This window comes from Curcuma longa, chromosome 12 (genome assembly GCF_044706935.1).
Source record: "Curcuma longa cultivar G26 ecotype Majalengka, Jawa Barat chromosome 12, ITB_CL_G26_1.1, whole genome shotgun sequence".
Classification (NCBI taxonomy): Eukaryota; Viridiplantae; Streptophyta; class Magnoliopsida; order Zingiberales; family Zingiberaceae; genus Curcuma; species Curcuma longa.
This window is the reverse complement of record NC_133872.1, coordinates 8,514,430-8,658,608: the sequence shown is the minus strand read 5'-3', so window position 1 is coordinate 8,658,608 and position 144,179 is coordinate 8,514,430. Positions and strand designations below refer to the sequence as shown.

General features: G+C 34.5%; 7 protein-coding genes and 1 long non-coding RNA gene across 17 annotated transcripts in view; 5 read left to right on the top strand and 3 right to left on the bottom strand.

The window, feature by feature from the left end:
• LOC141843278 (protein STICHEL-like 2) overlaps positions 1–12,048 on the top strand; it is a 14,900-nt gene extending 2,852 nt beyond the window's left edge. For 2 of the 3 annotated variants that reach the window (XM_074731338.1, XM_074731339.1), the window contains exons 4-7: positions 1,598–1,789; positions 1,929–2,141; positions 2,712–3,453; positions 11,568–12,048. In XM_074731338.1, coding sequence (XP_074587439.1) covers positions 1,598–1,789; positions 1,929–2,141; positions 2,712–3,453; positions 11,568–11,640 — 1,220 coding nt within the window. In that variant the 3' untranslated portion in view covers positions 11,641–12,048. The remainder of the gene's footprint in view (positions 1–1,597; positions 1,790–1,928; positions 2,142–2,711; positions 3,454–11,567) is intronic. The other variant, XM_074731340.1, reaches the window with a different exon arrangement.
• A 4,989-nt stretch (positions 12,049–17,037) lies between these two features.
• On the bottom strand, positions 17,038–20,121 carry LOC141843663 (very-long-chain 3-oxoacyl-CoA reductase 1-like). The gene is made up of 3 exons (XM_074731720.1): positions 19,481–20,121; positions 19,037–19,106; positions 17,038–17,410 (listed from the first exon to the last, which is right to left on the bottom strand). The coding sequence occupies exons 1-3, from the start codon at positions 20,119–20,121 to the stop codon at positions 17,153–17,155; spliced, it is 969 nt and encodes a 322-aa protein (XP_074587821.1). The 3' UTR covers positions 17,038–17,152.
• An 8,703-nt stretch (positions 20,122–28,824) lies between these two features.
• LOC141843664 (uncharacterized) lies at positions 28,825–29,977 on the bottom strand. Of its 2 annotated transcripts, XR_012603041.1 has the most exons (2): positions 29,220–29,977; positions 28,825–28,843 (listed from the first exon to the last, which is right to left on the bottom strand). XR_012603041.1 is itself a non-coding variant. In XM_074731721.1 (1 exon), exon 1 carries the CDS (start codon positions 29,948–29,950, stop codon positions 29,288–29,290), a length of 663 nt encoding a protein of 220 aa, XP_074587822.1. In that variant the 5' UTR covers positions 29,951–29,977; the 3' UTR covers positions 29,005–29,287. The 2 variants fall into 2 exon arrangements, 1 of the variants encoding a protein (XP_074587822.1); XM_074731721.1 differs by lacking the exon at positions 28,825–28,843 and having other exon boundaries at positions 29,005–29,977.
• Positions 29,978–36,933: 6,956 nt separating this feature from the next.
• Positions 36,934–49,899, top strand: LOC141843292 (beta-galactosidase 6-like). Its single transcript, XM_074731355.1, has 19 exons — positions 36,934–37,085; positions 37,169–37,264; positions 37,371–37,483; positions 37,572–37,638; positions 37,711–37,803; positions 37,878–38,021; positions 38,188–38,276; positions 38,352–38,457; positions 38,576–38,663; positions 38,821–38,939; positions 42,920–43,084; positions 45,216–45,433; positions 45,516–45,625; positions 45,731–45,840; positions 46,222–46,329; positions 46,470–46,577; positions 48,794–49,002; positions 49,100–49,427; positions 49,511–49,899. The coding sequence occupies exons 2-19, from the start codon at positions 37,169–37,171 to the stop codon at positions 49,616–49,618; spliced, it is 2,379 nt and encodes a 792-aa protein (XP_074587456.1). The 5' UTR covers positions 36,934–37,085; the 3' UTR covers positions 49,619–49,899.
• Positions 49,900–51,448: 1,549 nt separating this feature from the next.
• Positions 51,449–54,712, top strand: LOC141842908 (F-box/kelch-repeat protein SKIP4-like). Of its 2 annotated transcripts, none has more exons than XM_074730896.1 (3): positions 51,449–51,661; positions 53,098–53,589; positions 53,674–54,712. In XM_074730896.1, the coding sequence occupies exons 2-3, from the start codon at positions 53,105–53,107 to the stop codon at positions 54,266–54,268; spliced, it is 1,080 nt and encodes a 359-aa protein (XP_074586997.1). In that variant the 5' UTR covers positions 51,449–51,661; positions 53,098–53,104; the 3' UTR covers positions 54,269–54,712. The 2 variants fall into 2 exon arrangements, with proteins under 2 accessions (XP_074586997.1, XP_074586998.1); XM_074730897.1 differs by having other exon boundaries at positions 53,095–53,589.
• An 8,032-nt stretch (positions 54,713–62,744) lies between these two features.
• Positions 62,745–76,097, top strand: LOC141842907 (protein ENHANCED DISEASE RESISTANCE 2). 2 transcript variants are annotated; one of them, XM_074730894.1, is made up of 22 exons: positions 62,745–62,949; positions 66,515–66,589; positions 66,710–66,763; positions 66,863–66,928; positions 66,998–67,059; positions 69,921–69,961; positions 70,429–70,518; positions 70,585–70,631; positions 70,702–70,802; positions 71,115–71,210; positions 71,286–71,350; positions 71,426–71,497; positions 71,596–71,742; positions 71,848–72,194; positions 72,402–72,465; positions 72,558–72,733; positions 72,931–73,032; positions 73,123–73,173; positions 73,275–73,418; positions 73,520–73,615; positions 75,572–75,673; positions 76,002–76,097. In XM_074730894.1, exons 1-22 carry the CDS (start codon positions 62,824–62,826, stop codon positions 76,095–76,097), a joined length of 2,220 nt encoding a protein of 739 aa, XP_074586995.1. In that variant the 5' UTR covers positions 62,745–62,823. The 2 variants fall into 2 exon arrangements, with proteins under 2 accessions (XP_074586995.1, XP_074586994.1); XM_074730893.1 differs by having other exon boundaries at positions 72,393–72,465.
• Positions 76,098–77,184: 1,087 nt separating this feature from the next.
• Positions 77,185–136,312, bottom strand: LOC141843162 (uncharacterized). Of its 5 annotated transcripts, XM_074731197.1 has the most exons (32): positions 136,048–136,312; positions 135,553–135,640; positions 131,341–131,449; positions 131,153–131,251; positions 129,062–129,104; positions 126,882–126,953; positions 126,695–126,790; positions 125,461–125,706; positions 125,198–125,381; positions 119,789–119,900; positions 119,632–119,718; positions 119,394–119,532; positions 119,034–119,121; positions 118,599–118,661; positions 118,335–118,444; positions 108,250–108,354; positions 105,473–105,546; positions 102,130–102,205; positions 92,777–93,013; positions 90,194–90,265; positions 89,377–89,448; positions 89,238–89,302; positions 89,044–89,146; positions 88,839–88,970; positions 88,552–88,695; positions 85,557–85,664; positions 85,433–85,483; positions 85,290–85,367; positions 85,103–85,216; positions 78,141–78,337; positions 77,925–77,994; positions 77,185–77,711 (listed from the first exon to the last, which is right to left on the bottom strand). In XM_074731197.1, exons 1-32 carry the CDS (start codon positions 136,132–136,134, stop codon positions 77,523–77,525), a joined length of 3,510 nt encoding a protein of 1,169 aa, XP_074587298.1. In that variant the 5' UTR covers positions 136,135–136,312; the 3' UTR covers positions 77,185–77,522. The 5 variants fall into 5 exon arrangements, 4 of the variants coding, with proteins under 4 accessions (XP_074587298.1, XP_074587299.1, XP_074587300.1 ...); XR_012603020.1 differs by lacking the exons at positions 77,185–77,711; positions 77,925–77,994; positions 78,141–78,337; positions 85,103–85,216; positions 85,290–85,367 and having other exon boundaries at positions 88,557–88,695; XM_074731198.1 differs by lacking the exons at positions 77,185–77,711; positions 77,925–77,994; positions 78,141–78,337; ... (8 more) ...; positions 89,377–89,448; positions 90,194–90,265 and having other exon boundaries at positions 92,843–93,013; positions 102,126–102,205.
• LOC141843163 (uncharacterized) lies at positions 116,493–117,320 on the top strand. The gene is made up of 3 exons (XR_012603021.1): positions 116,493–116,555; positions 116,640–116,728; positions 117,250–117,320. It is a non-coding gene; the product is annotated as an uncharacterized LOC141843163 (long non-coding RNA).
• Positions 136,313–144,179: the final 7,867 nt, after the last annotated feature.

Below are 144,179 nucleotides of genomic sequence, written 5' to 3'. Positions count from 1 at the left end.
CTTGTCCAAACATGATTTGAAATCTTGTATTGTGTTGGGCAAAATGGCCTAAATGTATTGTTCCGATAACTTATCGAAAAACTTGATAGTACTCGACAATTCATCTCCTTCCTACTTTAACTTCCAATTTGCCACCTATACCATGCATCAGAACGTCAACATGATAATGAACTAGGAATGCAAAACTTTGACATAGTTTGAGATTTTGAACCTTGGTCCCTAGTAAGCTCCTTATAATGGGGAAAGGCTCCAAATGAGAGTCCCCAATATTCTAAATTGCCAAATAAGGCTCCTCTCATTGTTTTTGGACCAAGATCGTTTCCATTTAAAAAATAATATGATTATTTTTGAATCAAGTGTTTGGTGAATCAACCGAGGGACTAAAAGAGCTCTAAAATAATTTAAAGATAAGAGATACATTTTCATTTAAATTTATTAAGTAATTAATCAAGTTGTTAAGTGAAATAGTAACATAAATGAGAAAAAAATAAGGGGCATGTATTCAATTAATTTCATAAGTATTTTTTAATTTAAAAAACATAAAATAAATTAATTTCAATCAGTTAAGCTGATTGATGAAATAACTTAATAAAATAATTCATTTTTTCAAACATAAATATAAAATTGATTAATTTTGACCTTTTCAATTTGTTAAAATATGTACCTGTAAAATTGATTAGATGTTTATCTTCTTTTATATTTTTAATTATTTGCAAAATCCATCTATTTTTAAAAATTTAAACGAACTATGTTTATTTTTTAAAGATGAAAAGTAGTTTAATTTGGTTTATTTCGATGAGTCAAGTGATTCATTTAGTTTTACAAATAATTTATTGTTTTTAATTTTTAGACATAGAAAATAAATATCCATTTAATTTAATTATAAAAATACTTATAAGGATATAAATAGTATTTTAGAAAATAAATTTATTTTTAAAAATAAATGGGCCTTATTTAATCTTTTAAATATGACATTCTTTAACTTTTTTATTATAAAAATAATTAATTTTAATCAGGGTTCTTTGGCAAAATAGCTTAGCTTATAAAAATTAGCTAAATTAATTAATTCTTTATAAAAAAATAAATATAGTTAATTTTAATATTTTTAGAATTTTTATTTTTTTAAACATGAATTATCTCAAAAAATGAGAGGGGAATCTCATTTTATGAAATTAATGAACTGAAATAATTTGAAAATTCAAAAGAAGGCAGTTTGTTCAATATTGTAGTAAACATTTTTTCATAGTAATATAATGAAAATAATTAAATTTGTTATCAAGTTGTTTGGTGAAATAATTTGATAGACAAATATTATCAAAACATACCACTTTGAATGCTTGGTGAAGTGAATTATTTCATCGAACTCTCTCGCATTCATAATTTTAAAACATACCACATTGATAGTTTATCATCAATTCATTGCTTGTTTTGATATTTCTATGTCAGATTGTTATTTATTGCCTACCTGCTGCAATTTCCAGTGCGTGAGAAACAGATGTTATTTCCCTCTTTCTTGGTTCTCTATTGCATTCCTTGGCCTATGTTTTTCGTTGATTTTCTTCTTTTTCCTAGTTTCCCTAAATTTCCCTTCTTGTAGCATCTGTCATTGGGATGCAGAAACTTAGAGGCGCCTTAAAAGTTCTTTCTGAGACTGAAAAGCAATTGAGGTCATCAAAGAATCAGGCAACATGGCTCACTGTTGCCCTTTTAGAGTTAAGCACATTAGAATCTTCGCCTCTAACAGAATTCAACAGTTCTCATCAATGCTCGGAAATGCCTTATTTGAGAGGTAAAAATTCATTTTGCTTCAACATGTGAGCTGAGAATAATCCTATTCTCAGAAAACACAAGAGTCCTTAAATGATCCGCAATCCTAAATTATCCTAACAAAACTTTTCTGTGTGTCGAACTACTCTTCCCCCTAACAGATGATGCTAGATTAAGCACGACCAAGGCATGGGATCGTAAGAACTCAGTTTGCTACTCTTTTAACCAGGACAAGCCAGTATGTTCAGATAGAAACTGCAGCCGGAAAAAATTGGAAAGCATCTGGAGACAAGTCACACAAAGATGCCAATCAAATTCGTTTAAAATATTTCTGCAACAAGAAGGCTATTTGTCAGCAGTTTATGTTCATCAAGGTATATTAGAAAGTTCTTCTGTACAGTTTCTCGATATAGTTCACACTCTATTCTTTTTGTCTTTTTTATTATTTTGAAAAATAGAACTGCTATGGAAGTGGATCATGTACTATTATGTCAAATGTTTCAGTCATTCCTCTTCCAACCCTTCCTGGAATGGCTACAATACCACATTCTGGCAAAGTAATATCTTGAACGGTCAATGTACTTTAAGTTGGAAAGTTCTATATCAATATAATAAGCATGCCATTGCTTACATACCTAACAATCAATTTTTTGATTTTTTACTCTACCAGCTTCCAATTAGATGAATAACCTTTATAATTCAAATTAGTGCAACAGTGTCAAATGAAGCATTATTGCAGCTTTTTATTGGATAAAAATTCTTCCATCACCCACATACATGATATCTCAATTCTCAAATAATACAAAATTGTGTAGGGTTAAGTTGATGATTAGTCTTCCTTTCATTAAATTTGGTAACTCTTGCTTGATTATCCATTATAGCTCTTACAAACGAGATTTAATACTTTAAACTGTGGCAACTCAGTATTCTGTTTAAAATTTCAGGTGTTGCAGTGGCTGAGATAGAATTCTACAATCCTGAACATGTAACCAGGGCAGCAAAGTCACAAGAATTAATAGCATGTGCACTTCAGCATGTATTGGGTTGCAATATAGAGATTAGAATCAAGTTTGTCCCAAAATCAATAAGAAAGGTGGCTAAACCAAATAAATCTTCATTTAGTTTGTTAAGCTGTTCTGGTAGAAAGAAAGAATTATCACTTTCGACAATAAGTGATGAAGGTGAGACAGACACATCTGAAAAGATAGAAAGCTCTTTCAAGATTTATTCATCTCATCCTGCTCAGAAATTTTCACCTTTTGTTTCACAAGGTGCTGGCAAACAATCAGCAAATAGTCATGACACAAAAGCAATGATCAGCCAGACAACAGATGTCAATGATCACTATGCTGAATCAGAAGCAACAATAGATGGACAGGGCGGAGTGCATAGAGATGGAAAAGTTGAAGCAGATCCTTCACGGAACCTAGGTGAAGTGACCGAATATATCAGAATCCCAGAACCAGAAATTCAACCTAATTGTTTCCCTAGGAGACTATTGTTTCAAAGAAAGTTCTTGTCTAATACTCCTACAATCTGCTTGAGGATACCACAGCATAACAAATCAGAGCTTTCTATCCCTGAGAATGAAGCATCTGAAACATACATTTGCATGTACGATGACCCTTATACTCTAAATTCCAGCTCAACTTCCCATTTTACCTGCAGCTCCAGAGAAGAAAACATGTAAGTCCTAGCATTTTTGGTGGCATATACCTTCTCATTTAATTTCTGATCCTTAGTACATAATTGCATACTATGTTGCCTGCAATTGAATAGTTGATAGAATCTAAAATTTATTTGCATGCTTTTGATTACTAAAAATTAATGATCTTTAAGCTTAAATGGATTAGCGCTCAAGTATTAAAGTTGCATTGCGACAAAGGCATCCACATTTTCAGCCTTCTTAACACCTATAATACTTTAAAATATCAAATGCAAGATATAAAATTGTTAAATAGAATCAAATGTAATCATATGTTTAATGTCATTTTCGTAGATTGCAAATATTTATTATATAGGCATGAAAACTAACTTCAAATTAAGGAAAAATTCAAATATATTATTATCAATATACTATTGGGTGTATTTTCCTTTCTTTTTTTTTTTTAGGGTTAATACATAAATATATCCAAACATTTACTTGTTTTCTTAATTTTATTGAACTTTGAAAAAGTTTCATATATTCTATCGTTTTTAAAGAATATCAGAATCTATCTTTTGTTGAATTTTGTATAACACAGGTTAAAGTGTCCCATAATATTGAATGCCACATCAAGTAACACGTGGATGCCAACGAGGAGCATACATTTTCCTTAATTTTTTCTCCTCCTTTGTCTCTCCTTGTTGGAAATCACCAATGACCACAATGTGGTGCCCGAGAAGCGCACCTACCTCTAGCTTGGCTCCTTTGCCACTGCTGAGGAGGCCTACAACAAGGTCACTCACTGCCTTTACGACCTTAATGCCTATATTAACCTCCTCCATATATGCACCTCCTCTCATCTCCTTAAGCCGAGTGCCTCACCGTTGCACCTCCTATTGTGGAGGGCTACAACAAGGCCACTTGCCGCCTTATGACTTTAATGCCTATAACCTCCTGCATATACACACATCATTTGCCTCCTCTTATCTTCTTAAGCCGAGTTCCTCACTGTTGTACCTCTACAAGTGGCATTGGTGGTGGAGGTCACAAGAAGGGCCCACCTTAGAGGTGGACAACCACTTGAAGGGTTAGTTATGGAGGTACAATGATGAGACACTTAGCTTGAGGAAGTGGGAGGAGGTGGACCTTTTGTACTCCATCCATGAGATCTCCTCCCTTACCACCTTTGCCATTGTTACATCGTTCGCCTCCACGAGTTGCTTGCCTTTCGCTCCAAGGTATACCTCATCCTTGACCTCACCAAGGGTGGTGAGCTCTTCTCCCACATTGACAACCATAATCACCTCCCTAGGGACCTCGACTAGTTTTATGAGTTGATCTTTGTCATTGCCTACTCTCACTCTCGTGACATCTTTCATAGGGACATCAAATTGGAGAATCTCCACCAAACTCAAGGTCTTTGATTTCAAATTCACCGTCCTCTCATGCTCCTTCAATGCCAATCACCTAATGTGGGATGTTGACATGCACCTTAGTGGAGAAGCAAATGAATGGCTATGATAGGGGGAGGCTCACATCTGGTCTTCAATATGATGCTCTGTGTGCTCATTGTCGGTTGCCTCTCTTATTTGAACATAATCTCATATCTCTTGATCATAGATCTACTATGACCACCATTATTGCCTTTGGTGGATGTCGATTTATGTTTGCTACTTTATTGTCTCCTCCACCTTTATCTGACCATGTATATCTCAATTGACGACATCTTTTGTGATCCATGGTTTGCTAACGGCCTTAAAGTGAATTAGAGGGTGGGTCTTATGCTGTCGCTTGTCAATGAACAAAAGCCCCAAAACCACCTCAAGGTTGTGTGTGATGCCTAAAGACCATCGGTGATTATCGTGAAACAATAGCTTTTGACAAGGAGAGAGGGAGGGGAAAGGACGAGGAACAATGATAATTTCATGTTAGCAAACACATGTATTATTTGTTGATGTAACAAAATGTCACATGATTGTCATGACATAATTTTAATGTGTTAGACAATATTGAAATGGTGGATAGATTTTAATATACTTTGAAAACGATAATGATAAATGAAAAAATTTGGATAATTTTGAGAAAACGAGTAAGGGTTTACATATAAATATATTTATGCATTTACTTTTTGTAAATATGTTATTTTAAAACTTGACATCTTGCAAATAGGTCGTTAGTGTTTTTATCTTTCTTGAAATAGTAAATTAATGATTATAATTGATGCCCTTTTACTTTGAACATTATTGGAATTCTTTTGAATTTAATCATTTATGATATATTTTATTAACTTTTTTCAACTATATTCACTTAATACTTGAAAATGACATTTGAATATAATGAAAGATGGTTAAAAAGAAATAAAATGTAATATAAAAGAGAAAAGAAAGATCAAATTAAATAATTATCATGATACACTTATAAGAATTAAGAAAACTTAAAAAAGTATGAAATAGTTAAGAAATAAGCCAATAAAACAGCGAGCGAAGCCAGTAGTGAAGCTTTTAGATACTTATATTAACGATTTGATAGAAAAAAGAAGGGAAAGGAGCATCTATAGAATAGTTAAAGTGAGACAGAGGAAAACAAATAATTTTACTCGAATAAGATGCATTAAAGATGTATCTAATAGGGTACTAGTGAAGGATGAGAAAAGCAAGGAGTGATGGAAGACGTATTTCATTAACTTTCTACTGAAAGGTTTAGGTGACTAAGTTAGCTTGGAAATTTAAATCTTTATTAGAGAATTCAAATTTTTGAAGTAAAACATGCAGTAAATGGGATACAAAATAGAAAAACGGTTGAATTGAATGATATTCTAATATAAATGTATGAAAGTGCCGAAGGAAGCAAGGTATTAAATGACTTATGAAGTTATTAAATCTAATATTGTAAAAAGAAAATGTCAAATTAATGTAGGTAAGTACTCTAGCCCCCTTAATAAACACAAAGGAGACGTATAAAATTGTGGGAATTATAAGAGCATTAAGCTAATGAGCCATACTATGAAATTTTGAGAAAGAGTGAGAAAAAAAACTTGAGACCAAGGTGATCGAAGATGAATTTAGGTTCATGCTTGAAAGGTTGATGATAGAAGATATACATTTTATATGACTAAAAAAATATTGAGAAAAAAGCAAGACTTACACATGGTATTCATTGATCTAGAAAAATCTTATAACCGAGTCCTAAGGGAAATTATGTAAAGAATTATAGTAAAGAAAGGTGTTAACGTAGTGTATATTGAAACAATTAAAGATATGTAATGACAAAAGTGAAGATTACAGAAATTAAAGATATATAATGACAAGAGTAAAGACTACTGGTTGATTAATTGCAGTATTTCCTGTAATAGAGTTACATTAAGGATGAGCTCTAAGTTCATATTTTTTTACACTAGACATGGATAGACTCACTGGATACATTCAAGACATATTACATGTGCATGTTGTTTGTAAATGATATTACTTTGGTTAATGAGACACATTAAGGAGTAAATGTATAAATGTTAAGCTTGAATCTTGATAGGAAATAGTGGAAGGAAAAGATTTTAAACTTTGTAAAGTAAAAATAGAATATATGAGTTTAGTAGTATTATACTTAGCAAGACAATTGTTAAATTAGGAGATTACGAGATACCTACATTGAGAGCATTAAATATCTAGGATCGTTTTTATAAAAGGATAAAGGGGTTGATAAATATGTTTCACATATGATACAAGAAGGATAGTTGAAATGAAGGAGCACATTAGTGTACCTTAAGGTATCTAAAGTAAAAGTTTTACAAAACGGCGATTAGACTTGTTATGTTATATGTTGCTGAATGTTGGGTATAAAGTGAGCACATGTGCAAAATATGAGACTCGTAGAGATAAAGATGTTAACGTGGAAGTGCAGACATACATGGATAGATAGGATAAGAAATAAGAATATTAGAGAAAGTTGAGATTGCTCTTATTAAAAGAAAACTGCGAGAGACACATTTAACATACATGCACACGTACTTAGACATCTAATAAGTGTCTCTGTTGTGAGACTATGACAAATACACAATAATAGAGGAAGAGGGAGACCTAAGAAGACTTGATAAAATAAAATAAAATTTATTTAAGTATTAGATAATAATATAGTAGGTGATCGAGCCTAATGACGTAGGAGCATTCATATAGACGATCCCACTTAGTAAGATAAAAACTTTAGTAATAGTAGTTGTTGTTGTTGTATCATGATCATGAGAATGTCGGACATTTTGGTATATAATTCTAGTGGAATATTATTTGAGATTAAATACATGAATATCCAATATTTTACTTTTAGATCTACTTTTGTTAGAGATAGTAATATGTCATTTCATAAATCAAAAAAAAAAGTTTTTGCTCCCCCTTAAATAAATGATATTAAGATGATATAATGATCCTTGAACTTGATGATTAAATATAAAGAGGTTGGCGTTGAGTCAGGCATAAAATTTACAATAGAAAATATTTTATTAAATGATATAATTTATTTTACTTGATTTTCTATTTTGAAACTATAAATAAACAAGTAATTAATACCAGTTATTACAAATTTTCTATAATTTAAAAAATAATATTCTATGATACTATAGTACATGTAATATTTAACTAAAATAATTAAAATATGTTTAATAAATAAAATTGTGTTGAATATTAGATGCTTGTAGTTTTCACAGGAATATTGTTATTAAATATCTTCGGCTATTATAATGGACTTGTGATTATGCTATTTAAAAAACTATTATTAGAAACATCAATTGCAGATAATTAAACAACATGTCTGCATATGCCATTTGCAACTTTTGTCTCAATTTTGCAATCCTTATTAATGGCAACCAAATTTTGCCTTAAACTGCGCTGCATATACCATGGATCTCTATATGGCAGCCAAAGTGATAAGCTTCAATTAATTTGTATATCTTGATTGTGTACCTTTTTGCTTTCAGCATTTTCTGCAAGACCTGTACTTCTAGTCTAAGTTTAGCTCTATTCTACATATATCAGATTACTTGTGTTATTGACTTCAACCCATGAAGGAAGCTTTGTAGTTTATAGTTCAAATCTGAATGATGTTGGAGTTTCGTGTTGGGATGAGAAGGTCAGATTGTTGGTTTTATTGAAGAAGGCTTTATAGTTTAAATCTGAATGATTTCGGAGTTTGGTGTCGGGATCAGAACCTTTGGTACCATTAGGCTGAAAACAACTCGTGTCGCTTGCCAAATCTTGTATATAAATAAATATATAAATTAGTTTTTTTCTAACAGTTTGAGCTTTTGGGATAAATATAGTAGGTCGAAGTTTATGTAAACAACAACAAAAAAAATCTATTCAAGTCATGGGTTTCTGCCAATCAAGTCATGACACATGAGAGAAGCGTTAACAATAAATTGACCTCTTCCCTACTAGCTTGAGCTTTCGAGATATGTGGTTAACCAATCAACTTTAACCATGGACTTTTCTACTACATATTGCTCCATTTGCTCCATCTAAAACTTTAAGGTCTCTATAGTGGTTCTACTCCTATTAACCTACTCTACCATTGTACACATCAAATTCAACTAATTTATATGACAATGTTGGCTAATCTTGTATGCATTGACTTTGGTCGATGATGCTACTCAACTACCGAGGCACATCCCTAAGATCTCTCCATTAAAACTAATAATCAACATATATGCTCTTTTTTTGTTTAATTTCTTGAGATAATATTGTGTCACCTGAGTGATTTGAATATGTTAATAATCTCATGTGCCTTTTGAATGTCTGCAATGATATATATACCTTTCTATCATATTTATTTGCCTTGCACATACCACCTTAGAACACTATTAGTTGCTCTATAATGGTACCGTTCGCTCTATAGTGGTACCACTCCAAATCCAACTGGCTTAGTGGAATTGAATTTTTCCTCAATTTAGGACAAAGGACTAACCACGATATGTTATGCATCTCTAGGTAAATTGAATTAGTTCTCTGTAGATTCATGGGTTTTATTTCACCTGTAGCACTTCCTTATTAATGCATTCATACTTGTACAAGATAATCTAAATATCAGGTCCATTTATTTCATCTCTCACTTCAAAAGCAACCAGATCCTCACTCTCGACTTTCTACACACTTCTTAAGTCTTTGTCTTTGTGCTTAACGATTCCTTTTGATGTGACGATATCTTGTGGACGTGCTGTTAGGATTCAATGCTAGTATGCTAGAGGGGGAAGGGTGAATAACCTACCAAATTAAATATTTGATTTTCTCTTGTACACGCAAGGTCAAATAAACCCGTTAATTCATATGCATCATGCCCATGTGCTTATTCATGTTAGAGTAATATACAGTGGAAATAAAGTATGAACAAACACAAACACAATACTAACAAATACAACACTAACAAAGAGAGTTTATGTGGTTTGGATACCCTAAGTTCTACCAAAGAATTATTACATCTCACATCTCACATCTCACAGATGTTTTCAACTTTACTTTTCCTAAGAGTTCATCTCCTATGAAGTCTTTAGTCCCTCAAATATACTAAGCCCTTGGCTCGTTCAACATGTTATCCTTTGTCAGGTTACCTACATAGACCAACTTTTGACTTTTGTGGTTGTCATTAAAGTTGTCGAACTAATCCATGCCCCATGTCCTATAATCCTTTGAATGTCCCATGCTATCCTTTGTTAATCTCCAACAAAGCTCTGAGTCATCGAGTCCACTTGGCTATGCCAAGTCATAAACTATGACAAGCTCTGCAACCTGTCAAACTAGCTCCATGCTCCTTGTCCTATGCCGATCTCCAACGAACCTGAGCCATTGAGCCATATGAACTTTGCCACACCAAGTTCAACAAACACAACTTACCTTGTTGAGTCACGCTAACTTAGCTGCACCAAGTCAACCAACATAACTCAACCTCGTCAAGTCAAAAGATCCATGAGCTTCGTGTGCATCTTACTAGGTTCCTGTTGAACTTCATGCACACATTAGTAACACCCTAGATAAACCTAACTTAAACCCTTTGCTAAACATGCCCAACACTTTAATCAAAATTGGATCACTTACAGTATGATGGATTATCAAAGGTATCATTTGAGATCTTCTCTTCTACATTGTCCAAGTCACCTACAAGGTATGCTCATATGCTCCATGTGTAACTTGTACAATAATGTCTTGTTATATGCCTTTAAGCTCATATAATGCTCTTTGTTATAGTCTCAATGGTCCTGATATGAATGGCATTGTTAAGAATATACAGACCTTGATGGGTCTAACTGCTTTTGCCTTTATTATCTCCCAATCACTTTCATATTTGATGACTTCCCTTTCTCTTTGAGACGAAGAGTACTTATAGATTCTAATACATGAATAAATATGATATCCTCCTCCATCAACAAAAGGAAATTAGACCCTTTATTAAACCTTTGAATTGAGAATCTTTTGATGCTTGAAGTCATCCTTAGACAATGTGTTTTTTGAGCTAATTGCTCCACCCACTATGAACTCCTAATGCACCACTTCAAAAATCTCACTATATATGTATATATCTTTGGTACGATTGGATGGAATTGGATAACATTCTAGCATTTATGATTTCAATTCACACACTTGTATCTTTAAATATAGGTTCTCTAGAATGTGGAACAACCTGTACCACAAGGCTACATGATGAAGACAAAAAGTGATGAGTAAATTATGTGCTTTAACATAAGCCTATTCCACAATGAGAAACCAAGACTATAATAATACGAGAGAAAGGAAAAAATAATAGCTAGACAAACCATTCTCCAAACCTTGCAAAAAGTTCTTACCTTGTAAAAAATGATAGCTGGACAAACCAATCTCCCCAAGAAGCTTCTCTGCAAGTAGTATGATCTTCCACAACCTTCAAATGCATCTAAGATGTCTCCTATCTAAATTCTCAAATGCAAGCAATCAATGAGCAAGAACATAGTGAAAACCACCACCCCTTAACAAAAAAAAGTAAAATAGAATTTTATATAAGCTCAAAATTTTAGCAAATTGAAACTGCATAGAGGCTATTCAAGTAGCTGTAAAATTTTGTTGTATGCATCTACTTGTTGTCCATTCAGTTTGTTACTCTTAATGTTTTTTGTTGGCTTTGATGTGCATAATTGTTGTCTTCCCAGAGTTTGCAAGGACTCTAAGGTCAAGCCAAAGCTCTTCTGCTGGAGAATGCCCAAGCCTCAAGTTGTTGACTAAAAAGCTACTAATGCTGGTGATTGAATTGCCTCTAACAGAGCATGAAGATGATAAGTTGCCGCGAAAAAGTCCGGTTCACTAATAGTTGCAGAAAATGTTCCAAGGATTCCTCCAATATATCCTCTGTATTTGCTAAGGTAGAGTTGGGTACATGTATAACCATTCTTAATCACCTTGACCTGAAGGGTAAGATGGCTGTGGCAGCAGGCTTCAGTATGCTTATCGAACATTAATTAGCAGCAAGCAGCTTGCCGATATGCCTGGTTACCCTTTGCGACAATGTTCCGGGGACTTAAGTATCTTGTAGTATGAACTGTGGGATGGAAAAGAATCTGAATGGTGCTCATAGTGCAGGGAAGAAATGTCTTTCTATGTGACTCGAATGCTTGTTCATTGGATGTCTAGCAACTTTTGGAAGCACAAGAGAACAAGTAGACATCATAATCTTTGCATGAATTAATAATTGATGAGGCAATCTAAGAGAGGCCCTTTTATAATTATATAACGAGGACACTCTTTTATTATTTTATTAATGAAGCAAAAGATCCTTTTATAATTTTAATGAGGATAATAAATATAAAATAAATAAATAAATAAATAAAATTATTTTAATTAAATTAAATTATTTTAATTGATTATATTTTATTTTCATCATGATTGATTGGTTCTCTGTAAGAAAAGATTTAATTATTTTTTATACTTTTGTTTTCAAAATTGATTGTAAATATTGATGAGATTAAATTTGTTTTCAATAACTTTATGAGTTTGTTTAATTAATTCTTTGATAAGAAGATTAGTTAGTTGGTGAGATGTAGATAATATTTTCATTCATGTTTTTTAATGGAATGATGATTAATCTTTACATGTTTATGATGAATAGGATTGTGAGTTATATTGATGGTTAATAGGTTGTGAGTTATATTGATGGTGATTTATTATCATAATGAAAAGAGTATAGTGTCTTTATATTGAATCTTTAGGTTTTTCATCATCCTTTTGATTTAAATGAGTTTACAAATTTTATGTCATAATTTTGTATTTCATTTCAACACTATTTTTTGTCACCAAAAATTATTTTTTACTATGCAACATCACTAAATTCTCTTATACTATCATTCAATATTGAAAAATGACTTTTTATTATCAATCGATCCTATCTAATTTGCATCAGTATATGTGCAAACTTTTTTATTTTCAATTTTTGTAAAGAATAAATCTTTTCCAAGAGTTTGTTTCAAGTATCTCAAGATTATGTATACTGTATTTAGATTACTTTAACATACAACAACAACCAAGCCTTATCCCACTAAGTGGGGTCGGCTATATGGATCCTTTTACGTCATTGAGCTATATCTCCTATTATATCATCATTTATATTTAAATAAATTTTATCTTGTTTTATTGTTGCTAACCAAGTCTTTTTTGATCTATCTCGTCCTCGTTTGATATGTGTATTTGTCATAGTTTCACACCGCCTAACTGGAGCATTTATCGGTCGTCTAAGTACATGTTCGTACCACCTTAAACGTGTTTTACGGAGTTTTTCCTCAATAGATGCAACTCCAACTTTCACTCTAATGCTCTCATTTATTATTCTGTCCATCTTCGTATGTCCACACATCCATCTTAACATCCTCATCTCCGCAACTCTCATCTTTTGCTCATGTGCTCGAGTCATAACCCAACATTCAGCGCCATATAACATGGCAGGTCTAACTGTCGTTTTATAGAACTTTCCTTTAAGTTTTAGAGGCACTTTACGATCACATAAAACACCTGATGCTCTCCTCCACTTCAACCATCCTATTTGTATTCTATGTAAGACATCTCTCTCAATCCCTCCATCGGCTTGCAAAAATGATCCTAAATATTTAAAACTCTCAGTTCCAGACAACTCATCATCTCCTATTTTAATACTTGTCTCATTACGTTCAATATTGCTAAACTTAAATTCCATATATTCTGTCTTTACTCTACTAAGCCTAAAACCTTTCTCTTCTAATGTTTCTCGTCAAGATTCTAATTTAGTATTTACTCCCTCACGTGTCTCATCTACCAATACAGTATCTTACTTTAACATAGTGAGTGTATATATTGATTTACTAGACTAACTGCAAAAGATAATATCTGAACATGTATGTGAGAGATAGATGAGTTTTTCAATAAGACATTGATTATTATCTTTGTCAACTGGTTTTCCTTTAAATATTTTTCCTTTATTTCCTAGTTCAATTGACGTATTACTTGGCCTACATCCTAACATATTAATTTCCTTCAACAAATCTAAAATGTTTTTTCTTTTAGAGACTAAAATGCCCTTTTTATTTCAAACAATCTCTATTCTCAGAAAATATCTTAGTGTTCCAAGATATTCGATTTCAAATTCTCATGCCATCATTTTCTTAATTTCTTTTAATTCTTTACTATCATTTTCGATGATGATGATATCATCAACATACACTATAAGAAGTTTTTGATCTTTTCTTTATCAAAATGTTTTACAAATAGTGTATGATTTGTTTGCCCTTAAATATATCCAAAGTTTTTGATCACCTTGGAGAATTGATCAAACCAGACATGAGGTGACTATTTTAACCCATAGAGACATTTGTTGAACATGCATGCAGTGTTATCTCTTTTTTTTTCAAATCCTAAATGTTTATTCATATAAATCTCCTCTTCCAATTCTCCATTGTGAAAGATATTTTTTATATAAGTTGATGTAATGACCAATCTAGATTAGCTACCAATGATAGAAGAATTCTAATAGTATTAAGTTTGGCAATAGGAGCAAAAGTCTTAGTGTAATCAATCCCATAAGTTTGAGTAACATCTTTGACCACCAAACGAGTCTTGTGCCTTTCAATTGAACCATATGCCTTTTACTTGATTGTGAAACTCCATTCGCAATTAATGATACATTTCCCTTATGAGAATTTCATCAAATTTCAGGTATTATTTTGTTTAAGAGGATATATTTCTTCAAGAATAGCAGTCTTTCACTTAGACATAGCTTGTGCCTATGACAGACCCGAGAATCAATTCACCAGATAATTTTAAAATAAAAGCACTAAATGTGGAGGATAAATTAGAATATGAGATAAAATTTGAAATGAGATATTTGATATGGGATCATAAACCTTTTCTGAATACAATTGGTATATCAAGATTGAGAAATGTACCTGACTCATTATAAGATTCTACCATCGGTTCATCTTCTTGTTACGGTTAGGATTCACAATTTTATTTTTTATCTTATCCATCCTTGTATGTCGGCATATCCATCTTAACATCCTCATTTCTACAACTTTCATCTTCTACAACTTTCATCTTTTGCTCATGTGTTCGAGTCATAATTTAACATTCAGCTTCATATAATATAGCAGGTCTAACCGTCGTTTCATAAAACTTTTCTTTAAGTCTTAGAGGTATTTTATGATCATAAAGAATACCTGATGCTTTCTCCATTTTAACCATCCCATTTGTATTCTATGTAAGATATCTCTCTCAATTCCTCCATCCTTTTGTAGCAATGATCCTAAATACTTAAAACTCTTAATTATAGATAATTCATTATCTTCTATTTTAGCAATTATCTCATTACGTCTAATATTACTAAATTTAAATTTCATATATTTTGTCTTTACTCTACTAAGGCTCCTTTCATTTCTAGCGTTTTTCGTCAAGATTCGAGTTTAACATTTACTCTTTCATGTGTCTCATCCACTAACATAATATCATCTGCAAATAATATCATCTGCATTATAGTTTTCTCTTCTTCATTTCTTGTTTCAAACCTATAACCCTCATACACCCTATCATAATTTGTAATACATCATCTAGGTCATCCCAAAATATAGATTTAGTACATTCATCTAATTCTACTTGAGATGCATATATGATAATGACATTAACAATTTCTTTCGCCATCACTATCTTGAGGGCTATAATCCTATCCCCCCTTCTAATTACTCGTACTATTTCATCCTTTAACGAATTATCGACAACAATACTTCATTTTTTATTTTACTCCTTTTTGTATATCATAATTTAAAACTCAAATTCTCTATCATCTTTTATCTTCTCTCCTATCCATTTTATCTCTTATACACATAAAATACTAATTCTTCTTTTAATCATCGTATCTACCACTTCTATTATTTTCTTAGTGAGTTAATCAGATCATATCTACCACTTCTATTATTTTATTAGTGAGTCTTCCGTTCGCTCTTTATAGCGCATACCTTTCTCCTAATTTGTATGCTCTTAGATTGCTTTGAGAATAGTAGGGGCTCTAAGGGCTTAATTATCACCTTGTCCTCTTGAACATGATTTTAATTATCATCTTTATCCTTGCAATTTGTCATGCAACTCCTCTACCTTTTGCACCTTCTTCAATAATCTTCTTCTTCAGCAGCAGAAAAGATGAAATCCACCACTCCAATATTGTGTACGATCAATTTCATAATTATAAAAAGATAAATAAAAAAATTATAATTGATCATTACCAGGATTACCTTCTTCAGTAACCAATAGATAGAATGGACAGTTCTAATTTTGATGGAGTTAAATCAACTATGAATTTTTTTTTTCCGATAGAAGTTTTTCAACCATATCCTTTATTATTGATACACGAGAGTGACTCCACTTCCATCGAAAATTTTGAAGAATAGCATTCAGGCTATTGGGTTTTATAATTGGGACATGGATCCATACTTACAATACAAAATAAATGATTAGGGGCTTTGAATCATAAAACCAATTACTGATCAATCAGTAATTCACCTCTCAATACAGGCTTTTGTGATGGAATGCATATTATATGAAGGGGGATTAGGGGTGTAGATTCTAATTCAGTTCCTTAACATTAATGGACTATTAACATATTATAAGCTTTAAGTTAATGATCTCAAGATGAATTAATTGTCTTATAAATGATGATAACTAGATCAGGTAATAAATTGATTTAGTTGGATGTATCGCTTTACTTTCAGCAAATACCAAAAATACTAAATGAAAAAGATCAAGAACCCTAATCCAATGTCATTGTAAGCTATAACGGTAAGTTGCAAACACCTAAAACCCTAAATGAAATCTTTGGTTGCCAGTGTACCTCCTTAAATTGTTACACTGACTTCACATGCTCTTCAGGACAAAATCCTAAACCCTAAAACATAACTTTGATAGAACACCCTTTTGATGTTTTAAAAAGAAAGAACACCCTTTGATTTTTACCTATTAAGTATTCAAGATCAAATACAATCTTGCAATGCAACTCATTGGTGGTACCTATCAGACATGAGGTGCTATGCTATTTTAAGCATAATGTGTGGTCTTATTAATTTGCAGCCAAAGAAGCTCTCAATTTCAGTTTAAAAGTAGAGGGGGGTTGTATCAGCAGCAGAATACATCTAGATTTATTAGCTGCTAAGATCAATCGACATTATGACTAGTCATCACAATTACAATTGGAGAAGTAAAACAGATGACTACCATTTTGGTTCAAGGCGCACTACTGTTCTTTCCTTTTGGAATCCTTGAGCTGCCCCTTCTTGCGAATACTCATGCAGAAGCTTAGTCGACATTGGTCAACCATGGATTCGGGAAATAGTGAAATCAGACACCATATGAGTGAATGGGGCCAGTAGGGTGAGCATCTTGGCTCGTAGCCTATCCATCGAAGAGCTGCACGAGCATAACCGTCTGCTGATGGGACGAAGAAGGAAGATCTCCTGATGGATGTCATCTTAGTAGCCACATACAAGGGCACCTGCATTCCAATCCAGAAACTAAGTCATGTACATGCATGTCAAATGCAAGAAAACAATAACCCAACAAGCTTTCAACTAGGATAATAAACAAGAATTAACATACTGTGTTCCCTCTAGAATAGCGAGTTGTAGTACCCAAATTGTTTTTGGAGGAGCGTAAATAAAGACGTAGAGGCATACATTTAGATACGAGTGTACACAGTACGCATTCGAAGAAGAGACACGTATATACACGATAATTAATTTCTATGCTTAAACTTAGAAGTGCAACAATTCATTCAATACAGAGAACATTCTTAGAGATACAGTCAGATTGTTTCAGTGTGGCAATAATCAGATAGATACTTCTATCCATTTAAGAACTGCACTACTTATTCTTTTCTTTTTACGACATCGTAGATCAGATTAGTGATGAGAAAGATAAGATTTAAACTAATGTATTACTACATCTTCCAAACATAAACATAGATATAAAACAAACATATCCATTTTTTTATTTAACTGGATATTTGGCAGAAGCAATAGGTACCAATCTCATTGTAAATACTCCGAAGTGTTAGAATATACTGATCCACATGAGAGAAGACTTCCGCATTGAACCATATAATTCAACCTTTCATGGTAATAGCATCTAGCAGATGGAAAGAGTATATGAATCTCACTTCCCAGAGTTCTAATAGCCAAGTAACCGAGGTAGAGGAAAATAAAAGTGGCAGGAAATACTCTAGAACCTAGAGCACTTGTGCCACTGATTTTTCAGGTGTCCTATTTCAAATGGAAAATGGCAAACAGATGAGAAATTCAATCTAATAAAAAAGAAAGAATTGCCAATAGATTGGCAATAGAATGATTGTCCAGACTCTATTTCCAATTTTGTTTCCTATATCAATTCACCACCACTTCTGTGTGACCAAAGATGATCACATACAAGACTTCAAACCGATATAGGAAAATGACAGAAACGGGCGAGAAAGTAAATCTAATAAACAAGAGAGAATTGCTAATAGATTGACAATTATTCTAATGATTGCCTGAACTTTCTTTCCAATTTTGTTTTCTCTGTCAATTCACCACCATTTCTGTATGACTAAAAATGATCACATACAAGTTTCAAGCAGAAACAGGAAACTGAAAGAAATAGGTGAAAAGTTAAATCTAATAAACATGAGAGAATTGCTAATAGATATATCATTAGAATGACTAATAGATATATCATTAGAATGACTAATAGATATATCATTAGAATGATTGTCTGGACTTCCTCCCCAATTTTGTTTTCATTGCCAATTCACAACCTTTTCTGTATGACAAATAATACAAGACTTCAAGCAGCAAACTATTTTTGATGGAAATTCTATATGGAAACAAACTGAAAAGGCTTTTCGTGATAGATTTTAAATGTGCAAACATCAAGTTGAATCTATTGAGCTGTGCTTGTAACTAAATTCTACTATTATTATTTGATGGTATCTGAGTATATTTATCATGTTTATGGAGGAAAAACATTAAAGTGAAGGACGCATCATTGAGCACATTCAAAGCCATATCATGTCATCTGCAGAAAAGGGAGGCTAGAGAAAAGTAACAGATATCTTGCAGAATATATCGAACTGTTTGAATAGTACCTGGCACTGCACATCTATTCCCATCCCTTTGTATTCAACGTATAAGCATCTTGATAATTGATCAATGTACCTGAAAACAGTATTAAACACCCTTTTTCAAACAAAAGATCGCATAGGCTGCAAGCAACCCAAGTTTAGCAAATAAAAAAGAAATAAGAGAAGTACATCTTCATGTTAGTCCATAAAAGCACTTTAACTCATGCAGCAAACGAACTTGCTAAACTTTTCGATCAAAGATCAAGAAAAAGATGCATAACACGACAAGCTTAAGCTTTACAGAAAGGTTTCCCATCAAAATTCCTTGTCCCAGACAGACACTGTTATCAGTTATAGGCTTGCTTGAATCATCCCATATAAACTAGTGTTCAAATCAGTTCAATATTATCAGGGCGGCAGTAAAGAGGCGCAATGAATCATGGAAAAAAATAGGAACTCAGATCTTACGCTTTCGTTGCAGAATAAACAGCGAAGAGCGGATCAGAAGGGATGACGTTAGCGGCACCAGAGCCGATGTTGACTATTGCGCCCCTCTTCCTTTCCAGCATGCCCGGAAGAACGGCCTGCGCGATCTTGGTCATTCCCTCCACGTTCACCTTGATCAGGTTACTCAGAAGCTCCTCATCCAGCTCGTGCAAGAACTGCGCATAGGGGTACGCGACGCCAGCGTTGTTGACGAGGATACCGACATCTAGCCCCTTGATGGCCGTCCGTAGGCGGGCGACGCCTTCGGAGATGTCTCCGGAGAGGTCGAATACCAAAATCTGGACGCGAACCGCGGGGTACGCGGCTCCGACGGCATCGGAGACGTCGCGTAGCTTGTCAGGGCTACGGCCGACGAGGACGAGGTTGAGGCCCTCGCGGGCGAGCTGGAGGGCGAAGCTCCTCCCGATCCCATCGGTGGAGCCCGTGACGACGGCCCACGATCCGTAGCGGCGGAGGTTCTTGCCCGGGCGGAGGAAGGTGACGAAGACCCAGCGAAGGGCGAGGAGCGAGATCTTGAGGAGGGCGAGGAGGCCAATGGCGGCGAGGAGGAGAAGCCAGGCCGGCGAAGATTGGAGGTGCTCGTGGAAGGAGCATGTAGCCATGTCTTGTGGGGGAAGAAGCAGAGAGAGAGAGAGAGAGAGAGAGAGAGAGAGTGAGGAGTGCCCAAAGAGGCAAGGGGATATTTATACTCGATTGAACTAAAAAGGAAAGAGCGGAGCGGGCACCGGGCAGGGCTCCCACGAAACGTGCGTGGCAAGCCAAAGCCAAAGAGCGTGAGTCGATGCAATGAAACAGAATTACGTGGGAGATTTTATTCGTAAAAATATCTTTATTTTTAATATTTTAGAAATATGTTGTTACACTTTTATAGTAACAATCTCATAACTATTATAATTATAAATCCTTAATTATTATAATATAATATTATTAATATTATCAAAATTAAAATATTTATATTATAATAATTATAAATCATAATTATATATTTTTTTAAAAAATACTCAATTGAATAAAAAAGAAATTACTAGATCACAACTATTACCGTTCTAACAACCATAATCTCATAATTATTAAAATTACATAATATAATAGTTACAATATCATAACTGTTACAACTATATAATAACTATGATTCTATAATTATTATAATATAATATTATTAATATTGATTAAAATTAAAATATTTATATTATAATAATTATAAATTATAATTACTATGATAACAATGAATAAGAATATATGAATATTTTGCAATGTTGGTGATGGAGCAATAAAACCATCTATCAAATCAAAAGTTAATGTTACCCCACGGACGGACGGACCGGATCTCACTAAACTTATAGAATTAACACACAAGTTAATGCTTGTTTTCTTTGTATAGTTAGCTATTCACTAGTTAAATTTCACAATCACTTCAGTTGAAATTTACTTTAGCCCCACACGATCGGTCTCATGTCAATCTGTGAAAAGGTAAATCAGAAAATTACAATCGACTGAAGGAGAACATTACCTTAAATTTCATAATCACACACTTTATTATATTTGGTGGAACATCTTGTATCATTAATGTCATCATTTATAGTCTTGACTAGTTTAGATCGATTAGCCATGTTGACTAAAACTATCTATCAAATGTTGAGAATTATTGAATCAAATTATGTTAAATCACCATGTTATTTTGTTTCCCTTTTATTACATTCTTACTCACAATAGATTAATTAATTTCAAAATTAATTTTAATTTTGAAAAACCAAAATGTATTTCCTTTACATTTCTCATAACTTTTATAACTACTAAACCTTTTTAAAACTGCTATCAAAAGAAATGATGCCAAAAGCTCAGGTAAATGATATTGTTGTTTGGTTAAGGAGCAACTTAGTAAAGTTGGTCCATTCAACGATGCTAAAGAGATCTAGACAAGTTGATTGAACTACACGAAGAAATCACTGACTTGAGAATGTTAGTGCAAGGAATATCAGATAATCGAACTTGAGTTTTGATGTTAACAAAAAAATTTCAAGTTAAGCCTTGGTGAGTTAATGTATTTGTTAAGTACGTAGGCCTTAATAGGAAAGCCCTAGTAGCTCGAGTGGATCATATACCAAGCAATGGAAGCCTTAGTAGATCAAGTAAATCAGATACTAAACAACGGAAGATTTAGCAGATCAAGATGATTAGACACTAAGCAGAAAGTCTAGATGGATTAGCGAGATCGGATATCTGACAAGAAGGACTTGATGGGTCAAAGGATCGGACATCGAGTCAAAGGAAATCCTGATGGGTTGAGTGATCGAACACTAAACAGAGGAAGCTCAAACAGATGAATTGGACCAGATATTTGACAAAGGATAAATAAATGTAAGCTTATGTAGTGACGAGACGCTTCTAAAAAGAAGGGCAAGTAAGGATGTGTCCTCTTTAAGGGGACGAACTTAGACATTAATCCGACTAGTATCCTACTGCACTGTCTATGTGTCGATGAATACTCCTCTTCGATAACCTTTGTTTTCATAAAAAGGATAGTAATGTGTTACCACACCTTTACACTTGTAAGAGGTTTTCTCTTCCTCCGAAAAGATTTTCTGAAGAAAAAATTTAGTTGATTGCTCACTCATAAGCGATCCTTGATTGTGAACCTTAGAATAGCAGTCGGTGGTTGTGAACCAAGTAAAAAAATAAATGAATTTTTGTTGTGTTACTTGTTTATTTCTACTGCATTTTCTCTCGAAAAAGGAAAAAAATTTACGAGCGATATTCACCCCCTCCCCTTCTATTGCTTTCAATGGTCCTACAATTAGTATCAGAGCAGAGATACTCTGAATTGATGCAACCACCACTCGAGCAATTTCACTTTTTTTTGTACAACTGTCGAAGTTATTTTATATTTCAGTAGCATTACTTACCCAACACCAAGTCTTGGAACATTCTTTAATTTTATTTTTCTAGCAAGCATTATATGACCCATCAAGAAGGGTACAACGTTGTTCGTTCTCCCCTATCCAATGGTGACAACTTCGAGTACGGGAAGGGACGAATAGAGTACTAGTTGAAAACCCAAATAGAAATGTGGATCATTATCAAAACTAGATTCACACTATCGGTCAATGAAATCAGAGAAAAATTTAAATGCGAAAAGTGAACCTCTAACATCAAGAGACAAATTGAAGCCGACGCTAAAGTTACACAAATCCTATAGTGCAACCTAATCAAAGAAAAACTCAACCACATCAGACCATTCATAATTGTCAAGGACCTTTGGGACAAACTGATCGAGCTCCACGAGGGAACCAACGACACTAAGGTAATGAAGCGTGATTTGTATTTAAATAAATTATTTAATCACAAAATACAGGATGGTGACTCCACGAGTCAACTACACGCCCGAATCAAGGACATCATAAACAAACTACATTCAATCGAACAACCAATGGAGAATCAAAATATAATAAGATACGCCCTTAAGGTCTTTCCTTAAACACTTTGTGGACATCTATGGTAGATGCATACAAAGTCTCTAGGGGACCTTTCCACAATTAGGTTAGACAAGCTTTTTTGTAAATTCGAATTGCATAAACATGCTAACTTGAGTCAAGTTGAGTAGGGTATTTCTTTGATTGTAGGGCAAATCAAGAGCAAGGAGTCCAAGTCGAAGTCTTGACCGAAAAAATCGAAATCCGAAGACGAGTCAGATTCAGACAAAGATGATGAGGAGCTAACGGAGATGATCAACTTGGTCCGAAAATTGATCAAGAAGAAGAGCTTTACCAAGAGGGAACTCAAGAAGGTGATCCAAGTAAAAGGCAAACAAACATGTCCGAACAAAACCACTAAACTCAAGACGGAGGTGACTTGCTATGGATGCAACCAAAAGAGTCACTACAAATCCGAATGCCTGAACTCAAAGGGAACCAAAAAGAAAAGGAAGAAGAAGACGTTGAAGGCCACGTGAGACGAATCATCCTCAAAAGAATCAGACATGGAGGAATTGAAGCAAACAAGCTTCATAGCTCCAATGGCGAAGGAAGACGTAGTCGAGTCCAAGTCAAGCAACGGATCCAAATTCAAGTTAGACCAACAAGACGACGAGGTAACATTTCCACTAGTTGAAAAATTATATACAATTATAACATGCTTAATTATGAAATTAGCTAAGTCCAAGGAACGGGTTAGGTCATTCTTTAAGGAGAAGATCGACTTTAGTCCCTCGACTAATCAAGTTCAAAAAGGAACCTCAATTCAAGTTCAAAAATTTGAGGAAGAAAATTCTCTCTTTAAAGGTCGGGTTGAAGAACTCAAGGGTGCATTGGAAAGGTTCATTTCGATAGGGTTGAGTATGCGATTAAAACTGAACCAGACCGAATTAACCGAAGCCAACAAATCAAATTTTTTTGAACTAATCGAACAAATCAAATTTTTTCAAACTAATCAAACCAACCGAATCGATAAAATATCAATTAATTCGGTCGAAAATCAAATTAACCAAAATAATCAAAATTTTCAAATATTATGGTAGATTTATCGATTTTTTTATTTTGATTTATTCGATTTATTCAGTTTAATCAAATATGAAATTTTAAAGCCAAATTGAATTAATCGATATAATCCATTTTTTTAGAAAAAAATCTGAAATTATGAAATAATCAAACTGAATTTGTATAACATGTTTAATTATGAAATTAGCTAAGTCCAAGGAACGGATTAGGTCATTCTTTAAGGAGAAGATCGACTTTAGTCCCTCAACTAATCAAGTTCAAAACGGAACCTCAACTCAAGTTAAAAAACTTGAGAAAGAAAATTCTCTCTTTAAAAGTTGGGCTGAAGAACTCAAGGGTACGTTGGAAAGGTTCACTTCGATAATATTGAGTATCAAGTAAAATCGAACCGAACCGAATTAATCGAAACCAAACAAATCAAATTTTTTCAAGCTAATCAAACCGATCAAATTTTTTTAAACTAATCGAACCAACCGAACCGATAAAATATTGATTAATTTGGTCGAAAATCGAATTAATCAAAATAATCAAAATTTTTAAGTATTACGAGAGATTTATCAATTTTTTTATCTTGATTTATTTGATTTATTCAGTTTAACCAAATAAGGAATTTTAAAGTCGAACTGATTAATCGATATAACTGATTTTTTTAAAAAGAAACTTGAAATTCTGAAATAACCGAATTGAATGATTCGGTCAATTTGTTCGATTTAACCGAATTTTTGCTCACCGAGTTATGTACAACAAATTAGAACTTGGATTCAAAGCTAAGACTAGACATAAAATCTACATGTCATTAGTTAATCGATATGTTAGAAAACAAGTCCAAACATAGAGCCTAAAAGCATGTTTAATAAATAAAGTAGGACTTAACCAATATTGGATCCTCAAGAATAAAGTTCATTACTTAAATAAAAATTATCAAAGTTTTGATCCAAGGGAGACAATAAGAAATTTGTCTCATTAATTGAGTAATTTTTGCATGCTTGTTTGTTTTTAATTTTGTTTAATTTCATCCTCAAGTTAAAATGGCTAGATAGGACTAGAACGACAAGATAGGAAAAGGAGTCTCTTGATCTTACAACATAGTATCAGGACGCGGTGAACTAATAGTACATTAGGGATATTTAGAAAAAGTGCATATCTAGACTGGATAAGACGTATCCTACCTGATGCACCTAACTAAGTGGAATTAGTTGAAGTTAACTCACCACATCCTAAACTAATTAAATCAAGGTTTAATATTAAGTTGGTTAAGTGTATGATTTCTTATATTGGCTTTGTCTAAAGAAATAGTCGTTGATCCGATTAAGAAAGCCTCTGAGCCTCGCCACAACTTGGAAGTCTGTTTAAGAAATGTACAATTAACTAATCTAAAACTAAACCCGAATATAACCCAAGATCAAATACCTTTTCTAATTCAAACCTAATCTTAATCAAGTAAAATTTTAAAAAAATATCTCACATAATGTAACGACCCGGCCCCTTAGCGGCCCAATCGGCGGTCAGCGGCCCCCTTGGCGACCCCTATGTCGTCAACGACCCTCGGCCGTGTCGTTAACCACCCGGGATTATCTCACATAACCCAAGATCAAATACCTTTTGGCTACCAGGATTCAAAATTCTAGTACTTATCCTGGAAGTAAAGTTTGAATCCTGGGGGAGGCAAAAAATCCACTGGCCAGGGGTGGAAGTCCTAGTGAGTAACGACACGGCCGAGGGTCGTCGATTGACGACATAGGGGTCGCCAAGGGGGCCGCTAGTCGGGCCGCCCAAGGGACCGCCGATTGGGCCGCCAATTGGGCCGCTAGTTGGGCCGCCCAAGGGGCCGAGGGGCCGTGTCGTTACAATAAAAAGGCGCCTTTTTATTGTAACGACCCGGCCCCTCGGCCCGGGGCGGCCCAACTAAGCGGCCCAATTGGCGGCGGGGCGGGCGGCCAACTAGCGGCCCCCTGGCGACCCACGTCATCGATCGACGACCCTCGGCCGTGTCGTTACTCACTAGGACTTTCCACCCCTGGCCAGTGGATTTTTGCCTCCCCCAGGATTCGAAACTCTAGACCTCCAGGATAAGTACTAGAGTTTCATGAGCCAAGCGACTCACTTGGCTACCAGGATTCATAAACTCTAGTACTTATCCTGGAGGTCTAGAGTTCGAATCCTGGGGAGGCAAAAATCCACTGGCCAGGGGTGGAAAGTCCTAGTGAGTAACGACACGGCCGAGGGTCGTCGATTGATGACATAGGGGTCGCCAAGGGGGCCGCTAGTTGGGCCGCCCAAGGACCGCCGATTGGGCCGCTAGTTGGGCCGCCCAAGGGGCCGAGGGGCCGGGTCGTTACAAGCTCTCACTTGGCTACCAGGATTCATAAACTCTAGTACTTATCCTGGAGGTCTAGAGTTCGAATCCTGGGGAGGCAAAAATCCACTGGCCAGGGGTGGAAAGTCCTAGTGAGTAACGACACGGCCGAGGGTCGTCGATTGACGACATAGGGGTCGCCAAGGGGGCCGCTAGTTGGGCCGCCCAAGGGACCGCCGATTGGGCCGCTAGTTGGGGCCGCCCAAGGGGCCGAGGGGCCGGGTCGTTACAATAAAAATGCGCCTTTTATTTAACGACCCGGCCCCTTGGGCGGCCAACTGGCGGTCCCTTGGGCGGCCCACATTTTGGCCCCCTGGCGACCCCTATGTCGTCGATCGACGACCCGTCGGCCGTGTCGTTACTCACTAGGACTTTCCACCCCTGGCCAGTGGATTTTGCCTCCCCCCAGGATTCGAACTCTAGACCTCCAGGATAAGTACTAGAGTTTATGAATCCTGGTACCAAGTGAGAAGTGCTCACTTGGCTACCAGGATTCATAAACTCTAGTACTTATCCTGGAGGTCTAGAGTTCGAATCTTGGGGGAGGCAAAAATCCACTGGCCAGGGGTGGAAAGTCCTAGGAGTAACGACACGGCCGAGGGTCGTCGATTGACGACATAGGGGTCGCCAAGGGGGCCGCTAGTTGGGCCGCCCAAGGGACCGCCGATTGGGCCGCTAGTTGGGCCGCCCAAGGGGCCGGGTCGTTACACATAACCCATAAAGCTACTATGATTGATAACTTAGAATGTGTGAGATGTTAAAATAATAAAATCAACAAACTATTCATGATTTCTATGTGTCTACTCATGTTAAAATTTATAGGAACTATGAGATTACTAGATAAATAATATAGAATTATTCTATGATATTGTTTTACATATTTATTCTATTTGTTTTTTTAACTAGTCTAGGATACACCGTAGATTTCATATATCTATAGATTTACGCAGCATTTGTATCTTACAAACATCTAGGTTTAACTTGTTTGTATATTAAGTCACATAGACGAACATGAGATGATTATGATTGACCCAAAATTCCAGATGTAGATTAGTACATCTATATGAACCAAAGGGTATAAACTTAAATTGATCACTACGGTGACTAATCCTTAACTAGACTTGATAATTAATTGATATTGTTTGAGTTGAGAAAAAAAGATTAGACATTTTCTAAGGGTGATATTTTAGATGATTTATTTTTAATATTATATTTTTAAAAATATTGAAATTTTTAGTTAACTCATGCTTGGGGTCTTAAAAAAACTTAACATATCATGCATTTTAAGTATATTTTTTTAAATTACTTATAATTGCTTACATTTCTTTTAAGTATTTAATTACACTTATAAGTTATTAATTGCTTAATTTTTCACATATCTTTTGAGCAATTTATTTGTTATTTATTTATTTTCAAAAAAAATATTTTGGAACTGTTTAAAAATTATTTTTAAAAATTTTATGAAATGTTTTTTTAACTATTTTGAAAAGTTGTTATGTTTTACCAAATAGTTATTGAAAACTGGAGTGCAATATTCTACTGCCCTGTCAAAAGAATTGAACTCCACAAGTGCGGCTGGTAGTAGAACTTAAAAAGGGAATAAGCAGCCAAATCTCAAGTAGAAGACAACAAAAAACTAAAGATAACATTCAGAGTAGCTAGTAATCAAACAGGAATCACAGGCAAAATTCATGGTGGTTGTTTGTAGAGATTAACGCTTTGTTTGGAAGGATACGAGAGAAGCGAAGGAGAGGGAAAGATAAATAAAAAGAAGGAGAATTTTAACTCTTGTTTGGGATGGAGTGAATTAAGGAGGGAAAGGGGAGAGAAGGGTAAGTTTTACCCTTCTATGCTCATGAATCATTAGAATTTCTTACACTCCAATTTCTGATGTAAGAAAGGGAAAAGAAACTCAAAAATATTTTATTTCAATTTTATCTCTATTTTAAAATATTAATTCTCAAATTAACTCATCTGTTTAGATATCTCGTCTTTGCGTCGTCGCTCCTCACACAACGTGTGTCATCACCGTCTAGTGTCCAATCGCTCGCACTCTACGACATCAACGTTAGCGTTGACTCTCACTGTAAATCTTTTCAAGGACAAGACTCAAGAGGACAAAGACAAATAACCCTAATCTTCTTCTTCTCCTCCTCTAATGAGGCAATGACAGGGACTTACAAAGAGCATGCATTGTCTAGTTTAAAACCTTCTATATCCTAACTTTTACATGCAACAATATTGATAGAATTTTACAGTTTCTCATCCGTCTTCTACATACGCTGTCTTTTTTAAGAAGTAAAAGTATTTTTGTAACTTTATATATTTAATTTTCATTCCTCTTCCTTTCCTCTTCAAATAAGATAACACATATTACATTAATGAACCTTCCATCCCTTTCAAACAAGAGAAATATAAATATTTTACTTTCCCTTCCTTCCTTTCCCTTCCTTTCCGTTAATGAACCTTCTCTCACTCCATCCAAAAAGAACGTAAAATCCTTCTTAAAGCGAGAGAAAAATAGACGAGAAAGAAAACAAAGCACAAATTGAATGCAAGTTGTTTTAAAGAAAACTAGATAAAATTTTCTCCTAGGGTTTTACTAATGACCACAGCATCAAGCAGTAACAGCTACATGACTATCCAATCCTCAACATTCAATTTCACTATCTAACAAAACATAGAACTAAATTGTGCTAATGGAGGCAAATTGCCAGACAACAACTACTCTACTCTACACTATCACCCATCAAACAGAGCATCAGAACAAATCAGACTAAGAAAATTTCATCACAGATTTATTGGCTATTTGAAGACAAAAATACCAAGAAAAGCTCTGGCCATGGCGTACCTGCAGGAGAAACTTTCCTTTATTGAACAACAAACCGCAGCTTCTGAATCCCAGCAACAAACCCTAGCTCACAACAGGGAAACAACTTCCTCAACTGCATCAATGTCCACTGCTCCGAATTGCTCCACCTCGAAGCTCGGACTTGCAGTAACTGTGTTGGGCCTCGCATCACCGCCGCTATCAAGCTCTCCTCCTCCGGCGACGCCCTCCTCCCCTTCTCCCCCGCCATCATCTGTTGATTTTACAAATTTCTCGTACCGGATCGCCTTATCGAAGTTTCTGTTTTTTCGCCCGGCGCTCTCCCCTTCCGATGAAGGCCGACGTCGTTTCCTGCCTCCGCTACCATCGTCGTCGGACTGTTCCTCCTCGTCCGACGACAGCTGCACCACGCGGCCGGGGTTCGAATTAGGTATAGGGAGAGGAGCAGCACCGGTAGGATTAGGGCTAGGGTTGAGAGGGCAAGTGTGCTGGTAAGAATAAGGAGCAGCGTGAGAGGCGGAAACAGGGTTAAGACTGGGGGGAACGGCGACGATCCAGCTCTGACCGTGGACGACGGAGGCGCAGCCAGCGCAGAGGAAGGACCACTCGACGCGGCAGAAGGGGATGCCCGGCGCGGCGCGGCAGGATTCGCACTCTCTCGCTGCGATCCCAGTTCCGAGGGCGGGGGCATGAGCTCCGCCGCCCGCCCCGCGGCCGCGGCCGCGACCGACGCCGCCGCCGCCACTGGCCATCTCAGTCGGAATGGATCGGGCTTTAATTTCGCGGGGTGGGGAATTGCGGGACGGGGAGTTTGCGTACCCGCCTTGTGGGGCTAGGGTTGGCGTCCTGGGCGTCGCGCCTACGTGGAGGCTCCTCGTCCACAAACGGAGGCGTCGTTTTACGCGATGACGCGCTGCTGTTTGTGGACGACTGCTTACCCACGCAGTTGCAAGGGTCCCACCTCTTGCATGGGTGGGTTGCCGGGATGGGTAAGTGTTTCCACGAGTGAGATTGGTTTTCCGGGTTCATTCCGGGTCAAATATCCGTGCGTAAATTTTAGATAGGAATAAATTTTAGTAAAAGTCATCCTCTGACTTTAAAGATCTCCCCCTCTATACGTGTTATCATCATTATTATTAAACTTTGATCGCCTCACTGATAAACATCCTCTAATGATTTTAAAAATCTTTCTTCTTGTTATACATCCCTACTAATTTTAAATCATCCCTTGTCTCTCTCCTCGGGTAAGTATGGCTCTTAAATCCTGAAACATCCCAATGGAAATCATAATCAAAGGATGCTGAGCATCTGGGTTTACCGCTGCGTGCACTTACCGATTTATCCTGATGGCCGATGGAAACTTCCGTGGAACCGGTCACCCCCAAGTATTGAGTCAATATGACTAACTGGGAATATCATTTGTTTCTTAAATCCTAGAACAGAATTGAATTAGCTCAGACGAGATAGATATTCTTATACTAGATAAAGATTGAATCTCGAAAAAATTAAAAAAATATTTTCTTCAAAGTGGTTAATTATAATTTTTTAATTTCCCTATTCATATATAGTCATGAAGTTGATCGTGTAAGACAGCTGAGGTGACGAATTCCACCTTGTACCGACTCTTAAAATTATGGTACAATAATTAGATCTTTCAATGGAAAATCAAAATCTCAAATTCGAATCTCAACTGCGACATATTATAAAATATTTTCCGTCATATGAAAAGTAGGTCTGAGTATGATAGTCATCTAGATGAACCTCCGTGAACTCTTCTCAATTTACCTTAGTGGTCAATAAAAAATTTTCGTGGGACCGAGTTGATCATACTTAATTTCAGTAAAAAATAGAATCTGCCATCTCACAGACTCACACGGTTGACCCCACGGGTTGATCACACTTAAGAATCAAGATTAATCCGTTCTAAAACTAAATATTTAGTGTTAATTAATAAAAAATAAAAAATAAAAAAAGTACCTCTTGATGTGCCCCGGAGCGTAATGCGATGGTAAAAGATGGGATGGATTCCCTAGGCAACGGATTCAAATCTCACACAAGACATATTGCACTTGATGAGTTTAAAAATTTATGATACTAGATCGTCCACTTATCACCTTTAGGATTAATTAGTTTCAAGAATTAGATATCTATATATATCCTAAACCCCCACAATCCTAACCATAACCATCCGATCCCAATCTCTCTGCCCCGTTGCCTCTCTCTCTCGTCGCAGCACCGAGAGAGCCATCCGTCTTCGCCTCGCAGCTCTGTGAGAGAGCCATCTCGTCGCCGTCCAATGTCCCGTTTCCATCTCATCGCAATCGTCCCCATCTCATCGCCACCATCCCCATCTTGTCCCTGTCCCATCCGCATCTCATCACCGTCCCAAGGTTATGCGTCGCCGCCCGAGGTTGGGTTTTTTCGCCGTCGTTGTCATCGTCTCCTTCAGTCGCGACACGTCGCGGAGACGCTACCATCCCCATCATCTGGGCCGACCTTTCCCTTATGCGTATCAACTACAAGCGCGATCCTAACCTAGTGGTCGAGCACTACGCCCAAGTGCCCAACTTCTTTAGGTTGATGGTTACGGGATAACAGCAGGTGTGCAGTGGACTATGAGGGCGAAGAAGCATAAGTGCCATCACAAGGTGGTGCGCTTCTACTCTACTTGCTTTGGCTTCCAAGAGCCCTATAAGGTTCTTTGCGATGGCACCTTCATCCATCACCTCCTCCTAAATTGCCTCACTCCTATCAACGATGTTGTCACTCGTCTCCTTGGAGCTCGAGTTCTCCCCTTCACCACTAGATTTGGGATGTTTTCTTTCATTTGATATTTCTTCTTTTCCTTCTACCTCTGTTTGTGGCAAAAAGAAAAATACAACTTTGTTCTTATATATATGTTTCTCTTGTAGATGCATTATTGGAGAGCTTAGAAGCCTTGGTGAATCCCATCACGAGGCCCTTGAAGCTGCTCAGCAGCTCATGATGGCGAGGTTTGTCTGTTTGATATTCTTCCTCACATACCACATTGGTAAAAATAGGTTTCTTATCTTTCAAGAATTCTACATATTACTAGTTAAAAGATTGTTGCTTGTGATTGTATCAGGTGCGACCATGAGAAGAGAATTAATGTCATGGCAAACTCAGAGCATTTCTTTATTGCTACCCAATTGGTAAAACAAGTATGTTGTCTGTGTTCTTCAGACTAACCCTTATGTTGTAGGTTTTTCGAGCAATTGAATAAGGTTTTTAATCGATTAGAATTTGGGCGCCTAGAAAAGTAGGTTCAAGCAATTGGATGTTTAGATGAACATAAAACTCAATTAGATGTTAACGTGATAGAGGATAAACCTCGATTAGCTGATGTGGTAGAAGATAAACTTTGATCTGTTAACATGGCTATGTTTGGGTGACCATAAGCTATTTGCATGACCATAAAAACCCAATTTGGACAAAAAAAAAAGAGCAAGTGTGGAAGTCGTCTAGTTGATGGAAAATTAGTTTTCAAGTGATTAAAAAATAGATAATAGTCAAAGAAAAATCACTGAATAACAAATGACCTAATCAATTGGAACATAACAATAAAAAGGGCCTTTAGTAGCAGATTATAATATCTTAATTGTCAACCACATTCTTCAGCTACTCTCAAATCTCAAAAGTTCCCAAAGTGTTGTTGTTCATTTGATCCCGGAGGTGTTAGGACAAGTGTTGTTTCGTTTAGGGATTCTCGAAGTGATCAAGATTTTTGTGCAACTTTTTTTTTTTACTTTACATTTATTTTATCACGTTGGAATACAATCAAAGTCCCACATTGAAAATATATGAAAAAGATCCTGCGGTTATAAGATAGAGCATATCTCATTGGTACGACGAGACCTTTTGGGTAAAGTCCAAAAATAAAATCATGAGGGTGTGGGCTCAAGGTGGACAATATCGTACCGTTATGGAGATATCATATAGATTCCATCGAATTTAACAGTGATATCTGTTGGGTTGCAAAGGTGCAAACATAGTCCCACATCTAAAACACATGGGAAAGATCATGAGTTTAAAAGGATGGAAAGTATCTCCATTGGGATGAGGCCTTTTGGGGAGAGCCCAAGAACAAAACCATGAGGGCTTAGGCCCAAAGTGGACAATATCATGTCATTGTGGAGATACAGACATCCTTGGGGACCCTACAATTGGTATCAGAGCGAGGCCGCTCTTCACCGGACTAACCGCCGGATGAGCCATGATCCGGATCTAACCATGTGGGTTGAACCTTAAAAACAAAGGAAGTAGGGGTTCCCGTGTTTGAATCAAGAGGACCAGACACCGGGCAGGAAGTCCTAGTAGGTCGGGTAGACCGAGGGGCATGAAGTCCTGGTTGCGGCTGGGCAGGAAGTCCTAGTAGGTCGGGTAGACCGAGGGGCATGAAGTCCTGGTTGCAGCTGGGCAGGAAGTCCTAGTAGGTCAGGTAGACCGAGGGGCATGAAGTCCTGGTTGCGGCTGGGCAGGAAGTCCTAGTAGGTCAGGGTGGACCGAGGGGCAGGAAGTCCTGGTGGGTCGAAGATTCAGACATCAAAACGGAGGCTTTCTGTTTGAGGGGGGGTCTGTGGTCCTTTGTTTGAGAGGGGGATTGTTGGGTTGCAAAGGTGCAAACATAGTCCCACATCTAAAACACATGGGAAAGATCATGGATTTAAAAGGATGGAAAGTATCTCCATTGGGATGAGGCCTTTTGGGGAGAGCCCAAGAACAAAACCATGAGGGCTTAGGCCCAAAGTGGACAATATCATGTCATTGTGGAGATACAGACATCCTTGGGGACCCTACAATATCAGAGTGGGTCCATGTGGTGGGGGCTCCCATTAAGGGGGCGGGTCTGTTGGGACCCATACCAATAAGGGGTCCATTGAAACCATTAAGAGGGTGGATCGATTGGGATCCCGTACCAATAAGGAATTGGGATCCGTACCAATAAGGAATTGGGATCCGTACCAATAAGGAATTGGGATCCGTACCAATAAGGAGTCTGTTGGGACCGTTAAGGGAGAGTTTCCAGTGGTCCTTTGTTTGAGGGGTAGATTGTTGAAATACAATCAAAGTCTCACATTGGACTAATAGTGGTATCCTTTTGGGTAAAACTCAAAAATAAAATCAGAGCTCCTAATAAAGGGTCCCAACGTATCATAGCAGACCTTTTGGGTAAAACTCAAAAATAAAACCATGAGGATAAAACCATGATAAGATAGATCCAAAGCTCACATTGGACTAATAGTGGTATCAGAACTCCTAATAAAGGGTTCTAACATATAGGATCCGTACCAATAAGGGGTCTGTTGGACCGTTAAGGGAGAGTTCCCAGTAGTCCTTTGTTTAAGGGGTAAATTGTTGAATACAATCAAAGTCTCATATTGAACTAATAGTGGTATCAGAGCTCCTAATAAAGGGTACCAACGTATCATAGCAGACCAACTATGAGGGCATGGATCCAAAGCTCACATTGGACTAATAGTGGTATTAGAACTCCTAATAAAGGATCTCAACGTATCAGAGCTCCTAATAAAGGGTCCCAACATATCGGAGAACCTATTTATCTCCCTCTAATTGCATCACAAAATAAAGGATTTCATTTCTTAGAGATTATATCACTCTGCATTGTAAATAATAAATAATTGATATCAGATTAGGTCACTCTTCGTTGGATTAACCGTCGAAGGAGCGACAATACTAGACGATGGAGTTTAAACTCTTAATCATATGTTTTATGTTCGACCAAGCTAAGTGGTTGGATTTTTTTGTATTTGATTATTTAAAATTAGGTTTGTAGGATGGCACATGTCAATCTTAATGGTGTGTTTATTCAATAGAGTATGGAAGTTGTTGAAAACTTATCTCAAATGATTGGACGGCCCAAAGACTTAGAAAGCAATATATTCAATTTTGGATAAAATATAATAATGATGATTCTAATAGTCAATAAAATATTATTTTATTTTTTTCATAATGGATGAAATTCATTGTTTCAACGGTCTTACACAGATTTCATAATCATATATGATAATGTAAATTAAAAAATTATAATTGGCTACTACGAGGAGAGTATTGTTTTGACTTCATCAAAATTCAACTCTTGTCCATTTCAATAAATGTATTTCGCATTAATAAAATCAATCATATCCCGAGAGAATAAATATTACCCTCTATTTATACTAAAGAATAATATTTTTTTATTAATTTTTAAGTACTCTTAATTTCTCATTAATTTTAAAGTAAATTATAAAATTAGGCTAGACGTAAATAGAAAATAATTTAGATCTATTTAAAATTAATTTTATTCTCATTTTTTAATTATTAGTGAGTTAGGAAATTTTTAATTTACTTCAATTTAAAATGTAGATTAGACGGATCAATTGATGAACTTATTAAAAATTAAAAAATATATAAAAAATTAAAATTTTTATGTTTAAATTATAAATTAGATAAGTTAAATTTATGAATCCATAAAAAAATATATATAAAATAATAAAAATTTTAAATTTAAATACGAATTAGATAGTTAAAATATTCAATTTTATTTTAAATTTAAAAAAATAAAAAATTCTCATGAATCAATTTAAATTCATCACGATTGACTCGCATGGATCATAGGCTCGATAGCTCTCTTCGATAAAAGGTGGAATCCGTCATATAGTCAGTCCTACGACTATTTGTGAAGTAAAAAAGTGGAATCTGTAACCTCAACGATCTTACAAGGTCGATTTTACGACCATCTATAAAAAGGTAAATCGAGAAATTATAATTGGCCACGATAAAAGAAGGTATTGTCTCGGCTTCATTGAGATTCAAACTCTTATCCCTTTTTACAAATTTACTCTGTCATAACCAACTTAATTATGCTCCAGAGCAAGCTCAAACAGATCTTGAATCTCAACAAAATTGAGATAATATCCTTTTTTTTTTATAGTGAACTTTTTAATTTAATTCTTTGATCATAAGATTAATTGTGTGACACCGTTGAGATAATAAATTTTATTTTTTTTAGTAAAATAGATTAAACGGATCAATCTATCTAGATTTATTTAAAATTTATCTAAATCCGTAGATGGAGCAGATAATCTAACGGACGCCTCTACCGCGCCACCGAATGCATGTTTTTTTTTTCCGCGCGTTCGTGAAAGAGTGGACGCATCAACTCCGAGAGTGGACGCATCAACTCCGAGTCCACGGCGACGTCATCTTCTGCGCCTCGGAATCTCTGCATGTCTGCATCGCATCGATTACCGACAGAACGCCGCGACAGCGAACAATTCAATCCACTGGCGTTACGTTGCGTATTGGTTGGATCATTGGCTTCGCGTTCGGTGGGTGGCAGTGGAGAGGTTCAGCGTGAATAATCAATCGGAACAGCAAAACCCGTCGCCATCTCCCCCCTCGTTCACGCATGCCGCGCTATCTTGTCCTGATCCTGATCATGGATGAGTCACTTCCGTTGCGGCTCTTCTTTCTTTTACCATCAGTAGAAATCAGTTTTTCCACAGGACTGTTGAAAGAATGGCAGATGGACCACACACTGTTGCAAGAAGGAAGCAGCTAGCAGACAGGAGCTGACTGCGTTGCGTCCCCTCCCAGCTCACTACATTACGTACGCATCATCCTGTTCACCACGAACAAATTAATACCCTTCGATCCCCCGTGACAGCGGAAGGGAGGGAGGAAGAAGATGGCACCGCCACCGCTACTGCAATTCCTGCTGTTGCTGTTGCTGTTGCTGTTGCTTTGCGCGACCTTCAGCTCTGCGCCGCAGCCAATGTGTCGTACGATCACAGAGCGCTGGTCGTCGATGGCAGTCGGAGAGTGCTCATCTCCGGTTCTATTCACTACCCTCGCAGCACTCCCGAGGTCTCTCCCACCTCCCCCGCCCTCTCTTTATTTTTCACACTTTAACTAGTAGATAATACTCGATTCCGGAATGGATGCCGCAGATGTGGCCGGACCTCATCGGCAAGTCCAAGGACGGCGGGCTCGACGTCATCGAGACCTACGTCTTCTGGAACCTCCATGAGCCCGTCCAGGGCCAGGTCATTTTGCCTTTCTTCACTCTTCCTACCAAATGCAAATGCTGTTCTACTTTGATTTCCTGGAAAATAAAATAAAGTAATTTTCTTTGGCCTTCGTCTTCGACAGTATGATTTCGAGGGGAGGAAGGATTTGGTGAGGTTCGTGAAGACGGTAGCGGCGGCTGGCCTCTACGTTCACCTTCGGATCGGCCCTTACGCCTGCGCTGAATGGAATTATGGGTAAATTAAAATTTTGGGTTCTTGATTTTCTCTTTGAGTGCCAATTTACTAAGCCTGGAGATTTTATTTAGTTGCTCATTTGACGCAGGGGATTCCCTGTTTGGTTGCATTTCATCCCTGGCATCGAGTTTAGGACCGACAATGAGCCCTTCAAGGTTTACTTGTCTCCCCATCAAATTCCAAAATTCTGGAGTGTGTAGTTCATAATTTCTAAATCATGAGTGCAGAAAGAGATGCAGCGGTTCACAGCGAAGATCGTCGATGTGATGAAGCAGGAAAAATTGTATGCATCACAAGGTGGACCCATCATTTTATCCCAGGTAAAGATCTGGAAAGTGAAACAGGCATGGCTGATCATTGAAGCTGATTTGGTTTTGAATCTTTTTGATGGTAGATTGAAAATGAGTATGGAAATGTCGAGGCAGCTTATGGTCCTGCAGCTAAAACATATGTCAATTGGTCAGCATCAATGGCTACCTCTCTAGACACTGGTGTGCCATGGGTGATGTGCCAGCAATCTGATGCCCCTGACCCAATTGTGAGTTTCATGCTTCGATTTGTGTTTTTTTATTTTTTTCTTTATACTGATGTTTCATCAAAACATAAGAAAACATACCTATTTCTGGGTTTGTTGACCTATTATTCAGCCATACTTTCAAGTTTGCTATTGAAGATGTTACCAACTTACATTATCTGTTGTATAGATCAACACTTGCAATGGATTTTACTGTGATCAGTTTACTCCAAACTCAAATCAGAAACCAAAAATTTGGACCGAGAATTGGAGCGGATGGTAAGGCATTTGGACTCCATTTTACGCTCAACTGTGTATGTTTGCTTTCATTGTCGCTTTACTGTGGGATTGCAGGTTTCTTGACTTCGGTGGTAGAGTGCCATACAGACCTGTTGAAGATCTTGCATTTGCTGTAGCCAGATTCTTCCAACGTGGTGGTACCTTCCAAAACTACTACATGGTATATAACCTATACATAAACTGATTTTAACTTTTCCACTTGTTAAATAATCACATTCTATAATTTTCTCTACTCTTGAATAAAACAAGAGTAACATGGTGGATCTTGACTTTGCCAGTACCATGGAGGAACCAATTTTGGCCGTTCTTCAGGGGGACCATTTATTTCTACAAGCTATGATTATGATGCTCCTATTGATGAGTATGGTGAGCTTATGGTCTGGTCCAGATACTTTATTGTCATTAACTTAGTGACCTTTTTAAACCATTGTCCATCTTGGAATTGGTACTTATTAATCACTGAAATTAAATAACTTTGTCATGTTACACAATTGGATAATAATTCTTTTGATAAACCTCTCAGGAATTGTTAGGCAACCTAAGTGGGGTCACCTTAGAGATTTACATAAAGCGATCAAGCTTTGTGAAAAAGCATTGATTGCAACTGATCCAGCATACACTTCTCTTGGTCCAAACTTAGAGGTAAGCAATTATGCATGTTATCCAACATCCAATATTTAATACCATTTACTTTGTTTGTTCTTGCTCTCAACTTGTTGCCATCAAAGATTTTTTTTTCCTTGATTAGGTTGAGATTCAAAATCGTGTTAACTCTTTCAAGAGGAGAAACATAGGAAACAAAAGTTTTTAGTTTAATAGAACTTAGTATACAGGAAAAGAATGTAAAATGATGCCTTTATAGTTTATTCTAACTAAATTAATTCTACATGTAAAAGAGACATTTTTATGGTTTATTGGGAATTAGGTTGTCTTCTTTGCAAGGAAATGAGCTTTAAAATCATGGTTTGGAATCTCGTATATATTGGGTGGGATGGTCAAAATGTATTATTTTGATAAATTATTGAAATTTTGTACACTTGGCTTGTTAGTGGAGTTAGTGGGAGAGCATGCGGGGGGGGGGGGGGGGGGGGTGTTGTGGATACTGATTACCTTTTTTGCTTGTTCATGTCTACACATGTGGAGCAAATACTAGAACACAAAATAATGCTAACACTTAGCATTTTATGTGATTAAGAACCTTTGGTTCCTACTCCATAGTCTATGACTCGGTAAGTCTAGTCATCGCGAGTCAAGAAGATTACAACAATAGAACAATTACAAGATAGGAGCTCTTCTTTGGCTTACTTTCACTTGCCATTTCTTGCTTTCACTCAAGAACTCAAGTGTTCACTTCCAAAATCCCCCTTGTAAGCCTTTTTGTTCTAAACAACTACCATTACTTGTTTTATGCCCGATCAGTCGAGATTGATCTCACAATTGCTATAGCTGAGTAAATTGAAATTGCATTTAATCAACTGTCTAGCACCTAACAAATACTTGAGTCGATTGATATTTCATCTAGTCAATTGACTTGTTGTACCATCTAAATCATATGACTGTCATAGCCAATCTTATTAGACCTACGTCTCTTTTTCTGGATTTTTACAGTTTCATTTGTCGATTGATTATGCCTCAATCTACTGACCAACTAATTGAGAAATATTGTGTTCGCTGACAATCTAGTGTATGTTAATTGCCTAGTTAACTCAACCGTTAGTCTACTGGATCATTAATTTTGACCAACTCCAAGGCCAAATCTTCGCCTACATGAAATCTATTAAACACCTAAACTATTGGTCGTTCATAGACTCATCTCATTTAAACTTTCCTACCAAGAGGTCATGACCTTGGGACTTCCGCATTTTGCTAAGAGGCCTTGCCTTCAACATTTCCCATGCCAAGAGACCTTGTCTCTTGGATTTATTCATTTGTCTAGTATTAAACAACTTTGACCTACCAAGTATTCCCCTTGTTAAGTGGCGTAGCCTTTAGAATTTTATCACCTGCTTAGTGTTACTCACCTAAACTCACCAGGACTTCCACTTGCCCAACCTTATATCCACCTTGACCTACTAAAAATTTCACTTGCCTAGTCTTATATCCACTATGATTCGCCTCGCCTAGAAGCTTTGTGTTTGTGATTTCCACTTGTCTAGCCTTGGTTTGTTGTAACTTACTGAGACTTCCTTCAACGCTAACCTCTATTAGAATTTCACCATTTGCTAACACCTAACGGACGCTCCACTTGTCAATTATTGAATTATCCACCATGGAGTAAGTTTGGTGAAAGCAGCTCCAAGGTGGTGCATTTTTTTACCAAAGTTGCTCCACTCTGGAGATGTAATGTTCTAAGGGCATGAACAACTTTGACCAAAGTTGCATCACCTTGGAGCACCTTTGACTAAAGCTACCCCAAGTTGGTGTAGCTTTAGTCAAAGTTGCTCTAAGTGGAGTGCAGAGTATTTCAGGTATCAAATTATGGGTGGGGTGTTGTTTTAATAAATTTTAAAAGAGAAGCACCCTTTTGACGATGTGGATAAAAGGACGTTGTTTTGGTTTTCTGCCTAAATTTTTCATCATTGTCAAAATGCTCTCCATTCATTTCAAATTGTATCCTATCCACTAACATTATTACACTATCTAACAAAATAATGATGCTGAGATTCTTTAGATAAAACAATGATATAATGAAAATAAGACAAATTAATTGGAGTTAAAAAAATTTAGGATGCCTTTTGACTTTCTTGAAGATCTAGGAAGCATTTTAAAAAAGGAAATATACTATTGGGGGATGAAAATTCCACAAATAATTGTGGGTAAAGACAAAGTTGAGTGGAATTTGATTTCCTTCCTTCAATTTGTCTAAATGAATTACATTATTTAATTGTCATGTCATGCTTCATGATCAAGAAACATATGACAGACTTAATTTTTTGGGCGTCTGAAGAGCATCGATAGACACTAATTTGTCTCAAATGAATTAAGAAGATCAAAGATTTCACTTAGATAGTAAGACTCGAAAAAAAACATGGAGTTTGCCCACTACAAAGGCTGTTCAATTTCATGTTCTTTCCCTTTAATGTAAATGATTAGTCACCCTCTTTTTTTCTCCTAATTCTACAAAAATATGAACTTTGTTTTTATATTAAGTTGTTGTGTTGATGCAAATAATTTTGTTACATTTTATTTCCCTTAATTACTTTTTCCCCACAATTTGATCAAAAGTGGTGCTCCCTATCATTTGTCTCCATTTTGGATTGAGTTCATGGTATAATTCCACGTGGAGTGTTGTGGGATGATGAAGTGGGCTTATAAGCTTAGAAAGTGCACTATTATCAACTTGCGAGTATTTTGGATCAATGATTGAGCCTGACAAGTTAATGGGCCAGTGCTGTGATGCAAAAAAGTCATTACTTATTATGACACCTATTTACTCCCATACGGAGAGTTGTGGATTGAAGAAAAGGGTTATAGGTTTAGATGACAAACTACTACTAAATTGTGCTCAAGCATTTGAGTTATTAGCTATGTCTAACAAAGGTAATGTTTCAATTTACTAATTTGGTCATTCATTACTAAATCAGATTGCTTCCAGAACAAATGCAATATCCTGATTTCAATCTCCCATTTAACGAGAACCAACCAAATCTTCCTCTGCATTTCCAATATTAAGATCTATCTTGATACAATGTCACCCCTAATGTATTGAAGAATTATATAGAACAATAAATGATTATAATCTAAATCAAGATATATGTAAATTATTGCAGAAATATTTTTAAATCTAAAGTTAGTGGTCATGAAATTTGGATGAAAATGTTGTTTTAATCACTAGGAATCTAGAATTTGAGATTGCCAAGGGAGACTACATCATGATTGTTTCCTATTGTTTATGCAAAGTTCAAGAATATAGAGTCCCACATCCAAGCATTTTATTAGCTACTACATGCTAAGCTAGACATGGGGCATGAAGTCAACTCGAAATTCAAATATATTATTGTCTATATTTGTATTAATTATATTATATTACTTTTTGTCTGATTAAACTATCAATAAGAAATAGGTACCAACTAGTTAAGCAAATATGTAGGTAGACCACCAGATTAAAATATCAATTTGTTGGATAACTTTAGTAATTAATCTAATTTGTTTAGATTAATATAATATAAGAATGGAATCCAACAATCATATTAGAAAGTATTTCTACAAAGTTGAGTTAATCTGAATTTGGGCTTTTGGTTGACCACACTCAGGCAAGATTTACAAATATCTATTGGTTAGCAAAAACATGTTGTTTCATTATCTTCTTTCATTTATCAGGATAATGGAATTTTGAGTAATCAGTTATCTTTGATATGTTATAGCCTGGCATAGAGTTTAATGGCAGAATAAGATATATATGTAATCAGAACCAAAATAGTTTGGATTCAGGGCTTATTGTCATGGTGGCTATTTTTTAGTTCTCATTTTGCACATGTTAATTCTACAGTTCTCATACTTTGATGGAAAGAAGTGGTCATATTAACATTAACTCCATCTCCTTTCTATTTCACTGTATGTTTCATTACTTACTATTGATATATATTTTTTGTCCCATTTTGCTAAAACATTGCATGCTTTAGGCTCATGTTTATAAGACATCCTCTGGGACTTGTGCAGCATTTCTTGCTAATGTAAATTCCAACTCTGACGCGACTGTTACTTTTTATGGTAAAACATACTATTTACCAGCATGGTCTGTGAGTGTTCTTCCTGACTGCGAAAATGTTGTATTCAATACTGCACAGGTATAACTATCTTTAAGCATTAACTGTCATGATCTTGGACCATTTATTGATTTCAAGGTCCCAACCTTGCTTCAATACCTAGAAATTTGAACCTTGCTTGATATCTCTGATATTTTGGTTGATATTCACTAAAAATTAAACATTCACTCTTTAATAATTCATTCTAGTTAGATGATGAAATCATGTTCAACCATTACTTGTTGCATCTTTATCTGGTTAATATCAATGGATGTTTCGTTATGCTTATTGATGCTATCTGGTTGTGAAGATTGATAATTATTCTTTGTTAAATAAGACAACTTCATTATGTTTTCTTGCAAATTCTAAATCTCCTTTTTCTGTTTTGAATACAAATACACCAACAAAAAATATTCATCCAGATGATAGGCATAAACAGGATATCCTACTTGATCAATTAAAAATTTGGTATTTGCAAGCCTATATTGCAAGTCTTGGGTAACCGTGCTATTTTCGGTATTAGCAAAAGAATTCACATGAAAAAAATAGAAATATGGCTAAAACTGTAGTTATCAGTTTTTGTTTCATTAATATTAGACGAATGGGTTGTGTTGAAATTATAAAGTTGTATTCTGTTTGCCAACTATAAGATGTTCATAGGTTGTAGCTATATACCACTATAGTAGCACTCGCCTTGCATATCTTCTGGAAATTAGTCCAAGTTGTGCAAAGCAGAAAAACTTTGCAAATGAGTAAAGATAGTTGGTCGACCCTAATATATCGGGGTGGTCGGATGGATCGGATTTGAGGCATGTACGATACCTTCATTTTCCCCTTTCATTGGCAATTTCCAACAATGTTGACCTACTCTATTTTAGTTTGCTATTGTAAGGATGGATACCGGGATACCACTTGTTTAGGGAACCTGTAAATTCTAATCCTTCAAGATTATCGTTAGAATATAGTCCATATTTTCAGGATAAAAGTTAGTGGAGGGGTTGTACATGTAGCAACTATTCAATTCTCTAATCGCCTCAATTTCTTTCCTGACTTCAACGATTCAATGGTTATAGACTATTCTGATGCTTGCCTATCAAATTCCTGCTGTTGAACATTACATATCATATCGAGTTATTTGTATATCTAGGATCTTAAAAGTCCATACAACTTGGGGGACCTTTGGGAATTTGATAATGTTTGAATGATGATTACTTATATGGTGCTTGAAATAACTCTAGATAGAGAAATGAAATTGAAATGTTGCTTCGTCAATAGCAACATTGTTCTGACAGTCAAAAACATGAATCAAAATCTTGGCGTTTCATCTTACAGAGCCAAGACAACTTTATGCCCCTTGAGATGTAGAACAACAATCAAACATTCTAGCTGAAAACTTGCATCATTTATCCATGCCGACCTGATACTAGGAGATATTAAACTTTGGTGGTTTGAGAAATAGTAGAAACGTATTATTCTGATAAATTACAAAATTTGATACTACTTGGCACCGAGATCATTGTGTCAATCGTGTTGATGAGTATTATTTCATATCAACATGACATCTCTTGTCATGCTAAAACTGAGATAATCTTTTTTTTTTATTTTTTATAGTTGTCTCCATAGATGATAATGCCAAAATTGTAGCATTCCAGATAGAAAGCAAACCTTGAATAATTGTCTTATTTTTTTCTTCTTCATCTCCCTTCCACCTCTAATTTACCACCAAAATCATACATTGGAATATCAGCAAGTTACTGAAATAGTATTGGTCTAGGCAAAGATCGAAACATCAACATGGTCTGAGATTTTAAACCCCGATCAAAAGATCAACATCATGTAATTTTATTTCATATTACTTTAAAACTTGCATAATTTTAGGGGCAAAGAAGATAAAGAAAGTTTTGGTATTTTTTTTGTATTAAAAGAGATAAAAATGACATAGAGAGGCAGGAAGTGCAAAAGGTTCAAATTTGTACAAAACAACTCTAATTGTCAAATGTCCTATATATTTGAATATTTGAAGGTTGGTTATGAGATGGCTGCAAAAATAAAAAAAAAAACCAAAGATGTGTTTGACCTCCTACTTCTAACAAAATGTTGTCTTGATGATAAATGAACTCTCTTGCTACTTTCTAGATTGCCATTATTTGATTAGTTACTGCACCAATGACAGATAAATTCTCAAGCTACTCTTTCAGAGACCAAATATGTAAAGACTTACAGTCACGAATCAGATCAACCAATATTTACCTCTGAAATATCTGAGCCAGGATGGAAATATGTCCAAGAACCTGTGGGTATCTCGAAGACCAGTGCTTTTAAAAGAGAAGGGTTACTTGAGCAGATAAATACTACCGCTGATGCCAGTGATTACCTCTGGTATTCAATAAGGTATTAGGTATTTCTATCTCTGCATCATTGGTGATTTTAGTGTTGTAATCATAGTTAAATCTCTCTCATACATGTTTTACAGTGTCAATATAACTGGAAATGAACCATTTCTTTTCAATGGAACTCAATCTATACTACATGTGGAATCTCTTGGCCATGTCCTCCATTCTTTTGTTAATGGGCAGTCAACAGGTTATTTGCATTTCGACTTTCTGTATCTCTTATTTTCCCCTGATATAGCGACGTTAGAAGATAAACTATTGCCTAATTAATCATATTTGTTAAATTTTTGCTCAGGTACTGGGATAGGCAATAGTGATAATGTAAATGTAATACTGGATACAACAGTAACACTTGTCCCAGGAAAGAACATTATTGATCTTTTGAGTGTGACAGTTGGTCTTCAGGTAGTCACAGTCCACACCATTTTTGTTCTGTTCATTTGTTGTATTTATTTTGCTGATATGTTCGGATCATGAACTCCCTATCGAGAAAGATCTAGATACAGTTAACATAGTTTTGGAACTTTTGCTCGCTTATGAACCTAATCTCTAAAGCTACAATGTTTTATATGCCAGAATCACTAAAGAACCATCTAATAGACAAGCTTTTGTAATTGAGAGGAAGTGTATACGATATAAATTAGGCGATCTACTGTCACTGTAAAAGCAAGTTCTGTTCTTTATTATAGGACAACATAAAGTGCAAATAGCCATGATAGTTTCCAACCAGTGAATGTTTCTTTGGATTTATAATTTGTTTTTGTTCCTTTTAAAATTTCTCTTTAGAACTATGGTGCACATTTCGACCTATCGGGCGCTGGAGTAACAGGTCCTGTGCTGCTGATGGGCCTAAATGACAGGATAGATCTATCTTCAAACTTGTGGACATATCAGGTATCTTCTCTTTGTGATTTCAAACTGAGCCTCCTAGATATTAGGCTGTGATGTTACTAGCATAACTCAGGCAATACTTCATTGATGTGAAAACATAAATTAGGATGTATACTTTTATTTCATTGCACTATTTTATTCAGATTGGACTTCGAGGTGAAGATTCGGGCTTGCCTGATTACTCAAAGAATTCGCCGATATGGATTTCAGAAGATCCCTTGCCAAAGAATTCGCCTTTGATATGGTACATGGTCAGTCCTTGAGTTCTCTTTGCTTTGGTACATTCTCTTCAAATTTATTTTTCTTTGCAAAATCCTTGGCAATGATTGCTCGGAGAAATGAGCCTCCGAAGTAGTTGGAAGACGGATGAAGAAATTGCCATCTCAAGTAATTTATCAATAAACCTGTCTACTTGGCATAATAACTATCAGTTTGATAGTTGTACATAATTCTTGGATAAGGGAAACCAAATTGTCCTTAGTAAGAACCAAGGAATGAAATCTCAAGCCATTTCGTCCAATATGGATGAAAAATTTCGTTCCACCCGTGGATTGAAACTGGCATAGTCAAGCCTCTGGTGTTGGCGCACCATCGAGGCTCCGTCGAACTCTCGCGACTTGTCTAGAGGGATCCCTATCACCGCGTGACACATCCTGAGGCATCGCCGGGCTCGCGTGAAGCCTCCAGAGGTATCGTCGAGCTCTCATGACCCCTCTGAGGAGTCGTCGGGCTCACGTGATGCCTCCGGAGGCGTTGTCGAGCTCATGTGATGCCTTCGGAGGTGTCGCCGAACTCGCGTGATGCCTTTGAAGGCGTCGTCGGACTCGTGCAACTCCTTTGGAGGTGTTGCTGGGCTCGTGTGATACCTCTGGCATCGGGCGTCTGCGGGGATGCGATCGCACGGAAGAACAACGAACTTAGGTTAATTAAAAAATAATAATTTCAATCAACTCCTAATTAGTATAATTGAGAGAATTTAAATAGGCTAAATTAAAGTCTAATAAAATTATCCCATTATATATATATATATATATATATATATAGTTAATATATTTTATATTTTAAAAAAATATCAAAATTATATTGGCACGGCATGATACGATACCGAAATGGTATTGTTCTAATCTGAAATCAAAATCTCGGCACAGGTCGAGATTTTAAACCTTAGTAAGAACTATTGATTGGATGTCAACACTAGGTTCTATCCTTTAAGAAATATGAGATGAAAAAGAAGAATAGGGATGATCACTTTGAGCGAATTGACCGCAAAATGATTCAACATTATTATTTTATAAATTTTCTCGGTTAAAATATCCCAATAAGATGATAGATTTTAGGTATCCAAGGTGGTACCTTATTATAGAGATGAAACAAGGGAGTTGTTAAAGTGAACTATGAATTGATTGTTTTTTTTTTGTAGGATTGTATTACTAAGAACATTTCCTCATTGTTGAACAATAATAAGGGTTTGTAAATGTTTCTTAAGTGATATGGATGACTCCCTATCCTTCTATTTTCTATTCTTCGTGTGTTTGTGATGATGCCGGTAAAGGGTGGGTTGGCATGGATGTAAATATATACATCCAAGTGTATTCATCCACAAGAAGATGCTTCATTCTAAAAATTTGAAGGGAAATATTTATATCGATATTTTGATTTCTTTTCACTTCTTCTGATATTTTATAAAACTGAATATATGAGATTTAAGTTTAACAATATTAGTATAGTAAGACAATTGATAAAATAGGAGATGATGTGTTACTTGTAACTAAGAGATTTAAATATTTAGGATTGTTTTTATAAAAGGATAGAAGGGTTGAGAAAGATGTACATGGAATATAAGTTGGATGGTTGAAATGGAGAAAAAAGTCAAGTATCTTGTTGTGATCGTAAAGTACCTCTAAAATTTAAAGAGAAGTTCTACAAAATGAAATGACGGTTAGACTTACTTTGTTATATGAAGCTGCATATCGAGTTATAACTCGAGCACATGAGTAGAAGATGAGAGTCGTAAAGATGAAAATGTTAAGATGGATGTGCAGACATAAGAAAATTGATAAGATAAGAAATGAGAACATTAGAGAGAAATTGAGAATTGCGCCTATTGAAGGAAAACTGCGAGAGACATTTTTAAATGATAGAAACATATACTTAAACAATCAATAAATACTTCCTTAAGCAATGTGAAATTACGACAATTAGGCATATTAAACGAGGAAGATGAAGAGGAAAATCAAAGAAAATTTGATTACTAATGATAAAATGTCGTACTCCTTTAGTTTGAATAAAATAAAATTTATTTTAATATTGATGATGATATAATATCGGATAGAGTTCAATGGCGTAGGAGAATCCATATAGTCGACTCCACCTAGTAAAATAAGTACTTGTTCTTCTCTGATCTAAGGATAACCATGTTAAGTGTTTTTTCCATAAGTCTAAATCTCCAACAAAATTTTCCTTGCAGACCGACTTCGATGCCCCTGCCGGGAATGATCCTGTTGCAATAGAGTTTACCGGTATGAGAAAGGGTATGGCATGGGTAAATGGAGAAAGCATTGGGCGCTATTGGCCAGCATATCTTGCCCCGCAAACTGGCTGCTCGTCGTGCAACTATAGAGGCACTTACGGTTCCAGCAAGTGCTTAAAGAACTGCGGAAAGCCGTCTCAAACACTGTACAATCGCATTCTATGAACGGATCAGCATCTTGTTTTTTTTTCTGCATCATGTATTTATACATCACACTGACACAATCTATACTCTTATGAACAGATATCACGTTCCTCGTTCGTTCATTCAACCCGGCAAAAATAAACTGATTCTGTTTGAGGAAATGGGTGGCGATCCGACGAAGATATCTTTCACTACAAGGCAAACAACAAGCCTATGTGGATACATTTCCGAGTCTCATCCAGCACCAGTGGATGCTTGGAACACTGCAAAGAACCAGTTACCAGTTCTCCATCTAGAATGCCCCCCCTATTCGAATCAGGTCATTTCTTCAGTGAAATTTGCAAGCTTTGGCACTCCATCCGGGACTTGCGGGAGCTACAAGCATGGAAAATGCAGAGGTTCATCAGCTCTTGCGATTGTTCAGCGGGTACCGTTCGTGCGACCACTCAATGCTCTTGCTAGAAATGAACTGTTTTGCTTATCGACTAACAGTGGATGTAATGGTTTTAGGCATGTGTCGGCGCGAAGAGCTGTGATGTGGAGGTATCAACTAAGTTATTTGGTGATCCATGCGCAAATGTTAGCAAGAGCCTCGCGGTCGAAGCTGCATGCTCATGATGGAATGAGAAGCTAAGGCTGTGCAGTCACTTAATGCGAGTGGGGAATAAAATGTACAGAAGATTGAAGCAAAAGGTCAATTGATGAAAACTATACGAGTTTGGATGTGTTCAGTTAAGGCCTCACAGGGTTGGTGTTTGTGTAAGGTGATGAGGATTGTCTACATTACTCACTATCTATATCTGTATCTATATCTAATTGAGAGATGTCAAATGACAAATCCGATAAACTATTTTAATTATGTGTATAACAAAAGTAAACTTAAAGGAAAGTTATATAAAATGGTGGTTAGCCTTGCTTTGTTATATGAAATTGAATGTTGGATTATGACTTAAGCATATGAGTAGAAGATGACAGTCACAAAGATAAGATGTTAAGGTGGATGTGTGAGCATATAAAGATGGACATGATAAAAAATAGAATATTAAAAGAAAGTCGAAGTTGTACTTATCGAGGAAAATTTTGAGAAATATATTTAAGATGATATGAATATATATATATTTAGACGATTAATAAATATTCTAATTTTGCTCTTTGAGGCGGTTCCCAAGTTGTTGACTCTCGAGACTGCTCTTCTTGTTGGACCAATATCCCTCGGGTATTCCTGCGGGGGGTAGGATTTAGCAAAGATTGTCATCTCAAGATCTCTTCTACTATAACAGTTACAATTTAACTCGGGTTCTCTACCATTAAGGTAGAAGTTCCCAAGTGGGGTAGGACAGCTTGACCCCTTTCACTTGAAGAGATGCTTGTTCTCCGTGGCTTTCTCATGCATCTTTCATCTTAACGTCTTAGCTCAGATTTTTCACAAACGATACTAAAAATGATTCGGTAAGAGATTAGAGGATGTGTTGACTCCTTAATGTATCGCAGCTGAACTCTTTCGGTAGGTCGAATCTGTGTTAGGTCAGTTTTTCTCGAGCCAACTTCTATTGAGTTGACTTCTGTCAGGTTGACAACTATCCGATCAAATAATGCAAAGTCTCCTATAAAAGTCTTCCAGTAGTGATAATGGAAGAAATTGAAAAAAGAATTAGAAGGGAGGTCAAAACATACCTTGGTGAGACCCTTCCTATGCTCAAGTCAAATTCTGAAGGAGAGTTGGAGAGCAGGAAAATAATAGAAAAGTGAAAAACATCAATTTCTACTATACCTCCGATGTTGTCATCATTACCTTATATAAGGTCTGAAGAGTGACCTGGATTCTCAAAGGTCATATCTCTTTCCTATTAATAAGAGGTCGCATCTGAGCTCGAACTTGGATCTGGTTGGTTGGATGTAACCTGGATGTGACTCAGATTGACTTGAGTTGAACTCATCCATGAGTCGACTGACTTGATCCGAGTTCGACCATGAGTTGGTTGACTTGACTCAAGTGTGTTGGCCAAGTCCTATGCCTAATTGATTGGAATTGAATTTGAAAGAGCTGGTCCGACTTGACTCGAGCTCGTCGTAAGCGAGACTAACTTGACTCGAGCTCCATCTTAAGTCAAACTAATCCGGATCTATATTGATCGAGTCTTGACCTACCATGTGACCCCTAGTATCTATGTCACATCAATGGCGTTTGAGAAACGCATCAAGTGATTTTAGGTTTGTTTGAAAAGAATCAGACCGTCGCCGTTAAGGTGGCGAATTTCATTTTTTTTTTTTTTCAGATGAGAAGAATCAGACCGTCGGTTTGTTTTGTTTCGTGGGTTAACGAAGAAGTTGGGTAAATAAGCACGAGTTTTGAGAATTCAGAAAGTTCGATGGCCAAATTGGAAAGATGCAAAACTAGCAGATAAAGGACCACGCGTCTTCTCCGGTGGAGTCTCTGGAAATCGGTCATCGGAGGCGACGATGGCGGGTCGCCGACTGCTGCTTTTATTCCCTACGCCGGTCGTCGGATCTCCCTTGCTATCCGTTTTCTGAGATCCATCCCCTTTCGCCCTTCCGCCTTCTGTCTGTGCCGAATCCTAAACCCTAGATCGGATACTCCCCCCCTTACGCCGCTTCTCGATTCTCTCCGACGCCAGTCGCAGCGAGCCTTTGCATATTTAGGTTACTTTTTTTTTTGCTTTGTTTTTATGCTGCGATTGTTCTCCTTTTTCCCCTTTTCGTCGATATCAGCTAAGAGATGCGAAGGAGAGAGGGGGAAAAAAAAAGAAGGAAAAACTCATTTTTGTTGTAGACGGATATTGTTAAAGTGGAGGGAATTTTGGGTTTGGGAAGTTCAATTGATAAATTCTACGTATTTCTATCAATTGTTTCCTAAAGTTTAGTCATGCATTTTAAAGGAGGATTTTGTTTGAGGGATAACTTTAGTCATGCATTTTAAAGTTATTCTATGTTCAGATCTGTGTCAGCTCGTGGGGGTCGTATACTGGATCAAGTTAGACTTCACAGACGATTCAAAAGAAAGCAAAAAGGGAAATGCATAAGATAGATGCAGTGGAGTAGATGGGGAAGCATTTGATTTGGGTAGAACACAATTACCAGTGACAGATTTGATGAAGGATTTATTTTCTGCAACTCCATCCTTTTCCCCTTCTGTTTTCATCTTATAGCCATTTTCGAACTCGACCATATCTAGATTTTAGCTTTTATTCTCATAGAAGATATCAAAGACGATGACAAATGAGTGATTGCCAATAGAATCTAAATCATCTTTCCCTCTTTTGTAGCCTTGAGTAGAGCTTAAGAAGGGGAAAGATCCATTTCATTGAACCTCATCGAGAATGTATAGTCATTATTCCTATTGCATTATCAAAAAGTTTGAGAAATTTTGAGTTTGCAAGTGTAACTTTGTAGTTATGGGTAAAGATGATGATTTTAGGCTTGTAACTTTCAAATATGTAAATCACCTTTCTTTCTGATAGTTGTTGACTGGTTGGTCATCTCTTACCTTTGTTATCATCTATAACAACTATTCTATTAGTATTCATTTTTTTACCTTTTTTTTTCATCTTTTAATGTATGACCTCATCTCCAAGTTGTCTATTTGGTTGATATAATATGTAGTTCAATGTTTGATCTAAACAAGAGATATAATGGATAAACATAGATATACAAACATGAAGAAGAAAGTTAATAAAATTTATGTTGCAATGTTGGAGTTTGAAGTACTGGTAGAAAGTTATATGGAAAGTCAATCAGAATGATAGAGAGAGCATTTCGTTTATTGTTTGCTACTGCAATTTTATAAATATAGTATGTGATATTCATTTGATTTGTTATATTACAGTTGGATATGTTTTATATTGCAGTGGAATCAATGTAAAACTGCAGTTCCAGAATCTAAACCATGATTAGACTAGATAGGTTACTCATGTTGAGAAATCCAATTGCCTTACAATTCATAAATGCTTTTAAGTGCTATGATTATTTATTTCTGCCTGAACCAAAAGATGATCGATTTCAATGTTTTTATTTTGAAGATTTTGCCATGCTCATACTGCATCATTCTTGATTTTAATCTTTTGTTCTCTTCTTAGCAGTGTAGGCATGACCATGTCTTGCACTGAGAATCTCAAGAATACAAAGACACATGTGGCACTAATATCTGGTCTTCCTGATGACCTTGCTATTCTTTGCTTGTCAAGGGTTCCTAGAAAGTACCATCATGTCCTTAAATGTGTATCAAGGAGGTGGAGAGAGTTGTTAGGTAGTGAAGTGTGGCATATCAGTCGCCGAAAGAACAATACTGAAGAGTGTTGGGTCTATGCCGTGTGTAAAGTAAACTTAAAGGAACACCTATGCTATGTATTAGATCCAGATCCTACTGACAGAAATTGGAAACTAATGCAGTGTATGCGCACTCCATGTTCACAAAATGGTTCACAAAATGATGGAATGTCTATCACAGCTTTAGGAAAGAAATTGTACCTCTTAGGTGGTTGTACTTGGCAAGAAGATGCTACTGATGATGTGCATTGTTATGATGCTTCGTCAAACAAATGGGCAGTGTCTTCCAGAATGCCAACAGCTAGGTAATAATACTCCATTTCATGGCTCACTTCTCCTGTTAATTTATTCAGAGAATGGCTTCATGGTGAGACTTCTCTGATTTCCAGGTGTTATTTTGCATCAACCTCTCTGAATGAGAAACTTTACATCGGCGGTGGGTTCGGCCTGAATTCAAAACCCCCAAAATCATGGGACATATACAACTCAAACTCAGACAGTTGGATATCACACAAGAATCCTCATCCAAACCATGACATTGTAAAGTTTCTTGCTTTTGATGGCAAACTGTACACCATTCACAGATCAGAGAAAGGATTGCATTACGCTGGGATATACGATCCTGCATCAGCAACTTGGCAGATTACCGACTATGAAATTGCATTGTGTTCATGTGGACCGACAGTTGTGGTAGATGGGACACTTTACCTGTTGGATGAGACTTCAGGCACGAGACTTATGAAGTGGGAGAACGCACGGAAGGAATGGGTTTTGATCGGAAGGTTGTCTCATCACCTTGTAAGACCACCTTGCCACCTCGTGGCTATTGGAAGAAGTATTTACGTGATAGGGCAAGGCCTGAGCACCATGGTCATTGATGTGGACGAAGCTGCTAAGGGTAAAGGCATACTTGTTGGTTTTTCGTTCAGTCCGATACTAGGTCTTGATCACAATGTAATCAGCTGCAGCACCATTACCATTTGAATAGATGTAACCGGCAGCGTGTTCGACTTTTAACCGTCTTGGCTGCATTGAATAAGTTGCATAGAGAGGCCGATATGGAAGACATGCATCGCCATTCAACCTCGCCATGAATTGATGCTCCAGGATTAATTGTACATTCCTTAGTAAACTTGGGCAAAGTTTTCATTGCTAATATTCTCATTTCGGTTCTGATTCTATTCAAAGGAATGGGAGTTGTGGAAGCATCTTCAAAGTGAGGCTGTTATCGTGGTGACTGGAGGCAGCAAAATCTGCATGGAGAGTTTAGATTTTGATTGTTCTCATGCTCGCTGAAGAGAAGGAAAAAAAAAACAGTCCGAGCAAGACTATTGTGTTTGTTTCTATATCAAAATCCTAAACAGTCAATTCTCTCTTTACGACATTTTTTCTCTCTCTTAAATCGATGGAATTGTTCCTTCTTTTGAAGTTTCATTCCATATGTACTCTATATCATAGGAAGTATTATTATATATGTTAACAATGTTTATGTTTTGGTCAAATATTGTAGATGATCAAACTATTGATCAACGAATGAGTTGATATAGCACGCTCTTTGGGGATAGCTGCTAAAGGGGATAAAAAGATCTGAAAAACATTCCAAAAGAAGATTAGAATGGCGTTGGGATGGATCTTAATATGTCATTTCGATGATCAAATTAGTATTTTGTTTGAAGAAGAAGAATTGATAAAGGAAAAGTAGGATTTTGTATGTGCATATTTGTGCCCGCGAGAGCGGATGTCCTTTTAAAGAGTTGTAAATGTATTAGTTCTTCGAAACGTACGTATCCGTTTATCATATGTTTTGAGATATGTGCTTTTGTTTATCACATGTTTTGAGATGTGCATTTTCATTACCCATGTGTTCCGGAAAGTGTGCTACTGTTATCCACATCTTTCGAAGAAAACGGTCACATGAATGAAGTGGTCAAGTCGCCTTTTTATCCTTATGCCCTTGTATCTTCAACGGACCACGTAGGGTGTGGGTCCAATCCGAGAGCAGATGAGAAAGTGGGGTCAATGCTAAATGACCTTGAGGGTAGACGAAGTCGGCAACCAAGGTTGAGTCCGAGGTGAAGTCAACAACTGAGGCCAAGTCCGAGATGAAGTTAGCGATTAAGGCCAGGTTTGAAATGTCGATGATTGAGGCCAAGTCCGAGATGAAGTTGGTGACTAAGGTCGAGTCCGAGATGAGGTCAACGTTTGAGGTCAAGTCAAGGATGAGATCGACGTTTGAGACCGAGTCAAAGATGAGATGGGCGTCCGAGACCAAGTTGTAATACTTGGCTTGTTCCTTGGCAAATCTGACTCTTTGGGAGGAGTGTACTGAGTTAGTTTGACTAGACTCGAGTAATTTATAAGTCGAATCTTCTATCCCTCAGGTCACGTCTGATCCGTCTTGACTTTGATTGACAGCTCAGCACGACTCTTGATTACACGACTTCATCCTTAGCAACAGTAGCACTTGCAGGGGTTGAGGCAACCAACGAGACATTCCATCTCCATTAGAATTCGACCCCAAACCTATTAACAGAACACTAAAAGAGCTCTCGGAGCACAATAATGATTCCACTCCTTGGTTGTAGATGAATTGACCAAGGGACTTTCGGGTTTAACACCAGTGTAGATATTTTAGTGTGGAATATATACACTCGCTTCAGCAAAAATGAAATCCGTCATCCCAGCGGCCCCACACGGTCAGTCCTACAACCATCTGTGAGGAGATAAATTGAAAAATAACAGGGCCACTACGAAGGAGGGCATTACCTCGACTTCGTCGGGAATATATACACTCGCAAGAGCTAAGAAAGTCGATCATAATCTTGCAAAATTATAATTAGGCTACTCAATAAGAACATCTGCGACAAACTCAAGCAAGCATATAAACTACTAACTAACTTAATTCCCACGTACATTTCAACAAGCATCTTCTCTGTCCCTCGCCTCATGCAACATTGATCATCGCAGCATTACTCTTCTTAGTTTCGGCACGGCGCTTGACAACGAAAAAGGAAGCGATCACGGCGACAAGCACTACGAGTCCCAGTCCAACTACCAGAGCAGCAACGCCGGCAGCCCCCATCCTCTGATGGCCGGAAGGGACCGAGAAGACACCCGTGGCCACCGCCGCGTCTGCTCGCGCCCTCGACGATGTCTTACCGGGGTAGAGAGAAGACAGCGGCGCAGTCGCCGGCGTTGCCGCATTGGCATTTGGATGGAAGAAGTCATACGCCGAGGGCGGGAATGGCATGGGGTTTTCGAAGAACAGGCCATGGGGAGAAGAAGATGACGACCGTTGCTTTATGGGGTGTTCTTGGGCAACTATCAAGGACAGTGGTAAAAGAGACGAGAGGAAGAGGAAGGTGAGCTGAGTAGCCATGGATTTACTGTGATTTCAACTAAAGGTGAGAGATCACAAAGGTTCCATGGTGTATATATGTCTGGTACTTTGAATTAATTAAGAGTGGCTTGTAAGCAAAGGGAGTGTGCAATCATTCTTGTGGCTTTATGGCAAGCTATGAGAATGCCCTTATCCCATGCCAATAAGTCATTCCTATATGACCCTATTCTAGGTTGGCATATCACACTTACATGTTCAAAGAAGTACAAATGATCGTCCCGGGGCACAGTTGAGTTGGTTACGACAGAGCAGAGTTGTTGAAATGGATAAGGATTATATTGAATCTCGATGAAGCTGAGGCAATGTCATCTTCCGTCGTGGCCAACTGCAACTTCTAGATTTACCTCTTCATAGATGGTCGTGGGGTGACCGTGTGGGATCGCTGAGGTGGTGAATTCCACCTTGTTGAAGTACAAATGGCCAACTTTCTGAAATAGGTCAGCACATCCGTAGCTTTGGATTCGACAAGCAAGTGTTATCTTGCAGCTATATATGCTAAGGATGAGTTGAGCGAGCTCCCTGAGCTTTTCAATCTAAGCTCAATTCTTTGAGCTCAACTTTTTGAACTTTTGATGCAACGGAAACTATTGAATCCTTGATTTGAACACGAGCGTTAGAAATAATCTTCTACAGATATGTTGATTCAGTAGAATACTAAGAAAATAAGCATCCAAAACTCATCATTTTGGAGGAAAAAAACTTTTAAAAAGTTTATTGATAAAAAAATAACTGGCCTAAATTCAACTAAATAATTAGTTTAAATAATCTTTAAAAAGGACTAATATTCTTCGAAACCCTTAAAAAGGTTGTAATGATATTTTTAGGCCTAAGACTGAGTCGTTACAGGTTAATTACATTCGGTAACTAATTATAAATATCTAAATAAATTTTGATTTGATATATTATGTATCCTATAAATCAATTCAAGTCAAAAAATTATGGTCTCTCAAAATTTACTCGCTCGTGACTGTCAATCAAAATGGTCCCAAAACTCTAGGCTTTGCTCCTCCACATCAACTCTCTACTTTGATCTTAATTCTCCAAGCTCTCCACCGTACACGATTGACCTCAAGTTTTATATATATACACTTACTTGTTGAATGAGCAAAGGTGGCTAAGGCATGACAAAACTACTTTTGAGTTTTGATCCTTCTGCTTGCATTATTACTTGGGAAGTACGCATGCCAATTGTGAATCAATGCTACACCAATTAAATATGTATTAGGAGTGCACCCTCCACTGTCAACTTTAATATATTGCCCACGGAGAGTAAGGTAGATGGTGAATATATGACATTTCTGATATAACAGTAGTTAGGGATTTGAATCTCGCAAGAACTCACTATCTATCATTAACCCCACCTTGGAGTCTCATCATTAGGTATTTTCGTTATCGAGGTCCTTTTTTAAAACTTTCTTTACCTAGCATCTAATCTCTCTTACTTACTAGGACTTCTATCACATCCACTTGCCTAGCATATGACATTCCTTGCCTGCTAGGGTTTCACCCTATCCACGGGCGGAGCCACACTATATGTTACCCTGACTATAGCTCGGGAGTCCGACGACGTAAAAGCTTAAATCTACATGAATTTTTTTTTTTAAGAAAACAAAGGATACAGCTGGGGTTATTGTGTCGGTGTCGTTCACAGTCCCTTAGCTCAGATAAATCATCCGGAATGGCTCATTGACTATCCACTTGCCTAGCATCCAACCTCTCATTCTTACTAGTACTTCTATCACATCCATCAGTCAAATCATCTGTATTTGCACACTTGACATACACAGTACTTAACTTACTTAAACATGATTTAAATATTAAAATCATGCAACACATGCTTGGTTAGATTGTGTCAATAGTTCCCCAAAATATGCAGCATACATGCATGGTGATTGCATCAACAATCTCTTTCTTTTTATTATTTGACAACCTATTAAAGTTAAGGTAACGATCAAGAGGAAAAAAGCATAATATAAACAATAAATAGTATAAGCACAAATGAACATACCTTGATATCAGATCATACAACAACTTTGATATTCGAGAATACAACATAATCATGCATCCTTGTATATTAGAGCAATTATGTTTGGTATTAATTAGAACAAATTAAAGAGTAGATTCAACCATGAATCTCTTTCCTTTATTCATTTTTAACTTAAACATGTATTCTTTTTCCCTTTTGTCATACATCAAAAATAGTTAAAGGGGTCAGAATCCATCCATATTGTTTATGTATAGAATTATGATCATCAGGCGACTGAAAGTTCCTCATAAACTATAAAGAAGTAGGGGGTTGGAGCTACTAAACCACATAAAAGTCATGTGTTAGCGATTGTGTAAGTACATTTCTTATGTATGTTTTTTTTTATTTCTATCACATTAATCCTTTGTTACCTTTCTATCAAGATTAAGGGTAAATAGAATCACATTTGTAGGTCAATGATCATTATTCACCCCTCCCCCAACAAATTGATCATTCGATTGAGCTAGGATTTGTCAACTAATGAAAAGTCGTAACTAACTGACACTACGTACAACACGAAAGTAAGAAGGAGTAATTAATTTTCTATAAATTGTATATATTGTAAGAAGTTTCTCTACCTCTGATAATGATTTTTTGGGAGTGACTCAGGATCTAGAATCACATAAAATTTTGGTATATTTGTTTTTGTTTACACACTAATTTTGAATGACCTTGCTAAGGATTAGCAAGGATAGAGGATTTTCTTGATTTCTTAATCAAACTAAATTCATCTATATATTTATTGTTTACCAAGTGAGTAATTTGGATTAGTCCTAACAAGTTTGATAAGTGAGTTAAATGAAGAGTGTTTTAAAAAAATAAGTGGATTATTTAATAAATTTTATAAATAGAACATATCCTTAGCTTTAGAAGTGTAAACGAACCAAACTGCTCATGAACTATTCGAGTCTTGGTTCGAAAAAAAGTTGGTTTGAGTTCGTTTGATTAAGTTAACAAGCCGAACTCGAGCCTGATTTCGAGCTCGAAAATATTATCGAGCCGAACTCGAGCTTAACAGTATTTAATTCGTAAGCTCGCGAACATATTCGTTTAAAGGCTCGCGAACATATTAAACTTGTTTAACTTTTAAACGAGCTATTTTCGAACCGAACTCGAACTAAACTCATTTAACTGTAAAATGAGTCATTTTCGAACCGAGCTCGAGCCGTTCACGAACTATTTAATTTCATTACGAGCCAAACTTGAGCTTAAGAATTAAAGCTCGAATCGAACTTGAGCTTAAGGAAAACAAATCGAGCTCGAGCTCGAGATGAGCTTCTTACTATTCGACTCGGCTTGGTTTGATTACACCCCTACTTAGTTTTAATTAATCACTAACTCTTTAGTGGTCCCCTATGGTTAGCGTGCCAACCTCTTAGGTTCATTAATATTTGTGTTGGTGGTCCTTTACCTACCACCAATAATAGATGCAATTACAATAAGAGTTGGCGTGAGCGTTATCACATTTTACATCAATTATAATACGAGTTCATGGTGACCCCACCCTTCCTCTCACATCCATTATATAAAATGAAAATACGTAGAGCTGTCAAATAGATCAATCAATAACATAGTAGGTCAACTCGTAAAAAATCCAATATATATGACGGAGTGGGATGGGTCAGTTCATCAACTTGGCGGGTTAAAAAATCTTCAACCTAATTTAACTCAACCCAACCCAAGACAGTTTGCAAGTTAGGTAGGTCAATCCACGAGTCTGTCAAAAAATATATAAAAATATTAAAATTTTTAAATTTAGATTACAATTTAAATGGATCAAGTTAAAATTATATTTTTAATTATGGATTGTGCTTTAAACTAGTCAAATCTAACTAGTACATTGAATTTTTTATTTTAATTTTAATTTTTTTAAAAAAATAAAAGTTTTTCAACTTACGGATTAACTCAAATCTGCCGTGGACCTAGACTGCAGGTTGACCTACTTAAATTCATCTTAAAATAAATTAATAAAATTTTAATTTAATCTATTTAAATTATTTAATAGGATGGATTAATCTGACGTTTCAATTCAAATTTATTGATAGCTCTAAAAATATGTCATGAAATCCCGAAGTCAAACAATCTAATTAAATGACAACGTGGGAAGTATTTTCCGTACACGTTAATTAGAAGAATAATTTTAGCTAGCCATCCATTTTTGTCCATAGAATAAAACAAAGAAAAATGATTTTAGATTCCTTTCATAAGAGACGTGAAAATGATATTCTGGGATATATAACGATAGCTCTCTAGTTCAGTAAATTCAGTTGTCTTATGAAATTTGTTACCATTCTAGTGATCTCACATGATTGACTCCACAATCATCTATGAGGAGGTAAATCAAGAAATTACAGTTGACCATGACGCAGTCTATGTGGCTCAATTCTATGGCAGCCAGCCTATTAACATATGAGGCATTGGTAGGTACTCCTCTGGGCTTATCAGACCTAAGCACCTCCCGTCATAGTGATCACACTGCTCTATGGTCCCAGCGCCTCTACCTAACACCCTTTGTGCTCGACAACCTAAGCATCTTCCTCAGTCTCTTAAGTGCTTAGCGGCCTAAGTACTCAGTTATCTAGGGCACTCTGCACGACTCAGCATGTGAGCTCTATACATTTCTTGCCCCTGAGCCTCTCTTGACTTTTCGATGCGGCCTCCCCTAACCTTCGAGGACTTCCGAGCTGAGTCTTCTTGGGCTCTTGATAATTGTCCATGTGACCATTCTTGAACGTGGTCCGCCATTTAGTTTACGGTCCCCCATCTAGACTACTTCTGGTTGTACTAGAGTATAGTCCTCATACCATCTTAAGTCATACCTAAGCATGGTCCATTATAAGTGCATGCCCTATTAACATATGAGGCATTGGTACTCCTCTCAGCTCGATTAGACCTCAGCACCTCCTGCTGTAGTGATGAATATTTAATGCTAACTAAAAAAACAAAAAATTATATTTATAGTTAAAAACTAATCTCCCTCGTGTAATTATATTCTCATGGTCCTAATAAATACAAAATCAATTAAATCAAACTAACTATAAACTTTTAAAATAAATATGATTCAATTAATTTAACTAAACTCATAAATAAAAAAAATATATTTATTTTTGAATTTTTAATACAAAATTTTAAATTAACTATTTTTTGGTGCACCCCCTCCCCCGGGTTCCTTTGATGCTCCTCACTCCGATGGCTATTGGCTAGTGGAGATGGGGCCCATAGTTGTAATTTCACATTTAGAATAATTGAATATCTAATATCAATTAAAAAAATAAAAAATTGTATTTATAGATAAAAACTAATCTCCCTCGTGTAATTTTATTCTCATGGTCCTAATAAATACAAAATCAATTAAATCAAACTAACTATAACCTTTTAAGATAAATATGATTCAATTAATTTAACTAAACTCATAAATAAAAAAAAATATATTTATTTTTGAATTTTTAATATAAAAATTTAAATTAACTTTTTTTTTTGGTGCACCTCCCCTCCCCGTGCCTTCGATTCTCCTCACTCCGATGGCTATTGGCTAGCGGAGATGGAGCCCATAGTCGTAATTTCACATTTAATTTAATTAAACTCATAAATCAAAAAATATATTAATTTTTGAATTTTCAATATAAAATTTTAAATTAACTATTTTTTTTTTTTACACCCCCCCCGGGTTGCCTTCGATTCTGCTCACTCCGATGACTATTGGCTAGCAGAGATGGAGCCCATAGTCGTAATTTCACATTTAATTTAATTAAACTCATAAATCAAAAAATATATTTATTTTTAAATTTTCAATATAAAAATTTAAATTAACTATTTTTTTTGATGCACCCCCAGGGTTGCCTTCGATTCTCCTCACTCCGATGGCTATTGGCTAGCGCAGATGGGGCCCATAGTCGTAATTTCACATTTTATTCGTTACACTCCATGCCGCTAAAACCAAACTTGTGCTGCAATTTTCCCTCTGCTGATTGATTTATTACCCCTCTCTCTCTCTCTCCTCAAATTGCTTATCTTCACCTTCTCTTCCCCTCCTCCTCTTCTTCTCTTCTTCTTCTCTCTCGATCTGCTGTTTTGAGCTTGAACTGAGAGGAAGTCAAGGATCATCATCGGAGGATGCAGGGGTGGATGTACGTTGTTCGATCTAATCGCCTCGGGTTGCAGTACTCGAGGAAGAGGTACTTCGTTCTCGAAGACTACGCCCTCAGATGCTACAAGGATGTGCCAGGTTCGAACAGAGAGGTATTTCGAAAGTCGATTCGAGGTTCTTGGTATATATCTTAATGCGCTTCTCGCTTGCATGCATTTGTTTAAGTGGGATTGAGCAACTGGCTTTTATTTGCTCTTGTATTTCTCTTGTTTGGGATATCGCTGTTCACAGGGAGATCGGAATCAAGGTTCTTTGTATGGTCTCCTAGCGAATATCTGTGTTCCCCCTCATTTTAGTTTGTTTCTTAGTTTTTTGGATGAGGGAACTGTGTCGAGCAGAAATCGATCAGCGGATGTGAGATCTTTAACTGATTCATGCGTCTTAGATTTCTCGAGCAAGGATGGTGGGGTAGATAAAAATTTGAGCTGTGCGCTGTGACAGTGTGCTGTAGCATGAATGGTGGGGGTGTCTCGTTGCTAACCGGACATAAGGTGTGGGTGGGGTAGGAAACGGTGACATATCGTGACTGCTAGCAAGAAAAGTCTAATGAAGTAGTATTTTCTGTGAACGTGGTCACTTATGCAATCCTGACAAAGAAATCGGGTCATAGCTTACACTTTTGATAAAGTTTGTCACTAGAAATTTATTATTTTTCATGGATTATCAGAAATATGAAAAAAAATATTCTTGTACAACAAAAACCAGATGGCCTCTACTCTAGCAGGGATGCAAACTCGTAATTGTTTGAATTGCATTTTATTCATATGTCCCATATGGTGGGCGTTCTTTCCACTCTTCATGAAATTGAGTTATTTGCTAATAAGTGGATGAGGTGATCAAACAGGACAGGATGAGGCAGTGCCAGACATCTTTCTGAAGATGTAGCAGCTGAGATCAAACTGTAAATGATCTATAATTGCTGAACTATTAACTTTTAATTTTTTTTTTTTTAAACCAATATTTATATGTTCACAGTCCGCATCATGTGTATACCACAGGTGCATTAGGCATAAACACAATGGCCTTACCTCTTTGGTCAGGGGGATGGAAAATAGTTTTAGTTTTTTCTTACATTGTTTTAATGTATGGAATTTTAGGATAATTAAAATTTTCTTTTAAACTAATGTATCATAGCTCATATTGGCACATGGTTTATCCACTCTAGATTTAAACTCGAATGTCCTCATCATTGATGATCTATATTCAGCGGTTAGGTTTTGTAGGATGTATTCAATCCAATAGCTTGCTAAGGCATTAATAAATTTGCACTAAGTAGCTTGGGAAGAAATAATCTATTTACAGTGGATCTACATCTTGACCCTAATTAGCTTAGCACTAATCATTGTGTTTAGGTGGATATTTGCTAATTAGGAAAGACAAGATGTTAATGTTATAATCAACTAATTTCTTTCATTTTGTTCTTCTAAGCTCCAGTGTGCAGCATCTTTTTTGGCTATTGGTTAAATTATTTAAATCTCCACAACGATTGAGTCTGTTTCAATTATGCTTCTGAAATATATGATTCTGTCTATGAAGCCTAAAATGACCCCCATGCATATAGAATTGGAACAAACAACACTAGAAGAGCAGTAGGTTATAGTTCATTCCATACCCACCATGTGGACAATAGATGGTTTGAACATGGTAGGGTAGGGACTGAGTAGAGTTAAAGCTATAGTATCACTAACTATATTGATTTTATACTAAATTCTATATGAGACAAGTTATTAGCAAAGTGGGAATATGGTAGAGCATAGGATTGCTCCATCATAGAGTGATGATGGGAACAAGAGGAAGAGAAGCTTATTACAAAATGCATTGGAACTGTCATAATTTTTATCAGAATGCCATCGATGATTTTGTCATTATGCTTGTTCTGAACTTATGCCATGTTATAGTGTAACAGCATAAGAGTAAGAGAAGCTTGTTACAAAGTTCATTGTAAGTATCATAATTTCTATTGGAATGCTATTGATGGTTTTGTTATTGTGTCAGTTCCAAACTTGTGCTATGTTACAGTGTAGGAGTATAGTGGCCCAGCTCACCCGATATGGTTAGATGACACTGATTTTTAAAGCCTTGGATTGATATGTGCTCCTAGATGGATTTATTTCAATGCTTTCATTATTGCAATCATGATAATTGGCGGGAACTCACAATAAATACCACAATAATGTGTCATGATAATTGTTGTTATGATAATAGTGAAATTATTTTCATTATTGCTGATAAATGAAAAGTTTTTTTCAAATTTTGGTATCTATTTCATTCAAGTTGGGTTTCTTATTTCTATTGTTGAAAAATAACTATGATGTTAGTGTAATTTTAGCAAATTCTGAAAAATTATAATGGGATACCACCTTAAGTTGAATGAATAAGAAATTCTTTTTAGAGTTTTAGATTAATATCAATGAATTGATTATGATATTATTCTTAGATTAGACATGAGGTATATTTAGAAATGTGTTTCATTCTAGATATTCCTCTTGAAGTATGTGAAAATTTTCATGTACCCTTCTAGTTCAAAATGAGTGCCTTAATCCATCTTTAATTCCCCTTATGGAAATTTTAAATTCATAAAGAAAAAATTCTTATTTTCATGCATAGAAATTCTAATGAAAGTTATTGCATTAATTTTATTTATTTTATAAAATTTTATATAGAGCTAAATGTTGGACTATGAATCGAGTATACAAGTAGAAGATGATAGTTGCAAAGATGAAGATGTTAAGGTAGATATGCGGACATACGAGGATGGATAAATAAGAAATGAAAACATTAGAGAGAAAATTAGAGTTAAACTTCGAGGGACATATTTAAAATAGTTTGGACATGTATTTAGATGATTAATAAATGTCCAGTTAGATGATGTGAGACCATGACAAATATGCACATTAATCGAGAAAGAGGGACAATAAAGAAAATTTGATCAGCAATAATAAAATAATATAAAATTTATTTACATATATATAAGGATAGATTAGGACATCAAGTCTAATAGCATAGGAGGATCCGTATAGTCAATCCCACTTAGTAGGATAAAGACTTAGTTGTTGTTATAGAAGTTTTTACACAACTCTATTAACCTAATTTCTATATTCTTTATAAGTGATGCTTTAGGATAATGAATATATTATCCCAGCTAAATCATGAGATAGTTATGCTTCATGAATCAATCAGTAGGAAATACATGTACACAAAAATAGTGTAGTATAAAAGAATTTGTTTTAGATGGATATCTGGTTTTATTTGAATCTGCAAAATTACATATATTATTATTCTTGCGCATTTAGTTTTAGTCATAATGATAAAGTGAGAAAAAAAAATCAAAATGGATCAATAGATATCACAGTTATACAAGTCGAATCAATTGGGGCCATGCAATTGAGAGGGGTAAATTGAGACCAAAGAGGTTTCCACTTAGGATATTTTAAAAGATTATATTAAAGGATATCTAATAACATTGGCATTATTTATAATTTGTATTTACTCAATATTCAATGGTAGCAAGAGATCCATGCAATCTCACCTATTAGTTGGTTTAAGAAGGGCATTTTATTCCATGTTGTTGGTTCTGAAATTTAATCAACTAAATATTTTATACCTTGTTCTTGAATTTTCCACTTATATCTTATATGTGCAGTTTTGTTATCTCAGGATCCTATTAGAAGTGCAATTATAGACTCATGCATACGAGTGACAGATAATGGGAGAGAGTTTATGCACAGAAATGTAAAAGTTTAAATCTAAATTATTGAATTTCCATAAACTTATTTTGTCAATTTCGTTATACTAAAAGGTTGATTATTACTAGGATTTTTTACTTTGTTGTAAGGATGGTTGTATTTGCAGGCTTTGTATGTATTTACTCTTTACAATGCTTCTGATCACAAAGATCAACTTAAGGTGTGTATGGTTTTAGTCCCTTTTGAAAAACATCTATTGATAATTTTGTTGTTGTTCCATTACTACATATATTGATATTTAAAATAAAAAACCATGCAGTTAGGCACTAGAAGCTCAGAAGAAGCAGCTAGGTGGATCAGATCTCTTATGGAAGCAGCATTGAAGGTGTATTGACCTTCTTTTAGTTTATTTGTATCCTTGATGGAGGTAAGGAACAAGCTTCAAAATTTTCAGGATCATCCAAACAAAGAGGAGAATGTTGTTGCATGTTCAAGAAAAAGATGGAAGTATTTTAGGTTCCGCATCTTCACTTTTCACCGATTAATTTGCGCCACATGTTTGTGACATATGTGTCTGTCTGAATGCTATTGCTGATAAATCTCATGCATCAACATTATCATGCTTTTATTATATTTATTTTTCTTCACAAGGTCTTGTGCTCAAACTATCCTTTTGGAATGAAAGAGGGCCTTCAAAGATTGATTCATCTAGATATTAATGTGTGGTGTTATGCATGTAATTTGTATAGCTTGAATGTCTTTCAGGATGTTGGGCCTAAAATAAGCTAAGTGTACCTGATAATGGATATAGATTTTGAAACATATGGATTATTTTCACTTCCTAGATTCTTATTCTCCATGAGCAAGATGTGCATAGGTTCTCGTTTTCCATTCTAATGACTCTTGGAAAGAATGAAAGTTATGTTGCATGGAGGACATGAGACTATCTTAATGATTAACAGGAATGCCATAGGAGAAAAATGATAATAGATTTTTTCATGGGTATCAATTGCATATATCCTATTCTGGTATGATATATTAATTATTTAATTTCTTGAGTTGACTTTATTTTTTCTTCCAATGTGGCACAACAATTTTCATTGCCAACTTATGGGTTTATTGTGCTTTGTATGGAAAAAACCATATTAATAAAAATTGTTCCTAATTTTAGGTGTTTCTTATATTCTTGAAACTTATAAACCGAACCTTTTTTACTATCAAATTAAAACTATTGTTTACGTCTAGTATTTCAAGTGTTTGCTTGAAATTTTTATAGCTTTATTTTTTTGTTCGTTATGGATCCATGATCTTCTTATATTGGAGAGGAAGAGGATATAATTGAGAGAGAGGAAAAGGATATATTTTTTTCTCTATATTTCTCTATATCGCAAATGTCAGGTACAAGGGGTATTTTCAAGAGGAGAATCTAGATACTCTAGATTAATGAATGTTAATTTCCTAGACTCACATACAATGAATGTGATAGAAGAGGAAAAATCCTTACTCTTATTCTAGATACAATGAATGTATTCAACCCATTCATATTCATATCTAGAATAACTCAAATATAGTTATTTTTCATAAGAATCTCATAATCCTTTTCAACTACCAAGTAGTTGGCCAAGACTTAGAATGTTACTCCTTAGTTTCGACACAAAGATCATTTTATGGTTACCATCTTTGGAAGAAATGAGAATTGTACATGTGGATTTTAAGAGTCTCCAAAAGAAATAGTGTCTTCACTTTCTCATCAAGTGCTACGAATTTATCTTTGTATCCACACATATAATTGCTTACACCACTATCCAAGTACCACAAGTTGTTATCACCCTTCTCTTCTTTTATGATTTGTAGCAACAAAGTTGTGACTTTGGTTTCTTGATTATCACTGGCAAGATTGGCCTTTTCTTTAATACCATTAGTAGCACATAACATTTCAAGCATCATGACCCATTTTATGATAAGTATAGCATTCAACTTTAGATTTGTTATACCTTCTTCCATTTGAAGTTGGATAATAGCCTTACCCTCTTCCTCTTATCCTTCCATGATCTCTAGGTTATGGTTGATTTCTTCCTTCATGATTAGAATTGTCTTTATTGCCTCTACTAGTCCAATTTAACCATACCCACATCCTCTTTCTTGTCCTCGTCCACGTCCTCTAAAATAGTTGTTTCCTCTTTCATCATTCTTTAATATATTCTTGACTTTGAGAACTTGCTCCAATGGCTCTTCTTGTCTTCTCTTGATCTTTTCTTCATGGGCTTGTAGTGAATCCTTTAATTCTTCAATGGTCATTGAGTCTAAATCTTTTGTTTCTTAATGACACACAATATAATGAAATTTAGTAGTCCAAGAATGAACTTCTATCTTGTCTCCATATTCACAATTGTCGTCACCTATGAATAATAATTCGAGATGGGGTTTAAACTCTTTCATTTGCAACGCTTCAAAATCACGCCTTAGTGATTACAGTTTCACCTACTTTACTTTGTCAACACCTTGGAGAGCCTTTGCTAGTGTCTCCCTAGCGTCCTTTGGATTAGTAGTATCGGTCATCTTCTCAAATATTGAATCATTTAAACATTGGTGAATGAGGGTAAGGGATTGTTGATCCTTCTTCCTTGTCTTTGACAAATCATCCTTCTCTACTTGAGATAAATCCTCTTTATTTTGAAACTTCTCATAGCCTTTCTCTATAACCTCCCACACATCTTGAGAGCCAATCAAGGTTTTCATCCTTAGACACCATGTCTCATACTTCTGCTTTATGAGACAAGGGAGTGAAAAGAAGAAACTCCATTGCTGGCCATCTCTTGAGAGTTATAAGCCCATCATGCGTGTTCTAATACCACTTTGTTGGAGAGAAAAAGGATATAATTGAGAGATAGGAAGAGGATATAATTTTTCTCTCTATATTCCTCTATATCTTAAATGTCAAGTACAAAGGGTATTTATACATAGAAGAGGACAATCTAAATACTCCTCTAGATTAAAAAAATGGTAGTCGGTACATGAAGCTTCCACCAATGTGGGGTTCTGGGGAATGGTCTATTGCACAGTCTTACCTTGCTTTGCAAAAGGTAGTTTCCGAGACTCAAATTAGTGACCTCCAGGTTACACGATAATAACTTTACCGTTGCGCCAAGACTCCCCTTCTATACTCCTCTAGATTAACAATATTAATTTCCTAGACTCACATACAATGAATGTGATAAAAGAGGAAAATCCTTACTCTTATTCTAGATATAGTCAATGTATTCGACCCATTCATATTCTTATCTAGAACAACTCATATATTTAAGTTTATATTCCTAACAGTTTATCTTTTCCTTTTAACATTTATTCTATTGTTTGATCAGTATATGATTTTACAGGTTGAGCTGCTCAAACAGGAGAAATGAAAAGCATTCCATAGGTCAGCACATATGTTAATTTGTTTTCATTTTAGCAAACTTAATTTCTTTACCAGAAAAATTTTAATGCTATATTTTTTTTGTTGACACAAATCCACAATCTTAAAATATTGCAACTATGATCCTAAATTCAGCTTTTAGAGAAAGAGAGACATTTACAAAGGCATTACACTTTAAAAAAGTTATATAGGTGCCAGTGACATAGGATTTAATTGTAAAAGACAGCTGAAACAAGAAAGTGTCTCTCTTATGGAAGAGTCATAAAATCTCTGTATTGCTAGGTCAATAGACATAATATTAAGCATTAAAGCCAGTCTTGCATGTTATGATTCTAGTTACTATATCATATTTTGGCAAAAATTTACTCAACTGCAACTTCCTGATTCTTAGAATTTCTAGAAGATTGTCTAAGATTATTGGCTGTGTTTCTTTCGCTTTCCTTATGCTAAGTTATTCTCTGAAATGCTAGATTGGACTGCTTCCACATCCATGCTTTTGGATCCAATGGTCTCTGACGTGCTTGCACCTTCCACATGGACAATAATAGGCTGCAGAAATGGTAATAGTTTATTGATTCTGTTCTCTTTTGCCAAATTTCATTATAAACAGTTGTTCTCTTGTCCAGGCTTGCGGTTGTTTAAAGAAGCAAGAGATGCTGATGCTCATGGCATGGTACTTATATTTTAACAGTAATAATGTATCAAGTTTTTGGGAATATTAACAGCTATTCTCCTCTTCTCAGCATTGGGATGATCATCCAGCTTTAATGGCAGTGGGTGTGATTGATGCAGCTCCTGAGGATGTTTTTCGGAAAGTGATGTCTCTTGGTCCATCAAGATCAGAGTAATTATAATCCCTCTTGTCCATTGAGCTCTATCATGTAAATTATCCATGATTCAGCACTTTACTTTTGAAAAAAAATCCTCATATCTACATTGTAGGGGCAATCAATTTAAAATCTGAAAGATCTGTAATCTTGTAATTTATGTATCTGAAATGCTTACAATCTTGCATGGATTTGTAAACACAACAGTTAGCAGACTCTTAAATTTGATTATTGTGCTTTCTTTATATTGGAATAAAAGGGCAAGACCCTCAGAAAATTTCCAAGTAGAATTGTAATTACGGCGGAATCAAACTGTGGTTCTCTTGCAGATGGGATTTTTGCTTGTTTCAAGGCAATGTTGTTGAACATTTAGATGGCCACACTGATATCATTCACAAAAAATTGCGTAGAGATTGGTTGCCATGGTCAGGTTCATTACCCTAAGATTCTTGATTCTTTTGTTAGCCAATACTCCCTCATACTATATTGATATCTTGTAGGGGAATGAGAAAAAGGGATTTATTACTACGACGATACTGGAGGAGGGAGGATGATGGAACGTATGGTAAGGACACCTATGACTGGTTGGGAATTTACAGTTTATAAAGATTTACCATCGTTTTTTATTTACTTGTGACAGTCATTCTCTACCATTCTGTCTTCCACCAAAATAATCCATCCGAGAGAGGTTATATTCGTGCCTGCCTTAAAAGTAATGTATGCTTAAAACATGAGATACATGCTTATTTCTTCTTGGTTTTGAGTAATTCCATAAATGCAGCATTTTGGTACTCAAATGTTCCTTTCCAGGTGGAGGCTATGTAATTTCTCCAGTGAAACAAGGAAACCAGTCGGTTGTAAAACACATGCTTGCAATCGATTGGAAATTCTGGAAGTCTTATTTCATCACCTCATCAGCAAAGTATGTGACGATTAGGATGCTAGGAAGAGTTGCAGGTTTGCTTACAACAATGATTTTTTTTAATCTTAAATATCTTTTGTAGCAACTTCATTTTTATCATTAGAATCATCTCAAGAATGTGATGGCTGAATATGCATCAGCTCTTCGTGAATTCTTTCGAGCAAAGCGTGGTAGTGGCAGTTGCTCTGATTTCTCATCAGGTGAATCAACATGGGAGATAGGGTTGCCCCAAAGTGAAAATGAACAAGTGATTTCTCATCAGGTGAATCAACAGGTGAATCAACTAGAAGTAAAATCAAGGGATGAAAATAATAAGAGTGAGGATTCTGCAGACGAGACCCAAATATCACCTGTCAGGAATGCAAGAGCAAGTGGGTTATCCCATCAACTTAGTGATGCAACTGATGAGTTCTTTGATGTCATCAATGAATCTGACTGTAGTGAAACTGAAGCTCTGTGGCCTTCTGATGAAGGCATGCAACCCAAGGTGATTGTTCTTGTTGGTGAAGTCCACATAAGATTTTTTTTTCTCTTAATTTCATTTTGTCTCTGGAAGAACTAACCAGACTCAATGATGATAAGTCTAAGAATTGCATGGTCAAACGATTTTTAATTTTTCTATTTCATTTTGCACTCTCTTTTCTTTCTTTGTTTAGACAGTAATACTGTATTCATTCTTAATTAGATACTGCAGGACAAGCCCCACTCCAAAGTATCTACTGCTGCAGCTTTTGTGAAAAGATTGCATGATATGGCAGGTGGATTCCTTTTGTTGTATTACAATAGTCATGGTTCTGTTTTAGCTCTCAATTTTGTTTATTTACTTTCTAGTTTGATTTGGTATTATCAGTTCAAAAAAGAGGTTATGTTGATTTTCAACAAGCTTCGTGCAGTGGAAGTGTACCCTTTTGTTATGGAGCCACACTACCTAAAGACTCAAGTTGCAGCTTACTTTCTAGCTGGGCAATGACGGATCCTTCAACTTTTTTAATTCGCGGTGAATCTTACCTACATGATAATCTTAAGGTAATCTCGTTTATGTTTTATAATCACATTTTGCTTGTAATTAGTTGTCAGTGAATGTGCTTTGTTACAACATGTATATGGCTCAAAGAAAATCACATGATACATCCTGTACCAAAACAATGAAATGATTATGTTTTGAAGAGTAACATTTTACGATCTTATAATTGCTGTTGGTTCTTTTCTATCTTGTCGAATAGATAAAAGCAAATGGCACCTTGATGCAAATGGTTGCTGCTGATTGGTTGAAGTCAGATAGACGTGAGGATGATCTTGCTAGTCGACCTGGGGGAATCGTCCAGGTAATTCTGAAAATCTACTTTAGTATTTTTTAAAGTGATATTACTATTTTTATATTTTTTAAAATATGAATTGGTATTTGAATCTTACAGAAGTATTTATTACAAGGTGGTAGTGAGTTTTTCTTCATTGTCCACATACAGGTGAGTGACAATCTGTCAGCAAAACAGTGGATAGTGATGAACTGTAGGATGGAAATTGTGTATTATTTCATAATCTTCTATTCGTGGATATATATGAACAGGTTCCAGGTTCAACAACATACAGCCTAGCTTTATATTTTATGATGGATACTCCATTGGTAAATGTTCCCCTCCTTGAAAGATTTGTCAAAGGTGATGATGCATATAGGAATTCAAGGTTTAAACTTATTCCATATATATCTAAGGTATAATATATATTTTTTACTATAATTCCTTTTCTGTATGTTATTTACTGCCAATTCTTGCAGAAACCTTATTATATAATCTATTGTTATAAATTTACCAGGGTTCTTGGATAGTTAAGCAAAGTGTTGGAAAGAAAGCATGTCTGGTGGGTCAAGCACTCAACATAAACTATTTCCGTGGAAGCAACTATATTGAGGTAGATTCATGGTTATGGCAGAATCCAATTTTTTTATAAGTTGCTATCTTGTGTGTTGACAATGATTTGCCACTCAATTTTCTGGGTATATGTAGTTTGCAATTTTTATTTTTATTTTTAAATTTTTTCTGTCCAGAATCTGATTCATTCATGTGTTTGGTTAAAAAGTTGATAATACATATTCAAAGAAAAGAGATGTTTCATCTAAAAGATAACATTTTATTTCACTGTCAAATAAAGAAAATGTGATTATGTAAATCTGATGAAACTTGGACTGAGCGAACTCTTTTTGTTTTGTAGTTAGACTTCTGCTAGCAGTATTATGCCATTTAGTATTTGTAGTTAATCAGTAGTAGCTTTTATGTGTATGTGGCCTTTTTAGATACCTTTTACTTTTTCCTTAAATTTAGTCGAATAACCTTGTTAACTCCATTTGAGTGATCTTCAATAGTTTTTTTTTTTTTTTTGATATTTGGGGTATATTATTGTAAGTTAAATATATATTTTTTGTCCTGGATTATTCAAAATCTGAATGATGCAATTGGTCAGGCTTCACTACCTTAGGTTTTTTTTTGGTTGACAGTCCTTAAATACTTGAGGGATAGTTTCTAACCAGAAATTTGCATTCTTCTTTTATCAAATTGCTTTGGCACTATCAAGGTAAAATTTAGATGTGCTAACATCCTTAATGACACAGTACATGATGATCAGAAAATTGCATAGATTGTGGTGTTATGATTTTTCAAGCAGCCTCTTTGTCCCAAAATATTTTCATCACCTGCAGAAAAATGAAATAAATAAGTCTATATTAATTAAATATTGCTCTGTTAGGTTGAACATTGGAACTTGATCTCAGCCCTCAGGTTTATTCTAAATGTCATATTTTATAAGCAGTATTATTGTTAATTTAAGTCCATATTAATAAATCATGGATGAAGGATCCTAGCACAATGGCTAGTGTTTCGAGCGACATGAGCAAAACCGTGCGAGTCCATTGTCCATGGCTTCGGCTCAGGTTGGGTTCATACAAGTAGGATAATGTCTTTGTGACTCTGAGTAGATTCATTTGTTCCTTCTTTACATCTTGGATAAGTCGTCTTTATTTCTTGTTTACATGCTTCCAACCTTCTTTAATTTCTAAAATAAAACAACCTTCAAATGAATATTGAATATCAGGGTCTAAATTAGAAAGCCATTTGAGCTTCACCCCCATGTGTATAGTCCCTCGACATTCAGGCTGTACTGTGCTTCGGAAAGTATATTTCTCCCTACAGCCTGATAAAGGTTTCGAGAAGGTGTACCATGTACTGCCTAGAAATCTGATGTCTCACCTATTGGTATCTTATAAGAATGGTGTATGAATTTCTTTTATTCAATATGAAGAAATTAATGAGATTTTGTACTTGTTTAGATTTTCTAAGCCGGTAGCTAAACTTTTGTATCCAGCCAATGATCTGTTTATTCTATGATGGGAATTTCTTAGCTCACCATTAGTATTGACTAGTATAATCTAGGCTAAGCTCCCGGGGCATAGCTGAGTTGGTACGATGGAGCAGAGTTGTTGAAATGGACAAGAGTCGAATCTTGGCACAAATGCCCTCCTCCGTCGTGGCCAACTACAACTTCTCAATTTACCTCCTCACAGATAGTCGTGCGTGACCGTGTGAAACTGTTGGGGTGGCGGATTGCACCTTTTTGCAGAATAGTATAATCTAGGCTAAATAGACTAAGCCATAGAATGATCTGTTCCATTGTATCACTTGGCACAAGCTACAAACTCTAAATCCAACTGATTCAGAATGTTAACATTATGATAGATGGAAATCTAGGTAGCTTCATGATATGCTTTTACATGTTCCAGGGTTTGATGGCATTCGAGTTATAGCACTTTAAGGGTGTAGTATCTATCACATTGGAATGTCAGTTATCCATAACATCTTTTTATGAAAATTTCAGCTCGGAGTTGACATTGGCTCATCGACAGTTGCTAGGGGAGTTGTAAGTCTTGTTCTTGGTTACTTGAGTAATCTGGTGATAGAAATGGCATTCTTGATTCAGGTATATATGCAACTTCCAAATTTGCTTTCAAGCATCGCGATGTTCTAGTTAATGAGCAATGATACACTACATGAAAAATGTAGCATGAAACTCAACATGACACATTCCATGCAGTGGGGCCCACATTCATGCAGTGGGGCCCACATCCATGCAGTTGAGTGTGTCATGTTGAGTTTCATGCTATATTTTTCATGTAGCATATCATTTTTCCTAGTTAATTTGGCACTTAGAACTTACATTTTCCGGTATTCTAGGATCCTTTTACTCAATAGAAATTAGTCTTCTTGGCACAAATACATGAAAATGGATCGACAATTGCACGATGCAGGGCAATACGAAAGAAGAGCTTCCAGAGTTCCTCCTTGGAACATGCAGATTAAATCATCTGGATGCCTCCAAGGCAGTTCCGGCTAACTCATGGTAATATTATCGTCAATTTATGCTATCTTTGACTCGGTATCCCTTGTACAAACCTTATCACTATTACTGTTATTTTGCAGATCATTTAAATTACTTCTTCTATACGATTCTTTCATTTCGTAAAATTTCCTCATTGAAGCCAGAAATGCAGACTTCTCAGTTGCGGTGCAATAGCAATCTGTAATCATGGTAAACCTGTACCTATATTTTTATAAATTGCTGATGTATCAATTACTTTAGCTGTTATTTATATCTTGACAAGGAGATTGTTTGAATCTGATTTTGGATTTTCACTCCACCTTATCGTTAGAGTTGTCAAATGGATCAACTTATGATAAGGTGGGCCAATTTATAAAAATCTGTTCAGAGTGGGAAGGATTGATCCACCATCTTTGACGGATTGAAAATCCCCAATCTAAACTTAATCAAAAGCGAATTGCGAGTTAAACGGATTAATCTATGAATTTATTAAAAAATAAAAATATAAAAAATTTTAAAATTTAAATTTATATTATGATTTAGATGAATTAAATCAAAAATTTTAACTGTGATTTAGACTAATCAAACATATTAATCTATTAAATTTTTTTAATTTTATTTTAAATTTTAAAAAAATAAATAAAATTTTTCAATCTATAGATCAATTTAAATCTGTCACAAGTCGGGGTCTAGATGGATCGGTTTATTTGAATCCATCTTAAGATGAAACTTGAACATAGAGTTGCCTAGAGTTAAATATTAATTGATTAAAGTAAGATTTAGATCAGAGCCAACTAAGCAATCAACTCCTACTTAGAATATTAGCCAACATAATATTTTTATTTTGAAGACGGTCAAAGCATGACAAGCCAATTAATGAAAGAGATAAGTCATTAGATGCTACTGCAAGTAAAAAAATGGAAGACAACTTTTTATAATTCATTTCATTATATGTTAGTTTGCTTTCATTCTCTTATATTCATTCTTTATCTACTGCAAGTGACAAGTATTGTCAATGATTTCTTTGCCTTCCAAAAGGTATCCAAGAGAGGAAAAAAAAGAAAAACAATAAAATAAATATTCTAGATTATAAATCATAGGAGCTAAAAGCTATAAAACCACATAAATCCCTGTGTTTGTATTGTTACATTTATCTAACTTGAATTATAGATAAATGCATGACAGGGGAGCGAATGTAGATTCACCCTCTTCTAGCTATCTCACAATCTAACAATAATACGATACAACTATGAAATCCAACACTATAAGTACTGCATTAGGTCTCAAAACAAAAAAAATACATAGCATCTCAAAATTTAGCCCATTCAACGCGCACAATTTCTGTTATCTCTTGTATGTACAGGTTTGCTTGCAAATGACAATATGCCTAGAAGTTGCAAGACTCCAAAAAAATTATGTATGCAATCGCAGGTCGGGTCCTCCAAGTCACTCAGATGATGTTGAGAAAGCCAGACACTTCAGTCAAGAAGATTTGAAGATTTTTCCTGAACTTGAAGCGATTTGGCCTGTCGAGCGAAGAAGAGAGCTTGTTTCCGCTTGTAAGAGCAGAGAAAGCACTTGCCAATCTCGACATTATAGCAGGGCTTTGTTGTCTGTCTAAGAATTCTTGCACCATTTTCTGTAGAATGAGAAGAGTTGAGAAAGTTGGGCATGATACTGACAAATATACATATAACAACTAAGAAAAAAATCAACATGCAACTACAATCAAATAGACAATAATCGCAATGCGATCCGCTTTTCCCACTCGAGTTTCCACCAACATGAATGGACCCGAAGCGTTTGTGTTAACTATCAGACTAAGGAATGAGGACCTGAGCTCAAGGATTACCTGATATTTATCATGTTCACACAAAACTAATGGAAGGAGACAATCAGCTGCAGAACCAGCAAGTTCCATTCTAGCACAATGAGAAAGAGATCATCACAACCAAACACTAATTTCTTCCGAGTATTGTGCAAATATGATCATAAAAAATACAAACTCTAGTGTTTAGTAAATGATAGTCAGTTTTTTTTATGAATAAAAAATTTTAAAAAATCTAACCTGAAATCTTGAGATAGCAGCAACTGTAGCAGCAATCTAAGGAAATAACTTAAAATACTTTCATGAAAATCTCCTGTTGATTGTGGTGAGCTCATTGCCACCTTACCCAGCCCTTCCTTGCCTATAATTTTCTCTCTATAATGGTAGGAAGCAAGGGCAGTAACTGCCCTTAGACAGTTTTCAACAATGTCAACATCCTGAAAAATAATGTTGAAAACTCATTGCGAGATGAATCTGAAAGAATGCACTTCCAAGTGGTTCTATGTCAACATAGAAAAGGCACGAAAAGAAATAAAGGGATCTATTTATCTTATTTACTTGAAAAGAAATGGACAAAATGAAGAAATTTAATTTCATTCATTTATTGTATTTACTTTCACCCATATTGTATGAAAATAGATGGAAATGAAGTTTATGCATTTCATAACTACAAACTCCCTTCAGGCTTCAATTCTAAGTAAATAAAAAATGGTTTTACAACTCTTTTCTTTTACTTTTTTCACTTCAAACTGTCTTGTATTTCTTTCTGTTCTATTCAAACATATATAAGAAGAAAATTACATTAGTAAAACAGACAACATAAGATCTTTTAAGTTTTTCTAATGTATATAGGTACACAACAAATCAATGAAAAGGACTAGTAACCAGACATGACTGAAATACAAATCGAGCTAAAGGAAATGGAAGAAAATTGTGTAGATATAACATGGAAAGATATGACTATTCAACCAAGTAACAAGGAACTTTTCTCATCTGCAAAAGAAGTATAGCATAAGAAAAGATAAGGAAAAAGAATCAAATAGAAGCAAGAATATAGATACAGAAAAGAAGCTTAGAATATTTTGGTATTCATATAGTCTCACTCTTAATGATTATCAACTTGGTGTCCACTTGTGCCAACACATTTTACAGGCCTGCACAAATGGAGTGTGCTCCTGATTCCAAATCTTCAAATTTTCCTTGTTCCCCTTCTTATGTGGTGGTTTCCCACTGCTTCCAATGCCTTCTCTCCATATGCTTCATGTTCTTGACGCCTCCTTTTTATCAACTTCCTCATCTTTCTCTATTCCAACATCAACATTTATTTACTTGTCTCCGTTAATTTGATATCTTAATGATTCTATAAGTAATCTACACTACCCTTTATCAATGAAACCCCTAACCATAGTCTAGCTCGGTTAGTGCCTCATGGTGAGACAAATTGTAAACTTATAAATTATGAATACACCTATGAGTTATAAAAAGTATAATGAGTAAATCATGAGGACAATCATACTCAACGATTTTGTTAAATGATAGTTGAAGTCATTATGAGAATGGGTCTCAACGAGGCTAAGATGAAATGATTAACCTAAGGGAACAAAGAGGAGCATATAAATGAGCAAATGCAAATAGGCAATCTAGGTTAATCTTCTGTTATTCATGTTAGAGATTTTTATTCATGTACATCTTATTTTAGTGGGCATCGAGTATATTTGTGCTCACTCCTTTTTTTGCCTCGAAATTCACAAGTGGAGGTAGATTAGTAGTTGCCTTAGAATACTCATAATATTCTAAACTATTGCAAACAGATTTTGTTATTATTGATACGTGCTTTTTTTTTTCTTCGCACATTGTGGAGATGTTTTTTCCTTAAATTTCTCATACAACTTTATTTCATATTACATGCATCAATACTCATTGTTTTATCTAATTATAGTGTTATTATGTTTAAGATTATTTAGTGTTCTATGAATTTCATTGGATATTTCTGGACATGTGGTGTGCATCCATGTGCTAAAACTATCCCAAGTGAGGTGATACTCCGTGTATATATGGAAAGAACCTCTGAGTCATGTTAGTTTTAAGTCTGTAAGTTTTTATTTTATTTTCTTAAGTTCTGCAGTGTTTATAGGATTGCATAGTTTTGCATGAATCAAGGAATGTTTAAGCTACAGGATCTATTGTTAGTGCAATCGTGCTCCAAGTGATTGGGTTCAATTGGAATATTTTGATGTGACAAAGGTAAGTTTCTCTCACCAGTGTTCCTAGTATGTGTATGAAATTTGTAGGGGATTGACAGCAGAGCTTGTGACTTGACAAGGTTGAGTTATGTTAGTTGACTTGTCACGGCCAAGTTGGTTTGCCTCAGTGGCTTAAATGTCTGTTGAAGTTCAACAAAACATGGTATAGGGCATCTGACAGATTGTAAGATAAAGAGCATGGAGCTGCAACTTTGGCAACAACTACAAAAGGTGGAATGAGTCAAATACTTGGTGCATTTGAAGGATCGAGTACTTGATAGGAAGTGTACTCTTTGGCAGTGAAAAACTACGACATCACGAAGACTTAAAGATAGTGAGTTGTGTGAGAGATAGCGTGCAAATTGTAATCTCAGAATTTGCATTTGCAAGTTAATTGATTTGTTTAAAGCCTTTGATTAAGGAACAATGAGTTTCTTGTTGTAGTTGTTGTCCAAGCTCGGTCCCTAAGTTTACATAGGCTTACAAAGGCGTAACAATAAACTCAATATCTTCTAGATTGAATCTACTAAAGGTTTGAGTCGATTGAAGTGTTGAGTCGATTGTAGAGTTAAGCCTAGTGTGTTTCTAAATTCGACAATTCATTTTTTATTTTTTACTAGGAAGTTTATAAAGTAGTCCTGAGTATATATTTATGAAGACAAATATTATGAAAAAGAAAATAATTTTAAAGAAAATAAATTGAAGATAAATTTTAGATTAGATCATCCATGATGAAAGGAAAAAAAATTGAAAAATATTTGAGATTTACTCATTTGCAATAAGTCAGAGATTTGATTTTTATTATTTAGTGTTTAACATTTTCTATTTTGGTAATAAATAAGGAATAATTATGATCCCTATTAAGATTAATATATTTTTTATTTAGAATATTTATCTGTTGTTGAATTAAATCTATAAAATAACTTCAGTGTCTTCTATGTTAATTATCTTTGAATTAATATAATTTTCTATTTAACTTCTATGTATGAAAGTTTTTCTTCTAGGTGAGCTTATTTCCTTATTTACTTTATTAACTTTGTCCCAAATTCCTAGATGGTTCGACGGTTTGATTTTGATGTTGCGTCAATTAGTATCAAAGTTGAAGTCTGGTCATTGAGTTTCGGTATTAGTTATCTCCATATTCATCATCCTCAAATTTTAACTCTGCCTCTATCCATGACTCATTCACAATCCAATAGATGATTTGTTTCTTTACTTCTTTAATCATTATACTTTATTGTAATTTCATTTTCTCCTTTTTATCATACACATCATTTCCTCCATCCCATCCTCCGCGCATCTACTTTCATGTTCATCTTTTACATTTTTATTCGACCAATCATCGTTCCTTCTCTCTATTTCCACTTGTTCTTGAGTTCTATAATTGGATTCCGGTGCCCTCTCATCATGCTTGTGCATTATTAACTTTATCATAGTTGGTCTCGCCATCCAAAAAAAAAGATTGTTGCTGTTATTGTAGCAACAGTAACAGTAAGACAAAAGCAGCAAGAGAAACAATAAAAAAGATTAAAAAAAAGAAAACATGAGAAAAAAGAGAGAAAAATAGTTGAGAAAAAAGAGGAAAAACTATTGCTGTAAAAAAAGAAAATGTAGCATAGTTAATTGTGTTGTTCCAATTGCATTATCCAACAAGCAATTATGGCAACACCATGAAGATCTCATTACCTCCATACTCAATTGTGCTTTCGCATTTTAGTTTACTTATCTCTTCTAGATTCACTAGCTCATTTAATTGAAGGGGAGCCTTGACACAACGATAAAGTTGTTGTGTGACTTGGTGGTCATAGATTCGAGTCACGAAAACAACCTCTTGTAATGCAGGATAAGATTGTATACAATAGACCCTTTCTCGAGACCTTGCATTGGCCGGAGCTTCGTGCACTGGACTGTCCTTTTATCTCTTCTAGATTCAACAAAGAGCATTTTGACTATCTTCTTCCATTGGTCCAACTCAAAACTCGTGAACTTTAATGTCAACAAATCTCACATCATTTGGGTATAAATGCAGTTCCTCTATCTAAGATTAAATTTTGTTTATTTAGTTGATAAATTTAAATTGGTGGGATTTAATTATTTTTTTCTCATCAATTATGTATATTAGCATCTTAATCATAAAATTCAAAATATCATCATTTTTTCTAATTTAATTTAGACATCATTCATAAGAAAAATCTATTTAGTTGTCATCATCTATCAAATAAAATCATAATCTATCATAACTAATATCATCATTAATTTAATTATTATACTTGCATGTTAGCAATTTATCATATTCTTCTATATCACATTTAATTTATCACATTATTTTATTTATAATTATCATTACTTTTCAATATTTGAATTAAATTAATGAGAGAAAACACTAAAACTATCACTAAATATATGCAAAGTTTAGATTTAGGAACATGCCTCATATGAGGACTATAATACTTATTCTTACACTATTAAATTCAAGATCACAATCACATCATCCCATATGTAAAGAAAATCTAATTATTTTTATGAACCACATGTTAGGATACATGCCCCTATATTTGATGGAACTGTGAACCGTAGCATATTTCTTGATTGGTTATAAAAAATCTAAAATTATTTTGACCAACATAATTTAACCTTAACTAAATGAGTGTGATTTGCCAAACTTACCCTTAATGGACCTGCTCAAAATTATTGGCAATACATCCAAAACATTAGAGACCTAGACAAACAAGAACCCATTATATATTGGCATAAAATGAAAAAAATAATAAATGACATGATGTGTCCTGCGAAACTTTAACAGATGATTGTGTAACAAGCGTGTAAAAACGAAAAGTCAATTTTCAAAATTATCTCCCAAAGACCTTAGTCCTCTTACAATTCATGAGCTTCTCGCCAAAATGAAAGAATTGTTTTCAAATAACCTCTTCATAACCCAGGCTTATAAAAATTCTCTAACAATATTTTAGAAGCATCACACTTTAGATGAGCCCTTTAACGATGTAATGAAGCACCTCTTATTGACTTAACTTCTTTAGAGTCTAATCAACTCGATAATGATCATGACTTCGACTCTCAAATATTAAAACATTCATGTTATCAAAAGAAACCAAACTTGGAAATCAAGCACAACAAGCATCATGATTTAGATTTACCAAACACAATAAGATGGCAATTTAAAAATTTGCAAATCACTTATATGATTCCTTTTGTATTTACTAATATATTTAATGTTTGTCAATCAATTGAATTAAATGTCTTATTTTCTTCTATTTACAAAACGAAGAACTCTAGTTTAGGTATTCAAAATATATCTATTAATCCAAAGATGAAAATTATACTCAATAATGAATATTACAATATGTTTAATGGTATAATAAATTTTTATACTACATTCATTAATTTAAATTTTCACATCACATCTACATTAGATGTATTCAAAGCATTTGTATCTACTTTATCAGGTCATATTATGAGAATGATTAATGATAATGCTTGTTCATTTACTTTCTAACTTATTTAAACACAAGTTTAATTTTTAAATTGGAGGATATGATAATTTACTTGGAGAAATTCGAGCATCCGTCTTCCTATCTTGATTTTATTATAGATTTTGCAGAATCATTATTAGTTTCACACCATGTAATTTTAATAAAGGCATGGATATTATTCTTGCCATACAACATATTTTCTTACTCGTTGGAAAGACAACTAGAAAGGAATACTTCAAAGTCAAAGTGCAAAAAGAGAAACAAAATGTCTAAAGAACAAAATAATAAAGAAAGATTGCTATACAGAGCTATCAAAGCAATTGTTCCTTATGCTTGGAAACAACAACCTAAGAAGAAAAGCAAACAACTAATCAAGAATCTAATTTTCCTCAATGGGGGAGAATAATGCAGATAAGGAAACAAACATTGAGGAAAAATAAAATAATTTTAAAGAAAATAAATTTAAGATAAATTTAAGATTGGATCATCCACAATATAAGGAAAGAAATTGAAAAATGTTTGAAATTTGTGCATCTACAATAAGTTAAGATTTAATTTTTGTTATTTAGTAATTAACATTTTCTATTTTGGTAATAAATAGGGAATAATTATAATCCCCATTAACATTAGTACATTTTCTTTATTTAAAATATTTATCTCCATATTTTCTATTGAATTAAATCTATAAAAGAAGTCTAGAGTCCTTTATTTTAATTATTTTTGAATTAATACAATTTTCAATTTAACTTGTGAGGTTATTTCTTTCTTTGCTTCATTAACTTCATTCTAAGTTTCTAAGTGGTTCGACTGCTCAATTTTGGTGTTGTCACATATAATTTTTATATTTCAACTAACAAGAATTTCTACTTGGTCTCTTTGTGTTAGAGTTCTTTTTGTGAGGTTGTTCACCTTGATCGTCACACTGTCTATTTACTAGCTTATGTTTTGAAAAGTAATCATCATTGGATAAAAGATACCTCAAATTTAAGATAACAATGAATCAAGAGATCTTGCACTTACTCCTATTAGTTCAACTACCAATTTTTAAAGACGTACTCTAATTAAATTTAGTCAGACCATGTATTGGGTTCTACCATGTATAAGGTTCTAGACTAGGCAGCCTAGTCCCACCATCCATATGTGAGAGGAAGTATTAAAATATAACAACAACCAAGTCTTATCCTACTAAATGAGATCGGCTATACGGATCCTTCTACACTATTGGACTCTATCCCCTATTATATCATCATTTATATTTAAATAAATTTTATCTTATTATTAGAATACAATTATAAAAAGGTATAACTTGTATCCTTTCTATATAAAATTTAATGATAAACTCTTGTCGAATTAAAGTTTATGACTCAGACAGGGCTTTCTTTTAGCATAGAAATATGCATTACATTACATTTTGAGGATGACTATGAAATTCGTAAATGAAGAGTGTATTAACAGGAAAGTAATATACCTGATTGTGAAGGCCATAGTCAATTGTCCTGACGATATTACCAAAGGATTCCTTGTTCAATTGTGCAACTTTCTCAGGGTAAACTTCCAACAAGTGAGAGATCAGTGTAAAATACTGCAGGTGTTCAAGCGAAGTTAGTGAATATAACCTCCTGAAGAAATGACTACTTGTGATAAAGAAATCTTACATCACAACTGAGTTTAGGGTACTTCAAAAGCTCAAAAGATATTAGAGGGGTGACAATTTGAAGACCAACAAAGATGACCTGTTGAGTCATTGACAAAATGATTTTCCCAAGTCAAGAATAAAGGGAAGATATAGCAGACTTACCTCAGCAATATCTGTTTTTTCCACCTCATTGGAATCTGATGAAAAATCCACCTGTGCGTAACAACTTAAACATTGGGTATTCTACAGAAACCCATAGTGTTTGCTAAACTAGAGATAAACATACCAAATCTTTTGAACAAATTTTTATCAGAAGCAGAATCAAAGCACGCAAATCCTTGTATTTTTCAGCTTGTGCCTCACTCTGGAGGCTCCTTGACAGAGAGAGTGAGATCTGCAATTCCAGATGTCTACATGTAAGGCAAACAACTCTACATCTCTTGAATATTTCTTCTATCACACTATCTAATTATTCTTTTGGAATTTCTAGAACCTAAATTGTAAAAAGCATATATTGATTGCACTATACCACTTGAATTAGTGCATTTTTCATTAGTTTTATTATTAAAGCTTTTGAATCATTTCAAAGTGAACTCAGTGAAAAGCTCCTAGGAAGTAGCCCATTAAGAGGGAAAAAAAGATTAAATCCTTCAAAACAAGTCGATGTCAAAAGTCACAACTGGAAAAAACATGATATATGAATATTTTCCCAATGGATTTGACATCCATTTGCCAAATTGTTAAAAATATGGATTAGTAGAAACTGTGAACAAATTCAAGATAATAGACTCAAACCAGTTTCAATTAAATCATTAGTGAAAAGAACCAGAAATTTGAAAACAGTTGGCATTTGTTCTTGTTGTATATAACATGTTGTGATCAAATAAAATAAACGAGCTCATAACTATTTCTACTTGGATCAGGTTCTCAGATTTATGGAAATGATGAACAGAACAGAGACTGCTCATAAAATAAGATGTTTCACAAATATAATTTTTAACATTTTAAAAACAAGAGAAACAGCATAAAATGAATGTTAACCTCACTTTTTAACTGCACATTTCTGAACTTCATACTATTGATGTTGAGGGAAGGTCATGGAATCAAGGTTTGAAATATTGAGATGTGCAAGTTTTTGTCTGATTTGAATTATACAGTTTCATCACTCTATAGTGTTGTCAGACACTTACTTTCAACTATAAATGCATACCAATTAAATGCCATGTCTTATTATTTTGTAGAAATAAGTTACAAATTGTTATAAACGACTCATACATAGTTTAATTAATTGATGAGAATGTAAAACTTATATTGTATTATGATTGTTCATAATATTTGAGTAAATCAATTGCGTCCATTGATAACATTAATTGATTATGTTGGGTAGTTTCAATAAATTAATTAATAAGATTAATTATATTAACCTAATCAATTTTCATGGTGTAAGTGATTAATGAATCAAAACTTATTTTAATTATTTTGGCAAATCAAATTTAATTTTAATTGAGTACAATTATAATGTATAATCTATAATATGATTTGTACATATTTTTGTTTAATTTAACCTGCTTGATTTAATACAAAATTACATAAACTACTTATCTCTATAAACTAACTTTAATTAAATTTCATTTATAAAAATTAATTAATTATAATCAATTATTTTAATTTAATTATATAAGTTCGTTTATAACTTATATAAGACACAGTATAAGTTATATTAGTATTTATAGATAGAATTATAAAATTGTATATTATATCCAGACAATAAATAATTATTATTTGATTAACAACCCCACTCAGCGCCCACTGCCTCCACCCCCATATTTGATTTCATGTTGGATATACTTTGCAGCCTCACTAACACCATCAATACAATGATTAAAGTCTAATCGTGAAGTCGGCTAGACCACAACTTCTCAAGCTACCCTTCAACACTCCATACCTAATTTTATTGTCATCGTACTTATCCAATTTCTTGTCAAGCCATCAAGAAGCTACCTCCCTTGCACCAAGAAATTGTCTCCCTAATTTCCATTTCAATCTATGCCTTCTCTTGTTCTCCCGTCAATATATTGTCTTCCTCTCCTCACCTTTGTGATACATGAATAAAAGCTAGAATTTGATCATTACCGATTTTGTTTTGTGTTTTCACTAACGTTGAGCAGAGACTACGTTTCATTTCAAATGACATGGTTGGTATAGCTTCAACACAGGCGGCACAGGAAATTTACCTTGTGCTGTCCAATTTCATGTTCTGGTATTTTGGCAAAATGAAAATTTTCAACCGGTGCATGGAAGGGCTCAAAATTTCAAACCCTATGAAAGTACTCTTTTGGAAAGGAGATCAAGTTGACAACTTTAATCCAGAGCATTACCTACCAAACTCACATCTACTGCATTATTGATGTACCTTCTCAAACAAGATGTATATCTTCATCAAATGTCACAATGAGACTTGTTTTTTCTATCTTAACAACTTCCTAATTTGTGTAACAAGTCAGGCATCCATTGATATCAGTGATTTAGCATAGCGCTTGTTGAAGAATAATTTATTCTCAACTAATTTAGTCACTAGTTAAGCCATACTGTTAGACTATATACGGTGTAAGAAGTCTATGTTTATTGAAAAGATTGCTCTCTCCAACATCCAATGGATATATACACACATTGAAAACTTTGATTTGTAACAATAATCATAGAAATACAGAATTATATAACTCTCACAATTATATATTATGTCATCGTACTATAAAAACTAAAGTGCATTAAATAATCTAATGATTTTTATTCATTTCAATAATTAAATAGCTATTTTGCTTTTTGTAAAATATTAAAATTAAGAGGTATATAACATAAAAATAAATTTATTGGTATTATTTAAATTTACTAATTAATATGTATGTAAATAATATGATGATATATTTATACAATTTACTAATATAAATATTGAAATGATACTTTTAAGCTCATTATATAGGAAACTAAGATATCTCATATTGAATTCTCTTAACAAATGTAGTGATGATAATATGATATGTCAAATTTTATGTAGTTCCCAATTTAATTAATGGGACCACAGGGTGATATCACTAGGAATTTGATGTTCCACCTTCCAAACACCCCAAAAGGAATTATATGTATATACAATATAAAATGCCTAGAAAATTCTACGCTTTTGCACCAAAAAAATCTTTACAAATGCCCAATAGATGTTGTATTGATTGTGTAAAGGTAACAAGATAAACCCATTCTATGCAATTGGAGAACAGAGACATTACCTTACCCATATTATGAGAAGAATACACTTGAAGCAATTGCAAGCAAAAGTCAACCAAAATTGAAGTTTCCTTTGCATTGAGAAATGCTACTTCTCCCTCAACGAAGTCAACAACAAATTTAAGTATCAGGTACACAACTGTGGACTAAAAAGGAACACCGGTTATCTAAGTGATTAAGCAAGCCAAGACAAGTGGCAGTTTCAAGTAGATCTTCATTGATAAAGTGAAATCTGGTTCATGTGTCTAAGTTTGTATTATTGTGATGGAAAATCATATCAGATGAATACCTGATTTTTGTATAACTCAAGAAGAGTTAATAAAGAACTCATAACAGCACAACCCATCTCAAATATGGATTTTTGAGTTCGGGGTTGGGTGGCTCTGGATGCTCCTCTTAGTCGTTCCAGCAAGCAACTAACCTGTAATAAATATTTTAGTTGCTTCAACACAAATTTTCATCAATAGTGGAAGAATTGTAAGTTATTACATTACCATATACATAGCATCTGCTTGTTGAGAAACAACTTTCACATCATTCCGAGTGGAAATATCTACAAGACATATTGTCATAGGTCCCATTAGATCTCTCACATACCTGCAATGATCAAAGTCAAATATCAAGCATGAGTTATTTGAGGAGATTTCCATAGTGAGATAACAAAGATTAATTGCATAAATTGCATTACTGATTGGAAGATTCTTGATCCTTAAAACTGGAAGCAGCGCAAACTAGTGTTTCTGCAAGAGCTCGCTGCAAAGCAAGATTACAATTTTATTATGGCACAAGAAGGTATATCAAAAATTTCATGAGAGTGCAACACCAACCTGCAAACGAGCATTGATGGAGAATAATGTCCTCTCATTGGTGAAGGCCCTTGCAAGTTCATTCCATGATTCCTATAAGAATTTGCAAAAGTGATATATAGTTGTGCAACTAATACATGAAAGAAAAAAAAGAAACCACGTTATCAAGAAGCTTAGGTTTGGCTTTTATACACAGCCTAAGATATGCAAGTATTGTTATCTTCCATTGGTAGGCTTAAATCTATCCCCTGTACTCAACCTACATACAACTAGTATTTATTTGGAAGTGTAATTCGTGAAGTTACAACAACAAAACAAGATACTAAACAATCCTAGGATGCTAGGAACAAGTGTATCAATACAAATGAGTTAAACCAAAATGTATTTTAGTAATGAATGCAATAATTAGATAAAATGGATGTATAGATGATACATGATCTTATGATAAAAACCTACATTTTATGAATGGATTTAAAAAATAAGTGTCCCTCATGATAGATGTGCAAGATGTTGAATATTTTCTGATATCACACTAGATTTCAGATGGTAATATGTACATGCTCCAAGTTGAAGGAATAGCTGAAAGAATCAAAGCGATTTTTCCTCCTTTTTTTCTGAATAAAACCTAAAAGAATGCAAGCATATTTAACATTTATAAATCAAGAAGGGATAATATTTCTAGAAGTTCATCATTAATGACATTGGAAAAAAAATACACACTAAGAAAAGAATTGATACCAATTATTGACCACTGAATCTATCATCTTCAAGTGGTACAATATGCAAGTGACTACTTTGTTTATAGACCTAATAAATCTACAAAGAAGTTAGCTCTTACCAATGCAACAAGATGAACACAAACATGTCTCCGACGAACAAGAGCTACAAGTAATCTCCGACATGTCAATGCCTGACAAAGATTTTGCATAAGTAGTCTCATATTTAACACAGAAATAAACTTCTTTCAAATACATCCATACACACACACATATATAAAGCAAGATGATTACTTGAAATGAGAAAAGGCAAGTCATTTTGAAAAGCAATTCTTAGATAAGTATAAACAAGCATTTCAAGCCTGGATAATAGATGACTCATAATTTACTCATCAAAATGTCCTCTTCAAAGAAACCATCAAACTCAGTATCCCCTCAGCTGTTCGATCTGCTCAGATATTAATGTCCCCTATCATAAAACTACATACAACCATCATCCAAGATGGTAATATATTCTATATTTAATCTGAGTAGTTCAAAATGATTCTCTGCAATTAGGTAAATCTTTTGAATTGGGATAAATTTAGACTTAAAATTTCATGTATGATTGGTTGGATTGTTTAGGCTCAGATTGTGTATTCTAGCCAACTAATAGAAGAGGTAACAATTTGAGCAAGTCAGGACAACCAAAGGCAATATGAAATGTATCAAAGATGATGCCTTTTCCTTTCCATGTGATTAATCATGATTCAATTACTTTCTCGATTAATCTATTGAAAAATGGATAATTTTGAGGTTTGCGATCGATGGATAGTGAGTGACAGCAACCTGTTTGAATTAGTGATGGCTATTGCTAGGTTTCGGTGATTCAGTTTTAGAATAGCAGCATAATTGGAAGTAGTCATAGGATCCATGATCCCTGTTTATGATCTCAAGGTTTGTTGTTAGTTTGGTAGTAGAATTGTGTTTTAGAAGTTATCGATTTGTGATTTTGAGGTTAAACAAGAGTTGATTATTTTTGTATGTGTCTTTGCGTATGACAATGTGTTTGTAGTGGAGATGAGAGTAATATATTGTGTATGAGAATGACAATTGAGAATGATGATACTATTTAGGTTGGTTATTCAGAAATTCAAAATGAGAGGAGTTGGGCATATATGTCAGTCATTGATTGAGCTTAATAGTATGGTGATTCATCAGCTTATATCGAGACTGTAATTTGGTGTTGATTCCTGTTCAATTTTGTATTGCCTAGATTTAAATGATCTGGGCAATTCTTGTTGGATTTATAGTTTGTCATCCAGTTTTTTCTGCCATGGTCTTGGATTACATTACTAATCCGAACACTGAAGTTTTTCTTTGGTTCCTGAATAGATTATTGAGCTAGTCATGAGTTCAAACTTGCGAAGAGTCAAGTGAGAAGATCATGAGTTATTTTGATTGATTCTAATGAGTCAGTTATCTAATATGTTGATGTGGTAGATCAACTCATGATACAAGTAATTGGGTGATATCCTATATTGGTTGACTGAATTTGATGAACAATGTCGATCTTAATCCATTATTGGACATGATTTGGTTCATTGGCAATATGATAGTTTTCTGTTGGGTTACTCTGTTTACATTCAGAATGGATGAGTTTCATTTTTGTGTGAAGTGGTTGTAGTTACCATCAGGTTTGGTAATTTATTTTATGATTTAATAGACATGTGTTTTCCATTAGCATGGTCTTAGTTTATATTTTGTTCGGTGTCGTGCATGGGGATCAAGATGGTTGGTATATTGATCATAGTTTTCCAAATCGGCCAATCTGAATTCGGATCAGCCATGTCAGATCGAGATCGACAAACACAATCTAATTTTGTTTGAGAAATCAAATCGTCAATACCGAAGAGATTATTTAATGCAAAATCATATAGAATTCAAAAATATGATGAAGCAGTAAGCATATATTGTGTAGGTCATGTTTGAAATCTCACATTGCACTAGCCAGCATAGTTGAAATCTATCATTTCAATAAGTTATCAAAACTTGATACTACTTGTACAAGTAATCTCACTTGTGTCAATCATATCAACAAATATCATGTCATACCACCCTTTTACACGCTATAACAAATATCAAGATTAATTGAAATAATATTTTTTTTGTACCTTGTGTCCGTACAACATAATATCAAAATTATATCATTCCAGATGGGACACAAAATCCAGACTAAAGTATATAACTATTACTTTTTCTTTTCTTTCTTCAACCTCTAATTTGTCCTTGGCACTATATTCGAAACGTCGAATTGATACCGTAACAATATCATTTCAGTCAAAGAGAAAACCCTCCAACATGCATTAGGATTTTTAACCTTGTTGTAGGTGCAAGATAAAGAAATTATTGAGAGAGACAACGAGCATATATGTTGGAAATGTAGGAAATTTTACTATGCTCTGTAACATCATTCAATTGTTGAAATTTACACTTGCATTATATTTAAAAGGGCTCTAGATAGGTAACAATTATTAGATGCTACTTGAAAGCAATTTCTGTTTCATACTCCTAAAGATAAGTAACAATCATACTTTAGTGCCCAAGAGATGGAAAGTGAATTATAAAGTGTCTTTTGGAAGATGTTCACTTAACATGAAAGTAAGACAAGCATAGTTGCAATGGAAATTAGAAACAAGAAAAAATAGAGATGTTGAAGAGCATACGTGAAGCTCATTCTCGCCAGGAAAAGATGCAAGTGTTGTTATGGAAGTACGAACAATGATGTCAAGTATCAGTTCTCCTTGTTTATTTTGTCCAGCGAAATTCATCAAAATCCTTTTAGAAGACTGAAAAACTTGGTTCAGCTCTTCATCATGACCAGATGACCTTAGTTGTCCTTTTGAAGCATCAACAGGCATCAAGTATGTATCAACCCATCTGGCAAGAAACCATATGACTGCCTGTGAATAGTTGCAAACAAAAAAACATCAGCACATTCCACAAAGATGGCAGAACAATAAACACTCCACTACCATACAACAGTTTAGCAAACCTTGTTCCAAACAAATTTAAATAAGACAACATACCATAAAGTTACATACCAAACAGCTGAATTCAACATTATATGGATAGCAGCACAAATAATTGAGTAATTAAGTCATAAAACTAATGAACTAGCAACTGCAACAACTACCAAACTTTTATCGTACTAAATGGGGTCGATTATATGGATCCTTTTATGCTATTGAGCTTGATTCCCTACTATATACTCATCTATATAGAACTAATGAACTAGCAATAAATAAAAAGTTTATGATCAACAGTGTTGTAAATGATGGTAGACGGTGACAAATGACCGCCTACCGCTTAGGCAGTTGAATTTTTTTACTATTTTTTATACATAACATCATTCTTTATGTAATATATGTAATTAAATGATGTTCATGCATAAATAAGCTTAATACAATACAATACAATTTATATAAGATATAAATAAATACATAAATCCATCTTGCAACGTACTCATGCACATCATTAGTAAACTTTAACTTCAAAGCTTCATTTATGTTTTGTTGTCTTGTCTTTGTTGGATCGATTGTAGATATCCACTCGTTAATAGGCCCGAGGTGCTTTGACTTCTTTTTAGAAGAATCTCCCTCCACTTGACAATCATCATCCTCTACATCAATACTTATATTTACTTCCGTCCTTTCTTTTTTTAGTTCTTCCACCCTTTCTTGTTTCTTGTTCTTGCTATTTTCAAGATAAGCTCTTACTCTTTTTTTGTCTTCATCAGTTGCTTTAGGACATGCTTCAACTTATCCTATAATATCCGCAATATGATGTTTCATTCAATAAACTCCTCCCTTAATAAGCCTCTTACATAATTTGCAAATGATCCAATCTCTTTTTTCTTTGTAATACAACATCCCATAATCTCAAACAATATCACTAGACTTTCACTTCAATTCCACTTCCGGTTATTTCTCATTTTCCGCCATTAATCTTCAATAATTAAATAAAAGATCAAAAACTAGAATAAGAACTTACTAGAAATATATAAAAGCAAGCCTAGTATGTTGGTGGCGACAGCAGGCCGCGGTGGCGGCGGTTCTAGGCGGGAGGTGGGTTGTGGATGACTTGGTGGGTTGGTGGAGTCATTATATTTTGTAAGGGAGAGAAAGTGTATTAATATATTTAGGATTTTTTAAATTTTGTTGACTTTGATTGCCTCGCGTGTCTCGACCGCCTCATGCAGCGTGTCACCCGCCTCGCATGCCGCCTCGCTCGCCTAACCAGCCTCGCCTCTTTGACCGCCTAAAACACCACCTAAGACAAAGGCGGTGCAGTTGATGCCCGCCTCTCGCTTAGGTGCCACCTCGGTCGCCATTTAGAACACTGATGATCGATAACACAATATTTATGGATAAGAAAATGATTTTATTTCTAGATTTAAATTATTTGATAATGTTATCAAAAAGTCTATATTTTTTATCTCCTAAAATTTTAATAATCAATCAAAATTTTGAAGTCTCTTTATTTTTCCTTTAAACCACCACTTAGGGCTAAAACTTAAGTTCAAAATCTCATTTGGGCCTTGGATTTTGTACCCAACAAAAATGAGATGTGTCAGCCATAACAATTCTTGGTGCCAATGATTCCGTATTGAATGCACTAGATGACCAGAGGGAGATGAATAGTGCTTTACCAACTCTCTCACTCTTGCTAATTTTTAACAAAGTCAATTAGACAAAGTTACAACAAATATATATATATATATATATATCAACACTAGCAAACAAGTTTACGCGGTTAGAAACTACTAATTTCTACTCCACGACCTATGACTCTCAATGAGTCATTCTCAAATCCCCTATGACTCTTTAGCGAATCACTCTTGAATCCTCACTAGTTTTCTCCTTCTCGAATCCTTAAAAAGGTGGAGTAACCACTTACAAGTATCTTCTTACAAAGAGGAATATGTAAAAGCTTGGAAGCAAATTATAAAGCTAAGGCTAGGAATACAACAAGAGAGCACAATGAATTAAGAATAAGCATAAATTCGCAGCCTATATTGACTCTAGCCTAGATCGATTCCTCTTGGATCCTCTATTTATAATCTCCAAGTTGTATTCAATCTGGTTTCTTTTTTCTATAGCAAGTCAATCGATTTAACCACTCCCAAATGATTGTTTTTTATTGCTTCAGTTTTGTGTCTGGCAATGAATGTCTCAATCAACTCACCTTGGCTTCAGTTGATTGTTCTACCAGGCAACAGCTACTTGAGTTGACTCATACCAACTTCAGTCGACTAAGTTGTTTTATCATGTAACTAATCTAACAGCTACAACTTTTCTCAGCCCAATCAACAATCTTGTGACTCCAGCAACTCAACATGGTCAATCAATTGCCCAGTTGATTGAACTCCAAAAAGAAACATTATGCTCGCAAACCATCTAAGAGTTAACTGTAGTAGATTCAGCTTATTTGTCAAATAAGAACACATTTAAGTCAATTAGATTGACAACTACGAGTAATATGATGGTTGAGTCATACAATTCTTTTGTTAAAAAATAATTTACACTTATAATGTATTCAAGTTTTGCAAATAAAACATTGGAACAAATGAGACATTCTTTATTTATATTTCTTTTCATTCCATAATGATTTAAAACACTTATAATGTAGTCAATTTTTTCTTTTAGATAAAACACTAGAACCAATGAGACATTCTCTAGTCCTTTGTAAACTTCGGTTTATTTTTAAATTTTATAAAATTAGAACATTTTTAGATTAGTTAGCCAGAGGCAAAAGAAGCTTTCATTGTTTATGATGTAATTTTGTTTAAAATGAACTAAAATTTTTTATAATTGTCTAAAACTTATTTAGAGCATTTGATAGAACATCAATTTTTATATTTTGATTGATAAAACTTAAATAAAAAAAATTTGGGTAAAATGATAATTTAAAATTTATTCTTTAATTTTAATTTGGTTTTGTTTCTTCCACATAACAATAATTATTAGATAGACAAAAAAACAAAGATATTCAAAATTTTCAAAATTCTACTACCTAAAATATTATATTTCGATTTAAAGTAAAGTTTAAATTTTGTAATTGTATTTATTTAATTTTATAAGTATGATATTTTAAAAATTAAATATATGAAACTCGATTTAAACTCAATTAAATTTAAAAATTTTGGATTCAATTTTTTTTATAGAACCACATCCAAATAAAATACAGATTTAAAAAAAATAATTTTAGTTGATGAATTCACAATCATAATGTAATATTTCAATAAAAATAAACTAAAAAATATCGAAAGAAATAAATTATTTTTTATATTTAATTAAATAATTTTTATTTAATAAAGGTGACGTTCAAACTCGAGTTATTTATTGATGCATAAATTGAAGCTAAGAGAAACCATAAAGGAACAAAAAGTTAGATATTTAAATTTGTGTATATTAAATTATTTTTTAAAAAATCTAGATAGCTAATTAAGTTAAATCAAACAAATATTTTGATTTTTATGGTCAAGTGGAAGTTATTTTAGGATGAATAAAAATAATCAAGTAGATACATAGCTTAGAATCATGTGGATTTAAGCCGAACTCCGATTTAGATTTGTTTTGGTTTATCTTAAATTAAAACCAAAGTTGTACATAAAAAATTTTGTTCAACTGTATGCAATTAAGTTAATTGTACTTTTATAAAGTTAGAAATTATATAATTATTTAATTAGATTACTTTTTATTCTCTTACGCTCCTTATCCTCCTACAACCAATTGCCCCAATGGAAGAACCATCCACTACTTGCAACAGCTGTATTGCCCGTCACTTGAAGGGACTGCACCACCTGCAGTAATCGTACTGCTCACTACCTGTGGGGACCACGCCACTTGCAATGACTGTTGCACCACTTGCAACAACTGTGATGCCTACAACATCTCCACTTTGGTAATTTCTTCCCCTTCTTTCTCTCTCACTCGATCTGTCTTTTTTATTTCTCCTCTTAAGCTTCTACTTGATGCCAAGAGTTTCGCTTCTGCTTGGTGCTAAATATTTTGTGCGTCGACGAGAACGAGCACAATAGTAAATTCTACCTATGTCAACTGCCACAACTTCGTATTTGAAACGTTGCTCCTAAATGTAGGTCGTTTGACTCTTAAAACTCACTTAAATATTACTTTTGCAGCTTGACTTTGGCCACTAAGTCATCTCCTGTTAGGTCATAAGTCCCTCAGATGGATTGAGCCATCAACTCATTCCACAAATTATCCTTCACTTGTTTACCTACATAATTTATCTCCTTTAGTTGTGTCAACACAACCAACTCCACTCCTCGTTTTGTGGTCCCTTAGAAGTCTCATGTCATCCTTTTCTAACCTCTAATGAAGCTTAAGCCACTTAAGCCATATCAACTTGGCCACGCCAAGTCAAGCTCCACGAGCTTCTCCAATACCACTTAAATTTTCTCATCCTGCAATCCCTCGAATGTCTCATACATCCTTCTCTGAACTCTAACTCTAACCTCTAAGCCATTGAGCATTACCAACTTGATAGCGCCAAATTTGCTCATCCTGCAATCCCTCGGATGTCTCATACATCCTTCTCTGAACTCTAACTAACCTCTAAGCCATTGAGCATCACCAACTTCATCGCGCCAAATCATCAATCATGACTCAACCTCATCAAGTCACAAGCTCCACAAACTTCATGTGCATCATGCAAATCGCTGCACAACTTAATGCACACATCAATAAGCGGTTAACATAGCAAAACACCATGGTCAAACAAGCCCACTTAGGGAGCAATTGCACTAACAATGTAGAGCATTAATCCTAAGGAGAAGAACAAGGCAAAGAACAAGGATCATGTACCTCATGGATGCCTCATGTAAGTCATCACAAATCAACAAATCGCCTGATCTGAAGATCTCGAGTAGTCAAGGAAATTCATGGCAAAGTTGCCATCAAGTCACATGAAGTCCTTGAGCCATCATAGAAGCCCAATGCTATCACCTTGCATCATTGTAAAATGCCCCCTTGTTTGAAGCCCTCGAGTTGTCATAGTTATATTTCGAGGTCTAAGTAAGTTCAACAAGTCGATCAATGGCAAAACTATATACCTTGCTCGAGTCGACCAATACCAAATGAAATTATAAATAGCAACCAAGTCTTTATCCCACTAAATGGGGTTGCTATATGGATCCTCCTACAGGACTCCGACCCTTACTATATCCTTATTTGTATTAACGAATTAAATCTTGCACTAAAATGTGATAAAATTAAATAGGATTAACCACTAGTAAATTTACCTACAAAATGAATAAATTATAAAATATAAGGTATTTTAATTATCTTAAAATTCTAAGAGATTTTTATCACATGTAAAGAAATAATAATAGTAAATATAAAATAATATTCTACTAAAAATAAGATTCTATAGAAATAAAGTAATTTTCAAGGTTCTAAAATGCATAGGTAAGTAGTAAGCGAGTAACACATTGCATGATTCACGTGTAGCATGTGAGATATGGGAAATATGTAGTTGATATTCAAAGCATAGTTTAAAATCTTGAGTCGTGCCGAAGTTTCGGTCCCGGACTAGAACAATACAGTTTCAGTACTATATCATGTCATGCCGATATAGTTTCGGTAGTTTTTAAATATAAAATATATTAACTAAAAATAAAATATTTAAAATATATATATTAAATTAATAGGGTAATTTTATTAGGTTTTAATTAAGTATATTTAAATTATCTCAATTGATAATTAGGAGTTAATTAAAATTATTAACCTAAATTTTTAATTGAATGACCTTCGTTTCACGTTCCGATGCAGCACACGACCATGTGCGTCTCGAGTGAAATTCAAAGGTGTTGCCAGGCCCGAGCGAAGCTTTTGGAGGCATCGCCAATAGGGGTGTCAAAATGAACCCAACCTAAGTCGACACAAAAATTATCGAGTTTGGATTGGGGGTTTACAAGTTCACGTCGGGTTCACGTCGGGGGGGGGGGGGGGGGGGTTGGGTTGACCTGAATTTAGGGTTTAGGGGTTTTTTTGAGGTTAAATTAAATTTTATTTTGAAAATTAAGATGTTTTAGCAGAATATTAGTATGACAATGATCAAGTATTAAAATAAAAATGAAGAATTCTCTAAGAAAATAATAAAAAATAATTTTTTTGGGTTGATCGAGTATAGAAAAAACTTATGATAAAGTTCCAAGAAAAATTATATGGAGAATTTTAGAAAAGAAGTTTGTTAGCATATCGTATATTGAATTAATTAAGAATATGTATGAGAGAATGTAATAACAAGAGTAAAGATTTAGACTAATTAACCGAAACGTTCACCATAAAGATAGAGTTACATTAAGGATCAATTCTAAGTCATTATCTTTTTACACTAATTATGGACGAACTCATTGGACACATTCAAGATATGAAACCACAATGCATGTTATTTGCATGTGATATTCTTTTGGTGAATGGAACACGTGAAGGAGTAAATACTAAACTCGAATCTTGATGGGAAACGCTAAAAGTGAAGTTTTAGACTAAGTAAAGATAGAATATATGAAAGTTAAGTTTAGTAATATTAGACATAATGAGATAATTGTTAAGATAGGAGATGATAAATTATCTATAACTAAGAGTTTTAAGTATTTAACATCATTTCTATAAAAGGATGGAGAAATTGAAAGAGATGTTTTACATAGAATACAAACAGGATGATTGAGATGGAGGAGAGCGTCAAGTGTTCTTTGTGATCGTAAAGTACTTCTAAGACTTAAAAGAAAATTTTTATAAAACGGCAGTTAGACCTGCTATGTTATATGGAGATGAATGTTGAACTATGACTCAAGCATATGAGCAGAAGATAAAAGTTGCAGAGATGAGGATGTTAAGGTGGATGTGTGGGCATACAAGGATGGACAAGATAAGAAATGAAAATATTAGAAATAAAGTTGGGATTGCACCTATTGAGGAAAAACTCAAAGAGACACATTTAAGATAATATAGATATGTATGCAGACGACCAATAGATGTTCCAATTAGGTAATGTAAAACCATGACAAATATGCACATCAAACGAAGAGGAAGACATAACAATAAAACAAGATAAAATTTATTTAAATGTAAATGATGATATAATAGGGAATAAAGCTCAGTGGCGTAGAAAGATTCATATAGCCAACCCCACCTAATGGGATAAGATTTGGTTGTTGTTGTATTGCTAAACAACATAATTTTATCTGTAATGAAATTGAAAAGGATAAAAATATTTTAATCAAGATAAAACGAGGAGATCCAATGTATCGAAAAGACATAACTACATATGGATAAACATGAGTATTAAAAAAAATCAATAACATAAAGTTAGATGGATAAATAAGAATGAGAATAATTTAAATCTAAGGATTACTATAATCTTTTGATTTAGTAGTTAACAAACACATTGTCAAATGACACATTTTAATTGGGAGGTAAAGACACAACCATTAATTGGATAATAACACATCAATTTCTCATATTGGCCATTCATTTTGAAGCTTAAACGCTTGCTTGAGAGAAAACTAGGAAATCAAGTTGTATATATAGCTTTTAATATATATTATAAATTTACACATTAAACTATAAAATTAGTCTCTACCAATAGTTGAATATACCAAAACATGATATGATATCTAGACAAATGATAAAACAAATCACAATTTTAAAATATTTGAAAAAAATGTCATCATATATAATAACAAATTAAAAAAAAGGAAAGACCTTATGGTTCAAGCATGGTTTTCATTTCGTGTTGATCAATGCAGACAACAAAGACAACTTATTGTTTTGCCAGTCAACCAACACAAAAAGACACTTCAAGACCCATATTAAAGGTGACCATGAGTTGTCTTCCTTAGTTTTGTGAGTTGTGCCAAAACACAAGCTATCTTTTCAATTCCACAAGTACTTCCTTGGTCTCGTGATCAAATTCCACAAGTCGCGAGTGTACGAAGTTTTGTGAGCCCCAACAATTAGCAAGGCAACAAAGGATTTTGATAACTACAACCACACTTCCATAATTCCATGACCACAAGCGAGCTTATTAATGGATCTTGACAAATCCTTTAGCCAAACTTTAGTTCAAATGTAATTGAGGACCCAACTAAACCCTAGCATGGAACAATAAGGATATTAAAGTTTTATTTAAAAAGATATTAATGGCATAGCAAGGTTTAAAATCACTTTCTCAGTTGGAGTGTTGGTGGCTGACTAGAACAAATCAGTTCCAATTGGAGATGGAAAGAGGAAAGACATAAAGATAAAAAAAAAATGTCATCACTTACTTAGATGAGCTATTCATGATTTCTTCCTTAGTTGATTTAACTTGTTCGAGACTTTGGTCCTTTTGAGTTGTTCCCTCAAAAAAGAGCCCCTCATGGAGTGGCATTACTTAAATTACTGCAGTAGCAAAAACTAATAGGTCTTGTGCCAAAAAAGCCTATTTTCACAATTGTTAGTGACAGAACAAAGCAAACACCTAGTGTTTGAACTTCATTATTTTCGGCTTTGCACATGTAACAAAAAAAAAACAATGATATTAAGCATCGTTTTGTTCTCTTACAGTCTCCACGGGTTCTCCATCTTACCATAGGCTCATTTTGTTTTAATTTTATGTTTTTGTAACATAAATAAAAGTCCAGTTTTGCCAATAGAGTTCGGTAGGCATAAATTTTAGTGTTTGTGACCATTGAATCACAAATACAGGTAATGATTCTGCAAACTATATTAAAATGATCACAGTGCTTACATATATGCAAAATATAAGGCAGGACCAGTGAAAACTACGAATAAGAATGACAGTAGCTATTGGTCTAACAACCCAATCAACTTGGAAAACAAGGAAAAAAGGAACATAAAACATATAGAAAGTAGCCATGACTTATAAGCCTAGTAGCATATAGCCTGACTAGAAATAAAATATGAAATAAAAACACCAAAGTTGTACACAACCTTCAAAGTTGTGTTGGGCAACGACACAAGGCAGAGTTTAAAATTAATTTCTCACCTACCTCCATGAGTCGAGGACTGAAATACATTGTTCTCATTTTTGAATCCAAACTTTGCCTAGCAAAACTTAGTATTGACCTGCAAATGCAAAAGATACACATGAAACATCAAAGATTGCACATACAAATAGGAATAAGTTTATCGCATGTCTGTTAGCAAGCACATGATAGTGATGCAGTACAACAGAAATAAATCACTAGAATGAGCTAGATGACTGCTAAGTAGGAAGTAATTACTAGTAACATGTTAGTCGAAGACACTATACCAAACTGAATAGCATCAATTCTACAACCAAGGATTGCCCTAACAATTGAGGTTCATGTTGTAAGTAATATATTGATCACACTTGGGATAGGTCCCCTTAACATAAGAAATAGCTCATTTTCCATGTGCATTGTTTTGAAAAGCCTTCACCCAAGCCATGAATGTGATCTTATGAGCTTATGAGTGGGAGACTGCATAAGCTTATGAGTGAATACATTACATCCGATTATGAATGTACAAGAATGGCTAAAACAACTCTAACTGTATAAATATCTAATCATATTTAAGTTGATATTAATTAAAGTAAAACAAATTATGTCAAATAAACATAAAAGAAGCATGCTATATTTATTGCTTAGGTAATCAACTTTTTTTGCTATACACAATGAGGAAGTCGTTCATTATTAAGTGTCGCACATTGAAAATTTCATTAACTCAAAGCTTATCTAATACATGGTTCTTAACCCCTTTTAGATTGATAACATACCTTATCTTTATATAATACAAAATTTTCTAATAAAATCCCTAAAAAACCATACAATCCTAAAACTGACTTTTCTAAAAACAACTTATCTAAACAAAAAAAAAACGTAGATGTTTATAAAAAATAGCTATTATCATATCCCATAATTTATGAAATAATTTCAACCTATATGTGGTTATAAAATCATATTTTTCCACACTTCCCCTCAAATTGGTGAAAAGATGTTCATCAAATTTTGCGACAAAATGTGTGTAGCTTCAAAAATAGCATGTATTGCTTCCAAATCATAAGAATTGCTTGTGTTGCTTCTGAATCATTTTATTCTCTCTCTTTCTATTCTAATTCTTGCGTTATCTTGAATAATTAGTTTTACTCAATTCCATTGTGTTTATGTTGAGATACACAGCTCATTTCCATTTCTTGTTGTCATTTATCTTTCACTTATCATTCAATACACTTGGAATTTCCTCAAGTTACTTGAACTTAAAGGGATTGTTTTTGGATTTGAGTTCTTGGTTCTTTAAGAGCTAACATAGGTGAGTTGAGTGGCAAAGGATTACTCTAATGGCAACAAGTGAAGAAGCAAAAATAGGAGAATCAATTGAACAACATATTTTGAGACAACACCATATGAAAATCAAATTTGATTTAATCCTAGACAAATTGGAAGGAAAAGATGCCGTGGATGCTAGATTGCAAAGGAACCGAGTTGATGAGATTCCTAATATTTAAGTTGAGGTCCAAAACATAACTTTTAGGATTCACGTGATCTTATCAGATAAGATCGTGTTACGTGGGTATAAAACCGTGGGCTTCATTTGGTTTGGGCTTATTTGATTAAACCATTAATTCAACGAGTTTTAAGATCCAATTAAATTAATCCATTAATCCAATAAGTTTAAGCTCTAATTAGATTAACCTATTAATCCAACAAGTGATCCAAAATATATTACTTAAAACTTAGGCTTAGTTAATTTTAGTCATACTAAAATAAACCAACCTCCAAAATTGATGCACTATTTGTGTAGCCTAATAGGTTCTCGTAACATGGGCAGTGACTCTAAAATCTTATTTTAAAGACACAAGCAATGAGTGGCATCTAACAATGCATCATGACTACCCAAATGACGAGAATGTCGTCGAATCAACCTAACCTGTCTGACTTTTATTGTATAACTTAGTTCTTTTGTCCATAACATCTAGATTGATTTACGAGGCATAAATAATGTCATCCTTATCAATCTGTATTTGTTGATTTCTGAGTAGACTTACTTAACCAAATAAGTTCAATATTTTATATTGACTTACATGAGCATAGGAGCTCACAAACATCACTTCCGTTATATGAAAAGGGCAAATTTCATCTACATCACTCACATCCCTCCGCATAGCTTATTGCATACCTATTGAACGATTTTATAATCAACCTTGTTACAAGTGATATTTGTCGATATTAAAGTACACAACTCTTTATATTAAGAACTATAGTAACTTCAGATTAGAAGATTGTTTATATCAATAGTCACTATGAGAATGTTTATAGCATTCATATAACATTCTCATGACGGGTCATCCAGTACATATTCTCTAATACATACTCATATGTTAATTTGATATCTCATATTCATAACTTGTGAAATTAAGTCATCAATTAACTTACATACTGGTCTTAATGCATTAATATTGTCCTTGTATATTAGTATTTGACTAGGGATAATTAAGAATAGTGTCTATAATCTCTCACAATCAATTCGAATAATTGATATACTATAGAACCGAACCTACCACTCTATGACATTATTATATTTATTCAAATTTGCACAGATTTTAAAGTTAATATAATAACATAAAATGTTGTCTTTATTAAAATATGATATGAAAATTCCAAATCAATCATCTCATGATTGTCTCTTATAGCTGAAACTAACAACAGCACAAATACACTTACTATATGACTGCACGGACAAAAATATAGTCACCTACTGGTTTGGCATCACCTGATAGATATAGCCCAGTATGTATGGTATTGTAATTGATTTCAGATCATGATCTGGCTGAAGTTTACCTCAACTTACCACAATTATACAACCTGCTAATAAGTGTGTCAGACACTGAAACTCAGGCTCAGATCGAGATTTTTATCCTTGATCTGAGCAATGAAAAACTGTAAATCTTAAAAAGAAAGATGAAGACAAGTTTGAGAGAATTTTGATTCTGAAGAATTGATGTGTTGAAATGAGAGGTTTGGGAACTTATGAAAATACTGAACAGCATCAATACCTCTATTACATAGATTCACTGACTAAAATTGGGCATTCACCTACTGGTTCATCATCAACCTGATAGACATAGCCCAGTACATACTGTAATTGATTTCAGATCAGGATGCGACTAAAGTTTAACTCACAATGTTCACAGTTATACAACATGCTAAAATGTGTGAATGGAATTAGGCTAATTCATATTTATGCAGTTCTTAAAGTAGTTGGTAGTTCTTAGCCAACTTTAAATAGGCTAGCACTGTAATACTTGAATATCAGGACAGGGTCAGACCCTGGAAAATTAAAATCAAATCAATTGAAGTTAAGAAACTATACCAGGAAAGAACAACCACTGGATGCTGTGATTCATCTGATACATCAGCAAACCCGTCTTGTATTGCTTCTGGAATCTAACCATCAAACAGATAAAAAGTAAATATGGCTTGAGAAACTGATTAAAACATGAATAAATCATCCACCCCACTTTGACTAACTTGCACCAAGTGTAGAAAATTATTGCATTTGCCATAAGCTTAGACATTTCATTGGGGTTACAGTTTTAATGGCAGTAGAAATGAATCATTGTCATCAACCAACAATGTTTTAAGCACATTACTTCCAATCTTTAAACTTTGGAACATTGTTCTAGAGTTTTTCGAGTGGCTGCATATGCCCCTATGCAGTGGTTCACTGCACTGCAGATATGCATATGCAATCATGTTGCCATAATTTTTGTGTCTACCCAAGAGGAAGGTAGCTCAAATCAAATGGAGGAAAAGCAGTTATTTCCTTTGACTACTTTGGTGAGAACAAAAAATAAGGGAAAAGAAAAGCACAATTTTCTCTTTTTTCCTCATTTTTCAAGTCAAAAAAGCAAGGACATCCCTACCTCTCACTTCTTTCTCCTTTACCTTGCCAATACTCTTCCTTTCTTTACCCTCTTCCTTCCATCACATAAACACAACCTCTTTGATACTTAGATTCTTTATCTACCTCTTTCAGACTCATATCATATGTCAACACTCAAACATCAAGATCATCACTTCAAATGGACACTTGATATTTTTATTGATCACATGTAAAATCATTTTAAAAATAGTTGTGTCAGACACATGATCCACACTAGCATGGATACTTGTAACCAAGATTGAGTAATGTAGGACACAGCATATATAGAAGATGGTTGATCTATTTTATGTTCAATAAGTACGTTAATCCAATGAGAAAAATTACAATTTGAAGTTATTTAATTATTCATAAAAAGAGGTATTTGTAAGACTAATTTTGGACCATGGTTTAAATTTTCATAAATTTGTCGTTCCACCCGCTGCCCAACACTGGCACGGCCGGCATCGCGGGCCGCCGTGGCCTCCTCAAAGGTCGTTGCGGCCTTCACGACCCGCGGGAAGTCGTAGAGACCGCCGCAATCCATGGTGACATGTCGCGGAGGTAGCAACGATCTCGTGGCAACTTGTCTCGGAGGTTGTCGGAATCCCGTGGCGACTTGTCGCAGAGGCCGCTGCGATCCAATGGCAACCTGTCTCGAGGTCGCGGCGACCTCCCGCAAGGTCGCGAAGGCTGTGGTGACCTCGCATAGGCTGTCGCGACCTCCCACAGGGTTACGGATGTCGTAGTCCTCCGCCACAATCTCACGTAGGATCGTAGATGTCATAGTCCTCCGTCGCGACCTCCCGCAATGCGAGATTACTTACACTTAACTAAACTTAGGGTTTAATAATTCAACTTATATTAATAATTTCAATAACTCCTAGCTATAATGGAGATAATTTAAATAGGCTTAATCAAACCCTAATAAAACTATCCCATTAACTTATGTATATATTATTTATTTTAATTTCAAAAATTTATTTAAAAAATTTATTTATTTATTTAACATATAGGAGAACCTCAATCCTTGTTTTCTTTTTTTTTTACAAATTATTTTTTATTTCTTTAGAATTTTAAAATTTTAATATTTAAGTTAAATTTTTTATTTTTAATTAATATATTTTATATTTATAAAATACTGAAATCATATTGGCATAGCACGATACAGTGTGGAATCGAAACTCCAATATGACTCAGATTTTAAACCATGTTGTGGGCATAAGTGAGTGCTAGAAATTTGGGAATTATCTATAATTTTATTAATCATTATATGTGTTGTATAAAATATTTTAATATTTTAATGGACTTTTTAGTTTAATATTGTCATAATTGATATTTAAATTATATTCACAAATACACTTAATATTTTTACGTAATTTTTAGAAAGTAATTTCATTTTTTATGTAATTTTTAAAATATGCATGCCCTATTCACTATTTTGTGACAAACAAATAGATCTGCAGCTTTAGAAAATCTTGCTCACTACTAAATTTGATAAATCAGAAAATATAACTGAACGGAATAAAAGGATAGTAATGAAGATGACTAGTTAACCATTTGTTTAGCAAAAGCACAAAATGTCAGGAACAAAACTAGCTCATGATTTTGTATTCCTAATTCCCCACTTGTAGGCACAGTTTAAAAAGCCATCAGGTGTAACCCATGGCTGCTCCACAAGCTAAACTGCAAGAAGAATGTGAATGTCAAACATGGAACCCAGCAGAAAACTCATTCTACTCAAAGCAAACCTTATTCTGCCAGCATTTTCTCCTCTGACCACATTGAGACAAACTCCATATTCCTCTCCCATTCTGTACTTTATACACAGATCCCGCAAAGCTTCTTCTTCTGTTCTGCATCCAAAGAAGCTACCACTCAACATACAGAAGCTTCTTCTAATGTTGCTTCTGCTACTGTTAAGTTCCCACATAAGAAAGAAGCATGTTCCCAAGTTGAACAGCAAGATGGAGCTTCTTCCTCCAAGTAACACTTATTTCCTCTTCTATTCATGTTACCTTCTCCAGTTTCTTCCACTAATATTGTTACTAGGGGTTTGGACAAGGCCAGGACATGGCTCAGAACAACAATCACAGCACTCTCATCTCATTCCACCCCAAAGAGTGATAAAGAACCAGAAAATTATACATGGAAATACTTGCGGCATAACTAAAATTCTAACCATACTTGACGGTGAGGATAAAGAAGTGAACGAGAAGGAAGTTTACCATCACTGTTTCTCCATCACCTGAATCAGTGAGCACGTGACCAGTAATCAATAGAAGCCAGTAGAGTTCTTCTAAGGTTTGTGTAGGATCCGAACTTTCATTATACTGTCAGCAAAATCTAACAAAAAATTAGCACCACAAAAAGGTATGTCCATACAAATTGAAAGTTAAAAATTTTGTTATGCTTAACTGCTCATTAACCAAATCCAATCAGTTAGCATTGATAACTACACCAACTAAAATAATCAATATTGAAAGCATGAAACAAAGATTTTTACAAGGTTATCCATAACCAACAAAAGAAGCTCAACCATAGTTAAACGGCATATAAAGAACTATGACGAAATCAATAATATTATACTGTTAGACATTACTAATTAGTATGGTAACACCAAAAATCAACAATATTACAAGGTTAGGGAAGGCTTGTCAATCAGTTGAAGCCTACCCTTACTATGATTTAGAAGTTGGATCAAGTTTGGAGGTGTCTAGGGTTGTCTTAAAGATGGGAGGTCAACAGGACGTTCCTATCTTCAATCTGGTGGATTCTTTGCTCTCTTTAATTAATTGTCAGTATGATATTTTTTTCTTCCTTTGATTCATTTATATAGGGTCTATTGTATGCAGTCCTACCTTGCACAACAAAATGAAGCAGCACTAAAGGAATTAGGTGGACCCAATGAAGATGAGGTCAAAAGGCTGAGATTTCTTATTGGTAACCTGGACAAACCAACGGGTATTGGTTCATTTGTGTACTCAAGTATGTTTCCACCATCTATTAGATCAAATATATTGAATACAACCTTATTCGACTCTTAAATCATAACCTACTCACCAAATGTCTTTTCAATGTACTCCCTCCAAGCAATAAAAAAATAACCAGAGACAATGGTTCTTTCACAAGTATAGCTGATGTAGAAGATGTTAAAATAAGCTCATCATTATCCTTAAGAAATATTCTTTGTGCACCCATAATATTCACAAACCTTACCTCTAAAAGGTTACTAAAGATTTATGTTGCAATATGATTTTTCATCATGGTTATTGTTAATTTCAAAACAAAGATTTGGCAAAGATGATTGGGCATGCTGTAGAAGGGATGGCCTCTACAATCTTGAAACGTCGAGTTAGTTAAACATTACCAAAGATAGTTACCTTTCTCTTTAGTTTCAAAACTTTATTCGTGATACATCCATCATTTAGAACCATTTAAATTTTATTTCCATCTTTATTCCAAAGTATAGACTAAGATTTTCTATTATGAAGTATGTAAATTTGGTAAAGGCAAACGTGTCTTTTTTATTAAGTAATAAAAGTTCTTTTTCCTTTTATATTTAGAGTCCTACTACCCTTAATGTTTTGGGAATAAAATAGGTTGTATTATTCATTAATGATTGTACTCATGTTACTCTAATTTTTTTACTTAAACATAAATTTTTATTACATGACTAAAAATCAATTTGCAGTCAATATCAAAAAATTAGAACAGATAATGTTGAGAATTATTTCAATCAAGCCCCAACTCCTTGTTTCCCAAAAAAAGGAGGATAGTATCAAAGTTTAAAATTTCGAGCCGTACCAAGGTTTCGGTCTCGAACCGGAACGATACGGTTTCGGCACCGTATTGTGTCATGCCAATATGGTTTCAATATTTTTTAAATATAAAATATATTAATTAAAAATATAAAATTTAATTTAAATATTTAAAAATAAAAATAAAATAATTATATATATATATATATATATATATAATTAATGGAATAATTTTATTAGACTTTAATTAAACCTATTTAAATTATTTCAATCATAGGGAGTTGATTATAATTATTAAGCTAAGTTATTTATTAAAATCTAAATTATTTATTAAAACCCCATTGATTGATCCGTTTCATCGCCTGTTCGACATCGTTCCGCGCGATTGCGGGCCAACGCAACGCTTCCGGAGGCATCTTCGAACCCACGCGACACCGCCAAACGGTGTTCCGACCGGAATCAATTATGTTGGTGTCAGTCTGCTCACGGAACGAGATGTTTTGCCTGTATCGAGCGAAACAGGTCGATATTTTAATTCGTGGATAGTATATGATTCATCTTTTGTCAATACACCGCAACAAAATGAAACCACGGAATAAAAAATGATCTCCTATAATCAACCCAAACTCTTTTATTCCAAAAAAAAAAGTGTACCTAAATCTTTTTTGGGAAGTAGTTGTTACATTTGTTCATCTTAGAAATCGATTGCCTTCAAAAAACTTGGGTTCAAGAGTCCAATTTTCACTCTCGACATTCTCATTCCAAACATACACAATGCAAATAATCTTGTCCCTAAGATATTTAGGTGTGTCATTTGTTCATATGCATAATCAAAATTGAGGGAAGCTAGACTAAGGGCATTAAAATATGGATATGAAGGTTATTCCTCAACTCAATAAGGGTACAAGTGTTATCATGCTTTATTAAAGAAGTTATAAACGTCGACAGATGTTACTTTCAATGAACAAACATCTTACTTCACTGCATCTTATTTTCAAAGGAAAAATTCCATACTGGAAGATAAAGGCATGGATTTCTTGCTCAAGCAATCATTACTTCTAATGTATCTAAGTTCGTGCCAAATTCAATGTCTGAATTTGTGCATTAGAAGCCCAATTCAATCATTGAGAATGTGAGACTTTTCAAGGCGCACTCGAGGAAGAAGTTGGCTATCCCTGAACTAATGCAAGTCCAAGAATCCATCTCAAATCCTAGGAAATAGGTAACTATGAATCTTATGTATGTGATGAAAACCTAAATCTTTACATTGTTGTTAGGAAAGTAACTAGAGAGTACACAAAACAATAATCCTCTAGCGAGCTTCCTATCTTTTCAACATTTTCACCATCACATAAAACCTTCTCGGTTGTTTAAACACCATTGTCATCCCTACGATCTTATCCAAAGCATTATCCAATGAGAAATGAAAACAAGAGACAAATGAAGAAATGGAGGCATTAGAGAAGAACAAAATGTATAAATTGATGAAGTTGCCATAAAGGAAAAAACCTATGGAATGTAATGGGTAACATAGAGCCAATGGATCAATAGAAAGGCCTATATTAAAACTTATGGGATTGATTATAGAGATTTTTGCCCTAGTTGTAAAAAATGAATTCTACTATAATTCTAGTGTCATTAGCAGCAAATTATAGTTAAGAGTTATAATAGTTTGATATATGAATGCATATTTGCATGGAAAACTAGAGAAAGAAATTTATATAGAGGTCTGAAATAATTTAGATGTGTGTAATGTAAATTGAAGAAAGGTTTAGCAACCACCACGAGGATGGTTTTGCAAATTTACAAGAGTTATAATTGTCATAGGGTACAGAAAAAACTAAAAGAATATATATTGATTATTAAACACTCTTTTTCATACACTAATTATGGAGTCCACCACATGTTAATGATATAAAGAGAAAGGTAGTGATAGGAATGGTGATAAACGACAAGTATTAAAATAGGAGATGATGAGTTGTCTTCATTTTTGCAAGCCGAGTTGTTTGGCAAACAAATTTAAAGTTAAAAGTATTAGGCGCTGAATGTTGGGCTATGACTCGAACACATGAGCAAAAGATGAGACTCACTCTTTTTGGTACGGACATGTAGAGTCACAACTCTCTTAGTGCATGTTAATGATATAATAGTGATAGGAATGGTGATAAAGAAAGACAACTTCTGAGTCAATGTTTGGCAAACAAATTTAAAGTTAAAAGTATTAGGAAAGTAAAATTAATTTTTTGGGATTGAGGTGGCTCGTATTTTTATCTTCCAACAAGAATATATTACAGGCCTTTTTAAAGAAAGAGGCAAGATAGCATACAAGTCAATAAGTACTCCAATAGAAGTACTCCAATGGATCCAAATCTCAGACTCAGAGGAATGATAGAGGAAGGTATCGCAATAGATTAGGGAATGTACCAAGTTTCGATAGAAAATTTTATTTATTTATTTATTTATATATATCATACACAACTAGACATAACATATAGAGTAAGTGTGATTATTCAATTTATGCATAACTCAAAAGAAGTTCATCTGCAAACAGCTCACCGAATATTATAATATCTCAAAAGGAACACCAGGGAAAGGATAAGGTATACTGATGCTAGAGGCATCAGAATATTGATGTTGATTATGCTAAATAAGTGATTAACAAGACCATCATGACAAATTACACTTTTCTTGGTGGTAACCTCATTACAATTTGGAGCAAGAAACAGGACGGTAGCACACTGCAGTAGAGAGGTAAAACCATGGCTTAAAATCTCGAACTGTGCCGAGGTTTCGGTCCCGAATCAAAACTATACAGTTTCAGTACCGTATCATGTTATGTCGATATAATTTTGATTTTTTAAAATATAAAATATATTAACTAAAATTTTAAAAAATATTATTTTATTCAAAAATATAAAATATAAATAAATTTTTTTAATATATATTAAATTAATCGGATAATTTTATTAGACTATAATTAAACTTATTTAAATTATCCTAATCATAATTAGGAGTTGATTAAAAGTATTAACCTGATTAAACCTAAGTTAACCTTGCCTGTTCTGTACTACCACAACCGCAGGCACTCCGTGGCCTGCGTGACGCACTCGGACTCGTCGTCGGGCTCGAGCGATGTGTCTGAACGCATCATCGATCCCTCGCAACGCCTCCGAAAGCGTCATGCGCCGGTACCGCCTATGTCGGTGTCGATCCAGGGGTGGAATAAGATATTTCATCTGTATCGGGCAAAATGACTCGAGATTTTAATCTATGGGTAAAACTCCAAACAATGGCTCAAGGTGTGTGAATCTTAGAAGACTTAAAGATCAAGTAAGATGGCGCAATGAGAATCTATTGTGAAAATAAGTCTATAGCTCACAATCCAATACAACATAATCAAGCGAAGCGCATTGAAAGCATCCGACACTTCATCAAGGAGAAACTAGAGAGAGCGAGTTAATTTGTACCCCTCATGTATATACACATGAACTTGCAAATATTCTTTAAATAGATCAGTGTTTTAAAATATTAGATCCAAAATGGGAATAATAAACATTTATTCATAGTTTTGGGATCTTTAACTTTTTAGAAATTTATGTTAGAATTTTTACTGAAAAAGTTTGTTATTTTATAAAAAATGTGACGTTATCAATTTATAAAAAGAGATTAGGATCTCAAATAAGTTTTTGAGTTAATACAATTTCAATTTCTATCACTTCCCTATACCTGCATAATGATGATGAGCCTTTCTTCCTCTATCTTTCTTTTATTTTATCTTTCTTTCTCAGCTCATGGGGCACAGAGTTTGATTACTTCTAGTAAATTACTCAGCAATGCACCTAATAAGTTTTAGAACATGTGCCCAATAATCCTACTGGACACAATTTTAGAGCAAAAATTGTTAGGCCAACATACTTGTCTCAACTTTGTCAACTTTTTAAGTGTATGTAGGCAATATGCTGCCAAGTACATAACATATCTAGTATCTGCTATCCTGATCAAAAATTATTTTAACACTATAAATCAAACATGCAAAATAAAATGGACAATAAAATATTCAATTTTATTGCATACATAAAATCAATAATGTATAATATGTAAGAATAACTAAAAAAGACAGTCCGGTACACGAAGCTCTCGTCAATACGAAGTCCCAAGAAAATGTCTGGTCATATTACATCTATTGCACACAGTCTTACCTACATTGCAAGAAGTTGTTTCTACGACTCGAACCCATGAGCATAAGGTCACACGATAACAACCTTAGAAAAAGGATAATCAACATAGTTGCAATCATTGTTATCAAGTTTTAAACAAACAAATCGAGTATAGTTTTTGTTAGATTGGTAGAATCAAAAAAATCAAAATCAGAGAAAAATAAATAAAGTTATTTCACATATCAAATCATAAAAGATGTCCAAGAATCTTTACTTAGATGGGTTCAAACAGTCCTCAATGGTTGTAAGTTACTATTTAGCACTTTTTCGTTGATAGCAATATAGATTACCTAAGCGAATCCACAATTAAGAGATAATAGTTGCATGCTTCGATTGGTGCATTGTGATAGATTGTTTTCCTACAAACACATGGATGAACAATCATTGCACTCAATTGAAATTCCCTTTGATGCATTTATTTAATTGAGGCATTACTGTAAAGCCTCTGCTATTGGTGAGACTTGTTTTATGCCATATTCATGCTACTTTTTATGTTTATCTTGCAAGTTTGTACGCACATCCCTTATCTATTTTCAAGATGGTTTTTGGTTTTTCACAATAGCCATTCATGATCAGTCATTATTACTCTATTAAAGTATGTTGTTTGCATATGTTTTTTCTCTGGTATTACCTTGGATCAGATGTCTCAATGAAATCTACACAAATTGTCTCAAATGAAATGTGATAAAAGTGCCAAGTTAAGAGGTGGTTAAGGAGCATAACAACCAATGGTACTACTTAGATAATCCTGATTCAAAACCAGCAACAAGCCAGACACATCACTTTCTTGAAGATAAGTGAAGGAAAACTCACGACTCAACACTTTCATGGTTCAAAACAATAGTGGTTGAAGAAACTAACCCATCAAGATCATTCAGCAACCAATTTAGGATAGAACATTCTTAGTTTGTATAGTTGATGGTTACAGCCGTGTCTTGTGATTCTTTATAAAGTGGATGAGATTTCTATCATGGTTTAAAATCTCGTACCGTGTACGGCGAAACGGTCGAAATATATCGTTCCTGTAAATCATCGAAAAATCTTGATACCACTTGGCACCAAGGTTCAAAATCTCAAATCGTGTCATAATTTCAATCTGATTATACTTTCCAGTAGTGTGCCGATGTTCAAATGCATGGTGTCCATGATAGATTGATGGGTGAAGGAAGAAGGAAATAAAACAAAAGAAACAAAATACTGTCTGTGTTGAGTGGTATTGAATTTCGATAATTTACGGAACGAAATGCTTGAATCATTTCATTTAGCATGGTACAAGATTTAAAACCATGTTCGGCACTCCTTCCTATGTTTCATTTCCATCCTTCTTCAAGTCCAATCCATTACCGGCACCATGCATCAAAATATTGGCACAATACCGAAACAGTATCGTTGCAATTAAAAATCGAAACTTCGACACGGCTCGATATTTTGAACCTTAATTTCTATAATCCACAAGAAAGCAAAATGCTCACTACTAAAAAAGATAATTTGTTAATGTTGTCATGGTTTGAAATACCATCCATGTCGGTTGGCATGTGTAAACTTTTTCATTCAAAGTGCCAAGTAACACACAACAACATTTGTGGATTCCCAACGATGAATTCCTCCTCCCCAAGGACAAAGGCAAGTGGCAAAGTAACAAAGAAGTCTCATTCCTCAACAACCCCAAATCTTTTCTAAACGGATTCCTCTCATTCCTCATCGGCAAAATTGAGTTTTCATTCCTCTACAAGGGATGAAGGGTTTGCTCCTCTAGAATGACAAAGACAATCAACAAGGATTTCTCGTTCCTCAACAACTTCTGAATCCTTCCCAAACATGACTCCTCATTCCTCATCCATGAATGCAAGATCTCATTAAGGCTAGGTTTTGATGGTAATTGGCTTCCTTCTCTTCTCCCCTTTTCCTCCTCTTCTTTTCCTTCTCCTCCTCCTTGATGCCTCTGGCATTGCATCTTAGCACACTCCATAAAGCATGAATCAACCTGGTTCCAGCCAAAGACTGAAACATTGGCTCAAAACAACATTTCAAGCCTTGAATGGTACTAATTGTAAGATATGGGCCAGCCCTAAAGCCCAGTTGGCCAGCCTTAAACCCTAAGTCCAATTAAATGGGTTAATTTCGGTTTGGTTCAGCCCAGGCCGAACCTCCTTTTTCCCTGCCGAGCACGGAAACGCCGCGCCTCCTCCACGCAAGCCAAGCGTTTCCTTCTCCTCGCGAAAACGGTGGCAGAGGCAGTGATGGCTGGTTAATGGCGTCAGCGGAGGAGACGGTTAAAGGGTCGAGGAGCAAGTGTTTTCACGGGAGAAGCTCGGAAGAAGACCTAGCGCTGCTTTCCTCTGTCGCTGACCCACTGTTCACCCCTCTTCTTCTTCGTTCTCGGCAGCGTAGTCCATCTCTCTCGGCGTCGACGCCTGCAGCCCAACCGCCTGCCGCTGCAGCCGAGAGAGCAGCCGATTTTTCCCCGACCAGAGAGCGCTGTCTCTCTCTCTCCTCTCTCAAGTTCCAGAACCAAGAGGGCTGAAATCTAGGGTTTTCCTAAGGTTTCAATCGGAGGTAAGTGATGGATTCGTTTGCTGGTTGAATTCGTGAGAATTTGTCTGTTAAGGATGACTCGAGCAGATCTATTGGTGGCTTTAGGTTTCGGTTGCTGAGGAGTTGGTAGAGTGGACAGCAAACTTTGGAGGCTTCAACCGAAACTTGGCTTGGATCTAAGGTTCCTGATTGAGGTAAAATCTGTTAGGGTTTTCTGAATTTGTTGGGTTCGATTTCGGTTGAAACTTGATTTTTGGGTTGCAGTTGTAGGAATTCCATATGTGGCATTTCTGTGCCATTAGGTTATGGTATAATTGTTGAGTTATTGAAGGAAAACGTGGGTTCCTGTTCATGATCAGAATGTTAGGGATTTTCTTGGACTTTTGTTGGTTTCAATTAAATGATTGAGTTGGACCTAGGGGTTATTGTAAATTGAAATTTGATTGGTTGTTTGAGAGCACGGACTTGAATCTGATCAGTTATTTGGATGTGTCGAGACCAGTCAAACATGGGTTTGACCAGCGTTCAAATGATGGGGTTAGGATGGTAATTTATGATCAAGATTTGATTTGATCATTAATAATTATAGTAGGAGTGAAATCACTGTAAAAGTGGCAGTTAATAAAATATAAAATTTGGATTTAATCAATGAGGGTTTATTTATTTTAAATTTAACTGTATCATAAAAGTAAGCATTTTATTTTATTAATTACAGGTCCTTGATTACTGATCCGGTTATCTACGTGGTTTATTTTCTGGAGGTTCTTATTTTCGACATTTATTACATCAGGTGGGTACCCCTGTACCTGGTCAGTACAGTCTTAGTTCTGTTGGATACTTGCTATCTGAGATTTATCTTTGATACTTACTGTTGATACCATGCTCTAGTTGTTTCTTAGATACCGTTGTATGATATGTTGATTATGTCTGTTTAGATTATATGTGCTTAATTGTTGTATGAAGCATCATGACATATACATGCTAGAAGTAGGTTTAATGTTGCGCTAAGTTGGGTGCAACTAGGACTGGCTAGATAGCCCTCCTGATCCTGCCCGCTCCCCACTTGATTAGTAGTGGTTTAGTTGATGGAGCGTGTGCAGCTTTCCTGTCGTGCGCCCCAGTTCACTGCACTAGGTGAGTGTCTGGGGGTGGCGAGTGCAGACAGTGACCATGCCTATCATATGCACATGCATTTATTGGTAGTTTTATTTATTTCGTTGACAGTTGTACTTGCTGACTATTTAGTTGTTGCAGTTGTTATATATTTGGTTGTTGCCTTTAATTCTATTCGTTATGTTGATATCCTGTTGTTTTATCCTGTATGTTGCACACTTTCCTTTCTGTATCTATATTCATTATGTTGATATCCTGTTGTATTAACCTTTATATTGTGCATTTCCATTTCTGTACCCATTGAGTATTATATATACTCACTACCCAGACCCTGGGGTTTCCCTTGTTTCTCCCTAGGTAGCATATTGTGGACTAGTTGTTGTGTTTCCGGTATGTGATGGACAATATCGTGTAGTTTTGTTGTCATGAATTGGTGGAGTTTGTTATATCGTGGCTTGTTGCATGATCGTAGTGTTTTATGATTATGGGTATGTATGAATGTGTGGTTGGTTATGTATTGTATATGTATTGACCGTGTGGGTCTATTATGTCATTATGTATCAGGAATAGTTGACTTGTTACAGGGGAGATGCTGCCGAAATTTTTCGGACAGTCGTCACCCGGGACGTAACACTAATGCTGGTTTATAAGAAAAGAAATATTGAATTGTTTAGGAAGAGAGATAACCTGACTGAGAAGAGCACAACGTTCTGAAAACAGTTTCATAAGAAAGGAAACATTGGTTTCAACTGCAGCTCGTGCAATAAGAGCATATGCATACAAAGTTTCATCTCGTTCTGCAAATGGACAATATGACATATGATAAAGAAAAATGAATTATAGTTAACAAAATATTGTGAAAAACGAAACTAAAAATTACATTTAAAATTAAATGAGATGACTTTACTAATGTATAAATTTGTGCATATTTAAATAGTGTAAAACACCTACTTGATACAGAGACATGAAAATACTCGGCATCACTATCATCTTCAAATGCAGATTCAGCAGCAGCTTTACAATGAAAATCAAGAAGCAAATTTAGACTGGAGGATGAGGATGTGCACTTCCAAAATAGTAATGCTAAGATGGATTATGGTTAGTAAAAAAGATAAAATCTATAATAGTAGCATACTATCTAGAAGCAATTATGTGCAATTCCAAAAGAGAATAAATGCTATGGATATGTTCATAGATAACCAATAAATAAGTTCTATAATCAAGTAGATTGCATCAATGAGTTGAAAGGGGTTGGCAGGACTGAGGGAGGGAAACAGAACCTAATTAATATAATGCAACTAAAGGTAATTTAAGAGATATTTAGCTGTGCATAGAGTTCAACGGAGGACAAAGCCAAATGAGTTACAGTAATCCAAAAGGCCATACCATTAAGATGTGACTCCACAATAGCATTGAATAAATTTGATAATGATGATATGTTTTCAGGTGAAACTTTTCTTTCATTGTCATTTCTCTGCATAAGTTAAAATATGGATGAATGCCAGATGGATCAAGAGAAAACATCAAAAATACTTTAATTGCATTTCAAGAAAAAACTTCACCAAGCTTTTCCAAAGAACAAAAAATGGGCATTTCTTTGAATAATAATACAGTACACATGTAACCATTAATTAGTATCAAAAAATTTACAGAAAGCAGGAAATAGGAAGATCCATACTCGATCTAGCTATAACAATGTCTAATGAAGCTTTAATCAGGTATTAAAAATTAAAATTGACTAATTACCCCAAGAATGAGGGTCCATATCTCCAAAAGAATATCAAGAGCCTCTGAAGTCCATGTTTGATCATCATCAGTTCTTCTTACATGAGTTTTAATAACTTCACAAGTCAAGGCAGACAATAATTGAATTGTACCAAAGGGTCTGCAAATAAATAAAATATCTTAGCTGCAGCTACTTTAAATAGACAAGTTTATATCTAATGACTCCAGATAATACAGATAAAAGGTCACAACCACTGACCTTAAAGACCTCAGAAGATTATCAAAAAACGCAGTTGTAGTCATGGTTGCCATGGAAAGTAATACATGAAAACCATCAATCATCTCACTGCATAGTGCAATTATATATGTTAGACAATGGCTGCAAGCCCATTCAGTAAAATAAGAAAGCTAAGGACCTTTCACTTCGCCCCCCGCGTAATGCGCCTGAGACTATGTTAGGAGGCTCAATCCAATCAATAACAGCTGACAGAATCTGCATTAGGTGCTTAATATGTGTTTCCCCATTGTCTAATATAAAATATATATATATATACATTAGAATTCAAAAAATAAGGAAATGGCTTAACAAATATATGAAAGGATCAAATATGGTCAATTCCTGAGGCGAGGATTTACCCATAAGGATTCTTAGAAATCATCTTTGGTAAGATTAATACAGTAGGTATGTAAAAATTGTAAGTGTAAGAAGGAAAACAAGCTATTGTAATAAGTTACGAATCATAATGAAATCATTTGTTCACGACTCAATATTACAATGGACAAACTAAAAGTAAAGATCACATAGTAACCAAGACTTACAAATTAGGTCAACTACTAGTTTCAGTCACTAGCCAAAACGAGCTATATCTCTGTTGAGCCATACAACAACCAGAAGTGAGCACAAGTTGAAGTATGCAAACCTAGGTTTCAAAACAGTAGATTTGGTTTCATGTGTGATTGTGTGGTGTGTGGGGGGGGGGGGGGGGGGGGGGGAGAGAGCGGAGAGAGAGAGAGAGAGATCACCATCATCAGCAAACAAACAAGGTTGAGGTGTCAGACTACATGGGTAACAATCACCTAGTCATGGTTGTGCAACGAGATAGTGAAATCTAATAGGAACCATGGAGGATCGAGCAGAACAAGGATGATGAGAAGAATAGCACAAGAAATAATAACAAATGAGGAAGAAGAAGTATAAAAGTAAGAAAAATATTTGGTAGCTCAGTTGCCCTTTTTAACCTCCATTAAAATTTGTCTTGTTCAATACAAGCCAAAATGAATGCCTAAAAGGGCGACACATGGTTGGTATTGAGCGGCAAGCAGAAGCATAGTTAAACTCTTCAGATACAGATTTCCCAAGTTGAATCCACATTGGCAAAGGTTGATCCGGTCTTTCATGAGAAATTGATTGTTTAATACAAGTAGACACACAAAGTTAAGAAAGTAGAACTTCAAAGAAATTACCTTAAAATGTCTTAACTCCACAAGAAAATATTGAAATGCTGTCAAACAATTTATTTTGACAAATTCTACCAATATATCCTTAGTCTTTTTTTAATCACCATGGTCTCCTTCCTTAGTTTTTTTCTATTACTCTTTCACAAAGTTTGTATGACTCATTAGTTTAATACTCCTACAGTTTATATAATTTTGTACCTCTCCTTTATTCTTATATAAGGAAACTAAAGTACTTATCCTCCACTAATTTCGTATTTTTTTAGTTTTTAATATTAAGTTGAATAACTTTGTAAGTTATTCAATACTCTGTTTCCCTAGGCACTTCCATACTTTTATCGGAATATCATCTGGTCCAACAATTTTTTTATTTTGCATCACATTTAAAACTTATTCTACTTTTGAAGTTTGAATTCTACAATAAAATTTATATTTCTATACTCATTTGACCTACTTAAATTACCTAAGTTGATCATCTAAATTTTTATTAAAAAGTTGATGAAAATACCACTTCCATCACTCTTTTATTTCCTTATTATTTAATAAAACTCTATGACATTCATTTTTAATACATCTTATTTCGATAAGATCTCTTATCTTCCTCTTTCTCGCTTAAGTTATTCTGTAAATATCTCTTTTCCTTTCTTTTATATTCAATTTTCGATATAAGTGTTGAAAATTTTCATTCTTGACTTCATTCACTGCTTTCTTGACCTCTTTCTTAGTTACTGTATACTTTTTTAAATTTTTCTCATTCTTACAAGTGTATAATATCTTATACATTATTCGTTTTACCTTTACTTTCTCCTATACTTTTTAATTTTACCACCAAGATTCTTTACTTAGTACATCTCCCTTTGACTCACCGAATATACTTTTGGCAACTATTTTCAACTTTGATAATATCTTATCCCTTTTCAGCAAAAGGTGGAATCTGTCATCCCAGCAGTCCCACACGATCAGTCCCACGATTATTTGTAAAGAGGTAAATCAGAAAACTACAGTTGGCCACTACGGAGGAGGACATTGTCTCGGCTTCGCTGAGATTCGTCCCTTGTCCACTTCAACAAGTCTATCCCGCAGTAACCAACTCAACCATGCCCTAGGGGAAAAAAAATCAAAAAAATAACCAAAGTCGTGCACATTCGAGTTCTAGTACATTTTTCTTAATATTTGCACTATAACCGCTCCTTAAATATGGTTTGTTTCCCATCCTTTAACTTCCACCACTTAATTCTAGAACTCGTGCACATTTTTCCTCTATTGATATTATACTGGAGATATATATCCAACACTACTAACATATTTAAGTAGTTAAGTTTTCTTTAAAGATGACCATGTAATCTTTACAAATTTTTCTATCCTTCTTCCTAATCATAAGAAAATCAATTTGAACGTGATCAAGTGTTCTTCTCTATTCTTAAAAAATGTATTAGCTAATATAAAATCATATATTATCGCAAAATCCAATATAATTTTTTCTTTTTTATTTTTTTATTCCAAACTCATAATCTCTATGCACCATATCAAATTTTTCATTTTTCACTCCTACATATCCATTCAAATCTATTAAAATCATTTCGATTATCGGAATATTTTATAATACCTCATCTAGGTCGTCCCAAAACCTAGATTTGGTATGTTCATCTAATCTTACTTAAGGTGCATATATGTTAATTACATTAATAGTTTCTTTCGCCACCACCATCTTGAGAACTATAATCCTATCACATTTTTAACTACTACTTCATCCTTTAGCGAACTATCAATAACAATATCTAATACATTTTTTGTTTCACTTCTTGTATATCATAACTTAATATCCAAATTCTCTATCATCTTTGTCTTCTCTGCTACCTATTTTATCTCTTGTTCACACAAAAAAATAATTTTCTCCTAATCATTATATCTACTACCGTCATTGCTTTACCAGTGAGCATGCTTAGGTTCCATATTGCAATCTTAGACAATTAATTTTCCTATAATATTTGTTCTTATCCAACTTATAGTGCGAACACTACACCCAAGTTCTCGTGGAGATATAATAGTCCTTGCCGAGACTTTATACAACACATTCCTTTCAAGGAATATCCTCGTATTAGCACAATAGTTTGATGGATCTATTCATTGAACATTTGTAAGAAAGTCAACATTGACTCACAACCTAACTCACAATCTTCACCCTTTTTCATCCGGCCTTGGGATCGACATTGGCGGGTTTAGATAAAATCTACAATAAGTAAGTTTATAACAAGATTCCTTTAATAGTTTCACAATAATCCCATAGGATATTTTCTTATTTTTATTTATTTTTATTTTTATTTTTTATTTGATATAAAAAATAATAACAAAAATATTAATTTATATATAATAGTTATATAAATTAACTATTAGTTCATTTAATTATTTATTTATATAATAGATATTTATATAGTTATAGTTTAGAAATATTTTGTATATAATAGGCATATTAAATATTATAGTTTATATATTTATATATATAGTTTATATTGCATTTTAAAATCAAATTTATTTAGAAAATTTATATGAAGGAGAGCTTTGACGCAACGGTAAGGTTGCATACAATAGTCTCTGATTAGAGTCTCGAAAATAGTCTCTTGCAAAGCAGGATAAGGTTGCATACAATAGACCCTTCCCCAGAACCCCGCATTGGCGGGAGCTTCATGCATCGGACTGCTCTTTTTATTTAAAAAATTTTTATATATTTTAATTTTCTTAACAATTAAAAATTTTAGAATTATTTACAAAATTTTAAAATTATTTATAAATTTTTAAATTTTTAAATTTTTTTGAAATTTTAATCTATTTTTAATTTATAAAAATAATTTAAGATTTGATTTTGAATAAATTACAAATATGAATTCAAAATTTTTATTAAATTTTTTATTTTAATTTTTTATATTTTTAAATTAAAAAAATATAAATTATATATTTTATATACTATAATTATATTAGTTAATTAACAGTGTATTTAATTAATTATTAATTTATATATTATATATAGTTACAGTTTATATTGTAATTAATTATTAATTGGAAACTATATACATGTTTTATAAAAAAAATTATATAACACTGATATAATAAATATAACATTGATTATAACATATAAATTTTTATTTTAATATAACGGTTAAATTTTAAATAAACCAATCTCGATTCTACTCGCGAGTCACAATTCCATCACTTTTTCTTCCGCTCGCCGCCTCTCTTCCGCTCGAGATTCCACCAGAATATCCCTTCTCCTCAAATTGAAAGATATAAAGATTTACTATCATACTAGATTGTCCGAAGAGTGGTCGCCACCTCCTCACTGCCACTGTTGATCTCTATCCGATCGCCCTCGCTAAGTTAATCTCTAGTCGATCACCCTCACCAATGCTTCCAGGTAAGTATTCATCTGTTTATATAGCTTTTTATTAATGGTAGTCTCGTGATCAATAGAAGGAATCGAATCATGAATTGTGTCGACGCACGCAAAATTCTTGCGCATGCTGTGCCAATGTCGTCCCATGTTGAATGGTAAAAGCCGTCTATTTCGAATGACATAGCACAGTATTTCAAACTGTGGTTTACATGTATGTCCTTGTTATTTGCATTATTACAACTAGGTCTATAATAAAAAACAACAATCAAGAACATACAAGCAGCCATGTATGTGAGCAACCTCCACAACACCTAAATGGAAAGAATTCACAAAAGTAATGGATTTATTAATCACGATAATGAGATTATCCAAATAGAAATCAATCTTATTATGAAAACTTAATAGCTAAAATGCATCATGTAGAACGAACCTAATAAACACTCCTATAATTTGGTACCTTGAAATTGAATAGAAATAGGACCCTGATTGCTGAAAATGAAAAATTATGAGAGAAAATAAGCAAATAAGCTGACACATAAGTTTCTAAAAAGGTACATGACACATCAAAGTCACTGTAAGTAACAATTGGCAGCACATGAGCCCATAATCTAATGTGTCAATTAGGATTGATAATAAAGGGTGAACTCTTCCTCTACAATATGAAAACGAGAATCATTGGCCATCCCCCTAGCTCTTTTCAGTAAACCTAATTCTTATATATGTATTGAGCAAGAGAAAGTAAAACCAACATTAATACCTGACCTAATTCTGTGAGAGAGAAAAACTATCACCTGACCATTCAGAATAAAACCTATGAAATGAACTCTTATCTTGTAACTACAGGTTGTGACAGACAAATTTCACAAAATATTTAATCCATAGGCCAGTAAGCATCCTTGAAGGAAAATGAAACAAGAAGCAGTACCATAATCATGCATGTAAGAAGAAAGGAATCATGATTAATAAACAGTGAATATCTTACCAGATGGAAATATAGTCCCTGACAAGGAGCATAACTGCACTACTAGCTGCCTAGCAGAGACTGATAATGGAGAATCAAACCACAAAATATCAGATAAATGCTGTTGGCGAACTGTTGCATATAAGTTCAAAAGCCAAAGAGTATGTCCACTTGATAATATAGCATCATGCCATGAGGGTCCTGGCTAAAAATAGTATAAAAAGAGGTTAGGAAGCACACAAACAAAATAACTATGAATTTGGAGATGCAAACAACTATGCTACCTCAACCAATGACCGTTCAAATTTTTTCAACTGAACCACATCATGTCTGATACCATATGTTACCAAATTTGATTTATTTCTGGAGGAATCCCAGGAACTGGAACTGTTTCGGAAGTTCCAGTTCAAAACCTGAAACATAAACCGCAGTGCTGCAGAGCATACTTTCTCATCAGATATGCTTGCATATGAGCTCACTATCTTTTCAGTCACATTAAATGCAGCAGATTGAACCCAACAATAGAACTCCTGTAGATAAAAAAAATGGTGACAAACTAACATGCCGAAAAACAATCGAGAAAGACAACCTAGAAAAGCTCAGTGGTTATGTGCTTGTCACAATAATAGCATCTAGGTTTAAAATATGGTTTCATGCTGGGATTTCGGCCCCTGAATGGAATGAAACAGTTTCAACATCTTACTATCCAACACCATGCTTTGGCATGCATCAAAGCATGCTATATGGATCTAAATAAGTTTACTCCTTTATCCTCTTCCACTTAGGTTACTTACCTCTAAAAATAAGAGTATATTAATTAGCTAGCCAATAGAATTAAACTTTATAGTAAAATACCATGCCTATAATCGGCATGCTTTGATGTGTGATACAATGTGCCATGGGTTTGACTCATGTAATCCTCTTCCACTTAGTTACTTTTAAAATTTAGAGTGGATTAAGTAGATAGTCAATTGAATTAAAATTTTGTACTAGCATACTCAATTGATTAATACTTTATACTAGCATATAATGTTGGTACTCATCATGCTTTAACATATCATAGTGCGCCAAAAATGAATTCAACTCATTTGATCCTCTTCTAGTTAGATACTTCATCATAATAAAACTACAGTAATTAGATAGTTCAATTAAAAACTAGTTCTGTTGAATATTTTTCCTTCAATGTATTTTGATGTGAATTTAGATAGTTTTACGTCTTTAATTTGCTTTCATTTGACTTGTTTACTTTTAAAAAATAAAAATTAAATATTCAACTGAATTAGAATTTTGAAACAAAAAAAAAATCTGTTATATGAACCAAAACATGCTAACATGTGTTGAGTGTCAACATGATAAGATACTCACCTGCATATGCAGCATGGTCAGCATGACAAAGAAATGTGTTGGTTATACCATGAGATTTCAAACTATGCATAGCATTCTTAAGGAAATAGTAAACAAATAGTAAGGTGAAATCAAAAGGTTATAAAGACGTCAGTAATAAAGAGAAATCAAAACCTTCAGATAATTAGATTCCATTGACAAATGACATTGGTTGTGAAAATCTTTAGGAAGGCCCATAGGAGTCGAAGTTGCAGGTGAAAATTCGGATACCTAAATGCAAAAGGTTTAAACTCAAAAAAGTGGAGAAAGAACCAAATTATCAAGAAGATAAACAGATGATACAAATCTAACCAACAAGTACCAAGGACTCAAGGAAATTAATCCCCGCAAATTGCACATCTGATGTATGAGGTCCTAGAATGGCTTGCTTCACCTGAAAATATAGTCAGCTAGTCATTACCATTTAGGATAATTGCATGCATTTAATTGCATTATTATGACCTAATTCAAACTATTACAAACAATGAGACACAAATCAACACCTATTTATGTAAAATTATAAAATTGCAACTCTAGCTTTTCAATCCATGTTATTGGTTATTGTTTTAAATTTCCAGGAATTTCTTAAATAAACTAGATCTGAAATGAACACTATAAAATTTCTTGGCAAATTATACCTCCAAAAGCTCTAAAATATCAAAATATTATGGTACCTTAGTTCTAAACATCTAAATCATATGTTTGAGATTAATAGCACCAATAGTTATCGAATAAATAAACAAATAAAACTCGAAGCACAATGCATATTCTTTTCAAAATCAATGCAAATTTTATGAGGTTTAAGGACGACCAAAAAGTGGAAAGATAATTGTGTTGGAATGAGATAATAGAAGACAGTACCAAAATAAGAGTCATGGAACATTGCAAGGAATTTAGTGACATGTAATTATAGACTTATGTTACTCAGACTTGGCTACAACTCTGTCATGGATATGGATTCAAATGTCTGGTATGACTATTTAGAATCTTTTACACATGATCAATAAACATATTAAATATCCACTTGGAGAGTTGAAGTCCGAGTGTCACATGTTTGACAAGTTTGGAAAGGATAGATGAAGAATCCAAGTACAAAGTTTAGAAGATACTGGAAAAAAAAGACATGTTTAATAAAGTCAATTGGAAACTATATTAGTCATAGTACGCATAAGAAATTTTGCATGGATGCATCATAGGGTATTTACTACCTCCTAATGATATGTTTTGGAAAATTTAACCATGCAACAATTGCACTTATGCTTTATACACTCCAACTTAATCCACATTCAATTGGTTTTAAACAAAATTATTACAATATATTTCATTCCAAGCATGGTTGTTAAGATCCATTGATATTGACATGGATCACCCAAATTGGATCGGTATCAGTAAAGCTCAACTCGATCTTCCCCAAGAAATCATTGTCTCAAGAAAACATTGGTGAAATTTAAAAAAAAACACTCAAGAATTGGAGAAACTACTGAGAGTTAGATTCCATTAGAAAATAAATTAAAACAATATATTGTCAAATCAAGAGTGTAACGAAATCAGTTGAAATTTAGTTGTATTATGTTAATTTTAAAAAAAATAGATAATTTAGCAAACTTTTTGTTGAACTTAGTATGAATTATCGCACATACACACAAACGAGTCTTCTTTTTTCTCTTGAATTCTAACTTTGTCATCAATCGAAATAATCAGAAGATCAATCTTTTATTCTTGCTGCTCATAAACAAGTACTAGACCAAGTGTCTCACTATCTATAAAGTCAATTGAGATTAGTTATTGTTGATTTAGTTAAGTCCTATAAAATTGATTTGGATGTGATTTAGCTCCCAACCAATCCCTATGATATAAAATATTAAATAATAATATAAACAATAGCATAATATTACTTGATAACTTTGTAGTAATCAACATAATATTATTTGATAACTTCGCAGTAATAAGAATGATTTCAATATTTACTGTAATACATTTTGACTTCATTATTTATTATAATACATTTATTGTTATTTATTGCTTCATATTAATAGATATGATTACTAGTTATTAATAATGTAATATATATAGATTTACATTAGTAATTTCCTATTACCTAATAGCTTTAAAATACAATTTTGTCAAATAATAACATGTTAACATACGATTTTGACAATGAAAATATATGATTGTACAAAATTTGTTATCTCATTTATAAATTTGTTTTTTGCTTGTATTTAACAATTCTAAAGTCACCATTCCTATCAATATGATATTATCAATTTTTAGCTTTTTTGGCCATCTGATCTTGCTACCTATACCGATTTGAACAACCATGATTAAAGATCATTACAAAACCATCCTCCACATAAGAAATAGTTTCAATCATAGAAAGTATAGTCATTTCACTACAAAACAATAGGAATTAATAGAAAAGTGTGACTAGTATTTCCTTCAAATGCATAAACCTAAGAGAGTGAAAATATTGAAAGAAATCAAAGACTCAGTCAAAATCCATACCTCTAAGAGAATACCAATCTTTTCAGCATCAACAAAATCAAACCTACAAGCAAAGAGATAATATAAACAGAAAATCACAAATTGAGTTTAATGGTGCAAGCTAAGATAGTTAAACCGCATCAAGTTGCAAAAAAAAAAAAACAAAACAAGACTTGTCATAGCACAATTATTAGGAAGTACAACCATTATGTTGTTGCTTGCAGCAATTATATTGAAATCCTATGGTGAAATGAAAATAATTCAATTAAAAAATTGAAAAAATAAAATACTCCTAGTGGTGAAAGACATGAAGGTGCACAAGACGTTTTACCATTCTTTATATAGGCTAAGAAGGTTTGTTAATGAGCTAGTAGCCTTCCTCTCTGTATACATACATATATATCTTAAACTCACATATACACTCTATACCAGATATATAAACTATATACACACACACTAAATATAAGATGAAGCATATCTATAACAACAAAGCTACACATAATTCACTATGTACACGAGGACAAGTATGATTAAGGGACCTCAACAACATTGTCTGCCTCAGAAAGATACTTGTCTAAGCAATCACTGATGGAACAAGGCAAAATTAGCAGCGTTGATAGTCATTTGAGTATAGGTACAGTCATTGCAATGAGATAATAGCAATCACTGATGAATTATCAGGTATTTAGTCATTGGTTGCAATATCAGTAGTGTATATTTATGTAGTTGTTATCTTTATTGATAGAATGAAAAATCATCCCACTTAAGTTGGTATAAGAGTGAGTCCTCTCTTTTTCTTTCTCCTATCTGCTAGAGAGAAAAAAAAAGGGTGAAGGCGACAAAAAAGTAGGGGTTATATTGCAAGCAAACAAAACTATGAGATAACAAGATAACAATATTATTTTGAAAAGCAACAAAAAAAGAATTATTACAAATCTAGAAGGACGTGGCAGTGTTAGAAAAATAATAGAACTAAAACATTTATCTTCACCCACGCTCTTTTCATCCACTCTCCTCAGTCTCAAATTGAGTATTGTCAAGTTTCGAACTTCCTCATCAATTTTCATCTTTCATTTATAATTTTGATATTTTGTCTATATGATTTTCAGTGAAATTTCAAACTTCCCTATCAATTTTCACCTTTCATTTGTAGTTTTGTTATTTTGTCTTCATAATTTATTATCAGATAGTATTGCAAATCTCTTCTAACATCTCACTAGGTTATGTTGAATGACTTAAATTAAACCCCTCCAAGTATTTCTCTTCTCTCTAATTATAGATGTCAAAACCCTAATCAAATGTTTGTCTACAAGAATATTCACCATCATCCTGACACTTATTCAAAAGATATCTTAATCTGTGGTTGTCATGCAGTAGCAACTGTACCCATGTTAAGCATGCACAATGTAGACTGCGACTTTAATATAGGAGTGCAAGAGAAAATCCACATGTCCACTATGCTCAAGACTATCTGACTAATTAATGTGATGTGATATTAATACTTTAAAGATAAAAACTATATTTCTGATGCACTTCTTTGCTGCTTTTCCTCTTTTTTTTTTTTTTTTTTTTGCTAACCATACTAATTAATACATTCATCCTACTAGTTATTTCCCAAACTACCATCCTATTTGTCTTTCATCTAGACTTACCAAAGGCATATATTCGGAGTGTTATCAAGACATCAGAATCGCTGTAGGATAGGTTTCTACTGACTTCCATTCATATAGTCAGTGTTTATTTTATTTTGCCATTTTACTGTGTATTTCTTTCAGGTATCAGTTTGTATGTTTGTTTAGTCCTTTTCCATTGTGAATGTATCTAAATAATTTATATTTAAATATAATTTTGAGGTTGGGTCACGTGAACAACACCCATTACAGGTAATCCTAACAAAATTGAATACCAATAAGTGCCCCTGTTTCATCCATAGGAAGGGTATCGTTTAGGTTTGGACATACCTAGTCTTCATGCCTAATTTTATAGTCATGTTGAAATCTATAAAGACGTGAATTGTAACCCTATTGGGTAATAATAAAATAACAAGATACGTAACTTCTACAAAGTACTAGCATAAGTTGAAATATGGGCAATTAATTTAATTGTGTTTACCATCCTCGCTTTAACAGTTGAGCTGCAACTGCAGACACCTTTAATTGGACATAAGCATCAGAAGCACTTGCATGTTCCATAACATAGTGTAGACAGAATCTGCAACAGAATGTTGCCCATGGTACAGAATTAGAAAGGATATGGAAACATTAACTTAAGTTTCAAACCCATAAAAAACCAGAGAATACACTATTAAGTTTTTCTTATTCTCATCTGTAAGCATTCCCCACTCTCTAATCGCAGCATCACCAATTGCTCCAGCAGCTTGAAATTTTGCAGCTGGCAATTCAGAATTTTCTTGAAAAAAAAGGAAAACATAAATAAAAACTTTAATAAGCTACTAAAGTACAAGAAATTGTATCCATATGTAGTTCATAAATATTAGAAAAATCTTACAGAGAAAAATAGAAAGATTCCTTGGCATGTCATTTCAATGAGTGATTGATTGTTATTAGCATATACACAAAAGCAAGATCATTTATCTAGTTAATGTTAGTACCTAAATGGTTGAGGGGGAGATCATTAGAACCCCATGTGGTGTGGACCACAGTTTTAATATTTGATCAAGTTTAAGTTAGATTTTGTTGTGTTTTAACATGTGTCTCTAAGTGTGCAAGGACTTAGGTAAACATACTAAGACAACCCGATGATTTAGGGTTTGATAAAGTAAGATGAAGGGTGGTATGGGATACCTGCGAGATCGGAAGGACAAGGAATATCAGAGACAGCAAGACTTTGGGCAGAAGACGTGAGTAAGCAAGAATGGTAGCATGGGAAGGGAATCGACGAGCTCCGTGCATCGAGGTACGAAAGGCTTGACAAAAGAGTACTCCGGTGGAGTAAGAAGAACAAACAGGGAGTGAGCCGGAAAGACTTTGTGCATCTAAGGGACGAGAAATCAAGAGGAAGGTTGCGTATAGTAAGCTATGGTAAATTCAGTTGAGTGATATGTACTCGGGACGAGGATAGAGACTCAACCTAGGTGGACTTAGTTGTAGTGGGCTTGAGTCAAGAGGTTCGGACGATCGAAATAGAGTTTTAGTCGACCAAATCTTCCGGTTGATCAAATAAGTGGTTCAAGTGTCAGATGCATAGTAGTTTATCCTTTTCTCTATTTGAACAAGTTAATCACGAGATCAAGCGACGTTTTCGGATCAAGCTACCAGAAAATCGAGATAAGGTGACCAAAAAGCCATGTGGGACATGATCCAGCATGGAGATCCGATTTGACCGAGATCAGGCAACCGAAAAATCAAGATCAGACAATCAAAAAGCTATGTGGGACATGATCCAGCATGGAGGTCTGATTTAACCGAGATCAAGTAACCAGAAAGTCAGAATCAAGCGACCAAAAAGTCATGTGGGATGTGATCTAGTGTGGAGATCCAATTTGATCGGGATCAAGTGATCGAAAAAGATTCGATTGACCAAAAAAGCTATCACGTCAACAAAAACGATGAGAGACGACATGTTTGTAGATTAGGTCAGAAGTTGAGTCAACCATTTTCGATAGACCAGATAGAATTCTCCGATCGACCGAGCGTATCATGCTAGCACTTTGACTAGATCGAGACAAAGAGAATAAAAGGAGGCCAAGAGTTCGAGATCAGACAACCACACTCGAAGTTAATTGTTTTATTTATTATTTCTTCTTGCACTCCTCGTGTCCTATTATACTACTATTAATTAATGTACTAAAAGGTTTCTCCATCTCCGGCCTTTTACCGAAGAGGAGAAAAGTAGTGGACAACGTTGTGCATAAGTCTTGGACTAGCAACCTAGGATTGTGAACCAAGTAAACTTCTATGTCCCTTCTCTGCATGTCTTATTTATTCATTAATGTGTATGTGGCCTTGCTAAGTAATTAGCAAGAGAAAAAAAATGATTTTTATTACAGATCTATTTATCTCTTCCCCCTCTAACAATCTCGTGCTTCCGCATCCACATGTACTTCCGCATCCGCACCATCAGTTAAAATGTGTGGCATAAAACTCAAGTTCTCCAATAGCAGAAACAAGGAGCTGACTTCTCACTTTTTTCCTCGTAGCCATTACTGCTCTTATTAGTTCTAACCTGCTGCTATTTGTAGTCAATTGAGACCCATGACAAGAAAGAGACATGCTAGTGCCACGTCAGTACACTGTGCAGTATAATATACTACAGAAACTGTACTAGTGCTAATTCCTACCTATATGTTACAAAATCTGAATCCAAACTGGGACCATGTAGTCACAAAAAGCTCAACATCGGGATAGGGTATATAAAAGTATGAAGTTTGATTAATCAAACAAAGTAAAACAATATTAAAAGTAAGAATAAAATTATCAGAAAAAACAAGAAAGATAGAAGATAGCTATGATTTGACAGCAAACCATACTAATTTTTCTTTATGAATCACATTGATAATTATCATATTCAACATTTTACATTGAAATTATTTTAGTACATTACTATTACATACAATAATATTAATTTTAAGAAGAGTAAATTCTTTGATAATTGATTGTGATGTAACAAAAATTTTCTAAACTTCACAGATTGAAGTAAATGAAAGAGTAGGTTTATAGATTTTCTCCTATTCTAATTATTAGATTGGTAAATATATATCTTATTCATTTTGATAGACAGACACTCATTATTTATGATACTTGTGGTATAAAATTTGCATGCATTAGTTCTTTTATGGTTACAATTTCTCTAATATTTTAATGTATACTTATATTTGATCCAATTGACTTGAACTAGAATTTGTATTCATACATAAAGTTGGGCAGCATTCCACACAAGGCTGGAACTAAAAAAAGAAATAGAACACCATAATGTCCACAAGCTTACCATGGATATGATCCCCAAGAACAGAAAAGCAAGTCGTCACTAACATAGAATGGAATAGAATGATGATAAAAAAAAACAGGAATGCACATCAAATAAATCTTGCACATATCAATTATGATGATGGATGTTAATTAGAAAGTAACTAATACATAATCACCAAAATGTTGTACCGATGAGATAGGTCACAATTTATATTGAGTAAACCAAGAAAAAAAATGAACGTTATCAAAATTGTAAAAATTAATAGTTCTGAATAATTAACATGAATTAAATATTCATATGATTGTTAAGGTTTCCTCAACCTCAAGGCCATGTCCTAAGACCCTCTTAGAAGATATGAAGAGGAAAAATGCTTAATCCTCTAGATCAAAAAAGCATACAATATATAAGTATTTTTCAAAAACAACTAATAAAAAAAAGGCAACAAAGCTCCCGCCAATGTGAGATCCCGGGGAAGGGTCTTTAGAAACAACTAATAATCATCATTAAATCATATTTGTCCCAACTAAGAGGTTAGTCACATAAATTTTTGCCTTGAATAAGTTCTATGGAAAGTTATATCCCTAACAATACTCAAATTAATTAAATAATTTTTCACTACATTAGTTTCTTTGGTCTCCCTCTTTGACCATATTCATTACACCTTAGATTCTAATTGATTCAACTCTTATACAACAAACACAACCAAACCTTTTTCGCATTAAATGAGGTCCATTATATAGATCCTCCTATGTCATTGGGCTTGATTCCCTATTATGTCCTCATTTATATTTAAATTGATTCAACTCTTACAACTCTAGAATATGTTGAAAATCTTTGAACGCCTAATTGCTTTCAAATATTTTTTTATTTTATCCATGTCTATAACTCCATTTTAGTATGCTCGTCTATATTAAGTTTTTTGTTCATTAAATTTCCTAATAGTTTAACATTTCAATAAAAAAAATGGAAGGTTATATCACTCTTATAAACTATCCTTTTGGCATAAGGGAGATATGATGATCATATAAGATTCCAAATGTTCCTCTTTATTCTGATCACTCATTTTGTATCCTATTAATGATGTCTTCATCAATATCCACTTCTTGTTGAATTGTAGATCCAAAATATCTAAAATTCATATAGAATAATGACCTAAGGAAAGTGTTGCCACTATCAATTCTTTTCTTATTAGTAAAACTACATTTCATATATTTAATTTTCATTGTCCTTGTCTGAGAGCATCTAGTTTCAAAAAAATTTCTGTACAATTCAAACTTCCAAAAGAAACAATTAACTAGAATGAGACTGCTAGGTCATCTTACATGATGACAATCTATTTGACTTACATACCCAACAGTAGACTATCACTTGGGTGACAAACTATCAGATATGTAGGTATAAGCTCACGCAGAAGGCATACCTAGAAAAGTGCATGATATATCCTTCGCCATAAAGTGAATATGCATAAATTAGTGCCATTCACAATTCAACAAGCTTCATAATAAATTTTAATATCAGTAGATGAATTATAATTGTGATGTAGGATCTTTTATCCATCATGACAATATTAAACGGATACATACCGAGTATGAATCTGCATGCCTGGAATGGCATTGAGGATTGCCGCAGTGAAATGATAATTTTCTCTGCTTCAGTTGGATTCATGTGCCTCTGTAAGTGCAAAAGAAAATAGCCACGACAGAAACAAGTTTTGTGTCACAAAACTAAGCCCGACACATTGTAGATGTAGGAAAAGAATAATTTAAGGTAGCAAATGAACAACAAAAGCGCATCAAATGCACAACACTACTCATTAGAGCTGTGGCCAATTACATATCGCATATGTAAAGCCTGATAAAAGACGCTTAAGCAGAGATCAAGTTAGTAAACTGAGAACAAACACAATTATTTAGTTCAAGCTATTTGATAAAAAAAATCATTAAAAATATAAAGCGATCTTTTCCAGAAGTTCAGACAAGCTCCTCGAAATTACATATTACAATCAAAATGGCGTTGAAAGTTCTTCAAAAACAAGATTAAAAGACGAATAGGAGACCTACTCATGTTCAGATACGAACCTGGATCATGGAGCAAGCCTGTTCAACTGCGATCATGGTGGACCGAAGCTGGGACAAATCCGGAACTGATCCTGGGAATCCCTGCATTGCCTCTTGTTTTTCGACTCAAACTCTAGGGTACTGACTGCGTCGGATCGGGATCGACGAGGAAGAGAAGATCAAAAGGCAACAGGGATGCAGAAATCGGCAGATAAATCGTGCGGAAAAGGGAAGGCGATAGGAGGGCCTGTAGCCCTTCAAGCCGACTTCCCTCTGCGAGTGTGCCTTCTTTAATTGTCGCGTGTTATTTTTGCCCTACTGGAAACGGGAAGAACACCGGAGTAAGAGAAAATTTCATTTCACCCCCAAAAATTATCTACCTTTTTTATATCGTCATCAAATTATCTCAAAATTAAAATAAAAACAAAATTAAAACCTAATCCTTAAATCACCTACAATGATTCTTTTGTTGTCTCCGGGGCCATGGTACCATGATAGGATATCTAGGTTGTCATTCAGTAACCCGTAATTTTATTCTCCACTTCGGTATATTTGTAAATTTTCTTTCAAATGAGGATCATAATTAAAGGATGTTGGGCATCTGAGTTGGCCGCTGCGTGCGCTTTCCGATTTACCCTAGTGGCCAATGGGAAACTTCTGTGGGACCGAGCCGGTCATCCAGGAATTAAGTCAATGCGACTAACTGGGATTATCATTTTTTTTTTTTACAATGATTCTTTTGTTATGGAACAAAAGGTAGAATTTAGTTAAATTAGTTATGATGAAGTAGACTTATACAATTTACTTCCTCATAAATAGTCGGAAGATCAACCATGTGGGATCGCTAGAGTGACATATTCCACCTTCTAATAGAAAAAGTAAAATTTCATTTTACCCTAAAAATTATCTACCTTTTTAATATCGTCATCAAATTATCTCAAAATTAATATTAATATTAAAATTAAAATAAAACCTAATCCTTAAATCACCTACAATGATTCTTTGTTATTGAACAAAAGGTGAAATTTCATTTCACCTCAAAAATTATCTACCTTTTTAATATCGTCATCAAATTATCTCAAAATTAATATTAAAATTAAATTAAAACCTAATCCTTAAATTGCCTACAATGATTCTTCTTGTTATTGAACAAAAGGTGAAATTTCATTTCGCCCCAAAAATTATCTACCTTTTTAATATCGTCATCAAATTATCTCAAAATTAATATTAAAATTAAAATAAAACTAAAACCTAATCCTAAAATCACCTACAATGATTCTTCTTGTTATTGAACAAAAGGTGAAATTTCATTTCACCCCAAAAATTATCTACCTTTTTAATATCGTCATCAAATTATCTCAAAATTAATATTAAAATTAAAATAAAAAAAAACCTAATTCTTAAATCACCTACAATGAGTCTTCTTGTTATGGAAACAAAAGGTGAAATTTCATTTCACCCCAAAAATTATCTAACTTTTAAATATCGTCATCAAATTATCTCAAAATTAATATTAATATTAATATTAAAATAAAACTAAAACATAATCCTTAAATCACATACTATGATTCTTCTTGTTATTGAACAAAAGGTGATCCTGAAGAGCCTTACAGAGTGGCAAGACGTTCAACTCTTTAAGGTCTTTTAATAAGATAGAACCCTACTTCTTGTTATAAAACTTGAAGTAACTCTGTGAATAGAATAAAATAGATTGAGGTCCTTTAAAGTCAGAAGTTTTTTTTAATAATCTAAGTATCTAACTATTTGAACAGATTAATTTTAAAAGTGACTAATTCGACACCATGAAAATTTTCTATCAGCCACCAAAAATAATTCGGAAAGCGTAAAGTGGTCCGACACAATCAGACTTTTTGAAAATCAATCACACTAGATAAATGTCTTCCTTGGGAATTAACCTCAAATACTTCTATTTATGTCACTCATTGTCTTGCCACTTGTGTTGTACCACAAGGAGCCCTTGATGCTCTATTTCCTTCTAGGTGCAGATTGAGCCGGGAAAGGAATCTTGACGGAAAACAAATCTTTCAAACAAAGGAAGGAAGAGAAAAGAAAAGAGAAAGAAAAGAAGAGAAGAGAAACGAATCGTTCAGAAAGTCTGTGAAAGGAATAGGGAAAGTAAGGAAAAAATAATGAAAAAAAAAGAAAAAAATGGCGAAGGAAAAAAAATGACGAAGGATGGCGTCAGAGAGGATCGACTAGACGCACGATAAAGGACAGTGAAGCCCTTCACGCACGCCCATTCTCTTGATTGTTGGTGCAATCAACCTCTAAGATTTTAATATTTGATAATATACTAGTGTCTGGTCATGTATGACCAATAGTTGATATAAACATGATCAGATATTAGGAAGTGAAAGAAGTTTAGTCAAGTCAAGTCAAGATTGACCGGATGACTAGTTAAAAAAAAATCTAATCAAGTAAAGATTGATAGGATGACTTGCAAAGGTAAGTAAGGTCAAGGTTAACCAGATGACTAGTACAAGTCCAAACAAATCAAAGATGACCAAATGCTTGATAAGAGAAAGTCCAAGTACGTCAAAGATGATTAGATATCTAGCAAGTGGCAAGTTTTAAGCATGTCAAAATGATCAAATGTTTAATAAAGGAAAATCCTATGAAAGTAAACTCTAAGTAATGAGAAATCTTGGAAAAGTAAACTCCAAACAAGATATAAGCATAGTAGGTCAGGTAGACTTATAGAATTAGACTAGGTTACTTGTTTGTACTTAATGCTTGTCTTGCAGGAACATGAAGTTAGAAGCAAAACTAGGGAAGCAGACAAACCGAATGCAGTCAAACGAAGTTTGAAATGAATTGGACTTGACTCGGGTTGAACTAGACCTAAATCGATTAGGTCGATCGATCCAATGATTCGGTATACAAGTTGGGTTCAGTTGATCAAGTTCGTACTCAGGTTGATGGCGTGATCGGGTTCGGTAGACTGGTTAAAACTGATTCAGTAAATCGATAAATCTAATAAAGACGAGATTGTGAGGTTCGGTTCAGATCACAATAAACTCATCCTTTTAGATCTGATTTGATCAAGTTCGGTAGATCGATAAGATTTATCGACAGACTGATAAGATTTATCCACCAATCAAGTAATATAAAAGATCTTGAGATCAGAGCCTCATAACATCCATCTCAATATTCTTCTCTTTGTATCTTTTGGGAAATGCAATCAAAGGATGTTGGGCATCTAGATTGGCCGCCGTATGTGCTTTCTGATTTACCCTAGTGGTCGATGGGAAATTTCCGTGGGACTGGACCGGGCACCTCTAGGGATTGAGTCCATGAGACTAACTGAGATTTATCAATTTTTTTTTCCTCTTCTTATCTTCATCTTTGCGTTTAAAAAACGATCTCGAAACTTTGCTTCGTGTGACCAATTCCAAAAAGAAGATACGCATAAATATTCAGAATAGCTGTTAATCGCATGTCCAAACTGAGAGAGGAAAGGAATCTCCTCAGGAAAAAATCCTTCGAAGCGAAGGCAGAGAAAAGAAAGGAAATTAAGAAGAGGGAAGATAAGAGACCGCATGAAAGAACGAGGGAAAGATGAACGGTCGCACAGTGCCACCATTGCGTGAGAGGCTCCACGTAGCGCCTCCCCACCCACGATGCCGCATGCGGGGCAGCCTCACGAGGTCGCGCGGTGCGGTGCGGTGCGGTGCCACTGGCGGCTGCCCGTGAGCCATGACAGCCGCCCGTAGCTCGCGAGGCAACAACGCTGGGATGGCGACGGGCAGGTGAGATGCGACAGAGAGGAAGATAATGACTTTCCTTCCTATTTGGACGGATGAAAAAAAATAATAAATCTTCATTAGTCTCATTTTTAGAATGATCGATTTGATCTTATAGAAATTTTTCATCAACCATCAAAATATATCAAAAAGTGCACACCAGCATTATTTGATGGAACAGAGAGGAAGAAAATGACTTTCCATTCGATTTGGGCGGATGAAAAATAAACCAAAAAGTGATCTACAAATTGATTTCTAAATCCATCCATTGTTTATTTGATAACAAGTAAATAGATCTTTGGGACATCGGTAAATAAGTTACGACGGATTAAAATTATTAAAGTAAGTAAGAGTTGAATTTTAATGAAGTTGAGAAAATATCTTTCTTCATCGTGGTCAACTGTAATTTCTCAATTTACCTCATCACATATGATCATAAGACGTGGGACAGTTGAGATGGTGAATTCTATTTGTATTGAAAGTAACAAATAAACAAAAAATGAATAATACATCCTTCCTCTTTCTTAGTTTTCAAATCCGATCTCCCAAATAAATAAGGTCTTAAGGTCAAAGTTGAACCATCGTTAATGGGTGGGTCATCAAAAATTGGAGACATTAAGTTGATTTCGCCCTCTAATCCATTAATTAACCGAAGGTTAGCTTGACACTAAGATGATTTTACCATTTAGTTTGATATTAATTGGGAATAAGCTTTAGACATCCTCCATTATGGTCAATTGCAGTTTTTTAATTTTCCTCCTTATATATGATCATGAGGTAGGCCCATTGGAATGACAGATTTCACTTTTTATTGAAGAAGAGAATAAGCTTTATAATTGAAATTAAGATGATTTTGCCATTAAATTTGATATTGATTGAAAGTAAGCTTTCAAATTGGTGTGAAGATGGTTTCACCCTTAGACCTCATATTAATCGATGGTGTGAAAATTGCTTGTCGAAGTGGATGTTAAGGTGAATGTTAAGAGTTTACCTACACAAATTGGGCGTTGAGGTGTAGATTAGATTCGACCTACACATATAAGAGCACAAATCAGTGGATGCTAGAGTTGTTTATAGTGAGATTCCTTCAATGTCTAAGTCACTGAGGTGTCTTAAATTTAGTCGACTAAAATTAAGATAATTATCGTAGCAACTGATGATTGAATTTCATGGTTGGTTAAGTTGATCGACAAACTATACTGAGCAATAATTATCAATAGAGGCCCAATGTTGCTCGACTAAAACATCAACAAGCTCTCAATTCTCCATTATGTCCTCTAAACAGTATTTGGAAAATACCTGAAAAGAATAAAATATAGTGGTTTTTCTTGATGAATCCCGACGGATTATAGACTGTGAGTAGGGATTTGAGAACGTTTGAAAAAGAAATTTGATTTCAAAATAGCCTTTTAAATGAGTTTTTAACAGTATAAAGTTTTATTTAAAATTTAAAAATACTATTCACCTCTATCATTCTTATACGATCATACAATTAGTATTAGAGATGTTCCAGTCAATACATCGTGGATGATTCCAATATTGATTCAAAATTACTGACGTGCATGCTCCTCGAAAAAAATCACCCGAAGAGATGAGAGAACCTGAAAAGAATGGCGTCAGGGGTGGATCTCGGCAAGTCACTCTGACACTTAAGTTAGGGTTCGACGTGAGAAAGGAGTTTAATGATTTGGAAAAATTAGGGTGGATGTGTGCATACCTGTACTCATTGGCATGAGTTACCTTTTTATAGTAGTTGATCTCCGAAATATTAACATCCATTTAGGAAATATTTTAAGATATCCGTTCCAATTTTTTAGGAAGATTTTGAAATATTTGTTTAAGAAATATTTCAAGATATTTTCCTTATTCTTTGGATAAAACGGTTTTAGAGTTTCCTAAACTTAATGATAAATCAGTTTTATGATTTTATCCTTGATGAGGTATCATCGTCCCGCCGTATCACAAGCATCCCCAATTAGTTTAGTCGAAGAAGGTATAGTCCGACTGACTAAACTATGCTGAGTTGTTATCGGAATACTTTGATGAGGTATAATCGCTCCGTTGTATTAGGAGGGATAATTTTTAGTAGAAAAAAATATCTTTTATAAAAACAGAGATGCTTTTTTAGTAGAAAAAAATAATGTAAAGGTACCTATCAGTCATCAATTCCATTAGCAAATGGGCATATATATTTTAAATAAATTGCTGGATTCACCACCAGTGTATATTCCAATCATCCACAACCAACCAAACACTAAGGTCTCTTTTTCAACTAAAGATCCTTCAACCATGGCCAATTCAAAGTTAAAGGCCTAAAAGTTGTCTTTCTGTATGCGGTAGCATTAGCATGCTTTATAACCACTACTTATCATTTATGTTTTGCATTCTTGGATCACACACACGTCATCCTGTCGTGTATATATAGTGGTGATATCCTGTACGACTTCTTGTGCATGACATTCGTCTGTAACTGAGTGCACAGGGCGTTCGGATCACTTCCAAGCACCCCAACTCATCCGGACGCGTATTCAATCGTGAACGTTGTGCGTATGAAACACCGTGCAACATATCATTATATATATACATATACACACATGGACAATTTTGATTTAATCATGCTATGAACCAACTGCATAATTATAAATCCGACCAATTAAACTAAACATGTATCCTACAACAGTTAAAAATTTGTGCCCCAGAGCACGACGAGATGGTCAGAGGTGCGGCGATTGAATCTTAACGTCGAGAGTTCAATTCTCTAACAGTGTATTTATTAGATACCTACCGCGCTCGAAAACCTAATATGCTGGCTGCTGGGCTATGAGTCGACTCATTTTTTGGATTAACTTGTGGCGGAATGTAGGGTTAGACCGTTTATTCCGATATTAATTGCCCCCCCCCCCCCCCCCCCCCCCCCCCCACCTCCGCGCACATAATGGTATCGTGGCAAGGTGCTTCAGTGGTAAGATGCTCAATACTATTAGATATTTTTCTCTAATAGAATGAAAAATTTAGGACGTTGATTGTTAGGCCAATTAATCTAAACATATATCCTACAAAAGTAAAAAAGTTGTGCCCTAGAGCACGGCGAGATGGTCAGAGGTGCGGCAGTTGAATCTTGACGTTGAGAGTTCGATTCTCAAGCAGTGTATTTATCGGATGCCTACCATGCTCAAAAACCTAGTATGCTGGGCCGCTGGGCTATGAGCCGACTTATTTCTTAGATTTATTTGTAGCGGAATGTAGGATTGGGCTGTCTATTCCAGGATTAGTTGGGTTGTAAGATATGGATATCGAGTTAACAAAAAAACAAAAATTTTGCCCCCCCCCCCCCCCCCCCCCCTCGTGGCAAAGTGCTCCTGTGGTAAGGTACTCAGTACTACTAAATATTTTTCTCTAATAGAATGAAAAATTTATTGAGATCGGACCATCCACTTTTAAAATTAGTCCATAAAAAAAATTACATAGGAAATTTTCTTATTGCCTTAAATTAATTATATGGTACTTGTGCCATGGAGTGGTTTCATGAAAGCTATCTTTTTGATTGGGTGTGGGTGCAAGTGGCCGGCTACTTGATGTAGGTAGAAGAAGAAATGAACTAATCATGCATTCTCACACTTGCAGTCAAAGAACGATCATTAATATCAAAAGGCAGTAGGTCTGAAAATATCTGCGAGTGCTCTAATTAACTTTTGAGAACAGCTTTTATTTTCTTTATTAGTTTTCACAGATGATCTGTTCTTTTGTAAGTAAATATAAAATTATTTTTCAAATTGACATACACCACTAAGATAGGCTACGATTTATCATTATTATCTCTGAGACATGATTGAATTGATTATTATAAGACAGACTTATTACAGTGGACGAGGATCAAATCTAAGTGAAGTCGAGGCAATATTCTCTCTCGTAGTGGTCAACTGTAATTTTTCGATTTATCTCCTCACATATGGTTGTGAGGCTGGCCGTGTGGGGCTGCTGGGGTGATGGATTTCACCTTTTACTACAGCAGAGATTTATCATTATTGCTCTCGGGGGCATGGTTGAGTTGGTTATTACAGACAGACTTGCTACAATGGGCAAGGATCGAATCTCAACGAAATCGAGATAATGTCCTCCCCATAGTGGTCAACTGCAACTTTTCGATTTACCTCTTCATAGATGATCGTAGAGCCAACCGCGTGGGACCGTTGGTGTGATGGATTCCACCTTTACTGCAAGGCTTTATCATTATCATATCTACTAGTTGTATTCCTTCTATGTCATCTCCTTCTATCTATTATATAAATATCATCCGAATATATGATATAATATAAAAAGGAAAAAATAATTGACTCCATCTAATGAGATAAAACTTGATGCCGAGTGAATGCTGAGGCTCAAGTAGAG

Bases quoted from the DNA above. Each gene is read 5' to 3' on its own strand.
- LOC141843663 (XM_074731720.1), bottom strand. From the start codon at position 20,121: ATGGCTACATGCTCCTTCCACGAGCACCTCCAATCTTCGCCGGCCTGG. The intron at 19,107-19,480 runs GTAAGATCTGAG...TACTGTTTTCAG, and splicing joins GTTTATTCTGCAACGAAAGC to GTACATTGATCAATTATCAA. The intron at 17,411-19,036 runs GTACTATTCAAA...ATTGGAATGCAG, and splicing joins GAATAGATGTGCAGTGCCAG to GTGCCCTTGTATGTGGCTAC.
- LOC141843664 (XM_074731721.1), bottom strand. From the start codon at position 29,950: ATGGCCAGTGGCGGCGGCGGCGTCGGTCGCGGCCGCGGCCGCGGGGCG.
- LOC141843292 (XM_074731355.1), top strand. From the start codon at position 37,169: ATGTGGCCGGACCTCATCGGCAAGTCCAAGGACGGCGGGCTCGACGTC. The intron at 37,265-37,370 runs GTCATTTTGCCT...CGTCTTCGACAG, and splicing joins ATGAGCCCGTCCAGGGCCAG to TATGATTTCGAGGGGAGGAA. The intron at 38,458-38,575 runs GTATATAACCTA...TGACTTTGCCAG, and splicing joins CCTTCCAAAACTACTACATG to TACCATGGAGGAACCAATTT.
- LOC141842908 (XM_074730896.1), top strand. From the start codon at position 53,105: ATGACCATGTCTTGCACTGAGAATCTCAAGAATACAAAGACACATGTG. The intron at 53,590-53,673 runs GTAATAATACTC...TCTGATTTCCAG, and splicing joins TCCAGAATGCCAACAGCTAG to GTGTTATTTTGCATCAACCT.
- LOC141842907 (XM_074730893.1), top strand. From the start codon at position 62,824: ATGCAGGGGTGGATGTACGTTGTTCGATCTAATCGCCTCGGGTTGCAG. The intron at 71,498-71,595 runs GTAATGTATGCT...GTTCCTTTCCAG, and splicing joins TATTCGTGCCTGCCTTAAAA to GTGGAGGCTATGTAATTTCT. The intron at 73,174-73,274 runs GTGAGTGACAAT...ATATATGAACAG, and splicing joins TCTTCATTGTCCACATACAG to GTTCCAGGTTCAACAACATA.
- LOC141843162 (XM_074731197.1), bottom strand. From the start codon at position 136,134: ATGCAGGGATTCCCAGGATCAGTTCCGGATTTGTCCCAGCTTCGGTCC. The intron at 129,105-131,152 runs GTAAACACAATT...CTTTGCTTGTAG, and splicing joins CAACTGTTAAAGCGAGGATG to GTTTGATTTTGTTGATGCTG. The intron at 77,995-78,140 runs GTTAGATTTTTT...TCATTGTGCTAG, and splicing joins CTGCTATCTCAAGATTTCAG to AATGGAACTTGCTGGTTCTG.